Source organism: Ambystoma mexicanum, chromosome 3p (assembly GCF_040938575.1).
Source record: "Ambystoma mexicanum isolate Mex_15411 chromosome 3p, UKY_AmexF1_1, whole genome shotgun sequence".
NCBI classification, from domain to species: domain Eukaryota; kingdom Metazoa; phylum Chordata; class Amphibia; order Caudata; family Ambystomatidae; genus Ambystoma; species Ambystoma mexicanum.
The window spans coordinates 633,071,203-633,215,381 of NC_090925.1; positions in this window are offsets into that span (position 1 = coordinate 633,071,203).

Genomic DNA, 144,179 nt, shown 5'->3' on the forward strand with positions numbered 1-144,179 from the left:
CTTTCTGTGTGGCACGTTAATTCACTTTGAAGAATGCATAGGTTTGGTCAGCTAACTGATGCTTGTGCTGCTGGCCTGGTGAATAAAAACACCCCATGGTCAGTTCTTAACACTGAAATGTTAAACATATGCTCTGTAAAAACAATGGCTTGTTAAGTGAGCCAAATGCATAAATTGTCCCACTTCACAGACTGTCAGCCCAAAGAATGAGGGGCACGGTGTGTGTGACTCCACAGTATCTCACATGCTGTGTCTGGAATACGCATTCCTTTGTTTTTATATTCCGAATGCATCAGTCATACACAAGTCGGCAGAGAGCAGCCAGCCGCACATCGCATAGGAGCGCTCACCAGCACAGCAGGCTGCTTAATCTTTTGTCCTGTAAGCTCAGTTGCATCTTTCTGGGTGGACCCCTTACTGCGCCCACCTCCTGAGCTATTTAGCTCTGTGCACTGGGCCATCACCTGCTCCGCCCCGGGCCAAGAAACGGGGCTGCTTGCCAGTACAGTACATGTAAGTTTCGCCTGCAAACCAAAATATTAGGTATACAACTCTTCGAATCAGCTTGGCATTAAACCAAGAGACCATGACTACAACATATGTCCAAAATGCATAGAATGTGCCTGCATGCATGCTGTGCCAGAGGAATGTGGCATGTGTTTCTGCCCACTGTCTTGGTTTTGGTAAGGTGCCCGTCCTCAGTGTTCATTTTCTCAAATGGGTAGATCCAGATTTTCTCCTTCCTGACTGAAACTATGCAATGTCAGTTTCCTCTGTGCCAATGGCCTTTCCATCCTATTCTTCGGGCATGCCTTGTAGAACCATTTGTGTGGATGAGTTCCCCTTTCCTTCTGCTGCTCCTTCTCATCTAGCAACTACAATTACGTGAACTTAAGGGGCAGGCTATGTGTTACTGGTATGTCTAAATGTGAATTGTAATTGGTTCTTTATAACGTGCTTAATACCCAGAGGTATCTAAGCGCGTACCCGGGAATCGACCCAGTGTTGCTCTGCATCGTCTTGTTTCCAAGCCGAGTGTGTTGCCCCTGAGCTATTCTCCCGAAACTTGTATGCTATCTTAGAAGGATAGCTCAGGGGCAACGCGCTCGTCTTGTAAGCGAGAGGCGGCAGAGTCTGTGGCTTTATAAACAACCAATTACAATTTCTGTGCTGGTTATTAACCTAATTGACTCACAATGCAAACAATGCCTGGCAAAGTCGTCTGGGGTTTTTAGAACAGAGTCAGAGGTGGAGAGGAAAGTTGAAGTTGGAGAGCAAATTGGTAACAGATACAGACAAACAGAACGTACGGTATTGCTGAGTGATATGATATTTAGGAAGACAGGGTATTTCTTGCTTATGCTTGGATGCGGGTGCTGACTCATGCAATGGGGGGGTGCCGGGGAATAAGCCAAGGCAAGTATGTACATGGATCGAGGCGGCTGAGGCTGGATGGCAGAGGATTGGCACTCAAATAGCCAGTACTAGAAGAAGGTGTGTGGATTTGAGATGTGGTAACGCGTTCCTCCCTTCAAACATTAATTTTTGATTGGCATGGATATCACGCCCAATTCAAACTCCATTACATTAATCGTGGGATTGTGAAGCATTAGGCTTTCAGGGATGATATAGCCAAAAAGTGACAGAAAAGAAAGGCGAATGCAGAAAGGTGAGAAAGAGGGAGCGTAAAATAAAGGAAGAGGAGCAGAAGAGGCCCAACATGTGCATTCAAAACCTCCTTTGCAACTTTCGGAAAAAGAGGCGTTGGAGTGGTCCAAGAAAGCTTAACTTTTGAGGATAAATCCTAGGGAGAGCATGGAAGGGCTCTGCGAAAAATAATTATGGATCTGCAAAAATAAGAATCAGCAACGGCCTATTAAATAATAGTGCCAGAGTAACTTGTGGAGGGGAGGAGTCGGGAGATGGCTGGAGCAAAGAGGAATCAACAGCAGGCGTCATGGTCCCAGAGGCACCTGGAGGAGACACTCAGGAGGAGTCCAAGAAAGGGCCCAGCAAAGTGGGAATATGATATAGGAGAAGACTTACAAGAAGAGGAGCAGAGGCAGAGAGTGTGCACAAAATGGCAGCCAGAGACAGGCTGCACCTAAAGGCTCAGACAGGGAGCTAAACTAAGCAGTGGAGAGGGGTGGGCCAGAGAATGTTCAGGGGTTTGCATTTAGGAGGCTTATAGAGGAACTAGTTCAGATGCGCTCAAAGGACATTTCATGGTTGTGAGCAGCGCTCTGACTTCTTAAACCACTGGCTTTGATTTAAGCCATAGCACCTACGGGCAAGGTGGAATTCCATGTATTGGCTGCCCATAAACACTGACTTAATGTCCAGAGCACCAGAGCAAAACACGGGTGTTAAGGAGGGCTTTGGACACCGAATTACCAAGAATTCCACCCCAGTGAATACTGAGACTTTAGTAGCCATGGTGATTGGGATAATAACAAAAGGCCGGGAGGATAGCACAGGGTCAACGCATTTATCTTGGAAGCAAGACTACTGTTCTAAGGGTCCAGGTCCAACGCAGCCAACGGGGGCACACGTGGTGATGTCAAGAGTGGTGTGGTAGATGACATTGTGAGTGGTGAAATTACTGCACAGGACCCAGGTAGTAGAGCTATTGTTTGTTAAGGCACAGGTTCTGGGCAGTGCGGAAAGATACATGGGGAAACCGAAAAGGGTGAGTGCAACTTGTTTAGAGGTAGGGTAGGTGGTTTAGCACAGGCATAAGGGGTATGGGTGCAAGGCTTTTCAAAGGATATTATGCTGGCGGGCCCTGGGGCTGTTTGAGCAATATGTGAACATGAGAGAAGCCATGTTTTGTAGACCGTGGTTAGGAAATCACGTTTGCAAACAGCTCATAATAAAGGGCTGCAGGCTTTTGTGACAGCAATGGTCCTATTCAGCAGAAACAGTGGACAGAAATGTTGCAAGACTGAAGTTTCTCTGGAGAACACAGTTCCATCCAAGCCGCTCTAGGAGAATCTTTCGAGACCCCCAAGCTAGACACCTGGGTGTCCTAAAAGTAGTGACAGAGAAATAGAAATCAAATTCAGTTAAATAAAATCCAGCCATGGTTTGGTACAGATTTTTCAGAGTACATTTGGCAGCAAGGCAGCTGGGAAGCCAGAGCAATGGGTAGGGGTTGTGGGGCATGCACAAGGGAGTAAATCGGAGGAGAGAGATGTTGGTGTCCCTATGGTGCAACATTGTAAAGTGTCCTTGCTGAGGTCTGCGGGGTGCATCATTGGTCGAACTCAGTGAGAATGTCTTGCCCCTTGCCATCTCATAATGCCATTTCCAATCAGTACGCAGCAGTTTATCCTTTTGTACATTGAACAGTGCCAACCAGTGGCAAATAAGTGTTTTTGACGGATCAGCACAATTACGTAATTGCAGGATGGGAAGGTTTGTGACATCATAAAGGGTGTTAATGTGATTTTGTTCCAAGAAATGTTCTATCCAATCAGGGCCAAGCATAGTATAGCTTTCTATAGAGGTCTGACATAGTTCCACTAATCTGCTCCTGTGACCTGCCCCAAAAATGCATCTAAAATCTTGTATGGTAATTCTGTAATTCATGTATAAAAAGTAAAGCCTTAGTGGGCGGGTTCAAGCTAATTTCATTCAGTTCCGTTCCATAAGGCTGTTGGAACTGTAGTTTCCAGCTGTGCGGGTCCAATAAATCATCATTACCTCTTGTTGGTGTACGCTTCTTCTTTGGATTACTTTTCCTTTCTTGGGATTAACTTTTGACGGAGGTCCCCTGGTACTTTGTGGAGGCCCGCGCAATATCCTCAGTCCCCTCAGCGAGCTGAAGGTATTCTCGCCACTCTCCTTGGAGCGTGGGGCAGGCAGGCTGAGACCAATTTGAAGTGAACTAATGAGGAGGCCCTGCAGACATTGAGTTCACAAAGGTCTGCCTGGTCCCAAGTGCCACCCATGCTCAGGAGGAGTGGCAGGCCCCGGTGGAAGACTCAGCTCCGAGAGGACTCGAGGAGCTCTAGAACATGTAAGTGTACCCTTGCATGAATGTGCAGCGCAGTGCATGTGCACATTCAGCATTTTTTAATGTTTGGGATGCATCCTCAGGGACGATTAACCTTAGTTGTCATAGATATTAGTTCCACCCCTCCATTATGGCGAGGGTGTGTGGTGGACACATCTATGGTAGAATAGATGATTACATAGACAGTGGCAGAATTCTATTAGATGGAGTGATCATAGTGCAGGTGATTGTATAGTTGTGTCATTTTTCTTTTTTATGGTGATTGAGGTAAGAGATTATTGATTATTGGGGAGCACGCAAAAGATTAGAAATATTGTGGTATATTGTGTTGGTCGAGGTTGAAGGGCTGGCAAGAGACTGTGGCTGTTAAAAGTAGTAATAAGATAGATTAATTGGTAATTAGAATGATGTGGGTCTTTAGAAACGGCCATTACATTTTTGTTTGTAGTAATTGTGTGGGCCTGTGGAGAGGGCAATTGAGTTTTGTTTTAAGTGAGTGAGGTTAGGTTTGAAGGTGTGGATGTGGAGAGAGATGGAGTGGGTATGAGGTAAGTAGAAAGTGTAGTGTGGGTTTGTTCGGAGTGGGTATTGATTGAGTATGTGAGTATGTGAGGTGGGTGTAATGTTTATTTTTTTTGTTAACAATTTGAAGACTTGTACAAGTGAAGCAATTGTGATTGGCACATTGTTTTTGTAAACTGGGAGGGATACTACATTTTGTGAGGGCAGGATGGACCATCTTTGTACTAAATTGCCCCAATACAGAGATACAATATTAAAATACAATTTTTAATGGGTACAGTTCACAGCAGGGAAGTGTTTCAGAGAATGGCCAGGCAAGGCAACGTTCCATAGTGATATAGTAGACAGCATGTTCTCATATTTGTTGGTGACATATAAAGGCACCAAATTGAAGAGCAAATACAACATCTTAGGCCAATGGAAGCTGTATGAGGTGAAAGAAGAGGAACCCCAAAAAGAGGCGGGGAAAGGTGGTGACACGGCGGTGCCTTCCACATAGACATAGAAAAAAACATGCAGCGGCAGTTAGAAATTGGGTTTGGCGGGGCACTGTTGAGCAGCCACAACATTGCTGCATCTCTCTGAGCCTCTGTGTGGGCCGCCAGTGATTTAACATCTAAACGTGCTTTCAGGAAACATGGGCATGATCTGAATGCATAAATCACCGTCGGAAGATCCCAGCCATTACCTGCTTGAATATCGAGCCGAAACACAATGGGTACCTGTAGTTTCGCTCATCGTAACTTTGGCGGCGTGCACACACAGTGCTGTGAGAGGGCGGGAGATCCCGTAGAACCAGCAATGGCAGGGAAACCTGCACAACAGATGGTGTGATTCATTTGCTGCAGCACCTATGACCTATATGGGACGTGAGTCTGGAACCGCGCAGGGACACACCCGATCTGCCTCCGACACAGCATTACCTGTGACTAGAAATCCTGAGTGTGGTGAGAAGTGTGATTGTAACCGCAACTGCGTCCTGCGCTTGCAGTGGTGGAAGGGCATATTTACTTGACCGCTGCAGGGTATTGCAGCGAGGATATGGGTGCAAGACAGTTATCGCTTGCGTCCTTGTTCAGGAACAATCCTAGGACACAAGCCATCAAAGCAGGGGAAAGTTGGGAAATTACTTACTCTGAGCAATTTTTACTGGAGGCTGGTCTTGCTGCTGTACAGGCTGAAAGCTGCTCATGTGCACAGACTGACATTCACACACGAGGAAGGGTTGACAAGTGATGAAGAGATGACACAGCACACCGTGGCAGATGAAGCAAAGCAATCACTGGCCTTGCCTTCTCTTGTTCTGTGTCCTGGACAGGGGAGTTGCTAGGTCTGGAAAAGACCCGGGGCTATGCTGATGTTGGAACTGTTGGGACTGGGGGCTAGCTAGCCTTTGGCTGTAGTTCCTGAGATTCTATCCCAGGCTAAAACCAAAAGATCAGGGGCTATAGACCCCTTAGCCCCCCACCAGCAACGCCTCTGGTCCTGGAGATGCTCCCCAAACAGTAACAACATCAACAACGTAGTGGGGAACAACCAAGTGCTGAATTCTGTTGGACTGATCAAGGCACATGAAGATCTTGCTGGGATCCGGCGAGTGATCACTTAGTTGACCCCTTTTTGTTTACGTATCCTTTATTAGCAATCATTTACTCGTGGTTCCCATGCTCATGCCACCACCATAGAACTTAGTGGTGGATCAGTGAACAGCTCTATGGTCGACAGAGGGCGGGCCTGTAGCCTGCATATTGCTCTCTTGTCAGTCCAGAACTACTAATCTGTAAATTGCGTTAAGATACTCATACTTGGTTGTATAAAAAACATACACTATTGCCTGCGGTGCGGGGATCATCACTTTCTGATGTTGCTAATACCCACAGACGGAAGCCTGGCCTTGTATAACAGAGACATATTTAACCATGCCCAGATGGGGAGCCAACAAGGGTAAAATAAATACACTGGATGCTTTTAGCAGACAATCCAATATGTCTTGTTCAGATCAAACTGTTGATCCACATGATGGTATGACCACCTGCGAATCCCCCAAGGAGACACTAAGCCTTAAACAGGTGATGGAGGGTATGCGACCCGGATTTGCATCAATGACTGACAATTTGGAAAGCATTACGACCAATATAAATGCTTTGATGGTAAAATGGAGAACGTCTGCACTCGGATGGCAGAGGCAGGAACATGCATTGGATCAATGGAGGATGACATCACTGTTCCGAAGTCTCAAATTGTAAGAGTCACTACTGATCTGAAAAGAGTCTTGTTAAAATGTGAGGACTTGGAGTGGCCCTCATGAATAAACAATATACACATAATTGGTCTGCCAGAAAACTTTGGTAAAGGCCCCATGGAAGAGAGCATTGAGAATCTCTTGACAGACCTGTTCAACAAGCAAATCTTCTGTCCAATGTTTGTTGTGGAAAGAGCGTGCAGAACACTGCCGGCACATCCTAAACCAGGAGCTCCTCCTAGCGCAATCATTGCAAAACTACTTAACTATAGAGACCGTGACACGGCGCTATGCCTCACCAGAGAAAAAGGTCTGTTGTGCTACGACAACACTACATTTCACTAATACCTGGATTTTGGCTGGCTGTCCAAGAAGAAAGTAGATCCTTTTTGGGTGTGAAACGTATGCTTCAGGAAAGAGCGATTCCATACACCATGTTGCACCCGGCTCGCCTACGAAACCTACACCAGGGAAAGGCTGTATTTGTCACTCTACCAGAGGAAGCAGTGACCTACATAGAGGTCAATATACTAATCGTCTCAAGACCAATGGAGGAAGATATGGGGGTGATATCCTTGCCCCCGTCCTGAGCAAACAAGAGGTACACTGATGATTGCATGAAAGTGGTGGGTGTGAACTCTATAAGTACTTTGATTCAATTACCTTTTATATGATGTACAGTATCTGACCTAGTAACGTGATTATACTATAGCGATAGCAAGTTAACATTGAGTAGGGCTCTTGCCCGTGCAATAGAGTATTCGTCCAGATATCAGTGGCAGACCTCATCTGGTTCGGAGTTAAACTGCGAACGCCGAAGCAAGGTTGCAGTTTTAATGTTTTGTTATTATACAAAAGCACATGTTGGGGAGGTACATAGCTGAAGGGGGGAGTGAGGGAAGGGGTAGGGTGGTATACATATGTAGAGGAGGTGCCAAGCTCAATTCACACTCCAACCGAACATTTTGAAGTACCAGGAACGTTCACGCCAAAATATGTGACATATGATAAGCAAATAAACCAGCAGAGAGCCGCAGTTGGGCTCTGTCCAGTACCTATCAGAAGAACAGCACCTGTTGAAGTACCGACACCTAAGAAAACCTGGACAGTAAAGTACCCATTGAGAAAACCATATCGACAAATGAGACAGAATGACGAGTGTCAGAATGCAATACCTGAAGAAGCTAAAAAGATACTAAAGGAAGACGAATGGTGACGTCACAAGAACCCGGACTGACTCATATATAGAAGATATGACAACCTGTGAATGATGAAAAGAGATGAAACACCATGGATAAGTGACATCCTGAGCCTAAAGTGAAATAATTTATGTCGAGTAGTCAGAAATGATGCCATATGCGCGATGAAGATATTCAGTTAGTTTAAACATGTACATATGCAAGGAACTGCAAGAAGCAAGAAATCGTGAGGCTTGCTTATTCTTAGTAGTATAATAGATTGCGGCAAGCGCCACCTATACATATCTACCTCAAAAGGAGCCCTTTATATAAGTATTCTTCCACTATGCACAAAAGCAGAATCAACCAAAGGTTAGTAAAGGTCTCAAGAGGAGAGCTTTGCAGCAAACAAATCGAGAATTAAAGATTGAGAGAAATTCAGACGAAGGCAAATCGTGACAAGAAGCCAAGGTCATATCGGCTGAAATAGACCAACAGTGGATACAATTTATGAAAAGAAGAATAGAGTATCCTGTTCATAAAGGTCAAGGTAAGCCACAGATGGCAGATGACTGGCAGAATTAAATCAAATACATGAAATTGCATGAAGAATAAGACGATTTCACAGTGTCGAAATCACGTGACCAGACGAGCAAGAAGGAATTAAACTTTTACACCTATGCATGGACCTGTGCCATGCACAGATGCCTTAACTTTTCCAGACCAAGAAGCAGCCTGGAGGCCAACCACAAAGAAATAATTGCCAATTATTGATGATTGATTGAGCAATAATTGGAGGGAAGCTGTGGGTGCAGACAAACTCCCTGCACCTGGTCAGCTATTCTGCACGCTGCTAAGCAAGTGGAAAAGTATGAGTGGGGTTGATGTCAACCCAATCATAGCGGACCAAGTAATCTAGGATCCTATAGCTAATAGAACCAATGAGACGTTGCACTTTTTGTGATGTTTACAGTGACCACTTTGAAGGAAGGGCTTAGATGCCCCACCTGACAATGTTTATCCAATCCCCACTCCCCGTTACCATATACAGACATAGTGCCTATATTAAAGTTACTTTCCTAGAACCAATAGAGTTGCATGCTAAAGTGTTGAGAGTTACACGTCATTGATGATGAGTTTTTGTCATAAATACTATGTTTTTTCTGGAATTAATTGGAGTTGAAGCGAGAAGGAAGATCGAGCGATTGCTGATATTCATGAACTCCCCGTTTTTTGCACTTGTCATTAAACGGACTCCCTTTTTCCAAACTATCAGGTGTGTCATTATTGATTTGATGCAAGAGTATTAATCTGCATCCCATCCATCTCAAGGGTGCTGCTGCTCATCTTAAAGTGCTGTTGGGAAACACCCAGTCCTATGGGCCGGCTGGGGTCCTACTGCACACTTGGTAGCATAGATTGATGTTTATCGATTATCGATTAGATAAGACACCCAGTGGTCATCGACATGAGTAACTCTAGGTCCTCGGCAATATCACAAGTCCTTTGCCATCCGGCTAAGTAGACAGAGAGGCTCCCTGTAGATAGTGGATAGTCTAAGTGAAAACCCTGCAGGTTGAGGTCTGAAGGAACCTGTACTTTCCCCCACAAACCCCTTCCCACTTCTACGAGTAGCTGATCAGACGAACAGCAAGGAGAGGCGGTAACGAAGGCAGTGATCCCGAGCATCCAGAGAGGAAAAAATGTGGACGGTGAGTGAAAAAAGACTAAATACTTTGGCAAAAAGTTGCATGCCTTAGAACAAGTAAGGGAAATTAACAGAGGGAGGTTGGACAAAAATAACGTCAGAGTAAAGTATAATGTATATATAAGGGTACAAGAAATATTGACTCGAGGGTGGCCGAGCCATAGAGATAGATATTGGGAGGATACCCGAGTCAGAGAGAGGATACCGGGAGGATACCTGAGCTAGAGGATACGCCCAGATACCTACGCTTTAATATAGCACTAGAAAAAGCCTGCATTTAAAGTCCTGAAAAAATAGGACGCTCTAAGAGACCAAACGCTTAAAAAGAAGTTTTTGAAAGAAATGGGCTTACATTCCATGTCGGAATAGTGATAGGGACATGAGATTCATGTAGCCGGCCGGAGTCAGTCTAGTCTGTTGCGTCTGTTTTTTGTTTTTCTTTTTCTCTCACGTCACGAGGTAAGAACATTTTTGGGGGAAATAGCATGAAAATTGTGCAATTGTATAGCCAGAATGTTTTATGGCATGAATTGATGGTTGTTGTTTGAAAAGGTAAGTAGACATATTTTTGTAAAATAACAGGATTGGAGCTTGCACGATTGGTGCTCACTCATATTTTTCATTTTGTTTGAGAAACGTAAAACATAAAAAAGGATTATATAAGGAGAAGATAAACAAATTTAAGCATGGAAGACATTACAATGTTAGTACACTTGTGCAAACAGTTGCTAAAGCATGCACTTAAGCTGAAAAAGTACAGTACAGAATGGGTTAGAGGAACCACCCACAAAATGTTTATGCCATGGCCCCAGGGCGGATCGCTATCTAAAATGGTCCTGCAACACATGACAACATATTTGCATGACATGTACACTGGCAAAAAGTTAGAAAATGCCTAGCTAGTTTAGAGCTTTGGAAGATGTACCAGGAGGAAAAGTAGGAGGAGCCCCGTTAGATTGGATACTTAACATATGCACAGAGGGGTGTGAAACGCCTTCTGCGCCACCCGCCCTGTCTGAAGCAAAAGGTAAAGCCAGCAAAGACGAAGGAGTATACCCGTTAAGGGAGCTTAAAGCAGCCACAGGTTATAGCAACCCGGCATATGAGTCACCTATGCAAAGATGTGACGAAAACCCAGAGAAGGATAAAGACAGAGATATCACCTCCAACGTCCCGAGGGACAAGGAGAGACGCGAGAAAGATAAAGGAGACCAGGCACAAGCAAGTAAATCTCTAGATACAGATAGAGAGGGAAAGAGATGGAAAGGAGATGAGGACAGAACTGATGAGATGGCATCACACAGAATGAATGGATGTGAGGTCAGATTTTATTGAAACTCAATTGTAAAGGCATTGAGGACATGAGGCAAAAGGGAGAGACAGATGATTCAAAAAGGAAAGAGTAGGAAAAGGAAAAAGGATTGAGAGACGAAAGAATCAGGAAAAAAGATAGACAGAGACAAGAGCAGTTGTATCGCAAAGAGCAAGAAAGGAAACGCGATCATAAGCAGAGAGCAGCTAATGATCAGGACAGGCAAGAACAAAGGAGAATAGAAGAAGAAGAACAGAAAATACGAGAAAAGAGAATAAAGAGACAAAGAGATGAGGAAATACGAAGGGCAAATGAACGTAGAGATGCGAAGAAACGGGAAGAAGATAGGGTCAGAGAAGAAGAGAGGAAGCATAGAGAGTTTGATGATGACATAGAATGCAAGCAAAGCAAAGAGCATGAGATCTTGAATATCTGGAGAAAGAGGTTAAAAAACCCGATCCAGTAGTAGACTGGGAAGACATAGAAGAAATATTTTCTGAGTACGATTCAGTACCAGGCACGTCTAGGGCAAATCTCGAACATGACTTTGACACCAGAAGCATCGGAGAGACAATGTAACGCTCACCTGGCTCCCAAGGAGGCGCTGACCTGGTCTGGATTACTGTGACCTCTTCAAGCGTGATGCGCAGGTTCGAAACACCGACTGAACTGGACCCCCAAATCTGGCTTGTCTGGCCCGTAGAAAAATCTTTCTGTAGGTGGAGAAAGGGGATTAACTGTCTGCAGAGTATTGTGGTTGCTTCCCACCTCCCCTTTGCTCTTCTCTGACCACCTCCGAAATCCCCAATCAAGGCTCACCTTAAGGTTTGAATGGATGAGCTCTCCATCCTGCTTCTGGTGCAGGGGCGCGTATTTGACCAGTTACTTCACTGGTTTCGGAAGGCGAAATGCCGTAAGTATGCAGTTTAAAAAGTTCCAGAGTAGAGTCTTCTCTTTGTTTGCTTTTCTTAACCTGCGATCTGTCCTTATTTTCAGGTGCAGAGTGGAAGTGATGCTTCGAGGGATATTGCCGGAGATAAACTGAGGTGAGTTTGTGATAAAATGATCCCTTTAAATGTCTTTGAATCCCTCTAGTAATGTCTTTCTTTTTTCCCCTTAGGGGCCGGGGTGCGGTACCAGGCCAAGAAGTGGCGCCGACCCGAAATGAGGAGTGGTTCCGTCAAAAATGGCCAGGTAAGTCTTGTTACGGAAAATCGGGCTTTCCTCATTTGTTCCTCCTGCTCACCTTTTGTCTCTTCTTCTCCCCTGCAGGTGCAGAGATGTGGCGGAATGCCCAGAAGGTCGCGGTGGATAGTGAAGAGCCCACGAGGCAGGTGAGTGATGCGCGGCGCTGCAACAAGTAGCGCAATGCCTTTAAAGAATGTCTATCTTCAGGATCGCTGGCGTAATGGTTCCGGACACAGGTAGGAAGTTAGATTAAGTTCTTGGTTTTCACCTTTTCTCTTCCCTTCCTTCCTTTCAGGTATCCCAAGATCGAGGCGGGCGTGGCTGGAGGCAAGATGCAGGAGCAGGCACAGTGAGCGTTCAGCTGCTAGATGCAGAGCAACGCGAAGCACGTGTGGCAGTCGGGCGTGGTTTAAATAGCCTTGGAAGAAGTTCCAGGTAAGTATTCTTCCACGGTCCCCACCCAAGTAAAATAGTTCCTTTGATAAAATAGTCCCTCCTAAGCCTCATTTGGCTTGAGGCTTCATGCAGCATGGTCTGCGTCAGGTAAGTGCACCAAACACCCTCTTTTATGAGCCTGGCACCTATGGCGCCAGGACTGATGTCCAACATGAGCCTGGTGCCAAAGGCGCCAGGACAAAATCCAAAGAGCCCCTATTAGGGGCCACTGGGCTTTTACCCGAGGGCATGATGCCTGCTCCCGGGGGTGCTGGGCCTGTCCTGGTGCTCCGGGGGTAGGCATCATGACAGCACTCCCCCCCAAGGCCCCTCCCAAGGTCGTTCCCTCTGGAGGTTTGGGTTTGTTTGGGAAATCCCGATGGAACTTTTTTACCAGCCGAGGTGCATGTACGTGGTCGCTGGGTTCCCAAGACCTTTCCTGAGGCCCGTACCCTTTCCAATCAATTAGATAGAAAAGTTTTGATTTTGAAATTTTAGAATCCAAAATGTTCTTCACCTCAAATTCAGGCTCCCCATCTATCTGAATTGGTTCTGGTGGCTTTATTAATCTGGTTCCTGGTTGCACTGGTTTCAAAAGTGACACATGAAAAACGGGATGAATCTGCATGTTAGCTGGCAGATCGAGCTTGACTGCCACTGGATTAATGATAGCTTTGATTGAATAAGGGCCCAAATACCTTGGATTAAAAGTTTGAGGTCCCTTGAGCAATAAATGTTTGGTAGCCAACCATACTTGGTCTCCTATTTGGTATGAAGGCGCCTCCTTCCGATGCAGATCTGCATTTTTCTTGTATTTCTCTTTTGCTTGTTGCAAATGGGCAGTTGCATTCTAGAATGCTTGAGTTATAGTGGAATGCAAATGGTCTACTGCGGGCATTTCAAGGCTCAGAGGAGAGTCCAGGTCTGAAGTACGAGGGTGATGTCCATATAGGGTGTAAAAGGGGCTTTGTTCAGTTCCAGAGTGCACCGAGTTATTGTATGCATATTCGGCCACCCATAACAAATCCTTCCAATTACCCTCCGATTGGTGCAACATACACCGTAGGTATTGTTCAAGGGTCTGGTTCGTTCTCTCCGCCTGACCATCGGTCTGTGGGTGATGGCTGGTTGAGAGTCTTACGTCGATTTGTGCCAGTTGACAACACCTTTTCCAAAAATGTGAAATAAACTGGCTTCCCCGGTCAGAGACTAATATGGACGGGAATCCATGCAAGCGGATGATATTTTCGAGGAATTCCTTAGCAAGGACAGAAGCTGAAGGTAATCCTTTCAACAGAATAAAATGAGCCATTTTAGAAAATAGATCCACCACAACCAGAATAGTATTGTATCCATTACAAGGGGGCAGGTCCGTGATAAAATCTAGTGACAAGGTGTGCCAAGGCGCTGGTGGAATGTCTAAAGGCTGAAGAAGACCGGCGGGTTTTGTCTTTTGGCCTTTGTTTTGGGCGCAAACTCCACAGGACATCACGAAAGATTTAATATCCTTTCGCCAGGAAGGCCACCAGAATTGTTGTTTAATTTTTTCCTCAGTTTTGGCAATGCCAGGATGTCCTTCCATCAGGGTATCATGATGACAGGAAATAACCAGTTCTTGTAATTCCTTTTCTGGCAGAAATAAGCGTCCTTGGAAGTAAGGTAGGCCATCGTTGACCAAAAAGTAAGACCCCCTTTGGATCCAATCCTGCAAGGCGGTAGAGTCCAGGAGTTGTTTTACTCATGCTTGAATGTCTTCAAAGGTTTGTAAGGAGGTTAATCCCAAAATTCTTTGTTCGGGAATGATCGGCACAGGTTCTGAATTAGTGTCTATTTCTCCCATTCCTATTCTAGATAGTGCGTCTGCTTTGCCATTCTTACAGCCGGGACGGTAAGTGATTACGAAATCAAACTCAGCAAAGAACAAAGCCCATCGGAGCTGACATGATGATTGAGCCTTGGCAGTCTTTAAATATTGTAAATTTCGGTGATCAGTGATCACGGTGATGGTGTGCCTGGCGCCAAGAAGATAATGCCGCCAAGCCTTAAAGGCGGACTTAATGGCTAATAATTCCTTATCGGTAATTGCATAATTTACCTCAGGCGGTGAGAACTTTCTGGACCAAAATGCTACAGGATGCAGTTGGTTGGTTTCAGGGTCTCTCTGAGACAGGACAGCTCCCATGGCTAACCTGGACGCGTCAGTTTCGACTATGTATGGGAGATCGGGACGCGGGTGCTTCAAAATAGGTGCAGACGTGAATTTAGCTTTCAATTCCTGAAAGGCCTGTTCGGCTTCCTTGGTCCATTCGAAACGTTTATTTTTCTGCAAAAGTGCAGTGATGGGTTGTACTACACGTGAAAATTCCGGAATAAATCTGAGATAAAAATTGGCAAAACCAAGCATGCTTTGGACCCCTTTTACCGAGCTAGGAGATGGCCATTTGAGGATGGCCTCCACTTTCCGTGAGTCCATTCGGACCCCATTAGGTGTCAGGATGAATCCAAGAAACTCCACCTCGGTGGTATGGAAAACACACTTTTCCAGCTTAGCAAATAGTTTGTGCTGGCGCAATTTCTCAAGGACGGCCCGAACATGCTTTCTGTGATCAGATTCTGAAGAGGAGTACACAAGAATGTCATCGATATATACGACAACACAAACATCGATAAGTTCCCGAAGGACATCGTTCATGAAGAATTGGAAGGCAGCAGGCGCGTTGCACAACCCAAAAGGCATCACCTGGTATTCGAATAAACCATATTTTGTACGGAAGGCCGTTTTCCATTCGTCGCCTTCTTTTACTCGCACCAAATGATAAGCCCCCCCGGAGATCTAACTTGGTGTATACGCAAGCGTCCTTCACCTGGTCAAGGAGTTCAGGGATCAAAGGCAAAGGGTAACGGTTTTTAACCGTTATCTGGTTCAATGCGCGGTAGGCGATACAAGTTCTAAGGTCGCCTTCTTTTTTTGGCACGAAGAACAAAGCCGAGGATGCCGGGGACTTTGACGGGCGAATGAAACCATTGGCTAGGTATTGATCTAAATATTGTCTCAAATGCAGGTTCTCAGGTTCAGTAAGGGCATAAATCCTGCTACAAGGGGGTTGTGCACCGGGCACCAGATCAATTTGACAATCGTACGATCTGTGGGGGGGTAACGTGTTGGCCTGTTCCTTTTGGAAGACGTCCTGAAAGTCTTGGTATTCCGGAGGTAGTTGCATGGAGACAGAGGTTACAGATGCTAGACTAATCTTCAGATTTTCTGGGTAGCAGGTTTGTGCACAATCCGGGAAGGTTATTCTCTTTGCTCGCCAATCAATTCGAGGATTATTTGTCTCTAACCAAGGAATTCCAAGAATAACCTGAAACTGTGGGGCCTTGATTACGTCAAACACAACTGCCTCCCGATGGCCGTACGGACCAATAAGAGTCACCTCGGTAGTGGAATGTGTTACCGGTCCTGAGGCAATTTCAGTTCCATCGACTGTGGTGATGACATCTTTGCTGGTTTTTGGACGCAGAGGGAGGTTAATCCTAGAGACCAATTCACGATCCACATAGTTTCCTATAGCCCCACTATCGATGTATGCCTTTATTGCATGCAACCGCTTAGGCTGTTCCGGATCTACGAGAACCATTGGCACAATGAAATGCGAGGTCTGAGAGTTAGTTTTCAAGCTCGGCAAGCGGACCCCTATGCTTGTTGGGCGGAGTCGTTTCCCCAAACAGAGTCTTCATGGTTTTTATCAGCGGCTCCTACCACCTTCTTGGGCGGTTTTGCAGGGCAATCTCGTAGAAAGTGTCCAGAGTTCCCACAATAAAGACATAATTTTAACTGCCGCCTCCTTTCACGTTCCTTTTGGGTTAAAGGTCCTCTAACCCCTCCAATTTGCATAGGCTCGGAGACATCGGCACCCTTGGGAGTGATGTGGGTCTTGACCAACACCCGGGTTTCAAACTTGGACCGATCCGCTTTTCGGTTTTGGAGCCTGTGATCCAATTGAACCACTAAGTCTATATATTCTGTGCATTCTTGGGGCATATTTACAACTTGGGCCAAGACATCTTTAAGTTCTCTGCGTAGACCCCGATAGAATAATGTGATTCTTTTATCCTCTGGCCACCCAGTTTCCACGATTAGTCTGTTAAAGGTTGCTATGTAGGAGAGGAGGTCTTGGTTGCCCTGTCGCAGGGATAGAAGTTCATCATCCAGAGCTTGTCCCTGAGAATGTCGAGCAAATAATCTCTCCATGCTTGCTTGAAATCCTTGGAAATCCCGGAGGATTGGGTCATCTTGAGTAACAAGTGGTACTGACCAATCGGCAGCACAGCCGCTAAGGTATGACAACACAAAAGCTACCTTGGTCTGGTCATTAGGGAAGGCCCCAGGTCTGCATAGGAAGTGCAAACGACATTGATTCATGAATACGGAGAACCGTTTGGCGACCCCAGCAAAGCGTTCAGGTGGGGCCAGCGGCATATTTCCAGGTAGATTGATTTGCACAGGGTTACTTGAAGCCACAGGAACAGAATTCCCCCTTGAACCAGGTAGAGGGGTTTGCCCAGCTTGACCTTGCAATACCTGCCTAGCCAGGTCATCAGTTCGTTCCTTAGATACGAGGGCATTAGTCTCTTGACGAGCGACATGTACTTCGGCCCGTAATTCCCCCAGTAATTGGGCCAACATATCAGTCTCATAAGTTTCCATAGCGACTGGGTGGGAATTTGTAGGAAGGCTTCGCGTTCTGTAACGCTCACCTGGCTCCCACGGAGGCGCTGACCTGGTCTGGATTGCTGTGACCTCTTCAAGCGTGATGCGCAGGATTCGAAACACCGACTGAACTGGACCCCCAAATCTGGCTTGTCTGGCCCGTAGAAAAATCTTTCTGTAGGTGGAGAAAGGGGATTAACTGTCTGCAGAGTATTGTGGTTGCTTCCCACCTCCCCTTTGCTCTTCTCTGACCACCTCCGAAATCCCCAATCAAGGCTCACCTTAATGTTTGAATGGATGAGCTCTCCATCCTGCTTCTGGTGCAGGGGCGCGTATTTGACCAGTTACTTCACTGGTTTCGGAAGGCGAAATGCCGTAAGTATGCAGTTTAAAAAGTTCCAGAGTAGAGTCTTCTCTTTGTTTGCTTTTCTTAACCTGCGATCTGTCCTTATTTTCAGGTGCAGAGTGGAAGTGATGCTTCGAGGGATATTGCCGGAGATAAACTCAGGTGAGTTTGTGATAAAATGATCCCTTTAAATGTCTTTGAATCCCTCTAGTAGTGTCTTTCTTTTTTCCCCTTAGGGGCCGGGGTGCGGTACCAGGCCAAGAAGTGGCGCCGACCCGAAATGAGGAGTGGTTCCATCAAATATGGCCAGGTAAGTCTGGTGACGGAAAATCAGGCTTTCCTCATTTGTTCCTCCTGCTCACCTTTTGTCTCTTCTTCTCCCCTGCAGGTGCAGAGATGTGGCGGAATGCCCAGAAGGTTGCGGTGGATAGTGAAGAGCCCACGAGGCAGGTGAGTGATGCGCGGCGCTGCAACAAGTAGCGCGATGCTTTTAAAGAATGTCTATCTTCAGGATCGCTGGCGTGATGGTTCTGGACACAGGTAGGAAGTTAGATTAAGTTCTTGGTTTTCACCTTTTCTCTTCTCTTCCCTTCCTTCCTTTTAGGTATCCCAAGATCGAGGCGGGCGTGGCTGGAGGCAAGATGCAGGAGCAGGCACGGTGAGCGTTCAGCTGCTAGATGCAGAGCAACGCGAAGCACGTGTGGCAGTCCGGGCGTGGTTTAAATAGCCTTGGAAGAAGTTCCAGGTAAGTATTCTCCACGGTCCCCATCCAAGTAAAATAGTTCCTTTGATAAAATAGTCCCTCCTAAGCCTCATTTGGCTTGAGGCTTCATGCAGCATGGTCTGCGTCAGGTAAGTGCACCAAACACCCTCTTTTATGAGCCTGGCGCCTATGGCGCAGGACTGATGTCCAACATGAGCCTGGTGCCAAAGGCGCCAGGACAAAGTCCAAAGAGCCCCTATCAGGGGCCGCTGGGCTTTTACCCGAGGGCATGATGCCTGCTCCCGGGGGTGCTGGGCCTGTCCTGGTGCTCCGGGGGTAGGCATCATGACAGACAATCCATAGAATGTATGATAAAATGGGGGTAGAACAAGTACCCCAAGGGAAAAGAGATGACAAGCATCTGGAAAGCACTCAGTTGTATGACACTAAGGACACCTCCCAAAGTAGCAGAAATAGAGAGCTGTCCCTAGATAGGTTGATGCTAAATAGGAACGAGGAAGATGAGAGGAGTTGCACGAGTTGGGCACAGACAATATCAGACACAGAAAGAGAGGAATATGAGGAAAAATAAGATGAGAAAAGACGCGAAAATGCTTCTCTGGAGGAAAAGGAATAAGATGGTTAGATTCTAGTGGCTCTGCTCCTAAGCCATCAGAGTCAGCCACGCAATCAGAAGACACGAAGGAGTATTTTACGGTCAGAGGGGGTTGTCTCCACCAGCCTATGTGAACAGACTAAGGACATTGCCAGGTAGAGGGTTATGCAGCAATAGTACCCCTGCAATAGATAGGAAAATGATGAGAGAAGAAAAGGAGTGCCATGTGTTACAATTCCAGTTGCTTGAAAAAGGAGGAACGAGGCCACAGTATATACCCATGCCACACCTGGATCGAGAAAATCTGAAAAATAAGCTTCCAATGTTAACATCGGGAGCCGGAAAATGGATACATGAGTTAGAAAAAATGACAGGAGGGAACACGTTAGCTATAGGTGATATGAAGGGTCTTTTAATCGCCATACTTGGTGATAGAGCTGACGATGTGTGGACACGTGCAGGTTACCCTGGTGGGACTACAGTTAATACTGTGCATGATGGAGCGCCGTTTAACAATTGCAGAACCACGGTATGGAAATCATTACAATTGCTATACCAGGATACTTCTGACATGGGAGCTATAATGACACATAAAATGAAGGAGTCAGAGGATCCATTGCTTTACATTCAGAATTTCCAAGATGCATGGGTGTTGGAAACACGCAAATCTTGGGGGAAATCCATATCCCTGTTTTGCCATATATTATGCCAAGGGCTGCCAGATCAGGTACAGAAGTAGCTGAAGAAAGTGGTAGGAATTGAGGCCAAACCATCGTCTGAAATACAGTTGACCATAGCCCACTATTGCAGGCTACTGCAAGAGAAAAATCGCAAAAAAGAGGCTGCCCGAAAAGCTGAAGAGGCAAAATTAGTGCTGAAAACATTGTCAAAATATGCCATTGAAGGGGCAATGATAACTAACACAGACAGATCAAACATGCAGCAGGCCAATAATCAAGGGCAGCGTGATCAAGGCAATAACAAGTTTTATCCAAGGGGGAGAGGCTTTCAAGGAAGAGGATGGCAAAGTATCAGTAATCAGGGAGGTTTTCAGAGTAATCAGGGAGGTTTTCAAAACATGCAAAATGGCAATGAAGATATCTCAAATGGGCAAATAATCAGACCACCGCCAATATGTCGGATGTGTGGGATGACAGGGAATCTAGCATGCACATGCAGAAGTCAAGGCATGGTGCAAAACGACCAAGGAACAAGAGTAGGGATGGTGAATCCACCTGTATTTTTAGCACAGCAAAACTTGCAACCTCAAAATATGACAAGTTTGCTGCAAGGACAGTCCCAACAGTCGCTGATGCAACTGTTGCAGATAACAAGCACAGGGCAGGTACTTAATTCTGGAATGAGAAATAACACAGGTGATGGAGGAAGTCCATTCACTCAGCATGAGACAAAGTTATAGATGGATTAGGACAGCTCACTGGGAAACCTGATGTGTTCTATCCTATCAGTGACACCAAACCCTCATGAGGAACCAAGGGTGGATGTCATTATAGGGCATAAAGAAAATTCCTTCTTAGTTGAATACATACAGGCCTAATATCAACAATCCTGTCTTCTATTCCACGATAGCGGATCTGGTGTTCCCATATATGCCTGCTGCAGCGATTTGGGGGGAGATATGAATATTATAGTAGACTTAACCTTTGACCGCACTGGATCCAGCACCAGACCGCTGTCAAATGCAGCCAATTGTATTGCCACAATACTTGATAGACTAAACCTACATGACATATGGTGTACGTTGCATCCAGGGGAGAGGCGTTATACATATTATTCTGTGGAATATGACATTGCTTCAAGAATAGACATGTTCCTCATATCAGACCTAGTGGGACAGCTGAAGGGTGCAGATATATATCCACAAACTAACTCTAACCACTCACCGATCATGATATCTCTGATGTGGGGCAATGCACTGATAGATTGCGGAGGCTGAAGGTTCAAGACACTGATGCTACAGGACCTAGTTTTTAGAACAGATCTTGAAGAGGATATCCGCACATACTTTTTAACCAATGATAAGGGAACAGTCTCACAAGCTGTCTTGTGGCAAGCATTTCAAGTATATATAAGAGGAATGGCGATGTCGCGAGAAATGGAAGTACTACGCACTACATGCAGGGACTTGGCAAAATGTGAAGAGGCACTCCAGACACTGGAGCAATAGTATGCCGCAGTGCCCAATAGAAACACCCTAGCGACTACCCTACTGCAACTTGAAACCATTAGGAAACTGGCTGATAGGGAGATATAGTACTTTACCAAACCAGCTTTGGCCAGGAAATACGGTGAAGGTGATAGAGCCAGGAAAATGCTGGCAAACCTGGTAAGAGTTGAGGGTGGGGGGGCTGAATCACATAGTCAGGGTAAAAGAGGAGAGTCTATGGATGGTTCATAACGAGCAAGGCATTACTGATGTCTTAACGAGATTCTACACCTCATTGTATCATACACATGGATAATTAGACAAAAATGAAATAGGTGACCAATTAAATTATATCCCTCTCTCCCTGGTGTCCCCCGAGGGGAGAAACCAACTGAATTCCCCAAAAACAGATACAGAACTCATGCGGGTGATTAGAGACCTCCCCAGAAACAAAGCACTAGTAACGGATGGGTTTACTGCCAAATTCTACAGGGAATATGGCACTTTGTTGGTCTCTTCAATACTGAAACTTTGGGAAGAATCTGTCCACACTGGGCAGTTACTTTTTCTCTACATGAAGTCGTAGTGATAGTCTTACTCAAACCCGGGAAAGCAAATGATAAGTGTGTCTCTTATAAGCCACTATAATTAATGAATGTTGACACCAAAATGTATGCTAATGCATGCTAAAGCCCAAGCCAACAGATTGCTCCACTTAATGTCTGCTTTGTCCATCAGGACCAGGCAGAGATTGTTCCAGGCAGGGCAATATCCCTTAATCTTCTACATTTATTTAACGTCATGGCACGTATATCCCCAAAAGAAAAACACGCTAGCTGAAGGCATCGATGCTCAAAAGCCATTTGATATGGTTTCATGGTCTTTTCTATTTGCAGTTCTGGAGAAATGTGGGCTGGGAAACACCTTTGTAAATTACATTAAATTACTATATACAAATCCAATGGCACCGTCCACACAAATGGTACCCACTATACTTCATTTGAACTTGGTAAGGGAACCCGACAAGGGTGTCCCCTATCGCCTTTGTTGTTCGCCTTGGATATAAAACCCATGGCTGATCCGGTCCGCTCTCACCACCACAACAGAGGTGTTCGAATAACAGGTACTCTGGAACTTATCTCACTCTACATAGACGATGTATTGCTGTATGTTAGAGACCCACAACATAATGTTGACCCAATAATGCCAGATATAAACTGGATTGGCGCATACTCCGGATTTGCTGTAAACTACAGTAAATCAGAAATATTCCCTCTGACAGACAATACTCTCTGTCGCCAAATTCTATCCCAACTAAAGTGGACCCCTGATAGGTTGAAATATTTGGGAGTAATAGTGTCTAGAACTAACGAAACCCTCATTGCAGACAATTACATGTCCCTGCACAAATATGCAGAGGCTAAAATAACTACCTGGTCCTGTATACCCATGTCCTTAGCGGGTAGAATGGCCTTAACAAAAATGATATTGGTAGCCAAAATGCTGTATACATTTGTGAATGCTCCTACCTGGCCGGGGAAAAACTTGGGGTGGATTTAATGGGCCCACTATGGAAGTGTATTGGCTGCTGGTCCAATCTCAGCATGGTTCTGACTGGTACAATGTTGATGCAGCCCCACTGCATGTTAAATTAGAACAAAAAGCTGGCGGGCAGAGTTGAAGACATTAATACTAGATTGATCTTACAAGGATGACTGCCAATTCGATCCAGTGTTGTGTACACTGGCGGCGTAGAAGCAATCATTTATTACATTGAAGAGTTACTGGCAACTTATTTTCAGAGGGCGAGTTTATGTCACTTGATAGTTGATAGTTGTAAAAAATAAGCATGCAATTACATTCACTGATGTACTAGACTACTATAGAATTCGAGATGCATTGCATAATAAATGGTCAGATCACCAGAAAGAACCCCACAAAACTAAACTATTGTCATATATTGCCAGCCTGGTGGGATGTCACCATGTGCTGTCCACCTTATACAGAGAAATCCTGAATACGACCCCTTAGGGGATGGACTGATCATGGGAAAAATTGAATTCTGAGCTAAACCTATAATTATCAGACAGACAATGGACAGCAATGTGTACATTCACCACAGATGTGTCTATGAATATGCGATTAAAATTGGTTCAATATAAAATACTACACGTTACATTATACGCCCCCAAACTCAAAAAAATATACCCAGATTGTAACAGGCAATGCCTGAGGTGGTGTTTGCCGGATGCGGGGAATTTGCATATGATATGTTGTTGTCTTGCTTTGAGGGTCAATTTATTGTCATTGGTAATTTATAACGCACTTAATACTGAAAGGGTTTCTAAGCACCGACGCGGGATTTGAACCAGTGTTGCTCTGTGTCAACTCACTTCCAAGATGAGCGTGTTGCCACTGTGCTATACTTCCTGTACCTATTTAAGCCGCACTATCTAGTATTTTAGACAGACAGTTATCTGTAGCTCCTATGTCAGCTATGTTTGGACTGTGGCAATGGACAATGGACAAAAAGCTGAGAGCCCTCTTAAATATTGGATGTGTGGTAACAAAGAGGTGTATATTGAGAAAAATGGAAATCCCACAGCCAACCGACTTTTAATGAGTGGTTTAAAGAGTTAACATGGATCAATGATTGTGAGTAACAGTATATACTGAAACTGCCCTATGAGTCCTAACCAAAGGACATCTGTTGTGAGTTCAGACCCTATTTAGCTAATGATGAATCTTGGGGAAAACAGTAAAGCTTTAGATAAGCCATTCTGAAAACGAAATACTGATTGTGTTCATGTATCATGTACTACTCCGTAAAATTGTTTATTAATTAATGGGATTTGCACTGTCATGTCATGCTGAACTTATATAAATGTTTTTTTTAAAAAGGAAATTGTGTTCAAAGAAGCAAAAGATGAGATAGAGAGGGTGATCAGCAAAAAAGGGGAGGAATGAGGGTCAACAGGAACACCAGGTGTCTGGAAGTCAGAAAGATAATGGGCCTCATTACGAGTCCGGTTGTAACCGAGCTGGAAAAACCAATTCCTGGAATTACCGGAACATCACGACCCCAGTGACCCGGGAATTCCAGAGGCGGAATTCTGTAAGTCCCCATTCCCATGGAGTCCCATAGGTGGGGGTGATGGAGTCCCATAGGACTCCATGGGAATGGGGAAGTGGAAACACCGGCACCATGTTGTAATGGTGCCGGAGTTTCCATGTCCCCCTGCAGGCGGGTGGTGTTACCTCCCACCTGCAGCACTCTAAATCAGCCGGTCCGGAAAGAATGGTGGTGACGGATTTACCACCACCATTCTTTTCGGACCGGCTGACTCGTAATGAGGCCCAATGTTTAATTTAGACAAAAGAACCCCAGAGGGATGAAGGGTAATTAGACGAGGACAGATAGATGGAAAGGGGGAGGAGAGAAGTAGGAGGAGAGGCAGAGAGAGAGAGAAAGGGAGAAAGGGTGGGAGAAAGAATGTGAGTCAGTCATGACTCGTCCCAGACCCTCAGGATTAGGATGAAAAGAATGGTGGTAGCAAGCGTTGCCAAGGGCGGGGCCACCCCAGCTCCACAGACACAGCTGCCCCTGTTGCAAAATCGCATGGGAGGAGCACAGTATACACCATGGCAGAGCATCGACAGAGACAATTTGATGTATAGCTTGCCATCCCTCCCAGCAGGGGAAGGCAAGTTTATATGTACTCTCGAAAAAGAGACAGCAGGGATTACTCTGGCGATCTGAATAGTCTATTCGCAACCCTCTTGGATGAGCAGGGGTACAAAATATGGTAACAGGCAGGATCAACAGAGTTAAATTGAGTAGTAACATTCACGACGGTGCACCCTTCAATACCTGCCATGTACACGCGTGGAATGTATTGAAGATTATGTACCCAGACACATCAGAAATGCAGGCCATTTTGGCACTCAAAATGAAACCAGAAAAAGACCCTGCAGAATAAATATAACACGTCATTCATGGGACGCAAATATACACATTTTCTAACTATACTGCTCAGGGGTCTCGCCACAGATGTAAAAGTATCCTTAGGGAAGGTGGTTGAGATTGAGGCGAGCGCTGGCCAGAGATAAAGACCTACATTGTACATTTTTGTAAAAAGAAACAGGAAAGAGAGAAAGACATGGTAGACAATGCAATGAAGGCAGAGGCAAAATCGGTGCAAAACAAATTTGCAAAAATATCCATGAAAGGGGCTGTACTGAAGTAGCTCCCACCCAGCAAAGGGGGTGACCCATAGGAGTAGTGCCACAGGGAGGGCTATATCCATAACAAGGAGGAGGGCTCCAGCAGCAGGGAGGGTAGAAACCAAATCCCATTGGGCCTCAGTAAGATTTTTAGCAGAGGATTAATGCCACCAGGAAAAAGAATGAGGGACGAGCCTGCACTCGATTGCTTTTTTTAATTATTTTTTTTCATTTAGTTTGTACAAACTTTTGAAAAAATACACCTTTAAACTAAACATTAAAACATACACAGTTTACACATCTCTTTTCATTCATGTTGCCAAAAAGATATTATTATTTTTTTTGTTTTTGTTTTTGTACTTTTTATGTTGCTACATAGGAGCTAATAGTGTTCTTTCTTCAAACAATTCATCAGTCCATTTCCATCAACTTGCTTTCTAGCTGTTTCAAGAATAGTGTAAGCGCAAGTGTCAACTTTTTGTGGGTACTGCTATGCATACGTGACCACCATTCCTCACCACTGAGAGTCAAGTCGAGGCTCATCTCTTGACCCAAATATTTCGTTCTTTGGTCTTTCAGTGCAATGTAGAACAATGCCAAATGTTTCACTGTTTCATCTTCTTTTTGGCAAAAATGGCATTTGGTGTTGCCTACTGAGAGAGTCTTTTGATTTCTCTTGTTTCGTATAAGTTCAACCTAAATTTCAGGTAGTTTCTCCTTAGAAAGTTGCACAGAAACACTTCTGTATATTGTGGTATGCTATTGAATCTTTTTGCTTCCGCCGGAAAGTTTTCCATGCATTTATGAGACCTTCTTTTCTCCAATGTTTCGATCCAATCGTTTTCAAGTAACTTCTTTTTTACTGCGTTCAGGTTCGCTTTTAACATCTTTTCCGCCACCCCTATGTGATGCAGGATCTCTCGGCAAGTTTGTCTCAATTGTTGGAGAATAGGCTGATTCCTCTTTGTTTCTTGCTCCACTAATATCTCGAATTGAGGCGCCGAAGTTTCAATCGTTTTGCCGTATAACGTTAGCATGTTCCACATGATTTTGGCATTAAAGGTCGGCATGCCAACTCCATATAGGACACAAGCAGTTGGGCAGCCTAGTGGTATTCACAGTATTTGCTTCCAAAACATGCCCTCACTCCGCGACCAGATCTTGTGTGAGCAGCCAAAGATGCTTACAGCACCGAAGATTAGTGATGGTACAACCTTACTCTTATAAAAGTTTATTACGGGCTTATATGAGAATTTCCCATATCTTCTTTGTATTACAGTCGCTTGTGCTGTCAGTTGTTTGCATTTGCCTAGCGTTTTATTTGTCATTGGTTCATCACTTATACTTGAGTTGATGTAAACGCCAAAGTACCTTCAGCACTCAACTTGCCTTAACTGCTGCTCACATAGAGTCCAACGAAATTTCCCCTTTTTGGCGGACGTTCCTTTTAATTTTTCCAATACCAGGATCTCTGATTTTGCAGTGTTGATTTCTAACCCGTTCTTTTCGGTAAAGGACTTTAGTACATTTCGTTTTTGTTGCAGCCCTATCGGGGTCAGGTCTAATAACACTATGTCATCCGCATATAGGATCCAGCTGATTTGTGTGCTGTTCAACGTTGGTGATGCAGATCTTACACACTCTATGGCTTCTCCAACTTCTGAGAAGTAGAAGTTGAATAACGTCGCCCCCAATGGGTAGCCTTGTTTTATGCCTCGGGCTGTTGGTATTGCCTTGGAGTGATGACCTTCATTGTCTAGGCGGATCTTTACATTGGTTTGCGAGTACAGTTCTTTAATGGCCAGTATCAAACTGAATGGACAACCACGCTTTTGTAAGTTCGACCATAGGATTTCACGATCAACGCGATCAAACTTGTGAGCCACGTCGATTAGAGCCAGGTATACTTTCCGGCCTGCAAGTATGGCCTCCATTTTTAAGAGGTTAAGCAAGAGTAGATTCAGGCTACACCCTACTCCCTTTACAAACCCCGTTTGTCTTATATCCATTGCATCATGTGTTCTTATCCAGGCAGATAGTTTCTCTAATAATAGGCTTGCAAATATCTTCCCCACCACATCTAAAAGGGCTATCGGCTGATAATTTGTTGGATCCATTTGGCACCCTTTTTTGAATATGGGTACTATTATGCCCTCTTTCCACGTAGATGGTATTTGGGGTTCCTGTATTATATTTTTAAACAAGGTGTCACAGAACTCAGTCCACTCTTCTATGTTCTTTTTCAGCATCTGATTGGAAAGGCCGTCCCGGCCCGCCGCCCATGAACAGCTGCATTTTTGGATGCATTTCTTGATGTCTTCCCGTTCTAATCTTAATTCCCATGGTTGTAGAGTTGGGAGCTGTGGGCACTTTGAGGTCATTGTTTTCTCAAACAAATGGCTATAGTGGTCTTCCCATTGGCTTTCATTGACCATGTTGTTCATCGTCGCCTTCTGCGGATTTTCAACTTCGTTAATCAGCGCCCAGAACCCTCTGGAGTTTCTTTGCGCCAGAGCCTTGAGCATGACTTCTGCATCATTTTGCTCCAATGACCCTGGATGTATTTTGACCCTGTTCCTGTATTTATTCTTTAAGGACCTTATTCTCTGATTTTGGTTTCCATTGTTGTCACTTTGTATTCTGCGACAATGTTTCCCTAGGTCTCTTTTCTTTTGACCAAACAAAAAATGCAGTTATCTGTAGATAAACTGCACAACCTCCTATAGTTGATTCATATAAATGTATGCGTAAAGACGCTGCATAATACCCTCCAAGACAACAACCCTATTTAAAAAGTATGTGTTTTAGACATAAGACAGCATGTCAGAACTCATTTGTTTCAGGTTTTAATCATTTTTTAATTGTAGAAAACTTTTACAAAAAGGCATATTAAATATATTAATAACACATCTATAAAATAACAATTGTCAAGAACACATATTCTATCACAGCAACAAAAAAAGGCTCACAACTCACATATCATTCCTTGCGTACTCTTTCATCCCCATGCATACAAAAAAACACTCATACTTGTGCAAAAAACGCAATCCTGATAGTTTTGTTCTGTGACTCAGAACATCCCATCCATATGGGTTTGATATTTTGGTAGTTCCAAAAAGTGCCTATTTAACAATATTTTTTCCATCAATCGATATAAAAACACTGGGTAGGTATTCCAAAATGATTGTTCATGGACCCATATTAATCCCCATCTTTTATCTATGAAAACCCAAGTTAAGGCCAACTCTGGGAGGAGTAGGCTCTATGGTGTTGTCGACTCGAGTTTCGGGCTGCCAGAACGGTCTATACAGCTTCCGTCTGGTGCACCTCATCAGGACGTATACAATACAAACAAAAACACAGTTACTAAAAACAGAATTCAAATTGATGTGAATTGACGAATTTCATTCAATTTCAAAGAGCTAGTTTATTTTGCTTCACAAGCTGTTCAGTAGTGGTGATACAAATATGTTTTTTTTAGAAAGCCGCCGCTTCTACCAATGACCAAGGGCAAAAGGAAGAAGAGAAACAAAGAGAGAGGGAGAGAAAACTAGGTTTACAATCCTTCTCTATAGTTTCCTTCATGCTTTCTTTAACATTTGCCTTAGCTATTGTAAATCTTGACATGCTGCTTTGTCCTAGGAAATGTCCGAGTATGCTCTGGGCATGTCCCAATCTCAGGTTAGTGTACCCATATTTCTAACAGATGAGGCAAAAAAAGTTCTCCCTGAAAATTCTGGAAGGGAAAAGATATTGACTCTCATGGGATGTCCTCCCAAACCCAACCCCTCTACCAAAGAGGGACAGTGCGCCGTAACACCCTTCAATTAAAATCAGAACAAGTCCGAATTAGAATTAAAATTAGAAAATGAAGGGAGAACAAAGAGGAGTGAGAGGAAAGTTTGGAAAAATACAAGAAAAACGAAATAAAAAAAACAAAGAAAAAAATATTTTGAGAGATAGCTGTTCCCCAATTTGACAATCATGAGATACAGGAAGGGCACAGCATCTTGATAGCTAGAAAGATATTTTTGTTCTCTCTGACCCAAAGTATAAAAACCTCAGGTCTCCTCATGTATTGTTCACAGGAACCAGCCACGGTTACATTTCCTTCTTAGTTGCAATATTGTTGCATCTACAATGACAAATGTATGTATGTCCCATCAGGGCCTTCTTTTCTAAATTGTGGTAGACAGTGTGGTAACAGTCCAAATGGTTGTGCCAATAGCAAACCCATGTGTCACACACCCAATGTTGTAGGTAAAATTACGTCATAATTTACCTTAATTAGCAGAGGTGTTGTTTGCTCCCCGCTGGATATATTGCAGGCCAATTGGTTCGAGTACATTAAGCCAATGGCACAAGGTCCCTCTATTCTTTCCCAAAGGAGAACACTGGATGTGGACAGTGTCTCACACTCAAGGTGGCAGCAACCACTATGAATTAAAAAAGGAGATAAAAAAATGAGGGCAGCCAATTGACACTGAAAATTGGCAATACCAATAGTGCATGCAATTGTTTTTACCTAATGCTACAACCGTGTGGAATGGTAGAGACAGGAACCCAACACAACCAATTAATAACCAGACTGTCTGATCTGTTGTGATCCTGTCAATGCCAGTTCCAACTTGGAATGCTGGGCTAAAAATAAAGTACTGTGAGGTACCTCGCCAGCCGTGGGACCCTGCCACACGACAAAGGACCCCCAGGGATACAAGAGGACTCCAGCTACTGGACCACCCACACACAATGTGGGGGAGAGAGGAAAGGGGAAGGGAGAAGGAAATAGAAGATGGAGATAACGCTCACCACCGATAGCGGTCAAGGCGCACCAAAATCCCCATTGCCAACAACGATCCATGGTTTCAAAGGCAAATGAGATGGAGAGAGGCAGGGAAAAAGGGAGGAAAACCACCCACCCCTTGTGCTCAGTCACAGAGTCCTCGCAAGAATGAACACGCCCCACCGGCCACGGATGCCGTCGCGGGGCGCAGGGACTCCAGGGGCGCAGCAAACCGGTTGCTACCCCCCGGGGGTCCCCGCGTGACGCGAATGGCCACAGCACACAGTCAGGGCCGCGAGTGTCAGGAATCCCTCTCAAGCCGCGATGCAGCGCACCAAGGCATGTGTACTGCCTATGCGGACCCCATTTGCATAACACCAAGCGCGGCCGGGAAGCCACGCTACGCCGCTCTTACCTCATATGTTTACTTGAGTGTCAGCCAGCTGTCTGGGAATCGCGGGTCCAGTTGTGCAGCACTGCTGTTCGGTGTTGCATCTAGCGTCTAGTCGCCATTTTTATGCGTCTAAAATAAAGACACACCTCCAATCGTGATGATGCATTCACATACCCCCCAGAGGGCGAAAACCTTACGTAATTGCGGCGCTAAAACAAAAACAAAGGCAAAGACAAGCATTGCCTTTGCCACATGGGTATGATCTATAGACGCACAAGCCAGCTGTGTTAAAAAGGCAATGTTGGAATGTTTGTCTAGAAACAGAATTCTTAGCACCGAGAAAATGAAAGGTAGAAACGTGCAAACTGTTTATTATATAATGCACCGAGTCTTTAAATTCAAAGAGACAAGTGTGTCTCTAGTGGGAGCACTGCTGTACAAACATACAAGCCCGCCCCAGAGAGAAAAGAATCTAATGCTTGACAGGTGGTGCATGTATTTGCATATGCACATTGTGTACAAAGAAAGCCGCTAGTTGAAAATCAGAGACTGAACAGAATCACCCATGTACTCAACAAAAACGGTGTAACCCTCACGGCTCCCTAGGGAAAAACAAGGAGTTCAGGTACCAATTAACGCTTGGCTTTCTACAAGGTCCACTGGTAACACATGTCGATTAACTGTGATCAGTGGTGCAGTCCTAGAGAATCTCAAGGAATAGTGCACCAGAATGTACAATGTTTAGGATCCAAGGATGAATACTAAGGCACATTGATCTTAGCGTTGTAGCAAAAAAGACCATTGGATATCATCTTTGGGTCCTCAATCTATAGATCCAATTTTTCTCCAACTTGGTTAGCCTGTATTGCATGGAGTGTTGGCTGTTATCTGGTGCCAACTGATCTATTATTGTCCAATGTATGTCATCCTCTGTGTGATTTTCTGCAATGTAGTGTTGGACCAAAGGTGCAGTGCTGCATCTAGTACGAATACGCGATCTGTGTTCACATATTCGAATCGATGTCTTCCTTGTCATCATGCCTATATATAGTAATTTACAGGGACACCATATGGCATAAACGACATTACTCGATAAACAATTGGTAAATTGTCGGAGTTGCCAATTGAAGTGACCATGTTTGAATCTCATGGTTTTTGAGGTCAGGTGGCATACACTCAATTTCCACAGGGGTAATGACCTACAATATGTTCTTTGCTGTGGGACCAAGCATCTCTAAGGCTATTCTGTGTAAAGTTAGTCTCAATTGTTTGTAGTCTAGATTGTACTAGATGATCTCAAAGATTCTTGGATCGTTTTAATGCAAACAAGGGTAACCCACTTGTGCATCCCGTGCTTGTAACCAAGTTCCAATGTTCCTTGATAAGCTTTTTTATCTGCACTGTTTGTGGTGAAAAAGTGGTTACACAAACTAACCAATCTGTATTCTCTTTCGTCTCCCTGGGCCTCAGTAGATGTTCCCTCGGGGTCCAAAGGGCTCGTTTTGCTGATCGCTTAATTAATCAATGTAGATAGCCCCTTTCCAGGAGTCTTGTTCCCAAGAGATTAGCATGATGTTCATAATCCACTAGATTGGTACAATTCCGTCGTAGATGGAGAAACTGTCCGTACAGCAAGTTATCCTTCTGGGAGTAAGGATGTTGAGTGGAATATTCAAGTAAAGTATTCCGATCAGTGTCCTTTCTGTATAATGATGTAAAAATACAGCCTTGTTTTTGGGCAATGATCAGGTCAAGAAACGGTAGTTCTATAGAGTCCCAATGACCTGTAAATGTAAGATTAGGTTTACATTCATTTAGCCACAGAAGGAAAGGCTTTAGATGATCTTCAGTACCTGTCCAAATGAAGAATGTATCATCGATTTTCTTTTGAGCCAGTTGTTCATAAAATGTGTGTTTCCTATATTGTGGTTTCCAATACCCTGTTGATTTGACTCTATAGATTTCCATAAAATCTTGATATTCTGTCAAATGTTCATTGCTTAGACCGGGCTGGGGTTTAATCACTTCTGCTAAGGTCATTATGTCGTTGGTCTCCATTTGCAGGCGATTCCGCCCAGGCTCAAGGCCAAGCTCTTGTCTCCATTGTTTTTTTTGAAGAAGGTTTGTTTGTTTCCAGGTCAGAGTCACCAAATTTTGATCACTTTGTGGAGTCTTTATGATTTTTAGATTTGTGATCTCTGCTGACATTACTTCAGATATAAAGAAGTCGTCTAATATAGACCTTTGATTCCCTCTCTCCCAAGTTTCGACAGGGGGGATATCCCCACTGATGTTCCCATTCATCATGTTTATTGATTGATCCTAAATTTCTTCTGCCATGTCCTCTTCAGATTTGCCTCTTTTGTCGCTGCTTTCCCCTTATCTGTTTTGTGTGGATATGTATCAATTAGTTTCATTTTGAGATCTCCACATTTCACAATGTGAGGGTTTGAAGTATCCACCATCACACTATCAATTGAGCCTAGTAACTCCTCCATTAGATTTCCTTGGTTGGGCTCTTGATGGTTCCAGTAAATATTGAAAATATGAACCTCTGTTTTCTCTGGGCTCATCTTGGAGTCTGTCTCAAGTTTTGCATATTGAATATAAGATGAGATATTCCTGCTTATTTGGATACTGAACCCACTTTTACGGTTTACTAGGATCAGTTGGCCAGACATTGGGCACCCCTTCTTTTGTACCACAGCGGGGTTCAAGGCAACTTCAAATCCTTCTATTCAAGGGCATTTCAACAGCCAACTTTCTTGGAAACATATTATGTTGCATTTCCTTAGCGCTTCAGCTGTTCAATCTACTAAATGTGTGAATCCTCTGCTGTTCCATGTTGCCAATATTACTTGGTTTCTGTCGTCATAGTATTAGCTTTGAGAGGTATCATTTAGGGCCATCGCTAGCCAGGACCAATTTCTTTCCTCTTCCATGTTACGATTGATGTTTTTTGTCAGACAATTTCCACTGTGAATTGCCTGTGGATTAGCAACAGTAAATTCTGTTTTTTTTATTTTGAATTCTTCGCACAGGGTTGGCTCTCCCCTCATTATTTTTTCTTCTCCGCTTCGCCACTTAGCCTCTCCTTCGTTTGTATGTTGAGAGGCTTTAGCAGTCTTTCACACATCATCACTTGTTGTGTTACCTTTAGCGAGTTAATGTGTAGCAGGGCACTCAATCATCCAAAATCATCTAGAAATTCTACTCGATTTATTTCAGTGCTTTTTACCTCCCGCAGGGCTGGAATGAATTGGAAGAGCTGCAGCACCAGGTTTCTGTTTATTGGTGGATTATCTTTTTTAGCCTCAAGTCTTTCGATCAGAAGTCTATAGGATGAGCCTATGCTCTTTATTTGCGGGGGACCACATTCTTGCTTGCTTGCTTGTTTTTCTCTGTGAGTTGTAAGTTGGGAATCGACTCTTTGTGCTTCCAATGCAGCAAGGACTCTTTTGTGATCTTGCACGACAACTTCTTTTGTGGTCTTAGCCATTGTTGATTTAGTGCCAGGGATTGATTTTTTGAAGTTCTTATGAATCTCAGACTCGTTTTTTCTAGAGACTTAGCATTCATTTTTCTTCAATCATGTAGAAAGATTTTTACTCCTGCCCGCTGACCTGTCTTTCACTTGTTAGCCTCTCACGAGGTCTTTCAGGTGATGCTATTATTCGTATTACTCTTTTTGGAGCTTGTTCAGCCTTAAGATTATCTGTCTCGGGCTTCTTCATCCCTCTTGATGGCTCATTTTCTGCATCTTGTTGGCTCACAACGGCCTCGCCGTTTATCTGTTCGGGATTGTACTCATCAGGGGTGCTATATGTCGACAGGTTCATCAATTCATCAGCGTCACCCTCTTCATCACTAATCTCGACGGTTCCATTATTCGGATCCGCCTTTGCAGTTCATCCAGTCTTATTAGGTGAGTGTATTTTTTTTTTGCTCTTCCGAGCTAATTCTTGTGAGTGCGTCCCTGTTAGTTTCTGAATTATTGATTGTGACATTCAAAGCTTTGATGTTTCTAAAAAAATTTGATGTATTTTTGGCATTTTTGTTCTTCGGACCAATCATGTTTTTTGTTTTCCTTTTGCATTTGCCTTGCTTAAATGCAACTCTGTTTGCATTTTTGTTCACCTTATCTTGATTTGAGGTCTGTGGTTTTTCAAATATCTCATACCACTCATGTTCATTATTCTTTTCTTTGAGTGACGATGACTTTGGTAGCGAGTTTCCTGTCATATCTTGCTCCACACTCTTAGGTGATCGCTGATTGGGAAGTATCTTTTGGTTTGTATAGGAGATTGTGCCCTTCGGTGGAATAGAGAGTACCTCCATGTCTGCAGAGGTGGGGAACACAGGCTGCTCGCCTGCACCATCACTTGAGTTTCAACTCGATTCTGGACCCGGCTCACCTACATTTGTACTCCGAGTTGAGCTGTGAGGAGCACTCTGCGCTCTCTCTTTGTCAGTATTCGAGTTTCTTTTGTCGAGCCTTTGATCAGAGTCCACAACCTTCGGACTTAGTTCACGCTTTTCACTATAGATCGGGTTTGCAAGTTCTTGTTCTTGAATTCGTTCCATCCGCCTTTTGCTTACTTGTGTGGTTATGGCGTCATTCGGAAAAGACTGTTGACGAGACTGACCTAGTTCACCCAGTCCTTGAATTCTGATAGCCTCTGCTCTTCTATCCTGCTCCTTATTTAAAATTATCAGGGCTTGTTTTGTGACTTCTGCTAGGAGGTGTTTGTCCTTGGCATTACTTTTAAGAGCTTCTTTCAAGGCAGATATCGATTGATCATTCCCACGATGCATCATTTTATTTTGCAGTGCCATTTCTAACAGATCGCCTTCAAGTTTTATCATTTTTGAGTTTAATAAGGCGATCAGGGAGTTTTGGTCCTGATATGAGTCATTCAGCTGTTCAAACAGTTTTGTTAATGGCGCTACTGCAATCGTGGTTGCTGACATTAAGATCGGGTGTAGGTCATTCACCATTTTTTCTATCATTGCACCAACTGCCGGCGTCCCATTGCGTTCTTTCCGGGATGGAAGCTTTGTAACTTTCTCTTTCCGCTTGCAACCAGGTGGGCTTTCAGATTCTGACTTATGAGACAGTATTGATGATGCTGTGTCCAGCTGGAGTGAACATATCACCCCGTATGGCTCAAATTAGAGCTTTTTTGTGTTTTTCCTCTGGGTCTCAACTTTTGGAGCATTTCTGCGAATGACAGAACTCGCTCTCTGGACATGCTTCGTTTCTTGACCTTTTTAGGTGCACTTTTTCTCGAACCTCCTTCAACCTCCAGGATGGCTGGCTTAGACCCACAGGACCTGGGTCCATCACTTTCCCATTGACCGCTCTGGATTTGCCCACATAATCCGTTGTTATTGGTCTGCTGGTCTGCGAAGGCAATGTCGGCAACACCATCTTTGCGTTCAGATTCGTTAGGTCTCTAATCACTTGATCAGCTATTGCAATCAAATTGCGGCGTGGATTGGTGGCACTAGTTCCCAAATTTGCATGCTGTAAGTTACAGGTGGATGCTAGCACCCATACTACATCCTTTGCTTTGTCATTGGGGGAAGCTGGGGACGGCCATCTAGAGGGCTCCTTATCCCAGACCACAGTTATAGGGCCAGGCTCTTCCTCCTCCCGTGATGTTTCAGATGGCTGACGGCATCCACCGCCCTCGATAGGCGTTGCGAGCCCCTCTGCTGGCTTTTTGGAAGATTCAGTTACCATGTTTACATTTGGGCTTGTGGTTTTCCCAGATTTTTCTACTGTCTTCCATTCCAGTAGTTTCAGTGATCTTATATCAGCCTTGCGCAGGGGTGCTATTGAATCAAGAGAGGCACACTCAGACATTTTATGGGGGGGGTCACTCTTTCTCCAGTCTCTAAGGTGCCCCAGCCTTTTGTTCTCTCTTTGAGGTTGCCGGGGGCCAGCGGCATCAACATGCATTTTGCTCCTGTGTTTTTACTTTGGTCACTTTCCAGTTAGTCGGATCGCACTGCTTGACAACCACAGCAAGCCCCGCCCCTCTACCCACGCCCGCCTCCTCTGTGTCGTCCTCTGTGTCTCCACCCGCCCATGCCATCGGGTCTATCAGATCCAATTCAAACGCTGATGCTGCAGACTCCTCATGAGCAGGTTTGGAGACTCTTTCATAAATTATGAGAAATTATATCGAAATTATCAAGAGGCTAATTGGGCTGGCAATTGGGCTGGCGATTTCTTTGTGCTTGTGTTTGTACTTGTGTTTATACTCGCTACAAACATACTCATCTGATGATTGTCGAGCTGTTCCATAGCGCAAGAAGGGCAGGGATTAGTGAAGCGGGGCTCTGATACTTTGCTATCTGCCACCAGTTCGAGTTAATATATAGGGCGACAGTGAACCTCCACCACCAGCTCTGCTGTTGCTGAACTCCACCCCTCGGTCCCCCCTCGGCATGCTCACTTACTTTCTTTGTGGGACATGAATCCACCCCCACCGCTGTCATCTTCTATCACAGTCGCAGGGGAGGGCAAGGAAGAACTCGTCTCATGTCCTTGTGGGCTGAGCTTTTTCTGAGCCAGGACATCATTACGCTCCGCTCGCTTGATGCTGGTTCTTCCTGACATTATCACGCCGTCCACGACTCCACGGCTACCGGAGACACCGGCAACATACTCCTGCCACACTCCGCGTCTGGCAGGGAGTTTTGATAGATTTGCTCCTCCTACACCAATGGAGGTAGACAAAACACTGGATACAGCAGGGGTCCTCACCGGCAACACACTCCTGCCACACTCCGCGACGCTCTGCGTCTGGCAGGGAGTTTTGATAGATTTGCTCCTCCTACACCAATAGAGGTAGAAAAAACACTGAATACAGCAGGGTCCTCACCGGCAACACACGCCTGCCACACTCCTGCTTTTTTTAACAGCTGCAAAATCTTTGATGGCTGTAATATTAGCAGGTAGAGAGTTCCAGAGTTGGAGGTAGGGGGATGGGCTGAAATACAGAGTTGGCTCCCCCACGTCATTATTTTTAAACACAGAGACCACAAACAAAATGTGAGACGGAGACCTGGGGTGGGATGCTGGGTGATGTCCCTGCACTTTACCTAGCAAAGCTTCGAACACTGCTATGCTTCATCAGGCTTTTAACCGTATACAAGGTGCATTTTTGCACACTTTTGATATTATGTGCTGACTAAAATCTGGATAATAAGGTTTCTATTGGGGTACGGGTTTCAAATCGTTTTTTGAGAACCCCCATTTTCTTGCCTCTACATATCCATCCTAACTTCCTTCTGCCCTCAGTGAGAGGAGTGGCCTGGGTACCAGTTGTACTTGATATGTTTTTCACCAAATAATTGTTATTGAAAAGGAGCAGAATCTGCTTGATTATGAAAATGAAATTGGTGATCAATGAGAATCTACCTAGGAAAAAGGAAGGGAGAAGGGTGCATCACAGATTAGTGTAGGTTGTGGTTGAAGGACATTGTAGTCAGTGGAGTGTATGGAGACAGGAACTCCCATTAAATAAGGGGAGTACAAAACATGCACATTCATGAATCTGAAATGTGGGATTATTCAAGTATAGTGTTTTTTTTTCGGGAATTCTTTCACAAGCACCACATTCAGATATGAAACATTTGTCACATCAACCCAGAAAAGTGTCACCTACTCTCCTATGTTTTGTACTGTCCTTCACTCCATTCATTTCAAATGCCAGAGCCTTCTGCAGTTTTAGCACCCCAGTCCGGCATACCCTTCCTCGGCCGAGGAACATGTTCCTTGGCATATAACGTGTCCATTATTCGTTTTAAGAAAGCCTCACACAGAGGGCACCCCTGATCAAATCAACAACCGAAACATGCACAGACAAAAAAATGTATGTTTTATTCAAAAATTACAACTCTCTAAAAAAGAGGGTCATTAGAGTTCCTTACGTCGGTATGTTTTTACTTTTTGACTTCCTACCAAACTTACTTTAACACCTTTACAAATATTGGCAAGTTTGAGCGTATTGGTTTGAAGAGAGTTTGTCGGAACAAGTATAGACCAATACCTTGTCCATCCTGTGGTGCTGTCCCCTTAAGGGACACGCATGCGACGGCGTGACGTTGCATGCCGCCGTGTGCATTATAAATATGGGGGGCATTCCTGGCCGCGACAATGCGACCGGGAAGCCCGAGCAGTGCAGACGTGTCCGTGTCAGTCTGTGAGTGCTGGGGGCTGACGGGCATCGCTTATGGGGGTCCTCACAGACTCCCAACAGTGGCAAGAAGGTCGGTGTAATGCCTGGGTGAAACTTCCTTCAATTTTTTTTCCCGAAACGGAGATCCTTGAAGCTTTTCGTTTCATGCCGTAGGCCGTGCAGAGACCATGCGGCAGGTGGCCATTTTGAATTTCGGGCAGTGGAAACTCGCAGGGCTCCGGTTGGACCTGTGAGGGGCATCCATGCCTAATTTTTGGAAAAACTGATTGCAGGCAGACAGACCTGCACATCCATGTCCATATGTTTTCGAGTTTTGGGCCTCCTACGTCGAGTGAAAGCGAGGAGAAGGGGAAGAATGCTTAGGCATGCTTGGCCCTAACACCTCCTTGGCTCAATTTTTGGGACATCCATGCTGGGAAACAGCACTGGGCAGTTGAGGATTTCCACCTTCATTGTCCTCTTCATCATCAGACCCAGTTGCTGTGTAGGTGTGTGAGGCGCACTGCTGGTCCGGAGTTCTGCCACCTATCATCATCATCATCATCATCACCAGGTCTGGACTTTGTTTGCCTGTGTGTTTTTGGACTGGCGGGAACCAAGGCCCAAGTGGAGAGTGAACTGTGGTAGTGAGGGTGAGTTGCGGCCCCCAAAAGTCATGCTGGGTGTGCCTGTGCGCTCTTACCCATGAATGTGCATGATGACCAGGACGGTGGGCAGCCCGCAGACCTGCAGCAGCCTCAAACTCAGCCACAACTTCAAGCACTGCCTCAGGCTCCACCAGTAGCACAGCCGGTTGTGCAACACCCCCCTCCAGTCATGGCGCAGATGAGGGCCAGGGCAGCACTACAACCCATCCCGGAGTTCGATGTCTCAGGACCACCTTCCAGCCTGGGGCCCAGATGGAAAAGGTGGGTGGACCGTCTAGACATGTACTTCCGGGCCATGATGGAGACGGATGATGACAGCAAGCTTGCCACCCTGCTGTATGCAGCTGGACCTGCGGTGCATGAAATCTTCAAGTCCCTCCAACCAGCAAATGCCTCCTATGCAGCAGCTAAGACTGCGCTTCAAGATCATTTTCTGCCCTTCGCAAATGCCGACTATGAGAGGTTTGTGATGCTCTCAGCACGGCAAAAGGAGGATGAGACATTGGACACCTTCTATGGCCGTCTCAGATGCCTATCGCTGGCATGTGCATGGGGTGATGTGGAGCACATAATCAGGACTATGCTCATTCAGGCGTGTTCCTCAAGTAAACTGAGACGGTAGGTGATGAGGGAACCTGGTTCCACGCTTGCCCACATCCTGGAGCTGGGGCGCTGCCACGAAGTGCCTGAGACCTGGGCGCCCAGGATGGAAGCTGGCTCGCACCCGGTAAAGACCGAGGAGGTATGTGCCATGTGGCGGAGTGGCAGAGGCATCAGAAGACCCGGATCCGGCCTCTGTGACAGGGGCGTAAGAGCTGGTGAGTCGTGCCAGAAGTGTGGATATGACCTACCCCACCCTGCTGAATGCCCGGCGGCGGGAAGGACCTGTGGAAGGTGTGGTCTCGCAGATCACTATTCCCATGTGTGCAAGGCGGCCCTACCGGTGATGGTGCCCAGAGGCCGGGTTTCGGTCTGGGTTCTTCTGTCAGAAACACCCCCCGAACGTGGCTCAGGTCGACCAGGGTGAGGAGGTTGCCCTGCCGGAAGAAGAGGAAGAGAACATCTTTTTCGTGTCGAGTGTGGGGCCCCTCAAGTCTAAGAACAGACGCCAACCGAGGTGTGTGGTGGAAGTCACCAGTCCCGGTGCTCGTAGACAAGGGTGCCTTGGTCAATGTGATGGCCCGTGGACATTATGATGTAATGGACACGCCTCCCAGGTTGGTCAGCCCGAAAGCCCAGATCTTCGCCTTCGGGGGGTCCGAACCCATTCCTTTGGACAGTGCTTTTGTGGCAAAGGTGGAACACGATGGCTCACAGATCACGGCCCGGTTCTATGTCACATCGGTGAGCACAAACTCTCTCCTGAGTTGTGCTGCAGCAGAGGCCTTAGGCATTGCCAGTTTTGCCTACTCGGTATACCTAGAGGACAATCATGATCTGCTGGACAAGTATTCTGCTCTGTTCCATGGAATTGGACAAATGGCTGGTGACCTGATGAGGCTGCACATTGAGGAATCTGTGCAGCCCATAGCCCTGAAACATCGGAGGGTGCCATTTCATCGTCAAGAGCAGGTAGACAAAGAACTGGACAATCTCGTAAACTTAGACATCATCGAGAAGGTGGAGGGTCCGACACCGTGGGTATCACCAATTGTTGTGGCAAGAAAGCCGAAGCAACCAGACTCCGTCTGCATATGCGTCGACATGAGGTTACCCAACAAGGCCATCAAAAGGGAAAGACACCTAACCACAACAATCGGCGACATCATCACGGAGGTGCAAGGTGCTTGGTTCTTCTCAAAGTTGGACCTCTGAGCCGGCTACCACCAAGTCGTCCTGCACTCGGAGTTAAGATACATAACCACCTTCACCACCCACCGTGGACTCTACCGATACAAGAGACTCAGTTTTGGTGTATCGTCGCAGCGGAAGTGTTTCAGAGCATCATACGAGATGCCCTCGCTGACCTGGATGGCGTCTTAAACATTAGTGATGACATCCGAGTGTTTGCCAAGACTGAGGTGGACCACCTGCGCAAGCTGGCCAGGACTTTTGAAAGACTGCAATCACTGGGCCTCACGCTCCACAGGGAGAAGTGTGAGTTTCTGCGCCCGACCATTGAATTCTTTGGGTTGTCACCTGATCCGAGGAAGGTGCAGGACATTAAGAAGGCACAGCCGCTTGAGTCGGTGTCCGATGTGAGGAGCTTCCTTGGCATGGTAACATACTGTGGCAGATTCATTCAGAACCTTGCATCCAGATCGGAGCCCTTGAGGGCCCTTACAAAGAAGAAACAACCTGGCATTGGGATGCTCTTGAACAGGCAGCGTTCGAAGACATCAAGAGCGCCCTCGCGGCTGAAGATACCATGGCGTTCTTCGATCCAACCATGTCCGAAATCATTGTGGACGCCAGCCCTTTTGGTTTAGGGGCTGTGTTGACACAGGTTGGTCAGGGTGGCGGCATCCGCCCAGTGGCCTATGCCAGCAAGGCGCTGTCTGATACCGAGCAGCGGTATTCACAAATTGAACGTGAAGCCCTGGCAGTGCTGTGGGGTTGCATGCACTTTAGACTCTACGTCCTGGGCCGCCCGGTGACTGTCATGACAGACCATAAACCCCTGCTTCCCATATGGGGTCCTCATCCAAGCCACTGGCGAGGATAGAACGTTGGATGCTTGCCCTCCTGGAGTATGGGGTCATCCTAGTATACCGTCCAGGCGTGAACAACGCAGCAGACTATCTGTCCAGGCATCCTGGCATGGACAGCGGGGAGAGTCAGGACACGTGTGCCGAGGAAGCGGATGATCACGTTCACATGGTGGTGGAGGTGGCAACCTGCAATACCATGCCCCTCGCAGATCTGGAGGCAGCCGCGGCTGAAGATGAGTGCTTCCGAATCCTGAAACACACTATGCAACAGGGCTCATGGAAGACGGTGCTGGAGTCCCTGGCCGGGTGCACGCAAGAAGCCAAGGTCGGGCTGGAGCAGCTGTGGAAGGTGAGGGAGGAGCTGTCATTCTTGGCATCCGGACATCTGCTAAGGGGTGACCGGATAGTCGTGCCCCAATGGAAGGTTAAGGAAGTGATCACTCTGGCCCACCATGGACACCAAGGAGCCGCTAAGACCAAGGCTCGGCTACGCCTCAAGGTGTGGTTTCCGGAGTTGGAACTGAAGGTCGATGACTTTGTTGCTGCATGCGTCTGGTACCAGGCGGCGTCTCCCTTACAAAGAGAGCCGGCGATCGAAGCAATGACCCCGGGGACGCGGCTCTGGGAAGTGGTGCACGCATACTTTGGCTCCACCATGCTAGGCACCCACTTCCTCAAGTTTGTAGACTCAGTGGCATTTGAGCACGTGGTGGTGGCCGAGAAAGTGTTTGCTGCCCACGGTTTTCCCCACACCCTGTTCTCGGACCACGGGGCGCTGTTTCAAAGGGGGCGTTTCTCTGAGCTGATGGAGGGGTATGGGGTCCAACATAGGCAGATCACCCCCTTCTGGCCCCGGGCAAACGGCGATGCCGAGAGGCTGATGAGGACATTGAACAAAACCTTCCGGATAGCGCAGGGCCTGGGTCAGTGCCTGCAGAGGGCCCTTTACCAGTTTTTGCGAGTGTATCGCACCACCCCATGCCTCCACGGGAGTGGCGCCGGCCGAGGCTCTGTTCAGATGGTGCCCCCCCGGGAGTTGCTGCCCGAGGTGGGGGAGAAGGAGCCCGGGGTGATTGATGACCAGCAGGTGGAGATGGATCGCCGGCTGCAGACAGAACAGGAGAACGCCAGGCGAGGACTCCGACCGCAAAGACTGGAGCCGGGAGACGAGGTGCTAATCAGGAACAGGCATCCCCATGGAAAGCTGTCTCTCCCCTACGGACCCGAGCCACTTGATGTGGTGGCCGTCAAGGGGTCCATGGTGACAGCCTCGGATGGGAGGGCTGCCGTCACCCGGAACGTGAGGTTCTTTCTTAAAAGCTAGGGGACCCCAGAACTGAGCCTCCCCTCGAACCGGACCGGATGGAAGTGCCAGACGAGGGTGGAGGCCACTCCTCCATGCCTGCGTCCCCAGCCCGGGGAGTACCACAGGATGGACTGGCCGTGCCGGAGGTAAGCGGGAGGTACCCCCAGAGGGCTGGGCGAGGGAAACCCGCTTACCTCAGCGATTACATGTTGGGACATGTTTCATAATTGGCCAGTGGGCCTCCAGTGTAAGTTAGGGGGATCCAGGGTGGTTGTGAATAAAGAGGTTTGTGGGGCTTTATGGTAATGTTGTGGTGTTGTGTTGTTACTGTTATAAACTAGTGAAGCATTGTTGTTTGTCCACATGGAAAAGGAGGAGTGTGGTGCTGTCCCCTTAAGGGACGCGCACGCGGCGGCGTGACGTTGCACACCGCTGCATGCATTTTAAATAAAGTGGGCATTCCGGGCCACGACAGTGTGACCGGGAAGCCCGAGCAGTGCAGACGTGTCCGTGTCAGGCTGTGGGTGCTGAGGTCTTACGGGCATCGCTTATGGGGGTCCTCACAGACTCCCAACACATCCCACCCCTTTTATACATTTAAAATCTTCATTAAATGAAACCACGTTGGAGAGCTTTTCAATGGTGCACTCTTCAACTCTGACCTTTGTATCTTATTTATGAAGTAAAATGGATGTTATCTCTGTTTGGCCTCAGGTGATGTTAATGCGTGTGTGATAGGTGCATTCATACCTCCTTGGAAAGGGTTCCTTCTCCTAGGGGTTACACACACGCTTTAATTGTAAACAATCACATATTGTTTATTTTTTATTTTTATTGAGACTTAAAATCCAAATGAAAAAATAAATACATGCGTAAAATTGAATATCAATAAACAAAGCCATATACAACGAAATCCAATCCACTGTCTCATTAATTACTATTCTGCACCACCTCTCTAGAAATCACTTTGTTGGCATCCAAGATAGTTATTAATAGTTTACCTCGGCCACTGTTATAGATACTTTTTCACCAGCGAGAAGGATCTTCCACCATTCTTCTAGTGGTCTCCGCCCATATTTGTCAATTGCCTCGTCATTAAACAATCACATATGAATAATTGCTTGACATAAAGGTTTTGTACCTTGAAATGGTGTCTCTTTTGAGCGGCGAAGAATGTTGCCATGGAATTAGCATATTCCCCTTCTGCCTGATACCGGAGCCCCGCAGACTATTGTCCCCAGTATTATAAGCATTATGGGTGTTATGGTGCTGCAGTTAGAGCTGGGCCTATTATTTAGCTTAAAGGAGCCAGGCCGTGTTTGCCATGAAGTCCTAAATGTTAGTCCCATGTCCCATTTCTGTTGAAAATTATCGTGCAACCTCTATGAAGTGGTTAATTAAATGAGTGTGAATTCTCATTGGTTAATGATGCGCGAGTAGGGAAGTGCTCCTTTTTTCAAGTTCAGAGGGTCCATAACTTTGAGTAGGCAGGAGAGACCCATCAGATAAGCATCAAGGGAAAACTGCTGAGTGAGAACACATCCTTGTCTGAGTGGTGTCTGAGCGGGGCTGCTCGAGTCCTGCCCTCCTTCTAGTGTTCACAGCTGTGCATGTCTCAGAATAGAGGCCCCTTACAGCATTTAATAATGGCATGCCAATATTCTTTTTTCCAATTATCCCAGCCTATCCTGTAAGCTGTTGCAGTCCACCACATGGAACCGTGACATACATTTGGCATGATGACCATATAGTTTTTGTCCATGGGACTTTGAAGCAAATCCAACATTTATTAAACAAGGCAGACTGTAATGTGTAGATATGTACATTGTTACACATATCAGTTTAAATAAAACCAGTCACAAGTATTTTCCATTCTTATGAGGCAAACCTCTTAACAGAGTGCTCATAACTCAAGCCCAAATACCAGAGGAGCTTGAAGATGCAGGATCAAAGTCCACGTTCGGCCTCTGTCCAGCTAACAGTAGGACATGTCCAAAATACAAAGCGCTACCAGGGGTTCAGTCATACCCCCTGCCTGACATTTTACACAGGGCACATGGGTGTTAGACTGGATCGCGTTGAGGTGGGTACGGTCGTGCCTGCATACCACAATCAGTAATGTACCCTGCCTCCTACACCCAGAACAGTGTTGTGACAAATTGTTAGAAAGCACTCCACTCAGTAGAAAATGCACAGCGAGTCACCCCTCCCCTTCCTGTCTGAACTCCATCTTGTGGGCCACATTACAGGACAATGGTGTCCCACAATGGATACCTCTGCATGGTCTAGCCCAGTGGGTCTACAACCTTTGGCTCGTCAGATGATTTGGACTACAAATCCCATCAGCCCTAGACAGAAATGTCAATGGGGAGGGCTCAGGTGTGTCCTTGTCTACAACAATTGGTCTAGACAATAGAGAAAGAAAGCTCTAGTAAAGAACAACTTCACACAGCTTAAACATGGTTTGTTTTCAAGATTTGCCTTGGCTAAGGTACAGAGTAGACCAGCTGGGGGCATGTGTGCTATTCATTAGAGCAAATCTTTATACACAGACTTGGCACATTTGGGTCCACCAGCTTCCCAATCATTCATAGAAAGTGTGATCATTTGTATTTTCACATGTTAAGGTGAACCCTACACCTTTCCCTTGGAATGTACAGGGGACCTCTTTTCCTTCACGACATGTGAAAACGTGGTAACCCGTTGCAAGGGTATGCATTGTGCCCCGTGTAGCCAATGTCGCTCCTACATTTGGGGCTACCAATGGCTCACATACTTGCACATCGCCAACCGGAATGCTGGACAGTGATGCCCTGAACGCTTCCAGCAGAGCGACCATGCACCACTTTCAGAGAGAGCACATCAAAAACACAGGGCTCCTTTTCCTCCAAGCAGATCTCAGTACACTATCACAACTCACGTACAACACGCTTCTCAGCCTTTATGCTTTAGGGGTTCTCAACTTCTGACCAGACTCCCCCTCAGGGACGTCATTTGGGGGCAGCCAGGGGTCACCGTTGCGACCCCCGAGGTCTCCCTTGCTACCCCTGCGGTCTCCCTTGCAACCCCTACATAAACATGACAAAAAACATATTTTTATTTTTTTTATTTTTTATATCTAAACTCCTGGGCTGTGGCCAGTGTAATGTACCTCTTTGTTTCTGGAGTGGCTGGCTTTCTTGCTCAGGTCTCTTAAAAAAACAGGGGGGTCCACATGTGTAACACTTTCAACAGAGACCCTAAATAAGAAAGAATAGGAATAACAAATCATTTATCTTTCTGGAATTCGATACAATAATTACTAGACTCATTAAAAGTTTATTTCAGGCACACTTTATGGGGTGAGTCACTGATTTAGTCTATTCTTAAACACTTGAACTCAGCCTTTCCCCCTTCAAAGGTCGATAAATGAGTACGAACACAGGTTGGGTGATTTTTTAGGTATATTTGTTCTGTATACAGCGCTTAAGTGTAAGTGCTATATAATAACACATCATTATCATTTGGTCTTGGATGTCTGCTTGCATTCACAGGAATTTGGAATTATGGGCCTGTACACAATATTAAAGATACATATGGTGATACATTTTTGTATCAAATGTATATCACATTATAGTGATATCATAATCATTTTTTTCATAGTGTACTTAAGAACAATGCGAAGAGATGCCACTTTCTGTTTTGTCAAGGGGTGAACGCTCATGTTCCATCGCTTCCTGTGATGACACTTTGGGATGGGGTCAAATTACATCACTTCCTGTGATGTCATCAGAGGTCAAGGGTCATTTGATGTCACTTCTACTAACCCTGGCATTTTGGTGAAATTACATCCCTGCTCCCCCCCCGACACACAAAAAAACCAAGATAGGAGATGGGCACGAGCAGAAAGAGAAGGAAACCATTGGAAAATCACCCCAGTGAGCTTCTGTGGACAGGGAGTTATCAAGCCCATGGTTTGCAGAGATCCAACGGTGGTCCTTTTATCCTCCCAAATGCAAACCTGTATCACAAATCAAACATGCAGGCTACGAGCACGCTTGTTTTTCCGTTTGACACCAAAGCTCAACACTGTGACTGCACTGTGTAGACCGGAGAACAGCTGGCTCAGATTAGAAACTTGCACATAGTTTAAATGGACCTCATTACGAGTATGGAGGTAGCCAGGCTGCTTTTAGCGGCATAGCTACCCCCATACCGTGCACCGGGTCCATGTTCCTGTAATGGGGAATTACCAGGCCATTCCTACCTTGGAGGGCCCGGTAATTCCCTTTCCCAGGACCCGCAGCCGGTGCATCCCCATTCCCTTTTGAGCCCCCATAGGGCTCAATGGGAATGGGAGGATGTGAAAACGGGCCCGTTAATGACGGGCCCATTGTTAGCATCCTGGTCTGCTAGCGGGTCCCGCTAAGGACGCCTGGTTTTACAAGACGTCCTTAGCGGGACCCGCGAGCAGACCTCGTAATAAGGCGGTAGAGGGTTAACGGCGCCGGCAGCTCGACTGGTGCCGTTAACCCTCTACCGCCTGTTTCGTAATGAGGCACAATGTGTAGAAATACATCTGGGCTTTGCAAGTTATGCAAATGTATAATGTTAAAGAAAGTTTTAACACACTTATACGTTAGCAGATATGGATAACAAAAGACATCACGATTAGAAACGTGTAACCATTCTTTAAATGATGCAAACATACATTTGTAGTTAAGGAAAAACTCATTTCTGTAATCTGTTCAAACACGGTCAGTTGAGAAGTCCCTTTCCTGCACGCTCTAAGAAATGATATATCCCTGTGGGCGCTTGCTGAGCTGGATGAAAAGAATCTTTATGTCGGTCCCAGTCGACTTGTGGGTACTCCATGCCCAGCCTGCTTGGTAGTGTGCGCATAGGGGACGAGTTTACAGCCAAGAGGCCAAGGGTGGGCAATGAAAAGCAGTTTATTTACACATAAATATGGGAAAGTGAACAGCCCTTAAGAAGGCTGTATAGGTGTCATCAGGACACGCACAGTTCTCAGGCTGTTGACAGGGCCGGACTGGCGCATAAAAAAGAATCGGGCATGTGGCCCACAGTTGCAAATGGCAATTCTTTTGTGACAGACTGTTTGAGTAGTACCCAAGGCGCAGGATTATGATACAATGTGATGCAAATTGTATATTTTAAAGAATAATTTTTCAATAACACTGGTCAAATATACTAGCCAAATGGTGAAGTAACTTATCAAACTGGCCCAAATGGGCCAACAAAAAGTGTCCCATTTTGCCCCCAAAAAATGGCCCACATTAGCATTTTGCATTTTTGGTTCGGGCACTGCCCTGTTGCCCTGTAGGCCAATCCAAGCCTGGCTGTTGACCCCTAGCATTTTAAGACACAAACGAGAAGCTTCAAGGAGCATGGGATGGTGCTAAATTCTATGTGGCACCACATCTGTACCGCCAGACAATGGGGGTCATTATGAGTTTGGAGGCAGCCATGGTGCTAATAGCACCATGGCTGCTTCCAAACCCGTGTCCGGGTCCGTGGTGTCGGAATGGGGATTTACCAGGACATTCTGACGTGGGTGGACCCTCTAAGTTCCCATTCTAAATACCATTCCCAATTCCCATTCGTGCCCCCATAGGGCTAAATGGGAATGGGGAAGGAGCTAATAACGGGCTCGCAAATAGCGGGCCCTTTATTAGCTCCTTGGTCCCTTAGCGAGTCCCTCTAAGGGACCTCGGAATGCGGCGGTAGGGGGTTAACGGCACCGGCATCCTTACTGGTGCCATTAACCCCCTACCGCCGTACTCGGAATGAGGCCCAATGTCTAGATCACAGGGCTGCCTTCAGCATAAGGGCAGTTGCAGGATATGAGCAGGTCTCATAAGACCATGGGCCTCATTACACAGACGGCGGTAACCATGGCGCTATTAGCGCCATGGTTGCCGCCGGTATTTTACCGATTCCGCCTTGGTGAATGGGGTATTACCGTCCCATTCCAAGGTTGGTGGGGCGGTAATTCCTCATTCACCAAGGTCCTTCCCCATTCCCATTTGAGCCCCCATAGAGCTCAATGGGAATGGGGAAGGAGCAAATAACAGTACCACTATTAGCGGTACCGTTATTTGCCCTGAAGTCCCTCAGCGGGTCCCTTCCTTAACGTGTGGTCTGGCCACAAGTTAAGGACGGGACCCGCTGAGGGACCTCGTAGTATGGCGCTAAGGGATTACCAGCACCGGTGCCCTTAAGGGTGCCGGTAATCCCTTTGCGCATCCATGTAATGAGGCCCCATGTTTTCAGAAACCATCACTGTGAGAGAAGTACTCTTGAAGATGCCAGAATGAGAAATGTATCAAAAGAAGTGTAAGAGCTTGGGCTCTGCGAAATAGGAGTCTGAACAGCACGTAGATCTACAGGCTCACGACCATCTGCCTTAAGACACACTCCCTAGTCAAGCACTCAACAGAGATGTCAGAGTTTTGTTTATTTGTAAAGTGCTTATACACAAGTGCAATGCTTCAAAGCGCTTCAAGGTGGGAAGGGAACAAGGGGATTTCATGGTCATTATTATGCCTTGACGATTCTGAATGATCTGACAGCAATACATAGCATAGGGAGGAGGGGGGACATATAGACACAAGGTTGGTCAACAATGTTGCATGCAGGCACAGCCAGCTAGGGAGGGGAGATAGAACAGGAAGGACATGACAGACAAACATGCTAAGCCTAGTAAATTCAAGGACGTGCAAGTGTGCAGACAGAAGTGCGAGGGATAGATATGCTTATACTGCTGCTGGCCCTTCACTCTCCCTAGCCGTCCCAGTAGGGTATGAGAATTTTCGAGCAGACAAATTAGTAGGGAAAGGGGGCTGGTGGTAGCATTCATTTGTAGATCCTCATTGGATATTCATGAGGTCGTAATTCTGGATCTTTTTGCGTGCAACACTATTCATCCTAATCTGTTAGTACATCCAAGCACCACAGTTAACATTGTACTAATATATCCATCCAAGCACCGCAGTTAACATTGTACTAATATATACATCCAAGCACCTCAGTTAACATTGTACTAATATATAGACCCCCCATGTTGATGCCAGAATCCCAAGCGCAGCTCCCTATGCTCAGACCTACATTGGAATGCATTGTTTGTAGCAATTGAACCCATGGCTAGCCAATAGCCTTGACCCCACTGTGATTTCAGTTCATTCCTCATTTCAGGATTTGGGTTTCATCCAGCACATGCATAAACCAATGCATGTTAAAGGAAGTACCTTAGATTGGTTGCCCAGTATTAATACTCAGATTAGGGAGGTTGAGGTTTCTCCCTTCCCTTGTCTGACCATAGCCGAGTTAAGCTGGTCATGACTTCCCAAATGCACTGAATTTCAAGGTTTTTTTGTGGTAGATCTGCAACTTAACTTTATCTTAACTGAAGTTTTTTCAGTGAATTTCAAGGGTTTTGTTATGCCATTGTTTTTTTATAGGCCACAAGCCATGGCCTTTAGCGGAGTCCACTGTACATGTTTCCAGATTATGTTTCTTTTAGACCCACTAGATGGCCTGGGACGAGGCCATTATAGATGTATTTTGGGTCCACTAGCCAAGGCCATCCAATATGCCCACTGTATATTTTAAAGCACTACCGGACCACTAGCCATGGCTTTGGCCACGGCCAGTGGCCATCCTGTATATGTTCCCCCAATTTGTTTCTTTTGGACCGACACCCTTTGGCAGTGCCCACTGTATATTTTAAAACACTACCAGGTCACTAGCCATGGCCTTTGGCCAGTGGCCATTGCCTTTGGACATGTCCACTGTACATCTTACACCAATATGTTTCTTTTGGACCCTCTGGGTGGTCACAGCCAAATGTGTGTACTAGCCAGCACCTTCGGCCCTGGCCAGCTAGCACAGCCTGAAACCATGCCCACTATATATTTTAAAACCCTACCTTTATAACTGTTCTTTTATAACGTGCTTAATACAAATAAGTGGTTTCTAAGCACAGGATCAGTATTCAAACCTGTGTTGCAGTGTTTTCATGCTTCCAAGACAAACGCGTTGCCCCTGTGCTATCCTTCTTTCATTCTTACCAGTCATGACCTTTGGCCATGACCATTGGCCCGGCCTTTGGCCATGGCCCCTTTACATGTAACCATTCTTTAAATCATGCAAAAATAGATTTATAGTAAAGGAAAAACTAATTACTGTAATCTGCCTAAACATTCCTGGTGGCCTTTTCTGTATAACCAGGGTTATCCCACCGGATAATCTTAGTTATGTAAAAATGTTTGAGTTCTGAACTTGGTCTCCAGCACTCCCCGGGCTCCCACCAACTTCTCAATTTCACATGATGTCCTCTTTCCCCCTGCCCACGTCTAGCCTATTGCCATTTCATCCCTTTTCCTCCTCCAAATGGCATTTTGTCCACTTTTAGTTTTCCACTAACCATGTTTATTCCTGTTATAACCCTGGTTATCTCAACCATTGAACGAACAAAAAGCTAGCTTTTTCATTTCTAAAATGCCTCCCTGCTGCAAAGCAGCATTGGAGATATAGCTATACTTTTGGGAGAAGGGGGCACCCCCTTCCTCATCAAATATTTAAAAATCCACCGGACGCAATAACACTAGATCCCTCCCGGAAAGTTGTTTTGTATCTAGTCCAATTCCATCCAGCAGGTTTGCTGAGCTCTGTGCAGAAATTATGACTTTTTCTCTATGAGGAAATGAATGAGAGTATAGCCAAAAAGTGAATGTATTTGCTTTCTTAATCACGTTTTCGTTTTTAAATACATTTTTCCCAAAATGTCCAGTTTGGGGATGGGGGTTGCTGTGACAAACATTTGTTTTGCAAAATAGCAGCCAAATCCGTCAGGCAAGTCAAAGGTTCTTAGCAATTCAATTTTCAGGTTGATATGGCGTTTGTAACATGCCTATACACAAGTGTTTCAAGGCGGGAATTTGATACTCAACTTAACTATAATGCGGTCACGTGTAAGATATGTACATATACATATATGCTATGCAAAGATAGCAGCCTCTCTCAGTGCCAGCTATTTATATACTCATAACGCCAGCCGTTCACCCAAACCTGTCACTATCCCACACATTTTTTCATTCTTCCTTATTCATCTGTCAACCAAACCCCCTTTGTATAGCACACCTATTGCCTCTTTACCCTATTTACGATTTCATTCAAAGCCATCCCTAGTCTACACATTTTATTCTTTTGCCTGATTCAACTTTTCATCCAAACCCCTTTTTATCCTTTCGCCCTATTTATATTTTCATACAACCCCCCCCCCAGTAGCTCACAAGTCTGACCTTTCTGCCCAACATATTGTTTCATCCTTTCTCTGGCAACTTCTCTCTTTTTATTCTTTGTTCTGCCCACATTTTCACACCTCTGACTCCCCAAGTTGACTGTTTCCATTTCAACCATGTCGTCCGAGATATTCTCTTACTTTTCCATTATTATTACTATTGTTAGTATTATTATTGTTATTATTATTATTATTGATATTATTTTTGTATGTACTTACTACGGGCCTAGCTTTGAGAATCAATGGATCGCTTTACATAGTTATACACCAATACAGATATACAACAGAGCGTTTTACAGAGGTATGCAACAGTACAGATGCATAACAGTGCTTTTCAGACGTAACAACAGAGCAGATATACAGCAGGGATAGGATGCAGAGGGGAACAGAGGAGAGGAACAGCTGTAGAGGGCGGCAGGGAGGAGAGCAGCGGATGGTGTCTGGTGATTCAGGTGGCATGGGGGTGACTTTATAACTGATGGGGCAAAGATTCAATAGTCATGAGCGTAGGCAGAGAAGGCTTGTTTTCTGGTCCTTTCCTTTTTATAGCGGCCGATTACGAGTTTTCACGTGTCCTGGCTTCTGGTGGTTTCCATGCGAAGAAGCTGGGTGACTTGAGTGCAACTGCCTTATAGATGAGGCAGCAAGATGTGAAGGTGATTCGTGCCTGCAGTGAAGGTCGATGAGGGCCGGGGTGATGTGGTCGTATATGTGTAGGCCCTTGATGATGTATGCGTCTGCGTGTAGAACGCTTCTCAGGGGCACAAGGAAGGATGATGGGAGGCCTTTGTGGAGGGCATTGCTCCTATCCAGGTGGGACAGGACCAGCGCTTGAATAGTGGATCTGAAGCTATCTGGAAGGAGGAATGGCTTAACATTCTGCAAGAGGTAGAGCAGAAAGCAAGCTGTTTGAGTTTTCTTATCTATGTGTGTCTTAGAGGAGAGGTGTTTATCGATGTGGAACCCGAGGGACTTGGCCCAGGAGGTGAGCTTTGGTGTGGGGCCCTAAGGGTTCATGGTTGATAGCCATGTGTGCATGTCTGAGCTTCAAGTATGCACTGGACAACCAAGACTGGAACAGCGAGAGGCAGGTTTTGAGCCTGTGGATGTCCTTGATGGAGTTGATATTGTGGTATAGCTGTGCGTTGTCGGCATAATGGTGGACTTGGATGGCTTCCAGCAGCTCCATGTATAGAATGAAGATCACTGGCGAGAGGATGGAACCCCGCAGGACTCCACAGGTGATGGGTAGCATTGGCAAGCTAGAGGAGTCCATCTGAACAAACTGCTGGCCGTTGGCAAAGTAAGACTTGAACCCATGTAGAACAAGGTCATAGGACAATGTTGCTGATTCCCATGTGCCGATGTAGGGTATCCGTGAATACCTAATTGTCTACCGAGAGGCCGAGGAGAACCAGAAGGCAGGGGTGGCTGTTGTCAAGGATGTTGGGGGCGCTGTCAACCTATTGTTGGTGTTGATGTGTTGTGCAGTTGCACAGCTACTGCTTTCTCTATGATCTTACCTAGGAAGGGAAGATGGGTGATTGGGCGATAGTTACGAAGGTTGTCAGGATCCAGAGTGGGTTTCTTTAGGAGAGGGAGGATTTGACCTGTATTTGGGGTCGATGGGAAGGTGCCTTGAGTTAGGGAGTTGTTGAGGATCTCCGGGTGTGGAAGGAGAGCTTGCATTATGGAGGCTTGGCTGCTCTTTTCAAGCTCCAATTATCTCTCTCTTCCTTTGGAAGTTCCATCATCTCTCTATCTCTCTCTCTCCATATATATTTTTATATATACATTACAGGTCTTGCATTAGTGACCGTGTAGTTATGGTTATGTTGCTCAACCCATAGGAAGAGCACTGTTTGGGTGGCTTATAACTTTGCCCCCCCCTGCTGGATGAATCCTCACAAAACTTTGTGAAACTAGTATACTGTGCGTCAGATTGATCCTGTGAAGTTTGGTGAGGTTTCGTCAAGGACGGGCACAGTTATAGGGGCGGTCCCAAAATATGTGTATTTTTCCCCATAGACGCAATGGAAACTAAGTTTTACTCATGCCTACAGCCCAAACCGCTGGATTGATTTTCCCTAAATGCACAGCAGGACCGGTGGGTTGGTCCCGAACACGTCCATTTGTACATTTGGTTTATACCTGTCCAGTAGTTTTTTTTTTAAAACAACCAAAAAGTATGTACAAAAGAATTAGTGATATTTGGGTTCGCACTGCTGATTCACTTCTCTGGTCGGTCCATGGAAAGGCTTCCGATTTGTCCAAAGGACGTCTGTGATGTTGGATCCGTGACAGGCACAGCTGACCGCAGACATCTCTCAAGGGAAAACATCTGGAAAACACATTTAGGGTCATTTGGTGGTGGAAAGAGGGGCTGGGAAGGGTGGGGGAGTGTAAAAAAAAGATTGTATGGGTCTCTGAGGGGCATGGCCGCCGTCCATGGCCCCAAGAATATGTGCACTAGATACAACCACCACAGCAGTGATATGTGTATAGTAATTATAGGTAATTTAGTAGGAATATGGGCAGAATCAAAATATATAGCAATATGTGTATGGTAACCGTAGGTAATGTAGTGGGAGTACAAAGTCTTTCTAATATGGAGGGATGATGTAATTGATCTGTATATGGTACTTACGATTGTAGTACAATTGAGGATAGTGCTCATAGAAAATGTATTTGGTTATAATTTCTGTGGTTACTTAGTGTTGTAGCGTTATGAAGATGCAATCTCTGGTTTAGTTTCTGTGGATAAAAACACAGTACAATTGGTTTAAGCAGGATAGTTCCAAAGCTGTAGTTGTGTACAATTTTAAATATACGTTTTCTTTTTTAGACCCTCATAAACAGTACATTGTAAGTCATATGTTTGGTACACCATTAGTGTATGACACACTGCTGTTGTACTGACAGTAAACAATCATCGGGTCATTGGGAGCTGCAACTGGGTCAGAGCATGCCATATTTCAGCTATGTGTTCATCCACAGTTGAGCTCTTGATTAAGACATCATCTACAAAGGCTAGGTTTCCCCTTTCACCCAAACCGGACATGGCCTTATGTAGAAAGATAAAAAGTTTATGTATCCAAAGGGGGTTTGGTTCCATGTGTATTGCTGCCCTTGAAGGTAAAGGCGAGCTTGTACTGTTCTTCCCTACTCACGGGTACTGTTTGGTAACCGTTGGTCAGGTCAATAGTTGTATACACCTTTGACCCCTGGATCTGGGCCAGTCCCTGATTGATGTAGATAAGGGGCCCTCTTCACATGTGGTCCCATTTACTTAACTCCCTAAGGTCTGTGCAAAGTCTCCATTGGCATTGGGTTTGAGTATCCCCAGCTCGGGGTTGTTGAAAGTACTGTGGATTGGACAAATTATCCCACAGGATTCTACATTTGTATTAATCTCTGTGAGTGACTCCATAGATGCGAGAGGCAACCATTATTGCTTCACAAATACTGGAGCCATCTCAGGGTCCATAGGTATGGAGTTTGATTGTATCTCTGTGAGTCCACAATACAACAATACACTGCAAAGATATCCCAAAAATCCAAAAACACCTGCTTCATCATTTGCTTTTGTTCCTCGGTCTCACAGGCATCAGAGAGATTGATTCATTCTTCAACCATCTACTTAAAGCCTCTAAAGACCTCAGGCTTGGCAATTTAGGCAGTATCCTCTGGTTGGGTGGAGAGATTTCTTGTTATGGTGTTGGCCTAGATGTGATGTTTCAAGGATGGGAGGTAGTCACTGTTGACTAGAAATACCACCTCATGGTTCGTGATGTCACAGGTCACCTCTTCCCCACCACAATGGCAGGAAGAGTACACCAAGATATTCCCCCCTTGCGTGGTGAAAATCTTTTCCGGAGGGATATTGTCATTACAATTGTAGCAGTCAATTAGAATTGGTCCAATGATCTCAATACCTAAATCAATAGAATAATGTTGGGCATCAACCGCATTCCAAACAAGATGTCTGCGCCCAAAGTGATACTTTGAGGGTTGATGTTATCCACTAATATTCAAATGGTGTCATTTTCTAGGTGAACTAGTGGGGTCGGATGTAAATACAAGCCTTCCTGTTGGAGGTGATAATTCAAATGTATGTAGCGTCCTTGTTTTTGAGGTTCTGTCCTCGCTTAATCTTTAGGGGAATTGTAAATTATTGCACCTGTCGTGGGATGGTAACCTCTTCTCCCGCTTGAATTTCAACCGCATAGTGCAGTAATTGAGCAGACCAAAATGCTTTCTCTTTGTTGTCAAAGCCCATGGGGTTACCCCCAGTCAGAGCCAGGTTTTGTGATTAATTAGGTCCAAATTAAATGTGAATTGATTGAGAATGTCACTGCCTAAGTAAAAGGTGTAGGGCACATCTCTCACAACCCAACAATTATGTTGTATGCTTTTGTTGACAATGGACATGTCTAGGCAGGAGGTGTTTGAAATTTGGAGGTTCCAGACCCATTTCCCACTTATCAATTTATTTATATGTGGGAATGGTCTGATCATTTGGGAGTGTCCTGAATAATGGTTCACTGATGAAGCTTCTTCCGTTATTCAAGCATACTCTGCGAGAACAGGCTCGTCCCCCTCATTTACCTGAATGGAGACAAACAGTTGTTCACCCTTTATCTGGATGTCGGTCAAAGTTTGAGCTGTTTTTTCATCATATTTTGTCGTGAGATTTGGGTGTACCTCTGATTGGGGATTGGCATAACATTTCATAGTATTTCCTTCCAGTGTGGATTGCCACTTGAAACTGGGAGGGAGATTCTTTTTCAAAAATGGAGAAGGGTTCCCATCACCAGTTTGGTCTCCTACAGAGATAAAGTGATGTCTTGGACCTGATTGTTCCTAAAATGCAATTCTCTTTTGTGGGGCCGTTGTTCAATCATGTGGCATGCGCCATTCAAGCTCACATAGTTGTTGCTTTGTTTTAACTTGATTGGCCAGTTAGTCTGAGTCCACAGAACCTTGTTCACGCAGTCACCAGGGATGATAACCTCTGAATTATATAATTCCCCAGTAGACAAGGGGTGCCCTATGGAGTGATGACTATCACCGCAGTGTTTCACCCAATGTCGCCAAATTTTGATCTCCAGATCTGCAGTTCCTTCGACAGAAATATAATTCCAATCAAAGTTTTGGAGTTGTCTAGGAAGAGGTGTGAGGGGAATTTGGTGACTCTTCCCCTACCTGAATTTAGTTGGTAAAAAGCCTTTTTGGACAGGAGGGTGGCTTGAGATCCAGTATCCACCATTGCTGATAATTCACACTGACTTTGTACCTTGATGGAGGCATACAATTTTCCTTCTATCTCGTCAAGGTGGCAAAGAAAATCTGCATTCTATGCCAGCTTGCCAGTTAACTTTTTATATTGAACTCTGACACTGTATGATCCTGGACAGTTTTCTGTGTGAAGAGTCCAGGAATCTGTAAAGAAGATTTTGCACCCAGAAAAAAGTGGCGTTGGGAGGTCCCCTTTTTCCCCCTGATTCTTTGCTGTCTCCCTTTCCTGGAGGCAGTTACCCGAACCTGTTTGTGGAGTTGATACCTCAGTGCTTTCAGGGTCATCTGGGTGACATTGTTGGGGTTTAAGAAGAATTTGATGCTCTTGGTCAGTTTCCATACTTACCCATTCTAAATCAGGGTCTTGTGGGGCCCATTTTGCCTTGGGAGGTATGCCTCCATCCCTGAAAGACAAGATTTTCTTCCTAGAAGCCTCCCGGGATTCTTCTCCTTTGAAAGGGATGATGTGGAATTCCTGAACAAAGTGGGTTATCTTGTGCTCCCGATTTCTCCAACTTACCCTATGTTCCCTAGGTTTCAGCTTTTCGGGGGTGGGAGATTTGTCTTCAGGTTCAGAGGTTTCCAGGTTTTATTTTTTCCAGTAGGAAAGGAAGCTTCCCCTAGGGCTTTGCATCTCCCTTCCACCTGGGCCCCCTCCTCTAGAACCTGTTGGTTTTCAGAGGTTTCTTCCCGTCATTGCTCTGCAGCACCAGGCGCGGATGTCGAGTTATTCTGGGCAGCAGTTTAAAGTGGAGGTTTCTGCTGACCCCTCAACATGTGACCCTTGTGTTAAGTGTTGGACTTATCGCTCCAATAGAGACATCCTTTCTGGTTTGTAGGGATGTCTTCATTCATACCTCTGCTGCTCCTGGAAAGTGTAGCTGTCCCTTCTCCCAAAGTAGCTCAGGTATTGGGAGTTTCCCTGAAAACCTTCTATCCTCAGTCTCCTTTCTCCCTGATTTGGGAATCTATTGTCCTGAAAACGAGGAGGGAGAGGAGGATTGTTCTGGAAATTGGGGTTTGAAGGGTGTCTGGGAAAGAAACTTAGGTTGGGGTTGGAGTATTTCTTCAATCATGAGGGAAGTTCTGAGGGAAGTTTTGAGGGAGATTTCCTGGGGCAGTACTTACCTGATTGGGCCCCCTTGAGCCGGAGGAGGCAAGACATACCCCGGGATGGGTCTGTTAAGCTTGTATCTTGGGCTGATATAGGTGGGAGGGTCAGATGGAGTGTTGGTCCGATACCCTGCCTGGCTACCACTTAATGGGGATGGATCTGAGGGTCTCCTCCGCCTCTCATTCTGCTTGTTGGTGTTAGTGGTAGGACTGTTTTAGGCCCCCCTTTTCCAAGTCCAACATGGGAGTAATTATCACCTCTTGTACCATTGTAGCTGCAGCTGTGTATGATAGTTTGGGGGCTTTATGGTTGTTTTTGTGCTCAGACGGCTTTTGGACTTCATAAATCTCGGTGGCCTGTTCTATCACCCAATCCAAGGTCCTACGCTTATAGAGGTCCCTTACTAGTTGGGTCATAATGTATTTCGGGAGCGCATGGAAGTAAGTGTTGATGAAATCCTGGCTATTTGTGTTCACCCACCTACAGGTCTGTGCAAATGCTCGTTTCAGCGCTTGCACAAACTCTATAGGCATTTGATATTCCCAGGTGTCAGCCATAAATTCTAAAACAAAAGGATCGAATTCAATAGTTGAGAATACATTTATCCTAACAACCTTAGTTTCGAATGGTAATTTGTGAGAATCATTTTCGAACATTGTATGTAATAATATATTACATCTAATAATACATTACATCTAATTATAGAGACACTTATTGTATTTGTAACAATGCTTTTATTCTTAATGTTGTGAACACATTATATATAACTTTAAAAATATAGTATATTGTATATGACTTTTTAAAATAACATATACATTTTTAATGCAATTTTTATAAATAAATATGTTTTACATTGTAACTTGTTTTAACTTTTTCAAACTGTTATACTTTTCCATCGGTAGATGGTGATATTGGATTACTTATTTAGTTATTCAAGTTTTTTTTTTACGTTTGTAGTCCAGCGTCCAATGTATGACGTGGCATGTTTACGCATTAATGCGTGGACGCCATTAGGCTAGTTCTTGTTCGTCCAGTTGGGTTCCTGTGCTGATGGTCTCTTGATTTTTTATGGATTTGTTTTTTTTCAGTTGGAGCTTTTTTTTTCATTTATTGTGACTTCTTGGATTGTTTTTTGTCATTGAATGGATTTTTGTTCTATGCCTTGGATGGATTTTTTCATGTGGTTTATGGATTCTTGATCAATCGGATACTTTTTCATGGATTTCTCCTATTTTGGACGTTATTTTTTCCTGGAATGGTTCTTGTTTATATTCTTGGATTTTTATTGTGGAATGGATTTTTTTCTACGCCTTGGATTGATTTTTTCGTGTGGATTATGGATTTTTGATCATCCGGTTAGCTTTTCATGGATTTCTCTTTTTGGACTTTTTTTTCCTGGAATGGTTTTTATCTCTACTCTTGGGTGGATTTTGAATGTGGAGTATGGATTCTTGATTATTTGGATTGGTTCCATATGGATTTCTTTGATTTTGGTACATTTTTCGTATTGCAGAATCGGTGCTTTTGGTGAGTTTTTATTTATTCATTTTTAACATTTCAAGTTACATGACGCTTCTAAATAGTTAATTAATTCCATTGTCTCAAAATTGTTTACTATACTTGTTATTCTTTCTTCATAATCTCTGTATTTTTTTTTCTGTTTAGGAGTATTTTCCAGAGAAATAGTTTGTGCGATTTTAATTTCCTGTGTTGTTTGCTCCATTTTAAGTTGTTTTAGGAAATGCCACAAATGTGGGTTATTTACATTGAATTGCTTGTTTATTTTATTGTGCCATCCCTCTTGAATATTGATTGTTCTTGGCCAGTTTTCCTTTATCACTCGGTAACAGTTCCATACCGAAATGGGATATTTGGCTCACCTCCTTGTACCTTGCCTTGTAAGTTGCCCTATCCATGTGTTTTTCAAATAATCTAACAAATCTGCTAGTTCATCTTCATTTATTGTGAAGTATGTAGTGGCAATCAGTGTTTCGTAGTACGTAATAACTTTGTCCTCCTGTACAAATGCTAATGCAAAAATGTGTTTGATATGATGCTGAAAATCACTGTTTTCAATGTTTTTTGAACTTAGGCCTAGCTTTTGAATTTTTCGCCATATGGCTTGTCCAAAATGAAAAAAAATCCCTGTATATGAGTGTCTGGGTACATTGCTTTAAAACCTTTTAGTTGACCCTGTTCAAAGTCCATTATGATTGTATTTGGTATTTTATCTGGTATTGCTTCTTTGATTTTCGCAAATACACTTTTGTATAGTTCCTCGGTTTTGCTAGGCATTAACACAACCACTAACGGTATAACAGTTCCATTAACAGTACCATGTATGCTATAAAATTGGATAAATGGTTCCGGACATGACTTAAATGTTGCTTCTCCATGCCATATTGTTGAATTTCCTAGATGTGTCAAATTTGTATTAGTAGTAAAAAATTATATTTTTTCCTCTTTAATTACCAGTGTTGCAAATAGAAATTGTTCCCCATTTTCAGTTTTCTGTAATATCTCTTGCACATTTATGTCAGTATAGTTATGTGGTGCCATCAGAAGGTTTTCTTTTTGTTGTTTTTGTCTATTAATGCTTCTCTTTAGAAGTTTTGTGTTTGGCATCTGAGCCGCTACTACATGCAGCAGTATTTTTCCACATGTCTTGTCAACTATTGAGCTACTTGCCTCATTACGATTTGTTTCCGCATTTTTTAAAATTTCATTTATTGTTTTTTTAATCAATATCGCTGTATTATCAGGCAAATGGTTGTGTTCTCCTGTACATTGTATATTTTCTCCTTCTGTAATTGCTCTTCCTGTACATTTTAAATTGCGGTACTCGGTACATTTCCAATACGTTGATTCCTTACGTGTAATTTCTCGATTATATGTGTACCCTTCGTACACCAATTGATTTCCTCCCATTTGGGATTGTATATATTCAATTTTCGCACTCATCATGTATCTGAAATAGCGAAAGTTCTAATTAATTATGGTTTCCTGTCTCTGATAAATGTAGTTTATTCTTATTTCAATTGTTTAATTTATTGTGCTTACCTGATGATTTCAGTCACGTAATACGAGCTTCGTGTCAGCTTGTGTTTCCTTATTCACTTTCTCTCACATACTGACAGTTTGTTTTCAACGGTCACCTGTGTATATGCTGTCTAAACAAGATTCTTTACTCATCGGTTTTACCTATTGCTTTAACCCTTTATCGATCAGGTTTTCAAGTACTATGTGGTTTAACCTTCGATACTTTTTTTTCGATCAAATGACTTTTTTACATGTTTTTTGCCATATGGCAAAACTTTGACTTTCGATCCTTTTGAATCGAAACTTTTGTTTGTCGGCGCTTTGTTTTCGGTCCTTTAACCTATAACCGTATTCCCCACACTGCAGGTTGTACGCTGCCTTGTAGGTGGACCATTTATTCATCTTGGTCCTCTAGCCCTGCATAGAACCTGGAATATTCCATTTGGCAATCTGCATGGAATTTGTATCATTCTTAATACCAAAGAAAGTCATAATTTGGTCATAAAGCTCTAGATGCTCCCATACTGAGAATTTAGCATTCTTATGGTAGGGAGTCATAAAGCTCTTTATGGCCTTTATCTGCCGAATTGGGTCTTTCACCGAGCTCTCTATTGTTTGGCAGACTTTCTTTTCTGCTGCACCAGAGTCCACTCACCCTATGACTTAGAGCTGCTTCTATTGGGTGTGCACTCCCTGTCCTCTAAACACTCCCTACCTCTATGAGACTGTGAATCACTCCCAGAATGGAGGTGGTCTGATCTCTTCTCCCGTTTGATGCTATTGGCTCTCAGGGTCACTTCTCTTGTACTCTCCTTTTTGCACAGGGAAGTACTCATCCTCCTCATCCCTCCTTCTGGGTAGGGTAGGAAATTCCTCCCACCTCTCCGATTGTGTGAAGGTTTTTAAAATACGTGTTTGAGGCCTGGACTCCGGTTCTTCTCATCTGCAAAATGGACCAGGTGGTCCTTTTGTAACTACAGTTTCTGGCAGTCTAAGACCTGACCTTTTCATTTAGGAGCCCTCCTTGTCAGAGGTACATGCTAAGGTATTTTTAAATCTGTGTAGAGATGACTATTCATCAATATCTGATAGGGACTGGCATTCTGGCTCAGTTGGACTAGGCTTGGTTGGGTCCAGCTGCCTTGTGTTTCCCTGTTCTTGAAAACTGGCACGTATGAAGTTGCTCTGTGGTCAGAGAGTGCCTTCCCATACCCTGACTGGTCGGGGTGCCTCAAATCCTGTTTGTATTTGGCTATTTAATTTAACAACATCTCACATTTCTTTTTTCTCAGCCCCTATCCCTTGGTGATATACAGAGGCCTTAGTATTCAATTCTGACACCAGGGCTTGAGTAGCTTCTAGAACTTCATTTTGTTCCAGCAATTGGTCACTGAGTCCCTTGTTCTCCTCGCAATGGGACTCATGTTCGTTCTGTGAGGCTTGTATTGCCTCTTTTTTTTAAGGAGACTAATCTCCTCCCCTTGTCTGATTTTGGCTTGTGTTGCCTGCTCTATGTCAACCTCTGCTTGCCTCACATGTTTCCTTAATTTTTCATTTACTAGCCTCATGTCAGTCAGTTCCTGAGAACATAACTCACTTTTCTCCATGTCAGTCCTTAACTAACGCACTTCCTGAAACAGGGTACTATTCTCTTGATTACAATTTGCTATGTTCTTCCCTCAACTACTCTCTCTGATGTTTCAAAGTATTCAGATTTCGGTGCATCAGATCAAATTCACCTCGAGAATTGACATCTCTAATGATTAACTGGCTATTTTCAGCTTTCAATTGTTCAATCTGTGCTTGAAATGGGAAAATATCCTCTAAGCAGGTTCTATTGTGAACAACCTGCTCACTTAATTTGCTTTGACGTGTGCTCAGGTTTTCAACACATTCTTGATACCCCCCTTGCAGTGCAGGAAATGTAACCTCTCACTCTGTGTTTACTTGTTATTGTGTCACTAACTCATCGTTTAGCTTCTGAATAATATATTCTAATGTTGGCTCTTTTAAGCTTTTTCTTCTAATTGTACAAACTCTCTCTTGGCTTGATACAAAAACTCAGACTAGTTTATCCCAAATGCTACACTATCCCAGTCCTTGGAATATTTAATGCAGCTCTAATGTTCTGTTGGCTAGTCCCTAAGTACAGCGCGTTACAATAGTAAAATAAAATCAAAATATCATCGATGTACACTACCACGAACACATGCAGATACTCTTGGCGAACCTCATCGATGAAAAACTGAAAATACGCTGGGTTGTTACAAAGACCGAAGGGCATCACAAGTTATTCAAAGAGCCCGAACCTGGTCTCGAAGGCTGTCTTCCGCTCATCCCCTTCTTGGACTCTGACTAAGTGGTAGGCTCTTCGCAGATCGAGCTTAGGGAAAACCTGAATTTGGTTTAACCTCTCCGAGATTAAAGGAAGAGGATACCTGTTTTTAATGGTCACCTTATTAACTACATGATAGTCTCTGCAAGTTCTTAGAGAACCATCTGACTTCAGAACAAAAAACAAGGGGGAGGTCTCAGGAGATTGTGAGTGCTGAATAAACCCCTTTGCTAAATTCTCTGCCAAGTACTCCTTCAAATATTTGTTCTCCTTTTCCATGAGAGAGTAAACTCTACTACTGAGCAACACTGCTCCAGGCTCCAAATCTATCCTACAGTCAAAAGGTCTATGTGGCGGCAACTCACCAGCAATCCTTTAATCAAATACATCCCAAAACTCTTGATAACACCCAGGTAGCTCGACAACCACAGCCCCAATAGTGTGATACGAAGCACCTTCCTCTGCCAAAACCCTAGATGCTGACACCTTACCCTCCTGAGAAATAACCGGAGAAGACATAGCCTGAAAACAGTGTTCCACATAAAAATCTGATTATAACTCCACCGTTTTTCGTCCCCAACCAATCGTAGGATTATGAGAAGTGAGCCATGGCATACCCAAAATAATCTTCAACTGTGGTGTGTCTATTAATTCAAAAGAAATCTCCTACCTATGAACCCCAGCAAGAACCATGTCCAACAACTCGGTCTCATGAGCGATGTAACCCGATGTGAGAGAGGTTACATCCACCACCCCTACCTGTTCCACCACCTCCTTCTGTTTTAACAAGATTTCCAGTGCCTTGGCCACTCCCCAAACCATAAAAGTACCAGTGGCTCCCGAATCTATGACCACAGGCCCAGATCCCTTTAGTGCTGCTTTAACATACAAGGATACTTTCACTGTAATATGAGGAACCGCTGCGTGTGAGGTATTCGCCACCTGTTCCTTGATCGCCGAAGTAATGGGTCTTTTAGGAGTATGAGGGCAATTCCCTAGGAAGTGGCTGCTCCTTCCACAATACAAACATAACTTATTTGCACGCTTTCTCTCCTTCTCCTCCTTAGTTAAATGATCTCTAACCCTAGAATTCATCAGGTCCTCTAACCTCTACACCTCGACTTCTGAATTCCTTATTTATAAATTCAACTCTGGGACGTTCTCTCTGGGTCAAACTCTTACTATCTCCAAAAACTTGTCTTCGCTCTACCCTCCTCTCATTGAGAGGAAAATCTAATTGAATGACTAAATCCATTAACTATTCACAGGAATATGGCCTACTCACTAAATTGGATAAAGCATCCTTCAACTCCTCCCTTAACCCCCTATAAAAAAGAGAGGATCTTTTTTCTTCCGGCCACTTACTATCCAACACTAATCATTTTATTTGGGTGATACAAGACACTAAATCTCGTCCTCCCTGCCGGAGTTCCAATAACTCCCCATCCACTTCTAGGGACACCTGGCGCCGATTCAACATCTTACAAATTACCCAATGTTAAATGCTTCTGGTTAACTAATAACCCAGCCCACGTTGCTGCCTAGCCAGACAAATAAGACATAACAAATGTAACCTTTGCAGTTTCAGTAGAAAATATCTCGGGTCTACTTAAAAAATCAAGTTCACACTAAGTGTTGAAGGTCTGGAATTTTTTGGCCTCTCCCCCATAACGCTCTGGATCTGCCAAAGGAACTGGCATAAATATAGATCCAACGTTACCCAACGTTCCACTATTTCATGCCTGTGGATGATCCTCATCCACCCCGTACAGCACAGGGGAGTCCCCACTATCCTGAAGCCTAGGAATGGTTGGCTGCCTGACCTCAGCCTCCTGCAAGCTAGAAACCTCTTCATTCAACTTCTCCATCTTCTTGCTTAATTTGTCATTCTCCCAGTGTGTTATCTTTAGCTCCTCTCTCAGCTCCCTAACCATACATCCCAATAGATCCATTGAGGTCTTGTCGGGATTCATTGCAGCTCGGGCACACTCAAAAGGTTTGGCCTTTCACACTGTCAGGCGGAGTCTTGATCGTAGGTCTGTAGAAGCTGCTGAACAGACTCTCAAAGGCGTGGAGCACACAACTACCTTAATTATAGCTGAGCACCTTACATCCCGGGGGGAAAGGTCAAGTGGAGAAAATAACAAAGTATCAAATTCCTTCAGCGCCCTCGGGAAGATATGCAGATGAGAGGAGGAAAACATTGTAAGAAATGTATCACATTACCTAAATGACCTGATTCTCAACATTATATTAACTTAGTGTACCTGTTATTCCTCTGCAAATTGCCCAGAAGAGAAAATGACTTCTTTCTGATCTGACTCAAGTGATTACTTTCAATGTTTCCTATGATTCTTGATCAAAAATAATTTCTTCTGTGCAGCAGACACTTTACTGAAAATATTGGCTTTCTGAAACAGCTTCTTTGTTATGGAATCGCCTCCAAATAGATAAATGAATAAATGCTTGACTCCTTAACTAATCACTGTATTTTGTAAGTCCTGCACTGAGCAGTTCAGTCTCTGCAACAAACCTGCATTCCTGTTAAGTAATAAAAGTCTCTAAGCAATTCCCTGAGCCAGAAGCTTCCCAGACAAAGTCTTTCTGTGCCCAAATATTTAATCTCTGTAAGCTGTGTGGACCAGTTCAGCTTTAAAGAAGTCCTATTGACAATGCAGCGATAAGTCATTGCAAAGAAAACACTGCCTAAAATGTTTCAGAACAAACCCTTTTGCTTCACGTATGATTTTAGTGAAAGGGAGATGGCAAACTAATGCAGGCGGTGACCATAACCAAAAAGAAAACAAACGCTGAAGCTAGATTGTTTCTAACCCTTGTGCCACACACAGGAAGCAACTGTGATTGTCAGGCTTGAAGAAACTGACAAGACACACCTTCTCAGCGCTTCTTAGAAGGGGAAGAAAAACTCATACGAGTCACGTTACTCTCCGCAAATAATACAGCAAGCCTTTGAAATGGACTTGCTCGCAGAAAACAGAATGCTGAAACCTTTAACGGCTCACACTTACTTTGCTCGGCTGTCTCAGATAAATAAACGTTACGGACACCAGGAAGCTCTTACAGTAATATCAATACGCATCCCTCATACATGAATCTCTGTGCATTTAACAGATTTTCACAGACAATTAAATTTCATTCTCACTCGAAGCTCCGTGTGCTGAACGGCTTCTCATAACACATTAAACATTCTTATCAAATGAAGCTAGCACACCAAATGACTCTCATAAGCAGTTCAATTAAATTGTAATATATTTTAACTACAGTTTGCAGTTCACTGTTCCGAATGTCTTAAAAAAGAAAGTATCAGACAAATTCACTTAGCTTAAGATTGAAGTCTGTGTCTTTCTACCAGCCTTATTTTCTTGAAACTTCCTAACTGTGACTCCTTGGCACCTTGTATCCAAGATAGGCCTAAGGTTCAAGGCCTAATTACTGGAGCTCTCCAAACCCTTGCTGTCTCAGCTGAATGTTAACAATGAAAGGCAGTTGAGATCTCCTTTCAACTGAACAAAAGGAATTCTCAACCAATCCAATCACTGACCTGATCCTCCATCTTGGCTTTGGCACCGGTCAATGCTCTAAATAACCAAGTTAAGGCCCAACCTGCATAATAAGGTGAAATTCATGAATGACATTTATTTTATCCTTTTCCCAACCAACCACCTTCCAAGGTATTAAAAAAGTGACCTAAGTATAGCAGCCCTGACAGTTGCACTTTGGGGGTACTATCTTTGATGCCCAAGCTCCCCTGCTTTGGAATCCTCTTCCAAGGCATATACGTGTGATCGAAAGCCTAGTTTGTTTTAAAAAAGAAATAAAAACCTTCCTCTACAATCAGAACCCTGAATGACACTTGTCTGTTATCTCTTAACTCCTGTTGATTTCTGATCACGTTGTTTGTCTTTGTTCTTGTTCTATGTTGTGCTTCGGGCTTGTGGCGCTCTATAAAAATTGAAATAAGTAAAATAAATAAATACATACCAAAGGGCCTTATTTCAGAACTAAATGCACTTTTTATGGGGAACCTGACCTTAAACGTTGTGTCTGTTAGTTTTGTTATCAGCGATTCACCAAAAAATCAATCTCTAGCTTTGTATTTCTCTATAATTGTACTGAACTTACAGGCCGGTTGCCTTGGTGAACCCAGCCCCCAAAGGTCAGGGTCACAATTCCAGATACCTAGTAGCTCAGTGGAGAAAAACAACAGCAGCCAGTTACCTTCATGGTCCCAAAGGAATACAATTTCCCATTGACACTGTATGTTTAACATGCTGCATTTCAGATTACATTTAGGCTTGATGTTCATAAATACAAACTTTCCTCACATACTGAATAAACTGACATAAGTTCACTCGCTCCACTAAGATAGTCCATAGTTACATAAGGAAGCAGTGTTTAAACCTACACCAAACAAAATAGGCCTTGCTTTGTTCATGCTGTCTTTTTATATGTTGGAATTAATGTCTCTTTCTTCCTGATGAATGCCCTCTGTTCTTCATTTTATTTCTTAAATGGCAGGTATCATTCCTGCTTTTTAGCTTCCAAATGTACAACTATTTCTTCTCATCCCATGTGTACTGCCACAGTTTCTAAATCTGTACAGATGTAATGTATTTCTTTAGTATATAGTTGATACCTGATCGCGCCTGTTCTGGCTCTTTTGACTCTGGGGATCATGAGCATGTTTGCATATGGAGTTCTGGTCGGTCTGGAGGATGTAGTGGGATGGATTCTCTCAGAGAGGTATGGTGGAGCGGTGAGGTGGATGCACTTATGGGTGAGGGCAAGTGCTTTAAAGAGGACTCTTTCTTTTACTGGGAGCCAGTGTGCCTCTTTCCTAGCTGACGTGAGACGCTCTTTCTTGGGTATTCCCGTGGCTGCTCTTAGAGTACTGTTTTGTATCGCCTGAAGTCTGGTCATGTTTTTGGTAGAGGTGCCCAGGAACAGTGCATTACAGTAATCAAGTCTTGATCCTGTGGTGGCTCTGGCAATTGTAATGCAGCTGTATAGTGAACAGAGAGTGTGTCAGCGGAAACCAGATTCAAGTTAAAGAGGTGACCGGCAATGAGTTGGGGAGAGGGGGCCCCGGATTCGGAATCACAGATCAGGCCATATGAATCAAACAATAATTGAAAAACATGAATATTTTATTTAAATTTCATTTGTTTAAAACATACATATTACATTTTAAATTTTGTTACAAGCTCATCTCTAAATAGCAGCATATTATTGTTGAATAAAGTGCATAGTAAAACAAAGTGCTGATATAAAACTAGACTGAAAATTCAGTCAATACTAACTTCATGTTGCCAAGCTGTCTGAACCTCAAGTCGGCTGAAGGAGATCACCCGGCTGGTGGTCAGAGGCTATGGCCACATTTAACAATGTAGAGAAAACCACAAAATTATATGGACAAGGCAATAGCAGTTCCTGACTAGAAAAAGGGGTGCCATACGTCGACTACTGTACTGTCATGACCTACTAAATACACTAGATCTGGCATATACACAGGAAGTAGTTTTGATGGTGCGGAGCATCTAAGCTGTTTCACAGTTGATGCCCATCTTCTTCAGGACGGCGCACTCCCGTTGGAATGTTTGCCACTAGAAGATTTTAATGTAGCAATGAGGCAGTAATACATACAGAAATAAAGAATTATGCAAACTGAATCCTTAGTTTTACCTAAAAAAAACAAACAAAAAAGCGGGAAAAATAAATAAGAAACGGTAAATACATAATCAACACCGAGGATACATTGTGTATCAACCTGCAAGACTAAATCAAATCAAAAAGACAGAGGACAAAATGGTTAAAACATACTGATCTGTGATTGGCAAACAGGATAACCTCCTCCCTATCCCCATGGTACACTGTCCGGAAAAACACCCTCCTTACTAAATGATGGGAGAAAACATGGTTAGACAATTAAATTATCAAATTTACCAATATCTCAACCTTGAAGCTGGCCACTTATTCCCGAATGTACATCCTGGGAAATGTATGTGGACCTGCAGGGCAAGTTCTCAGTCAAGTAGAACTGCAAGAAAAGAGAGCCAGGAACATGTTGCAATACAGGAGGGATAGTCAATAACTAATATCCACTCCAAAAACCAAAAGCCAAGGGTACACGCAAGACGGCAGTCCTTCCTATCATGGCAATAGAAAAAAATAGAAAAAGGTAAACACAAACCCAAGAATTGGTCCTCACCTAAAATGGGAATGGACCACGAGCATAGGAATACAATCACACAATTGTATCGCGGTCGACCAGTCACAATAAGGCATCTGGAAAGATCTGTCCTACTGGAGTCTAGTGTTGTTCACCGCATTATGGTACGTGCGCAGATAGCTGTGGTGACATAAATAATTAAATAAATAAACAGGCTGTGTGAGCAGTCAATATTGAGGGTTACAGGGCAAGTAGTCCTACAGCATGGAATGCATCACTCGCCCCATGATGTTAAACTGATTCCTCCAAAGCTAAGGAAACTAATGGAAACAGTACTAAAATTGATAATAAAGACAGCTACAACAGCAAATGCTGAAAGTTGCAGCCAATATAACGCATGTTTGGCAGCTAGAATGGAAATGCAGGAAAATAGCATCCATCCCAGCATGTAGCCGAGGTCAGTGTGAACCCTGCTGATTAATGGCAGGCATAGTTGCCAACAGAACGCCAGTGCTGATAACTGCTGCGGCTGTGTTTAAAACTTGATGTATTAGTTGAGCGCCTAAGTTAGCGCTCCAAAAGGCCCCCCAGTTATGTCCTAGTTCGCAACAGACGACTACAGAAAATAATTTCTGAATGTTCAAATAAACGGCCCAACATCCCAACTCACCGTCAGACTATGCATGAACCATCCCGCCTGCGCTGAAGCCTCAATGGCTCTCCCACAGAACATAGGTGGAACAGATTTAAATAGCCAAAGGAAGGGAGGGGAGAGGGAGGAGGGGCAGATCTAGGCGTGCTGCATCACGCATTGAGACGAAAGTGCTTAATTGCCAGCGCAAGCTCAGGCAGTTTCCAGCTGGCTTTAATGAGCAAGCCGTGTCTGGTGTTGTAAAGATTTAAATCACAGCCCAAGTTGCAAAATAAACAAAATGAACTGAGGCAACTGCCCCGCTCACTCAAGGTTCACGGACTGGGTTGTAAAAATTAAATAAAATGAATGAATGGAATGAAATAAGGAACCCAATGGACAACACGAAAATGAATCACAAATAATGAAAGCACCAAATTGATGAGTGAAGCCATTTGAATTATAAAAATGGAAAAAGGATTATAAAGCACACGCAAACTAAAGGAAAAAACTATTAAATGTGTATGGGAACATAACAGAATAAATGTATAATGCAAATAAAGTTAGAACTTAAAGCTTTAGGATGGGACAGCAATTCTTCTGAGTAAACACAAAATAGTCTAAACTGCTAAAACAGTTCTTCTACGTTTGTACAAATGTGTGGGTGATGGCAGCCCACTCTTCCTGTGAGTTCAGGAAGGAACTATGAAATGTGTATGAGAACATAGCACAATACATGTATAGTGCAAATAAAACAAGAAGCTTGATGCTTTAGGCTGGACAGCAATTCTTCTGAATAAAAGCAAAAATAGTCTAAACTGCCAAAACAATTCTTCTAAGTTTGTACAAATGTGTGGGTGATGGCAGCCCACTCCTCCTGTGAATTCAGGCCCACTATATGACATTGGGTGTTGTAAATCCACCAGTTTTCTCAAGTGGATAGTCTATTAGCAGAGGTATTGGAGTCAAAACCTCTTACTTGTTCTAGCGCCCACCAACGTAGATCATTGCAATCATGCTGATGTTCTACGAAATGGAGTGCAAGAGGGGATGTGCGGTTGCCCGTACGAATCTTAGACTTGTGTTCAGAAATTCTGAGTTTCACAGGTCTCGATGTCTTACCTATGTAGGTCTTATCGCAGGGACATGTAATCGCATATATGAACTTCTTCGAATTACATGTTGTATGGTCCCTGAGATTCCATACCCTGTTGTTGATGTTTACAGTTGTAGTGGCTGTTGTTGACCCACAATGGCAACAATAGCCACATGGAAAGTGACCATGGACTTTGTTCATCCCACAAATCTCAGTAACAGTTCTAGGGCTTGACACCTGCACAGATCTATCGGCCTTAGAAAGCCAACTCTTAAGGTTTTTACCTTTTCTGAACGCAAACATGGGAAGAGCCAGATCAGAATGGTTCAACTGTAAAAGATGCTAATGCTTGCTAATTGCTTTCTTAATGGCCGAATGGTGAGTGTTATAGCTCATTGCACAAACCATTCTAGACTGGTTAGGTTTCTCGCGAGTGTTCTTGGTCAAAAGAATCTCTCGATGCTGGTGTCGTGCCCTCTTACGAGATTGACGCAATACATGATGTGGATATCCACGATCCATGAGTCGATCTTCAATAATTTTGGTCTGTTTGGAAAAGTCTTTTTTGTCAGTGCAATTGCGCCTGGCCATAGGGAATGCTGACTCTAAGGGATTGAGGGTGGAAACTTTCAAAGTGGAGGATAGTATTTCTGTCCGTGGGCTTGCGGTATAGATCCACTGCAATAGCCCCATCTTTAGCCTTCAATAAGAGGTCCAGAAAAGGTATTGACATATTGTCAGAAGTCATGGTGAAGCGAAGATGGTCATTCAGCTAATTCATCCATGTAAGGAAAGTTTCATGGTTACCCAAAGTTCTGTCCCAGATTATTATAATATTGTCTATATATCTACGATAAAAGGTAATAGATTGAAGGTAACGATTAGATTCATCAAAGATGGAGACCTTCTCAAAAGCCCGCACAAAAAGTGTAGCAAAATTTGGAGCAAATGAGGCTCACATGGCAGTATCTTTAACTTGTAAAAAGAAGTCCTCCTTGAACCGAAAATAGTTCTTTGTAAGTGCAATTTCAAGAAGGTCAATGAGGAATTTGCTAGGCACCTGCTGAGGGTCGCTTCTCATGTCCAAAAAGAATGTTATTATGGGGAGTGATTCAACTGTGGAATATTAGAATATAAAGACTCCACGTCTAGAGTGATGAATAAATTGATAGCAGTATCGAAAGGTAAGCCCTCTAAATGGACAATGGCATCTGTTGTATCTGCCAGATAGGTGGGAGTTTCAGCAGCCAGAGGTTTGAGAAAGAAATCGAGATACTTGCCCAAAGGCTCTGGGATAGTAATGCAGTTATCCTTAGATAGGAAAGATATGGATGCTGTCAGCAGTTCGGCATGGTATGCTGCTGTGGAGGCGATGGCGTTCACTTGCCTAGTCATCGTTAGATTCGAGTCTAGCTAGACACCTAATGTTTTTACTGAATTAGCCACTGGGATTTTAATATTATCAATCGTGAAATGACTGAATTTGGAGTCAAGGTTCTTGAGTGTTTCGTAGGAGTCTAGTATGAGTAGCTCGGTTTTGTCTGAGTTTAGGGATAGGCCATTGGCTGCCATCCATGCATGTATCGTGTTGTATATGTGGTTAAGTATCTTTTAATCAGTCTCAGAGTCTCCCGTTAGGGTGAGGAGGTTCTGGGTATCGTCATCTTAGTTAGTATAAGAGATGCCCAGGGAGTCAAGGATGAGGAAGAGAGGTTGTCTGAAAATATTGTAAAGGGTTGGTGAAATACATGATCCTTGCGGGATGCCGCATAGGATGATGGAGGGTGAGGCTGAGGCAAGGTCAGAGAAAACTTGCATAGTCCTCCCTTGCAAGAAGGAGGTGATCCATGCGGTGACATTGGGAGAGAAGTTGGCTGTAGTGGAAAGGTGGTAGCATAGGACTTGGTGGTCTACGAGGTCGAATGTACCCGATAGGTCAAGGGGGAGGAGGAGCGCGGGTTTCCCTTTGTCTCTTGTCTCATCCATTTATTTTTGTAAGTCAAGTAGGGCTGTCTCAGTTCCGTGACCTGGGTGGAAGCCTGATTGTCGTAGTCCAAGGAGTTTATTGTCCTCCATAAATTGTTGTACCTGTAGATGAGCTGCTTTGTCCAAATATTTTGAGAAGAAAGGGGACTGTCGTGATGGGTCGGTAGTTGTTATGTGAACAGGGGTCTAGGGAAGGTTTTTTATGTGGGAGTGGACACAGGCTTCCTTAAGGCATGCAAGTACTTTTCTCGCGGCAAAGGAGGCATTCACAAATGCTGTGAGGAAGGGGGCAAGGTGGCTGGCACAGTCCTTAATAGGTGTGGCAGGGCATATGTCCCCTTTACAATTTGATGGCTTAATGGATTTCATGTCGGATTCTTTAATTTCCCTGAATGAGAAGGAGTTTGGTGCTGCTGCGTGGGGGTGCTAGTGAGGAGGGTGGTGTGGGTGTGGGTGTGGGGTTTTTGAGTGCTTGTCTGGTTATCTGGATTTTGGATTGCAGAGTGTTCAGCTACCCATTCATGGCAGATTGGATATTGTCGCACCAGGTATTGTCCTTGGTGAAATTCTGTGGCGTGGGTGTGGGGGTATCTAGGTCTCTGAAGATTGAGAAAATCTCTTTGGTGTTGGATTGGGCTTCTTGGATTCTGGCCTTGAACGAGATGCCTTTGGCATTGATTATAGCTTTTTTGTACTCTTTAGCTTTAGATTTAAAATTGAGTTTAGATTCATCTGTATGTGTGGTTTGCCACAGCGTGAGCACAACACGCTTCTCAGATCGGAGTATGAGGAGGTCTGGGGTGAACCAAGTGTTGGTGTGGCTGGTTGGTTTATCCTTACGTGGTTTAAGAGGCACAATGGCTTAGAATGCTGCTTTGATGGCTGCATTGTGTGACCTAGCTAGAGTGTCTTGGTCAGCTGAGAATGGGGGCCTGAATGCTGGTCTGAGCTATTTAGTCATGCTGTTGCTTGTTTACACGTAGGAAGTGTCATGCCATCCACTTCTAGTTTGTATGTGAAGCTTATATGCAGAGCGGGTTGCATTTCTTTTTTCAAAATTGTCTTGTTGTATTGAATACACCTTACAAGGGTTGGCATTAAGGACATACATTTTTGATTTTGTTGAGTTAATTGTTCCATGGCATCAGGAGCAGAGGTGGTTTGTTCATATGGCTCATGGATTAGTCTCCTATTTAAGATGGATTTGCATCTTTAGTAAGCAGACCAGTTGTAATGCTTTTTAAAATGTTAGCATTTGTGAGGTCTGCAGACTGGCACATGTTTTGAGTTAGTTCCCTGTACTGAAAATGTTGCCAGAAATGTCCATTTTCTATGCTGTCGAGGGTATTGCGACATTGTTTGTTTCATAATGTTTTGAAAATAGGTTGCCCTTTAACTGGTGTTAACTGCAGTCTCCGAAAACAATGTCATTTTCCTCCAAACAGTTCTTTGTAGTTGGTTTTTAGGACTTCTTGCATTCTGAGTTGAAATAAAGCCAACTTGAGGTTGGAAACCATCCTTACCGCATCTATTAGGAGCACTTTCATTTGTTTTAGAATTCTACATACTTCAATAGCAGCTTCTGCTGATAATGTGTAGTATTTTAATTTGTTTTGGTGTTCTATGGGTGGGAGAAGTAGTCGTTGTAAAGTTACAACACATATGTTGTAGGCAGCTAAACCTATGGGGGCTGTTATTATAGCTGAAAGGTTATTTCCTATGCGTTGTAGAAATGTGTGGATTATTTTAATTAAGAATGTTTTTATCAAAACAAGTTTAACCACTTAGATACAGGAGCAGAGGTTTATAATGTTTACAGCTACAGGTTTTAGTTTCATGTTTAAAACCATGTTCAATTTCTTGAGTGACTTGAAGATGAATGGAGAGTTGTTCATCATTTAGCTGTGATTCCAGCACTGACAAGACTTCCTCAGATTGTTTATATTGATACATGGTATTTTCTACAGCAGTCATGGCTATTTCGGATTCATTTAGAATGGGTGGTTCTCCAAGTGGGTCTTGGCTTCCGGCAAGGGAAGGTTGACTGCCCTCAAGAGTGTCTTTGTCTAGGTGTGCTTCAATTTCTTCCTCTTATTGGCATTTCTTGTCCAACATTTGTTTGTATTATTTCAAATTGTCATTTCTTATTCCGCTTTCATTTGCTTTGAATGCAGCTTCAAATGAGTCATAGTCAACTAATAATTATTATTCTTTTCTCCAAGGTTTAAAAAGTCAGAGTATGGCCATGTAATGCAGTTCTCTATGTTGTGGAGATTTAAACAATAGCTTTATATGATTCATTAAACTGGGTTTGGTGAATTTCAACAGGCTTCCTTCACAAGTTGAGACAAAATATTTGCCAGTTGTCTCATTTGGTGTAAGATTGTTTTTGTAGGTTTAGTGTTGGGCAATGTCATACAGACACATCTTTTCCAAAGCAGTACCTCTGATTGGGTAGTATGTGTCAATTGCATTGTTTTTTTTTTTAAATGTCCTGGCAGTTGGGATCATTTGTGGCTATGTTGTCTATCTATTGGTAGGATTTTAGTACTCTGTTTTGGGATGAAGCTGGTCCAAGCTTCAGCCAGACATTGTGCTCAAATTTGCCAAATAAGGATGTACCTGTTAAACGGTCTGCAGCTTCATAGCACCCGCATTCTCTATGGGAGAGCATTTATTTTACCAAAGCTGTAAAATTTCTGTGATAGTGTTTTGTCAGATGAAATGTCATACGAGACGTCGTTTAGCTCTGTTTTCTTAGCTTTGTTGCGCAGGCTCTGACTTATCTTGCAACTGCAGTGGATTTGTCTGCAATGTATTGCATGTCTATGTTTGCTTTCCACAAGAGGGCAATTATTGGATTGTAATGATTGATGTATTTGTATGCTTTGTCCCTTTTAATGTTGTATGTATTTTTAGGGGATTTGCCTTTTACACTGCATCCAACAGAAGACATCAAGCTATTTAATTGTCGTTTTTTGCAAACTGGTCTAGGAAAGCCAAAGCAACAGTTGGTATAGTATTTCCCTTTGTTTTCATATCTACATCGGCAGTATTTGCCACATTTATGCTTTTGGAAGTGTAATACTTGTGTATGTAGTTCACTATATGTGGTTTCTGAAGGGATATTGCAGGTAATGTATTTTTAATAAACTGTAAAAAAGTGATGTCACTATCATTGCCATATTTTGGAGCATCTTTTTTTCCACAAAAGTATGTGGATGTGGCGTGTTCATCTGGATTGATATTCTTTTCTCCAAAAGAAGTGGTGCACTTCTCCAGGGAGAGGGGTAGTTTTATTGCAATGAGGCGATGGGGAAAGTACCTTGATACATTGACAGGGACAAAAGAACAGAGTTCTTGTGGTGTTTTTTTAACTATTCCAACTTTATTTTGGTCTGCTGTGTGTAAGAGGTCATTCAAGTCATGACAATGTGTACTCTGCACAACTTAAAGTAACAAACCAGTGAGTGGGCCTATGTTCCTAAGCATACAACATACATCAGCGTGACGTCGGAATGAGTATTCTTTTGTACCATGCATGTTTGCCAAGAGATGTGCGATACTTCACTATAAAACTTCATCTTTATCTTTTAATTTTAAGCAGTTGGGTAGCAGACATGTTTAAAAATGTTAGAGCCTGTTTTTATTGTTAATGTGTGTGCAACTCCATAACATAGAGTTGCTGGTTCACATTCGAAGAGGAGACTGAGAAAGTATTTGACATTTTGTCTGAAGCTAGGGTCTTCAGAATACATTTTTAAAGAGCGATTTTCGGATGCACTCATTTGCGCAAACCTTTCATCATATCTTCCTCCTTTTCCAGTAAGAAGGAGTAGAGGAAAAGAAGGTGTTTTTACACGTTTTTCCCATATGTTCGTTGGGGATCCTTTGGCTTGATGCATTTGATATGTTTCTTATGTATCATCATTTATGTCTTGGAGTGTAGTGGGTGACTTGTATACTTGTCTAAAATGTTGGCTTCAGTAACAGGATCTACACATTCAAATTGGCCAGTTTCTGATGACTCTTGAATAATTTGGGTGGTTTCTCTTACGTTTTCATCTATGTGTATATGTTTGTATTATTCATTGTTTTCTTTTAGATATTGTAGGGCTTGTCAAACTTTGTTTAGGTCAACTAGTTGTTGCCAACATTTTGTGTCTTTTGTTGGCACATCATTAACTATTACAATAAAAGATTGATCTATTGGCTGTTGTACTCATACAGTGTATACATTTACTTATAGATCTAATGGTAAATACACTACTTTGCCATGGCTGCCCTTTAGTAACTCGGATGAGGTAATTTGACTGATTTTGGTTAAAGAGGTATTACAGCTTGAAATGGGTGCACTGTTTGTATCATAATGCTCTTGTACAAGTTAAGCAGTTGGAGAGCATTCAGGAGTGGGAATATGTCAAAGTTATTAGGGATAGCACTTGATGGCATTTGGTTATTGTCAAGTTTTGTGTTGCAGTATGTGCACACTGTTGAGGTTATTTTGTATTTAGTTTCTGCTGTTCGATATAATGCTAATTGGAACCATTGGGGTTCTTCATTGTCTTCTATTTTGTAGTCTACATCCACTATTTCTGTGCTCTTTTTATAAAATGTTATGCGGCAACAGAAACATATTTGGTCTGGTATTTCAGCAGATGTGTTTTAAATGTAGATATTTCTTGTTTGTATGTCTTCATTAGGACGTTGGTGTTTATGAGGTTTTCAGGAATGTGTCTAATGGTACAGAGTTTTCTAAGTCACTGTCAGTACCAAAGTATTTACATTGGATGTGCTCTATTTCTTGCAGCAGTTCTTTGGCTGTTCAATGTAGGATAATGTTATTTACATTTTTCAGTTCGAGAGCAGCACTTATTGCATAGTATAGTTAATGCACAAGATTCTGTACAATAAATTGGTGTGTCGCTAACATTTTGATGTTGTGGAAAGTGCTTTTGTAAGCAGTTCCTTAAATGCAGGCTAGTGAATGTCCTCGCAGACCAGTGTGGCTGCACACTGGACAAGAATCTCTTGGTTGTAAAGTTTTCATTTTACTTTTGTCTTTTAGCTTCACATAGTGATTGAGGAACTGTTGTAAAGATTTAAAGGAGTGTTGGCGTACATTAAACATTGAGCAGCATGTCCATTTGTACACTGGAAGGTTTGTTTTGGTGAAAGGAGCATTTGGTTCAAGGTTTATTGGGGACTTTTTTTTTTCTATAACGGTTTCTTTGCCATAATGGTTTGTTCCACCATTTCATACCCTCAACCATTATTGTCTATTACAATTGTTTTCTGTTGTTCTTCTTTATAAGCTTCTTCATTGAAGTATGGTTCTGTGCTGCTTGTATGAATCCATTCACAATCACAGAAGTTTGAAAAGGTCTCTATATTGACACTGCACATGTGTAGAATTACTTTTTGTAATGTATTGATTAATTTAGTTAGTGGTTTCATTCTGTTTAAAATCAATATAAACAATGTTCTCTTTGTAAGAAAAGCACTGTCAATTAGAGCTTGCAAGATTAGTCTCCACCGGAGGTTTATAAGAGTAGATTGTGACTTTTCAGATGTTTTTATAAGATTGTGAAGAACTCTATGGTGTAACATAATTCATCTGGATTGTTTTACCGTGACTATGTTAACACTGGTTGATAGAGGATTAGGGTTGTTAGTAGGTCTGGTTTTCTTTGTACATAATTGTTTACTTTTTGTTTTTGCAAGAGGGGCCTTACCTTCTTTGGTCGTGGCTGGTTTTGTTTTTTTGAGTGAGGTTACTAGCTCTTTTGTTTTAATGTTTTCTATAAATTGTTTTAGAGGTGAAGACTATATGGTGTAGTTTTAGTGTTATCTGCTCTACATCTTCTTTCTTTTCTATGGAGATGCAGTTTAGTCGCCATTTTGTTGTGTCTGTTTGGAAACCAGAAAGGTTACATTGGAAAGTTGTGCAATGTACATGCATATATGGTGCATGTGTGTGTGGGTGTGAATATAGAGATGAATAGAGTGCTGTTTGATTCTGAGGTGGTACAATAGGTGTGGTTGGGATGGTTGTGATAGTAAAAGTGTTCAGAGGTGTGATGGTGTTGGGTTATTGAGTAAGGCAGTGGTGGTGTGATGGAATCTGTAGGGTGATTGTGCTGTTTTGAGGAACAGAGTGGGTGTTGCAATGGTGGTGTGATTGCAATAATAAAAGTCTGAATGGTGGAATATAATGGGCTAGAGTGAAAGAAATGTTGGTTTGAAAAGAGTAGTTTGGGGTAATATATATAGTGGAACGGTGCTGCTATAATTACATACATATACATGTTACATTAATGTACTTACTTTGTTGGATGTGAATGGTGTTTGTTTTTCGGTTGTTGATTTCTGTGATGTGCTTTTTTCCTGTAATTCTAAAAGAATGTTAGTGGGTATATGTGGTAACGGCAAAATACTTTTAGTAAGTATGGTTCATATTTGTAAGGGAAGGAGGAGTGGTGGGGATAAAGTTAATGAAATTTGTGGATGGTTAAAAATGGTTGCTTTTATGAGCATTTTCATGAAAGTCAAGACATGCGTATGTGCATTAATGGAAGCTCAGTAGAGTTTTGTAAAAGAGAAGAAAAATTGATGGAATCAATTTGTACTACACTTTTAAATGGCAGTTGGTATATGGAAGTTTAATATGTTAGGAGTATATGCATACTTGGCAGCATGATGCATTCTAATCTTTAGGTGTTTATATAGTGCTTGATTTGTGGTTCGTGTTCTGGGACTTGTAGTTCCACTTTTCCCATTGTGAAAGTTTGTGTACAAGTCTCGGAATGTAGAGAAAAAAGTAGGACTGCAGAAGCAGCTGAATATTGAAATGGGTTATGTTAGGAAGTATACATGTACTGTCAATATCATAAAGGCACACCCTGAGTGAAATTTACAAATGGTGTACACGTCTATTTTATCTGCTTTGACTTTCTTTTATGAAAAAGTGACACCGTGCTGCTGTACATGCAGATATCCATGTTGTTTTAACTTTCTTACAAATGCTTCCAAAAACATATTTTGATAAGCAGAGCTATTTATTATATGTTTATTTGATAGAAATGTCACAGTTTTGAATCTTGAAGTTCAGTTGTGTTTTTTTTTCTTTGCATTCTGGGACAGGTAGATTGAATTTTATAATGGGGGAAGTGGAAGTGACAGAATGGAAAGTAAAAAAGAAAGGCTTAAGAAGCACCAATACATTATAATGGGTGATGTCGAGATGTATGCATGTGCTGCCAACATATCAAACTGACAGACACTAAGTGCCACTTAAAATGGTCTACAGATCTATTCCATGTGCTTTCCTCTTATTTTATGAAACAGTGACACTGTGCTGCTATATATGCACATCACAAGGGTTATTACAGGTAATGTAGTGTGAACCCTGTATATATATGCATATGAGGGACTGGCTTTATATGGATACTTTGCGGTTCCATATATTGTTTTATTTCACCCTGGTTTGGTCTATTTATAACTTGGAGAGATTTTATCTATGCATTGTGCATTTATTTTGCTAATCTTGCCTGCTATTTACTCCTTGCAAACATGGCCGCTTTTGTTTCCTCATGATGTTTTAACCTTTTAACCTGTTGACGTCATTGACACAGTTAAGGGACTGCAATTTTGAAGTGTATTTACTTTTGTTGAACTCACTCCCCCTCACGTGATCAAGCGCCCAATGTAGCGCTAAACACGTTGTCTGCAGGCTGCTACACCTCGGCGTCCTGCTGTTATTTTGTTTCTATGTGCTGTTTATGTATTGTGTATTGTCTTTGCATGATGCCTTTTTTTAATTTTTTGTAAACATTAAAGACACTAGTAATTTTATACTGTGTCCGGTGTGTTTTGTTTAACCTTTTTTGAAACCTGAAATTTGTGCAAGTCCCTCAGGGAGTTTGATTTGCCTTTTCCTCCTTTTTTTGAATATATATATATATATATATATATATATATATTCAGTGAAAAATGTTGTTAAAAAGATTATGGATAAGTTGCCCTACTAAAAACCTATGAAATTCAGTGAATTGTTAAAGGGACGTTATGGTTCCAAGTAAAAACGAAAAACCCCTGAAATCCACCAGTTATGGTAAGTTAAGCAACCATAACTCGTGCCACCACCTTACGCTGCTAAGACTAACACACAGGACATCAAAGATGACATGTTAATGTTAATGTTAAAGGACATTTGTACCGCGCACTATCACCACCGAAGTGGTCCCCTAGCGCTCTGGCGGCTCTGAAAAAGGGGAGGAGATGGGGTGGGTTAGTAGGAATAAGCTGGAAAAGTGCAAGAGAGCAGTGATGTGCTGTTGGCAGCCTCAGCCCGGTGGGTCCGTTGGCTGGGCTTGGGGTGTTTTATGGTCCGTAGTCGTCATGTGCTGTTGTGCAAGTCTATGTGTGGTTTGTTTTGTTGTTGCATTGTTGTGAAGTTTGTGCGGCTCGCTGCGTTTTAGGCTTGTGGTTGTGTTTGGTTATAATGTGAGAGGTGTATGCAGAGGGATGGAATTGTTAGTTGGTTGGTTAGTTGGCATTGCTGTCCTTGCAATTGTGGGATTCCATCTAGGTGCGGTACATGCTAACAGTCACATTTCTATCTAGATTCGATGCAAGCTAGGTTCATAATTCTAAGTGTGGTGCATGCTAAGATTCACATATGCTAACAATCACATTTCTGAAATTCCATCTGCTAACAATCATATTTCTATCTAGATGCAGCGCGGGCTGAGCTTGAGAATTCCATCTAAGTGTGGCATATGCTAACTATCAGATTTCTGTCTAGATTTGGCGCATACTAAACTTGAGAATTCCATGTAAGTGTGGCATATGCTAACAGTCACATTTCTGTCTAGATTTGGCACAGACTAAACTTGAGAAATTCCATCTAAGTGCGGCATATGCTAACAATCACATTTCTGTCTAGATGCGACGCATACTAAACTAGAGAATTCCATCTAAGTGTGACATATGCTAACAATCACATTTCTGTCTAGATCTGGCGCAGAATAAACTTGAGAATTCATACAGGTGTGGCATATGCTAACAATTACATTTCTATCTAGATGTGACGCAAGCTAGGTTGAGCATTCTAAGTTTGGTGCATGCTAAGAATCAGATATGCTAACAATCACATTTCTGTCTAGATTTGGCGCAGGCTAATCTTTGTGGTTCTCTCCGAGTATGGTACTAGTTAAAACTATACTGCAGGCAGTGTTTGCTGTCCAGCCATGAATAGGTTTAGGCTGGTGGTCACATATCTTTCTAATAATGCATGGTGTAGGTCTGTAGCAGTCTAGGCCATTGAAAGGTAAGTTAGAGTGGCATGAGCTTTCTGGAGTAGAGTAATTGCTCTACCCCCCACCCATGCCAGCACTTACAGTTTTGTCGGTGTCTGGTGGCTTCATTGGCTTCCCCTGCTGACACCTGCAGACACATCTTGGAACCACCAATGTGGGAGCTGCCCTTGTCCTTGGGCCCTTAGCCGCAGGGGTGCCGGTCAGTGGGCTGCCCAGGGGAGAACAGGTAAGGCCAGGGAGGCAACCAATCATGGTAGGGGGGGGGCTGGGAGGTGGGTTTAAGGCCGGGGTGGAACGACAGGGAGAGCCGGGGCTGCAAGGCAGCATGCGGGGCCTGGGGGCAGCAAAAGGCAAGGCCCAAGATTTTGGAGGGCCAGGTGTAGCAGAGCACGGGCTCAGGGGGTCATCCACTCACCTGCACTGCCTGGAAAGGAAGTGGCGTGGGGAGTGGGCAGGGGCTTGAGCGCTACAGGGGCACGAGGTCAAGGGGCTCAGGGGGTCACCCACTCACCTGCACGGCCCGGATGGAAGTGGCGTGCAGGTCGAGGTGGGGTAAACACACAGGGATCTCTGCAGCCTATCAGGGCCAGTGGGAGGGAGCAGAGGCGGGCACAAGGGGAAGCTGGAGGGGACACGGCCTGCGCTGGGGAGCGGGGAGGGGCTTGGGTGCTACAGGGGCACGAGGTCAAGGCCTGGAAAGGCTCAGGGGGTCACTCACTCACCTGCACGGCCCGGATGGAAGTGGCGTGCAGGTCGAGGTGGGGTAAACACACAGGGTTCTCTGCAGCCTAACAGGGCCAGTGACAGGGAGCGGAGGCGGGCACAAGGGGAAGCTGGAGGGGACGCGGCCTGCGCTGGGGAGCGGGCAGGGGCTTGGGTGCTACAGGAGCATGAGATCAAGGCCTGGAGGGGCTCAGGCGGTCACCCACTCACCTGCACGGCCCAGATGGAAGTGGCGTGCAGATCGAGGTGGGGTAAACACACGGGGATCTCTGCAGCCTATCAGGGCCAGTGGGAGGAACGGAGGCGGGCACAAGGGGAAGCATATATGAGCACAATATATAAATGCCTAATAACATAACATAGCCTCTCAAGTTTTTTTTCAATCTGGACTTGTACAGCCACTTCGCTCTCCATGGTAGCCACAATATCAGATCCAGTGTCCCTGGAAGCCCCCTCCCTTCTATAGTATAAGGATTCCAGATCACACCGACCCAGTGTCTGGGGTGGTGGAAAACAAGCTTCAATCGTTCTTTTTACTGAGGAGGCTGAAAGGGTATTTTTAAACACTCTGTCCCTAACCAGACAACCGTCATTCAAAATCGGGGTTATCGTCCCAGACTCCCGGGAGGCCCGTCGTACTGGAGTTATGGGGATTACATGATTATTTGACGCAACGCCTTCAGTCAAAGATAGTGTTGGTGCGCTTGACTGTAGAGCCGAAAGACTGTGCCTTGCATTCTGATCGTAGAAAACGGAGTCTGGCTCACTGGCCCTTACATCATCCCTGTACACTCCACAGATTGTACATTCTGAGCACCCTTATTCGTGACGCGCAGGGCCGTAATTTAAGTGGGCTAAAAAGGAAGCTTTAAAGTCCATAGGAAGCCAGCTGAGGGTAGGTAAACAGGGAGGTCTCAGCTCTGACCTAAACACTTTGAATTGTGTAGTACTATAGAGAGCCTCCCGCTGCCACTTAATTTGTGGCAGATGGCAATGAGGCTACTCCTTGGCTTCAATAGCTGTCTGCTGCAGCCCAAATGCCCACAGGAAGGAAGTGTCTCTCGGCTGGTCAGGGAGACCACAAAAAGTCTGCGTCCAAATTCTGTGGCAGTTCTGTGGTGTAGTGAGGCAATTATAGCTTCCTCCTCCTCCTTTGCGGGCACAGAAAGGAGAAGGAAAGCAGACTACGGGCTTACAAACAGTGCAGACTGAAAAATCTCTGCGACAAGCTCTGCCTGGACCTTTTCTTTAATCCTGAATGAGTGGAGCCTTTTTCCACTCATTCATTCTCATGGGCTCTGCCATTTGGAACACCTTTCTCTGTATTCTACCTGTCCTATTTACCATTTTCCTCCATCTGTTGAAAAAGGCCTCTGTATTTCACTACTGCAGAAAACATCACAAATGTCATTGATTACATCTCTGATGACATCACATGTCTGGCTCCCTCTTTTTTCCTTTACTGACATATCTAGGCCAGTAACAGTCAGGAACAAAAAATTCAAAGAGTATTATATTTGTAGACTTATATTTCAAATATGTTCTTACAGTAATTCACTTGGGGTTCACTCACAGCATATGAAACATATACATAGGGGAAACACAGACTTGGAAGACAGCAATGCTTTGTATGTATGAAGATGATTTGTAAAGTTATCATCACTTTTTTATAGTTCTGCTGTTTTTTTATTACTGTACTTTCCCTGGATATGCTCATATTTGTATACATTATATGTACACTACTTTCCTTAGGGCCCAGTCACATTATGTGATACGTGTACATAGGGAAGTAGTAGATTTAAAGCAGAGCAATCATTTCTGTGCATGAATATAATCAGTTATGTTGAGAAGATTGTCTGGTAATACTGACTTTTTTTGTTTACTTGTTGTCTGTTTCTGTTTTGTTTGCAATAATGCAATTATGTAGTAACTGGGTTTTATTAGCTACTTATTAAATGTTTCACAGTATGCAAAACTCTAATATGAAAGCATTTATCATTTTACTATTCACCATGGCAACATTATTAATATTGCACCTCCATCATGTCTGCTCCACACAATGCCTGTGTTTTTACATGAGTAGCTTAGTATACTAAAGAACTTCATAATAGAATGCTATATGTATCGCTGCATTCCTTAATGCACTACGTGCCTCATGATATTTATTCCAATGATCCTTGACTCTTTTTTAATCAACATTTCAATGAGAACTCCTTGTACAGACTTTTCATGAAAAGTAAATGCACATGTGATGTCATCAGTGATGTCATCAATGACATTTGTGATGTCATCTTTGATGTCCTGGGTGTTAGTCTTAGCAGTGCACGGTGGTGGTGTGAGTTATGGTTGCTTATCTTACCATAACTGGCGAATTTCAATGGTTTTTCGGTTTTACTTGGAACCATATCGTCCCTTTAACAAAGTTGTTTTTCACTGAATTTCATAGGTTTTTAGTAGCGTAACTTAACCATAATTTCTCTTTAACAACATTTTTTTTACTGAATTTCATAGGTTTTTAGAAGCGCAACTTAACCATAATGTTCCCGTAACAAAGTTTTTTTCACTGAATCTAGATATATAGATAATGTAAATGTAATACATGTTTACTAGGATGCCCTTAGTTTATATACATATAACATAGAACATACCAAACCCCCTACTTGCGCTAGTGGGTCTGATATCCGTGGACCATGTGCCTGTTCAGGGATGGACTCAGCAACATCAACACTATCCAAAAAATCAGGGGGTAACATACATTGTTATATCATCCAAAAAAAAAAAACACTGAACATGTTCAAAAAAGCAGCGCATACATAAATTACATTCAATAATAAATAAGAAGTGAAACTGTGTATGTAAGACACTAACAGTCCAATTACATAGAATATGCAACATAGTGGAATATACCAACACAATAACTATGCAACAACAGAATTATCAACAGAAATTGCACAGCAAGAATCAACAGGACACCTACGCAGCAGTACCAGCAAAACATAGCAAGAAACTAGTGAATACACTACATTTATTGTATATATTGTATATATTTATAAACTTTCTGTATTAGGTACACTAAAACTAACATTTTTTTTTGTTTTTTTACACAGAAATGTCCAGTACTTTGGAATGGCTGGAAGAAAATTTCCCTCGGGATGAAATGTGTGAAGGAAGTGATACTAATGGTAGACACTGCACTTCTCTATATAAGCCAATTAATAACCATTACTTTATGTGTACTTAACATTTTTTTTAACAGACCATTCAGACATTAAAAATAATATACCAAGATAGACGTTGGAAAATCCTCTGCAGCGAATGGAGGTAAACATGGACCTGTTAATGAAAAATGTCATTCTTTTAAAAACTTTGTGGAGGACCATATAAAAGAAAAAAATAAATATCACTTATGCACATTTTCCTGTTCCCCCCCCCCATGTCACAGCCAACTACCCCAAAAACCTCCTCAGCAAGAAAAATGTTACAATGAGACTTCCATCCCTTCCTCCCCTACCATCCATCATGTCCAAACCCCTAATTCCCCTGTATTTGTTTCAGTTTCTGCTTCCCCCTCTCTTTCATAATTGTTATGGCACTACGTGTGTTGTTAGTAATTTCCTCTGTGTGTTATTTGTTTTAAAAAGGCAGTTAGGGTGTCTGCGGACAGTGCGACTATCCGGGATGTCCTCAATTAACCAAAATGGGGGTGTCCTAAGGACACTATACCTGTTTATATTGTTGGCAATCAAAATGTAGGTGTCCTTAGGACACACAAGATGTCCGCCTGTCCGCCATTAACCAAAATGGGGGTGTTCTAAGGACACTATACCTGTTCGAATTGGCCATAGTTAAAATAGGGCTGTCCGCAGAACACTAAAGATGTCTGCATGTTCGTAGCTATGCAAAATAAAGTGTCCTACGAACATTACCCCTGTTCGCATTGTCTGTAACCAGAATTAATATGTCCGTAGAAGACATAGCTCGTCCGCCTGTCCGCAAAGTTGTGACGCACATTTGTTTTGTTCAGGGACCTGAACACTGTCCATAGAACACTTGTGCGCATGATTAGCACACCCTTGCCCCTACGAACATCGAGCCTGACGCATCTCTGTGTCGCACATGTGTCACACTTTTAATTAGTTTGGGGACTGGAACACTGTCCATAGAACACCTGCATGCATGCGTAGACCCGACCCCCCGCATTTGGTGTCCTACGGACTGCCGTCCCATTCACCCAATGTGTCCTTGACATCATCATGTGACCACACCCGCGCTAAGCGTAACAAACACTGTCCAGGCCCCCGGACACCTAAAAAGTGTTTTTTCTTCAGCAATCCCAGATATTTTCCTGGGAAAGTTCACCCTTGCACATGTCCCATACTATGTCCCTGGCGATCTGCATACTTTTGGGGATTTTTTGAGCCCTTTCTTGGTGTTCAAAATGTTTGGGGACAGCACGGGTGTCCGTGAAGTGCGTCACAGTACCCCTATAAAAGGCCACACCCCAGAGCTGCTCCTTATTCTGTTTTTGGGCTTCAAGGACAGAGACTGCTCCTTGTTGCATTGGATTGCTCTTGCTCTTTGAAACAGTTGTGCTGATGGCATCCATGGCTGCTGCTGGTGATATTGCTGTCTCAGCAGAACCCCCACCTCCTCCACCACCAACACCTCCCTGGGGGCTTGCAGAGGGGAACAGGCATCAGGATACAGAGGAGAGTGATGAAGAGGATGAAGAGGGTGAGGTAGTGGACGTCCCTACTACTAGTTCTTACCTTGAATCTTGGGTGTGGAGGTTATTTACAACTGTTGATGGAGTACCAAAAGCATGTGCACACAAGGTGACCTGCAATCAGTGCAAGATGGTGCTGAGTCATGGGAAACCGGTTTGTACAGCTATGGTACTACCTCAATGAAGCAACATCTAAAATCGTTCCATGGTGGGGCTATTCGTAAGGTTGTACCTTGCGATAAACATAGTAGGTTGAGTTCCCCTGCAGCATCCTACGTTTCCGCTTCTGCCACCACAAGAGACACTCATGTGGGGAGTGCATCCCTCCAGCTGCCTCGCAGGCCATACATGATGCTGTTGATCCTTACCTTTCGAGGGTCACAGTATTGTGCATGTACTGTGAGGCAGTACTCTGCGGGGGGAGAACCTTCGAAGTGCTTTCGAGACTGTGGTCAAGGAGCATGAGAAGAACTGCTAACTACCTGAATAAGGCCCACTCTACCTCTTCCTCTCTCCACCTGCCCTTTCTTATCCCAGTGGTTGGTGTCCCTTCCTTACCCTCCTTTCCCTTCCTTTCTTTGTGTATCATGGTTTTAAAAATAAAAAAATATATAAAAGAACAAAAACCAAAAAAAAGCCTCTTTTCAGAGCCGCCTTTCACAGTTGAAAAAGAGTAGTGTCACTGAAATGCGCAGGGCCCTTTGCATTTTCAGAAGTCCGCAGACATCTAAAATCTGTGCAGTGTTGCCCTGTAACAACCATTGCACTTTTCTCTGGGAAAAGAGCCTTTTTTTGTGTTTTTTTGTGTGTTTTGAAACCTTCAAATGGTCAACACCTATTGCAAAATATATTGATGTAATTCCAAAAAAGGTCGCACTACATTTTGTATATTTCGCAGAAAAATCTGATTTCCGGCATAATTACTCCATGTCTGCAAAAAATGTGTGTACTACGAAACATCATGTTTTCATTGTGTAAAGAGCAAATACCAACATATCTCAAAAAGGCACAGACAGCTTTGTTAACATTGCTCCTTGCTTTATCCATTTATGGATCAAATGAAGAACACAGGAACATTTGTCTCTGAGCAATACGGGAAGAAATGACTCTGGAGTTTGGATACATGGTCATGACTTTCCCAAGTCTTTCTTTCATTGCAAATTGGAAAGAGATTCCAGACACATGTCCTAAACTGTTCCCTCCACAATAAATAATAATAATAATAATGTCTGGATGACACTGTGGGCCTCATCACAAGTTGGGCTGTAACCCTTAAATGTGGTGGTAACGGTATTACTGCCACATTTAAGGGCTGGCCCTATCACGAGTTGGGCGCTAAATCCACTGTTTTACCTCCAGCTCTTTTCTGAAAATCCCTGTTTTCGGCAGAATTACAGCCGGCTGTATTAGCCCGCAGTATTAGCACCGAAAATTCCCTATTAGATCCAATGGACCCAATCAGGAATGGGGATTTACCCTTAAGGCCCAACCTGTGATCCGGTGGTAATACCACCGGGCCGGTCGGTGCTAGGGCTATTACAGTCGGCGGTATTACAGCCGGGAATACAGCCCAACTCGTGATGAGGCCCTGTGTCACCAAAGTAGCACAAATAGGTACCAAATCCAGCCACTTCATTCCATGCACTCCATGCCAGTGCACTTCCACATGAGGGAATCCAAGATGTACAGCCACTCTGCAGCGATCTGCATGCACCTCTAGCCAATTTATCCACAAATCTCGAAAAATCCAGACATTATGCTTTCTGAAACACACAGCTATAGCTATCTCCTCTTTTCTCAGGAAAAAAGACTTTCTAACAAACTCTCTGCTCATACATCACACCCAGTAAACTCTATTGACCAATCCCTTGCTGTGCAATATCTCATTTGCATCCCTCTCAACCTCAAAAATCCTGTATGTAATACGCGCTGTCCGTGGGCAACCACAGGATCCGCGGACACATCGAAAAATCTGAGCCTGGGGAATTAAAATTTAAATAGTGTGCCCATTTCCCCTTTGAGGTTGGCTCTGAAAAGAGCCTTTTTTGGGGTTTTTTTTACAGATGCTTCAGAAACACCTTTTATTTTATATTTCTTTTGGTTGTTTTTTCTTATTTTCCTCAAAAATCTTCAGATTGGCTTCTCCAAAGCAACCCTTATGTTCCAAAACATCATGACATTTCCTATAAAAGATAAAGACATGCCATCTTCATTTAAAGTAATCAACATTACCAGAGTCAATGTTCTCATTGTTGCAAAAGAGCATGACAGCTCTAGTCATAAAAGCAAACATGCCTCGGCTGATTAAGCACCTACCAACATTTTGCTGAGGACAAAAAACAGAACTATTGTCCCATTTTGCCCTAAAATAATCTTGGCATTTAGAAGTAGTTTCATTACTGCCTGAACCAAGTTTTGCAGATCTTCTAACCAAGTAGGGGCACTGGCATAACCCAAATGAAAAGCACCACAGTGCAGGACAACCACATGTGGACTGCAAACCCTAGCCATATCTTGGCAAACGTCTACCGTTGCCTGCAAATTGAAACCAGGCACAATGCTCCACACCACCTCCGCTCCTTTTACATCAAAATTCTTTCCCATATTCCTACATTTTGCATACTGCTCCAAACCATTCACAAACATATCTCCAAGCACCACTACTCTGACTTTCTCCACCTCCAACATCTTCACTGCACACAGCCTCTCTTAATATGAAGCAAAATATCAACACCCGCAGAGCGTGCAAATAACACTGGGGCAGCCCTTCTACACTTTCCACTTCACTCTCTGCACCATTCCCTCATTGGCTACTGTTAAGCAGTCACACAACCATCCATCAATCACATGCAAGACCTCTACATCTAACTCCATCATCAAAATTCAGCACTTTAGATGTACTGTTGATCACTCTGAGTACAATTGCATGGTGACCGCAAAGCACCTACAGCAACTACTAGTAAATTCTCCAACATTTCTACTTGCAGATTCATGCAGATCCACATGCATGAACACAAAGTTCAGGTATGAATATTTTCTGCACAGTACATCATACAGGCACACATTATGACCCACCTGGGAGGGACATTTCCTCCGAAAAATCGGGAGACAACATTTGTGTCATAAGAATACATTGGGCAAAGAATGTATTTTCGGCAAGAGAATGTGAAAATAACAATATTTTTCAGCGAAAAATCAGGAGTCTCCCACCGAAATTGGGAGGATTGGGATGTATGGTACATGTAAATCTCTTGTGTAAATGCATGTAAACAGAGTAACTGCCACTAACCCTGTGCAACCTGTAAAACAAGCGTACTGTCATTCCTCCCATGTACTATGATCAAGTGTCACTTGCAAAGTTTTCTGCTCTCCAAATTTTTATTTACCCATATTATTAACTGTAATATGCAAATTGTTATTTTCTTAATTAATTCTATCATTTCTGTAACGACTGCCACATATTTTAACCACATTTCAACCATGATAGCAGTTAATGCATTGTAGTGCATAAGATGTACATACAATTTCCTTTCTATACATTCTGCATATTTCACATACATTCTATAATTTCAAATCCCTTTACAAATAACTATATTAGTAATCAGACACAAAACACACAGCTATCCAACAAAGTGTCATTTCATGTTACAAGATGGGAGAAATGACAGTATAATTATGGAAAAAGGCTTTCGAGTGTGTTATAAAATGACACGCAGCCAGGATGAGTACATGCATCTTTATTTATGCACATAGATAGCCAATATCATTTGAAAGGCTCCCAGCTGAAACAACACCACTGCCTCTACAACTGTTCTTCCAATCTAGACAGCTCTCTCATTCCAGATGGTTGCCCATTCCATACTAGATTTCACAGCAGCATTCAACTATGTACAAGTGCAGTCATATCTATCACATCATATAAAACTATGTACAGTGTTATAAAGCAAGACATACAATATCTCCCCCTTCCCTTCAGTCTGCAACACAACCACCAGGTCCTTCCTTGCAACCCTTACTTTATTTAAGACTATCCCATCTCCAAGCACCACAGAAACACCCAGTAATCACCTACTGAGTAATAAACTGCTCACCCCATCAAATCCTTCTGATTTATTTCCCACACCTTCACAAATACATACCTTGCATACATTTCCATACAGTTCCTGCCATTTACCCTGTAAAAATAGTAAACATAAAATAGAAAACAAAAAATAGCAAACAAAGCATATGATTATTTCTTCTATCTCCTAACATCCAATAACACCACCTTACAAAGCCAAGTGTGCTCTGTGCGCTTACTATTGTACTCATTTATAAAGCACATTCAACTAACAGATTCTAAATAAAATATACAAAATGCACATAGGCAAAGAAAAGTGCATGTACATGCTATGCACAGTTATCAGAAAGCACTACTACTGCAAAAACAAAGGAATCCATGTCTACATTAACAACAGTGATATTAACACACATATTTACTAACTTCTTTCTTTGACAATTGCAGTGAAGACCACTTTCCTGAAAAGCAACAGCATCTGAAGTACAAACAAGAACTCAGAAGAAATCTACTCTTTCCATCCAAAAAAGTAAGTGCAATACTGTCATAATGTTCTAACTGTTACTCAAACACTGTAGCATTGTAGTATTCTAGAAAAAACAATTGTATTAACCCTGCAACATTAGATTTAGTATTAGATTTTCCACTCACCAGCTCCATACTTTCTATTGCAATCTGAACACCAGTATAGTAACAAACAAATACAAGAATAGCCTTCCCAACCTGATGTAGCAGCCCATTGCACAATCAGACACCACTGCATACATCCTTACCATCATACTCAGACACTCATGCACAAAGCACACATGCACTGCACAAGATCCCAAACCACACTTTCTTTTTTTCTCCAACAGACCCCAAAAACTGCCTATCAAAAAGCAACCCCGTAGAAATCAATGCAAAAGTAAACAAAATCAAACTAAAACTCTCCAAAATAAGCATCCTCTAGCAGAATTTGTCCAAAAAGTTCAAACAAAACAGCGAATACAGTCATTAAGCGAAACAAAACTAGCTTCCAACATAGAAACTGTCTTCTCTTCAAAATGTAAAATGAAACAGAAAGTGATTAACAAGACTGCAGATACCACTAGTGCTAACACTGCACCTATAAATCTTGATGTAGCGGCAAGTAAGCATACCAAAAAAAAAAAATCTTTTACAAAATATGTTCCGCCAAAGAGTCCTTCAGAACGTTATACAAACAGGAAAAGAATCACGCACAACCCTGAAAACATGCCGTAGAATCTTAATCATAGAAGCTCTCATAGACAGTGAAATCCTTTTCAAAAGGAAATTATTTATTTTAGTTTTAAACAGAATGAAACTGTCACACACCTCCCTTCTTGGCGTCTCTGGGGGGCATGGAAACTAAGACGCCATTGAGTGTTCCACTGTTCTCTTTTTCACTTCCTGGTGTGCGGGTCTAGTTTCTTTTCTTCATGGAAGCTTTGTCTCTAAAGCCATGCCCCTCCCTTGCAACTGCGCGTTGTAACCTTTGCTTGTCCCTGGGTCTACATGCTGTGCCTTTTGCCGTATCTCAGAGTTACTCTCAATTCCTTTGTTTCAACTTTTTTTCCTTCCCTTTTCTGTTCTGCTTTTCTTCTGTGGCGCCTGTGCGCTCTGTGGCTATCGTCCACCTTTAGCCGCATTTATTTCTGGTTTATTTACCTTTGGTTTCGGTTCCCTTTCAGGTTCTACCTTCCTTTCTCTACTTCCGGGTTTTGCCCGTTCTGTCTTATACTTACCTTCCTTCGTGCCTCCCATGTCACAACTTGCTGTCTATTCTAATTTCCTCACTTTCTTTATCTTCCTGTCTTCCTTCTTTTTTCCGCCACTGTATCTGTTTTTTTATCCCTCCTTTGGTACGTCTGCTTACCTGTGGGCTCTACACTCGCCAACACTTATCTGGATACTTTGGGGATCTGTGGCCCTCCAGTGCTCCTCATTTGCTCCTCAACTCTTCGTATTCAGCGGCGATCCACCTTCTTAACCGATTCCCGTTTGTTTTGGAAATTCATCAACATCTATTGCATCACGATACTGCTCCATCCAGTCAAGTTCTTCAATACTCCTGAGACGTTTTTTCTGCCTTTGGCTTTTTCCTCTCATTTGGCTCTTGTGGGAAGGGGTCCCCTGCTGATCCGCTCTAACGAGACGGCAGGGTGGTGTCTACACAAGGGAGACCATACCTCTACAAGGAAAAACATCAGTTAAGAAGGAGAAAAGGGAAAGGACATACAGCATCCTCAGATGATACAGGTGAGGAGGACATGGAGAACGGAGTGTGTGAGAACCTAGATTTCACCTTTCCTACAAAGCGTAATAGTTTGCAACACCAACAGGAAATTAATATGGCTACTGCAGAACAAGTCCAAGAATTGGTGAACAGAGTACAAAGCCTATCTCAAGAAGTACAAGCTCTTAAAACAGAAAATTCTACACTACAGCAAAGAACGGTGAATCAAGAACAGTTGCGAGCAGAACTTCCACCCATGCCTCTGGCTTCTGGGAAATACGACTGAGCACCTCGCAGATTTAAGGACTTCATGGAGGCCTGCATTATATACTTCACCTCTCGTCCTCAAACTTATGCCTCTGACCAGGCTAGTATTGGATTTCTCATCTCCAATCTTACAGGGAATGCCCTGGCCTGGGCTACTCCATTGGTTACCGCTGCCAGCCTGCTCCTGCAAGATTATGCAGCGTTCACTGCACAGTTCAAACAACCCTTTGAACGACAAGAAGCAGTTCAAGTTGCCAGTGAGGATTTACTGGACATCGGACAAGGAACATTGTGTAGAACATTGTGTAGTACATTGTGCAGTTCAAGAGGGTAGCTGCCGAAGCTGGATGGCCGGAAGCTGCTCAGTACACAATCTTCAGGCGGGGCCTCCGGGAAGATTTTAAAGACGAGCTGGCTAGAATACCCCGGCCTGCTACATTTACGGACATCTTGTCTACCATCCTACAAGTGGACTACTGGCTTGCCGAAAGAAGGGCTGAACGGAAGAAAGGTTGTACTCCATTCTTCCCTCCTGAGACTCCAACATCAGTACCCTCCTCACCCAGACCGTTCAGAGAAGAACCAATGCAGATCAGAGTTGCCTGTGGCCCTTTGACCCCCAAAGAAAGAAAGAGGAGAAAAGACAATCAACTATGTATGTATTGTGGATCCAACAAACATATGTTATCGAACTGCCTAGAAGTAACATCACGAAGGCCGGGAAACGGTCAACCTTGGAATCAATAGGGGCCGGTTTTTGAGGAATACTCATCAGTCCCTATGTCTCAATGTCGGCACCTCCACTACCGCTGCAGAAAATAACTGGCTAATGGTAGTGAGCATACAGCTTCACCATGAACAAAAAAACAAGAAAACATTGATGCTGTAGGTCTGGTTGACTGTGGAGCAGTAGGCTGCTTTATGGACACAGTGTGGGTGAAGAAGACAGGAATTCTTCTATTAGAAAAAGAGGAAGACCAGAAAGTGGAAGGTGTTGATGTTAGACCACTGAGTTCTGGACTTATTACCCATGTCACGACTCCGCCCACCATGTCCATCTTGCAACATACAGAAACTGTACAATTAGACCTTATAAGAGCCACGCATTTTCCTGTCATTCTTGGAGCCTCATGGCTCCGCAAGCACAACCCTGCAATAGATTGGGCCAAGAATCAGATGGCCTTTACCTCGAACCACTTGGCCAAGACTTTCTTACAAGGAACCAACTATGTCACCAAAAAAACGCTGGCCGATTGCCACAAGCCACTATAAGGGTCCATAACATACCATCCAGCCTCTCTGCATACAGCGAGGTGTCTGTGACAACGACCCACAACAGCTACCCCCACACAGACCAGAAGACTGTGCGATCGACCTAGTACCAGATGTACTGGTATCCTTTGGCCACATGTTTTCCTTATCGCTCAAAGAAAAGGAAGTATTACGGACGTACCTTGATGAGCACCTACTACATGGCCTTACCCGTCCATCACATTCACCAGCTGGAGCATCCTTGTTTTTTGTCCCAAAACGTGACACCCACAAACTAAATCCATGTATTGACTACAGTGGCCTCAACCAAGTCACCATTCGGGACAGATATCCGATGCCCCTTATCAAGGATATATTGGAAGCTGTACAAGGGGCTGTAGTGTTTTCCAAACTTGAGCTACGCCGGACATAGCATCTCCTCCGAGTCTGTGCGGGTGACGAATGGAAGACTGCTTTTCGTATACCATACAGACATTTCGAATACCGAGTGATGCCTTTCGGTTTGGTGAATGCACCCTCCATATTCCAAAGATTTATGGATCGTTTGTTTTCCGATCTCTTGTTTCATACCACCACTGTATATCTGGATGAATTTTGCTATTTTCATCCTCTCACAAACAACATCAAGAACATCAACGAAAAGTGGTACAACGACTTAGAGACAATCACCTTTTGATCAAACCAGAGAAATGCGTGTTTCAAACCACCACTGTCCACAGTAAGTAGAAGCCATTATTAAATGGCCTACTCCCAGATCAGTAAAAGAGATTCAAAAATGTCTAGGATTAGCACATTTTTACTGCAAATTCATCGCAGACTTCTCTGACACCATTTTGCCAATAACTGTCCTACTTAAGAAAACCTCAGCACCGTTTACCTGGACTCCACACGCAGAAAAAGCCTTTCTTCATCTAAAACAACTTTTCTGTAATGCTCCCATCCTCCGGCAGCCAGATCAAGAGTGCCCTTTCATTGTGGAAACGGACACCCCAGCGGCTGCCCTGGGAGCCGTTCTGTTACAAGAATACCAAGGTAAAGAACATCCGGTGGCATATCTCAAAGACCCTTACTCCAAGCCAGATCAACTATTCTGTAATAGAAAAGGAACTCCTCACCATAAAGACAGCCTATGAGGAGTGGTGCCATCTATTCCAAGGTGCCGTCTATCTGTTCACTCTATGAACAGACCACAAGAACCTGAAGACAATACAACAGATGCAATGTACCAGCTCCCGGCAAGCTAGATGGGCACACTTGTTTGCACAATATGAGTTTACCATTACCTACGTACCTGGATCCAAGAACATACTTGCAGACGGGCTCCCCTGAATACTTATACCAGGGGTATCATTGGAGCATCTATCTGAACCGATCATTCCTTCATACAAAATTGACAGTCAGCTTTCAAACCCTTTACAAAAAGTCAGGACAGCTACCAGTAGTGTTACGTTACTTCCAACTCTCACTAAACAGGATATCATCAACAAACAAGATGGTTTGCTCTTTATCAACAATCGGCTGTTTCTTCTGGATCCTGACACCCGGTACATCGCACTCAGATGGTGTCATAACAATCTTTTGGCTGGCCACCGGGGAAGTTCCAACAACACGGAATTCCTTAAAAGACAGTTTTGGTGGCCTGGCTTAGCCTCAGATGTGGCTGCACCGACAGAGGTACTGAATCCCCTAGCCAATGCCCAAACTAGTCCTGTCTTTAATCTAGCCCAAATTGACCTCTCTGAATCCGAATTATCTGTACTATCTAAAGGTTTATCCTGCGTACCAACATCCTCAACAGATTGGTACGATTCGGAAATGGAGATACACACTTTTCTCCGTAAAGTAAGATTGAAAACCTTTTTTTCAAGAACATGACTTGGGTGTAGAAGATGATAGAGATGACACTGGCCTTCATCTGCCCTCATCCTTCACCCCGTCTGACAGTCAAGTCCCCCATGATCTTCTCACTTTTGAAAGATGTATTCTAGAGGACTTGGATCAATTAAAAACTAGAACCATGAGAACTAGACACAATCTCACCGTAGCAGAGAGAAGAGCTTTGACATCACTACAGAATAATACAAAAAATGTCATTAAGCCCTCAGATAAGGGAGGGGGTCTAGTGATAATGAGCAATAAACAATATAAGGACATGGTACTTCTGCTACTCAATGACAGAGACAGCTACAGCATTCTTCGCAAAGACCCTACAAAGGATCTTTGTCAGGAAATTAGCAACACTGTTGCCTATGCACAAGAAAGAGATTGGATTTCAGAAAAAGAGGCAGCCTTCCTGAGCAGACCATCAGGGAGAACTCCTTGTTTTTATGCTCTGCCGAAAATACATAAAGATCCCTTGAACCCGCCTGGCCGCCCAATTGTATCCGGCTGCGGGTCCATTTTGGAGCCTCTCTGCAAGTTTGTAGATCACTTTCTACAACCTATCAGCGTACAAACACGCACATACTTAAAGGACACAACACACACAATCTCAGTCTTTGAGGGCCTTACTTTTGACCCCACAGTTCAGCTTCTGGTGACGATGGACATCAAGTCCTTATACACTAACATTCCCCATGCTGAAGCTATTGAATGTGTTCAGGAGTGGATGTCTGCTGACTCAAACCCCTGCAAGACCCCGATTAATTTTGTACTGGAACTTATGGAGATTGCATTATGCAAAAATGTCTTTACTTTTGATAATGTAATATACTTGCAGACTAAAGGAACCTCTATGGGTGCGGCATTCGCCCCTAGCCTGGCAATACTGTATATGGCTAAATGCGAGAATGACTACATCTTCTCAGACCTTAATCTATGGCAGGCGCAGATTAGCAATTGGCACTGCTATATTGACGATGTAATTTTCATCTGGACGGGCACGGACACCGAGCTCAAAACATTTTGGACATGGCTCAATACCTGTAATCGGGATTTACAATTCACAATTGACCATAGCGATGCCGAGATTAACTTCTTGGACTTAATAATCAGACACAAAGAGGGTTCCCTACAATGTGATCTTTACCGTAAACCTACAGATAGGAATACCCTCCTGCACTATACCAGCAACCACCCAGCCGACACCAAAGACATTTTGCCTTATGGACAATTCCTCCGTATTCGAAGGAATTGTACCTTGGTTGTGGACTACAAATGACACTCAGAAGCCCTCTCTACTTGCTTACAAGCTAGAGGGTATCCCAAAAGACAACTCGCACAGGCCAGGAAACGAGCCAGTAATTCCTATCGAGACAATCTCATCCACCCAGAGCGGGAGGATCCCCTGCCCACTGAGAATCGTATTACATGTGTGGTCACTTTTGGCACACATACGGCACAACTAAAGAAAATTGTCAATAAACATTGGCATATCGCACGTCTGAACCTACTGGGCGACCAGGCCCCGAGGTTCGCTTACACAATGTACGGCAGTTCCCGCACACTCCGCCCCCTACAAGGTCACCATCCATGCAGCAATTGTGTCGCCTGCAAATTCACCAAGAAGATGAAAACCTTTTCCATCGGTGAACGACAATGGACCCTTAGAGATCTCTCTAACTGCAAAAGCCAAAATGTCATTTATTGTATTGAGTGCCCGTGTGACCTTAGGTATATAGGCCAGACCACCCGGGCAGTCAATACAAGCATCTCGGAACACCGTTCAAAAATTAGATGCAAAACCCTGATAGCTCCCCTAGTGGAGCATTATCTTACCATGAACCAGACCCCCAACGACATCTTGTGGTGGGTGGTGGAAAAAAATCAAAGGCGAGCCTGATACTCAATACAGCCTTTTGAAAAAAGAATCTAGGTGGATCCACCGCCTAGACACATACCACCATGGTCTGAATGAGATCTTTCAGCCTCTTATCTAAATTATTCATACTATTAGGAACTAGCAGCCCGCACCACCACAAGTAGTGCACTACCCTTCCATATCAAGCCATTGCTCGTGCCTTTCATCCGTGAATGCCTTCATAGCCTCTGTGTAACCGTGAGGTACGTGCTCCACACACAGGCGCTGCGGCACCACACACACCGTCACCATAAGTCATACCATCTGTCATCACCTGACATCAGCCTTCGTTGCCCTACACACCAAATACTGGTTAACAGAGAATTACGTGTGCACCCCGAAACTCAGGTCATATACAGACCTACACTACCATGTGCAGGTTTATCCTGTCACACACTAACCTGCCATGAGGGACGAGCACTGGGTTTTTCCTTGTGCAACGCTCCATTGCTGCAGACCCATGCCTCGTACGGGTCGCCATGGCAACTAGTAAGTCAACAAGTCTGCGAGAGCATGCGCCCGCACTCTCATATGACTACACTTCCTTGTCCAACGGGATTGGCCCACATCATGGAGCTTTTCGCTCCGCACACGTGTCGTCGTTAGGGACGCTTTTACTTAGACAACCGCTTTCAGTGCTCGCGCAACTCATGAGAATGCTCAGCAGCGTTCTATGCTAGCCGTCCAGTGCGTTCCCTGGTTTTGGAGACGGACAAGGCTGTGCCTCCAGCAAAGGTACCGTACCTCTCTCCTTTTGAATTCTCAGATGAAAACTAACACACATCGGGTGCCGCCCTCTATTGAAGTGGTTACACATTTTGTAACGAACAAAATGCCTGCACACGCATGGCAAGTGCTTAAGGTTTGGCCGACTATTCTCAGTCCACGGCACAATACTAACGCCAATTACATAATTTCTAAAAGTCTGTATCAGCTCACAACAGCGCACCCTCCGCGAGATTCTAAATTTTTCCTATCGCATCATCTTTGTATTTGGCACAATCTGAAATCACTCATAATAATGTCCTGTAGTTTGAATACTGAAGGCTACCATTGATTGCCCAGTTCACTCGTGGTTTCCTCTTTATTTCCCTCCCCCCCAGTGATCCTGACTTATCCAGTCATTTAAAGCAAACAGTTGGTTGACCAGAAGAAAACACTGTACTCTCAACCCACCCTCCCTGCAGTGAATCATCATTACCCGATCAGCAGGTACCCTTCTCATTTTTGAACTATTCTTTTATCTATTACTGTGAATTTTTATCATGACTGTGCACTGCCTTCTCGGTTTGCCACCACAAGCAGTATGGTCCCGGCATCAGTTCCTCATACACCACTCCATTCTCTTTTTGCCCTCTACACAGCATCTTGATGTAGAGCCTACCCTCCACTGTACGGGTCTGCATCTCTCAGCAGGACCAAGCCTGAGGAAGTCCCATGCTCAGCCCCTGGCCTCTTAGTGAATCGGAACCGAGAACTTGAGATCTATAGCACTGGCAGATAAGCTGGCAGCACGGTGTTTCGAGAGCTTGTGTTGTATTTTCCTATGCTCTAATGAGTATTAGCATTCCATAAATATACTCACTGGAGTTTTTTATATACATTGCAGGGTCGCCCCTACGGAGCCCTGATGAAGGCGGACGCAATTTGATGCAAATCCGCTGAAACGTAATACGAACTGGGAACACCTGTTTTGTATGGTTCCCTGTTGTACCAGATTCTGTACATTCAGTCTCTGCCACGTTGGCCTAAAATATATCTTGTTTTCCCTATGACCCTGGAACATTTATTGTCACAATTAGAAGGAATATGAAACATAAACAGGAAATTTCCTATGAATTAGGACACTTTTTGCAATTTGGGCGATTTTATAGCCCCTCCTGTTTCTATTTTTTCCTTTGGATGTATTCACAGAATACCCACCCATTTATATTAGCATGTATACTGTCATACAATAATGAGACTATTGAAATCCATATGTATACTAATCATACCATTTTCTATGTTCACCCTGTTGTATATACTACACTTTTTCTTTTGTTATTTGATGTCATTATGAATTGTTATTGTTTTTGCATATTTATGTTGCATTCTTCAGCATTGTTTTAAAATCCATGCACTATATGTTTGTTTGTATTAGCAAATAAATTATTGTTTTTGAATTTCTGTATTCTTGAACACAGTGAGCGGTTTGTACATTTTTTTGACCCCTTGCTTGGATCTGCAACTTAGCAGACCAACCATTCCACTAAACTGTGGACCGGCTTAAACACCTGAATCGGTCCAACTAAACAATTGCCTTGAGTATTGTTCACTAGCAAGGGCACACTCATTTGTTTTCATTAGCCTCAGATGTGTACAAATATGTCCGATCTTGTCCCATCTGTTGCCGGTCTAACTACAACTCCAAAAACCTATTGGTTTGTTGCAACCGAAACCTCTTCCAACAAGACCCTGGCGTGTACTGTCTACTGACTTTATTGTTGACCTGCCACCCTCGGAAGGTAATACGTGCATAATGGTCACAGTGGACTCTTTAACGAAACTGGCACATTTCTCTCCACTACCTGGCCATCCTACTGCCACAGAGATGGCGAACGTATTTACCAAAGGTATCTTCCATCTCCATGGACTACTGTATAAGATTATATCCGATCGTGGCAGTCAATACACCTCCCGCTTTTGGAGGGCTCTTTGTTCCAAGTTGGGTATAGAAAGAGCAATGTCCTCAGGTTTTCACCCTCAGACCAACGGGCAGACAGAGAGGCTTAACGCCTCTTTAGAACAATACCTCTGCTGATTCATCAACTCACAACAGGACAGTTTGGTCACGCTATTACCAACCGCTGAGTTCTCTTACAATAACTCTAAACACAGTGCCACAACCTTGAGTCCTTTTTATAGAACTTATGGTTTCCACCCTGGTGCCTTGTTACCAGAAGATTTCAGGGCTTCCGCTGCTCCATCCGTGGATGCTATTCTCTCTAGCATATCTGAGGCTCATGCCATCACCAACAAATCATTACAAGCTGCTTAATCCAGGTACAGGACCTAATTCAATGCTCACCACCAGCCATCGCTTATGTGGGAGAAGGGCACAAAGGTCTGGCTCTCAACCAAGTATCTTCTACAATGGTTGCGGGTATCTAAATTGTCACCAAGGAATGTGGCTCCCTTTGTTATAACCAAATGGATCAATCCAGTGGTTTACCGCCTAAGGCTACCCAATCATATGAAACATATACATCCAGTCTTTCACTCTTCGCTGCTCAAAGAGTACCACATCGATACCTACCAACGCACATGCCCTAAAAATTGGATCAACAAAGAAATTCCTCGGGATGAATATGAGGTGGCTGTTCTAATGGACTCCAGATATAGAAAGGGGCACTTTGGAATAGCTAGTTCACTGGAAAGGTTACCCCAACTCAGACGACTCCTGGGAACCTAATACCCACTTGCATGCTTCTTGGTTGGTTCGCAGCTCTCACCGGCGTCACTAAAACAAGACTGTGGGTTCACTTACAAAGAGGGGTATACTGTCACACGCCTCCATTCTTGGCATCTATGGGGGGCGTGGAAACTAAGACGCCGTTGAATGTTCCACTATTTTTATTTTTACTTCCAGGTGTGTGGGTCTAGTTTCTTTTCTTCACGGAAGCTTTCTCTCTAAAGCCTCACCCTCCCTTGCAAATGCGCATTGCAACCCTTCGCTTGTCCCTGGGTCTACGTGCAGTGCTTTTTGCCATAGCTCCGAGTTATTCTCAAGTCCTTTGTTTCAACCTTTTTTCCTTCCATTTTACTGTTCTCCTTTTCTTCTGCGACTCGTGTGTGCTCTGTGGCTATCATCCTCCTTTAGCCGCGGTTGTTTCTGGTTTGTTTACCTTTGGTTTCAGTTTTCTTTCAGGTTCTACCTTCCTTTCTCTACTTCCGGGTTTTGCCCATTCTGTCTTATACTTACCTTCCTTCGTTGCTCCCGCATCACAACTTGCTGTCTATTCTAATTTCCTCACTTGCCTATCTTCCTGTCTTCCTTCTTTTTTCCGCCACGGTATCTGTTTCTCTATCCCTCCTTCGGTACGTCTGCTTGCCTGTGGGCTCTACACTCGCCAAAACACTTATCTGGATACTTTGGGGATCCGTGGCCCTTCAGTACTCCTCATTTGCTCCTCAAGTCTTCATATACAGCAGCGATCTACCTTCTTATCCAATTCCTGCTTGTTTTGGAAATTCATCAACATCCATTGCATCACGATACTGCTCCATCCAGTCATGTTCTTCAATACTCCTGAGAGGTTTTTTATACCTTGGGCGTTTCCCTCTCATTTGGGTGTCGCGGCAAGGGGTGCCCTGCTGATCCGCTCTAACGAGACAGCAGTCTGGCGTATACCCAAGGGAGACCATACCTCTACAAGAAAAAACATCTGTTAAGAAGGAAAAAGAGGAAACAACATACAACATCCTCAGAAGATACTGGTGAGGAGGAGGGGGAGAACGGAGTGTGTGAGAACCTAGATTTCACCTTTCCTACAAAGCGTGATAGAAACCACTAACAAAACTAAGTACTAAACTATAAAAAAGACTTCTTAATACACAAAATATCAACAAAGATGACTTCACAAACATCAGTGGAGGTGAATGGAGTCACACCACAAGCACAGAACCGTAAGCATACAAACAAAAGAAAATAAACCCAATTGACATAAATTGCAGTGGACGAGGGTATGAAAAACGTAATAATATCATTATGGAACAAGAAACGTTGCTCACAAAAATATCCCAAGAAAACTCAGTATCACCTGTCCATTCCATGAACCAATGCGTCCATTCTACAAATGGCCGTGGACATCAATGTGTAACATTGCCAAAAAACTTTCAAATCTTTACGCCAGCTCCTCAATCAGTATGTGAAAGGCAAAGACAAATTCAAAATTCAACTATTACAAAATATGGACCCCTGTCCAGTGCACAAATACGCAGGACTACAAGGACATTCATTAGCCTGCATTTCTGGACCTATGTGCGAAAGCACTTTCCATCATATCAAAATGAAATCAACACATCATTCAACTCTAAGAAATCTGGTCCATATCTGTACTATGCCGAAAGTCATGCTTTAGCACTAGCCAACTTAAATAACAATCTTCTACATGGTACAGCCAAAACTACTCCAAGAAATAGAGCATATCCAGAGAAAATATTTTGAAATTGAAAGCCACTTACAACATGCAATAGATTTACAACAGACTACTAACAACTGTACACATGGCAAACATCTATTACACACATACAAAAAAGAAATACTAAAGTTTAAAAGTAAATCTGCTAAAGTACCCAGCCATTTATGTGTATGTTGCCGCAGGACTTTTTATAAAAAAGAGCACAAAAACTTTTAGACATAATGTACAAAATAGAAGACAATGAAGATTCCAAATGGTTCCAATTAGCTCTCTATCTTATAGCAGAAAACAAATACAAAATTATTGACCCCTTAATACTTTTGCAGTTACAACTTATATGAGAGCATCATAATTCAAACAGTGCACCTATTTCAAGCAATAATATTCCTTCAACCAAAAACAGCAAAACTACCTCCCTCTGAATTAGTAAAAGGCATTTGTGGCAAAGTAGTTTATTTGCCATTAGATATCAAAGTAAATGTACGCACTCTGGGAGTGCAACGCCCAATAGATCAATCTTTAATTATCTTAGTAAATGGTGTACCTACAAAAGACAACAAAAAAAATTGGCAACAACTCCTGGACTTAAAGTTAGACAAGCCCTGCAAAATCTAAAAGACAACAATGAATACTACAGAGAAATTAATATTGAAGAAAACCTGAGGGAAATCTCTGAAATGATTCAAGAGTCATCAGAAACGGATCAATTTCAACTTCTAGATCCTGCTACAGAATCCAATATTTTAGACCATTATACAATTCACCCATTACACTCTAAAGACACCATAGATGATGCACTGGAAACATACCAAATGTGACAAGCCAAAGGATCTCAAATCAGAATATGGGAAAAAAAAGTTAGAAGCACATGCCTTTCCTCTACTCTTTCCTACTGGAAAAGGAGGAATGTACGATGATAGACCCACACAAATAAATGCATAAGAATACCGCTCTTTACGAATGTATTATGAAGACCCCAGATTCTGACAAAATGTGGAATACATATTCCACCTTCTCTTTGAAAGTGAACTAGCAACTCTATGCTACGGAGTTGCAGACACATTGAAATCAGGTACCCATTTTCAAAATATGTCAGCTACGGAATTACTACAAAAAGTGCATGAAAAAGATGAGATTTTACAGTCAAGCATTACAAATCTTTTAGGAAACATGAGTGGTACAAAAGAATACTGGTTCCAACATCACAGAGATGTATGCTGTATGATAAGAAACCTTGGGCCACCCACTTGGTTTGTGACATTAAGTTGTGCAAAATATACATGGGAAGATTTACACGATTTCCTACGCATAGCAAAGAAAAACAAAACAAACAGATATAAAAACACCAGGAGAACTCCACTTTCTAGATGCTGTGAATATATCAAGATATTTCCATCATCGCTCCATTGCTTTGCTAAACTTCATTTGTAATAAAACTGTTCCTCCCCTCGGAGAAGTGCAACACTTCTTTTGGAGAAAAGAATGCCAAGCCAGTGGAGCACCACACATCCACATGCTTTTGTGGATTAAAGATGCACCTAAATTTGGTCAGGATAATGATGCCACTGTTTTGCTGTTCATCCAAAAATATGTCGCCGTGTGAAATCCCTTCACAAACAACACATATTGACCTTCATGCACAAATGTTACAATTTCAAAGATACAAATGTGGGAAATAATGTTGTCGCAAATATAAAAACAAAGGGAAATACTACACCAAATGCCGCGTTGGTTTCCCTAGACCAGTTTCAACAACAGGTCAAGTAAACAACTTCATGTCTTCAGTTAGACATAGGTCCTCATTACACGCAGGCGTTGGACCATGGTGCTAATAGCACCATGGTCCATGCCGGTAACTTACCGACTCCGCCATGGCGGAATGGGGAATTACCGCCCCATTCCGAGGTTGGTGGGGTGGTAATTCCCCATGCCGCCACGGGCGTAAAAGCAGGCGTTAAAGTGCCACCCGCAAAGGGACCTCGTAATCAGGTGTTAAGGGTTTAACAGCGCCACAACCTTTTACTGCACCGTTAACCCCTTAACGCCTGGGTTGTAATGAGGGCCATAGTGTCCAAGGTAAATCACCTAAGAACACATCTTACATAAAAAGAACAGAAGAATCAAAATACATCAATGATCACAATGCAATCATTGCCCTCCTATGGAATGTAAACATAGATGTGCAGTACATGTAGACAATTCCATTGTAGTTTCACGATATGTCACAGCCTACTTAACCAAAGTAGAGAAAACAGAGCTTCAGGACCTCTGGGATGACATATCATCTGACAAAACACCATCACAGATATTGTACAGCTTAGGCATAAAAAATGCTCTCTCATAGAGAATGTGGCTGCTATGAAGCTGCAGACTGTTTAACCGGTACTGCCTTGTATGGGTCCTGCTAAATGTAGAAAAAGAGTTCTCAATCCATATGAGGCCATAGAAACAATAGCCAAAAATGATCCCAACAGCCAAGACATTTTAAAAAACAATTTACTGGACACATACTACCCAAACAGCAGTAATATTAAACCAGATGAAAAGAAAGATAGATACAGTATGGCAAATTATGAAGGTAGCTTAGCGAAACTCATCAAACGTAGCTTAATTAATCATATCAAATTGTCATTAAAAACTCCTCAACATAAAGAACTGTATTACATGTCCTTGCTACAACTTTTTAAACCATGAAGAAAAGAAGAAAAGTTACTGGATGCGTATGACACCCATGAAGATGCTCTCAAAGCAAATGAAAGCACTATAACAGACGTAAACTTTACACAATACCAAACAATTTTGCACAATGAACAGCAACAAGAAGAACAACTCCAGGCCCAACTAGATGTGGACACTCCTGACAGTAGTCAACCTTCTGTAACAGGAAGCCAAGAACCACTTGGACAGCAACTAATAGCAAATGAGGCAGAATTAGCCATGAAGAAGTAAAAAACATCATATGTCAGTATGAGCAATCTACAGAAGACTTTGCAGTACTGAAATCACAACTAAACACTGATCAACGTAGCATTTTCCAAGAAGTAACATAACAAATTGAGCATGGTGTGCAACATGAAAGTAGACATTTTCCCTGCCAAGATTACAAATCTATACTGCTATACGTGAGTGGTTCAGCTGGTTCAGGCAAAACATTCTTAATCAAAATCATCAGCAAGTTCCTCCAACAATTGACAAACAGCAAACTGTCAGCTGTTGTTACTGCCCGCACAGGTTTAGTTGCCTACAACGTAGGCGGTGCCACTTTTGTTTGTGCCCACCCTGACTAACACGTGTAAAAATGAATAAAACAGACACTCCCTCGGCAGGGAATAAGGCACAAAAGCGCAGGCTGCGAGAGTTTAAGGAAAGTTTATCTAGATCTCTGAGAGCGCTCTGACTACATCAAGGTTACAACACATTTATATAGTACATTTACATTTTTAACATATGATGCTACTTTGGACCAGGATTGGTCCGCCGGTGTGGGCATCATCTCTTCCTCCGGGTTGGTTGCTTGGTTGGCGGGAGGATTGATGTCAGACATTTGTGCTCCGGATTGGTGAAGGTAAGGTCGCTGTGAAACACAGTGGTCACTATCTAAGCTAAGAAAATACATTCTGAGTAATGCATGCACTGAATAACAGTTGATCAAAAGACTCTCAGTAGTGTATCATGTCGTTATACAAATCACTCAAGGGTTTATACCATCCACACATTTGGGATACACAGGTCATAGGTTTAAGGGCCTTGACCACTATAATACTGTCATTGAACTATAGGGTTAGGCTCACAAGAATCTCAGGTGTGTGGCACTTGTTAGTACTGGGCACGATATACTGCACAGGGGTCTAATGTTAGTTGCGGGGTCTGTTGTCATAGCGAGGTTGGCAGTCTGGCACATGAAAGGGATGCCTTCCAAGGACACAGGGTTAGAATGGCAATAAGTTTCAACCGGCGAGGGTAAGAGGGCAAGGACACTTTTGTGGAGATGCACGAGCTATGTGCTTGGCTCATGTTGGTTCACATACAGGACAGTGATCTCAGAGGAAAAGGGATGTGTTACATTTATTATTTGTTGCAAAGCAGCTCCGGCCTCAGCATGAGAATTTGCCGCAGAGTTTTCCAGTTGGAGTGGGGACGAGGGTGGGGGCCATGTGCTCCGAGCTACAGCGGCGGGCAAAAGGGAGAGATGCATTTTGTACTATCGCAGTGAGGCCTAGTTACAAAGATGGAGTCGAAAGGGGGTAAAGAAAATGGATGCCCTGTGTCCTGCTTGGTGGTCCCATCTACGCGAATATAACCAAAAGTTAGCATTGCATAAGGGCGAGGGGCGTACCCACCACTAGAGGAACTTGGTCCAAGTTTTGTACTGAGAAGTGATGGTAGCCCATTGGCCCCTCGCTCCCACACATTCCCCCCTTTCGTTACATCTAAAGTAACAAATACTTCTACTTTTTATTCTTTTCATTCTCCCTTTGGTAGTACTCAACATCTGCCACTGCCTCGTCCCACGCGGGGGTACCTTTTAGGGGCATCCAAGCTCTGCAAACGCTTCTAAGGCTGTTTCCTCTTCTGGCATATTCATCTGGGGTACACATTAAGTAAATACCTCCATCCCCATCTAGATCTACCCATACTTCTTGGTACCATTGCAACTCTCATGGTTCCTTTATGGTCATCTAATGCAAATTATCCACTATATCCCCATATTGCCTGTAAATTGCTGTCATTCTGTATTGTGGTGTGGTGTATTCCCCTGTTTGCATCTGTGCATCTATTATGGTAGCTACCGTTGTCGGTCGGCCCATTGTCACCATCATCATAGCCGAGGTTGAATGCTTTTCTCACAACACCGTAGTCCCAGTTGGCACACACAAAAGAACAGGAGCACAAAAACGATGATGGGGAATCAGTATTTTCATTGCCACATTTACCCATGATGGTATCCAGCTGAACAAATTGTCGAACCATGTATTTTCTTCTGCTCCTCCTTCCGCTCTCATTCTCTCCCCTAAGTTGTGCACTGCGTTTATCACATGGGAGAGTACCCGTTATCAGCCTCTTCAGTTGGCATGAATGTGTAACACGCCCCACCAATTTTTCGGAAAACACCACCGTCCATCGCTGTGAGGAGATCGAGGAGATATCTATTTTGCATTGTCATTAGGCACAACGCGCGGAGCTCTATCTTTATCACGTTGAACCCCTCTTCATTGTCATTAGCCAATTGAATGAGCTCCCAGCGCACAATCTGCAACCATTTGGCGTTTGCTCGCGCTTGTAGTCCAGGGGCGAGAAGTGAGACAAAGAATGTCTCTGCTGATGAAAAGAGCTTGTATTTCTGCGGGATCTCAGAAAGGAGTTTCGATGATTCGGATGAGATGTAATTGGAGGATCTTTTACTTCGTGTCAATCTTTTCTTTAGTTCAAATTCTGACAATAGTTCATATGCTGGAGCTTCTGTTCTCATTAGTTGGGGCGCTGCCAATGGTTCAGCCGATTGCCCTGCTGCCGATATGCCAGCCGATTGCCCTTCTGCCGATATGCCAGCCGATTGCTCTGCTGCCCCTTGGATGTGGCTCTCTGGTATTATCATCAGGGCTGTGTGGAGTGTCGCTAAAGCACAAGTTCCTTTCCACGATGCGGGGAGGTGCAGGTAGGCTTGTTTGCCACAAACCCAATACATGTCCATTAGTGCAGCTGTGCCTTTCCTCATGTCGGGAATTATTACTGTTTTGTTACATCTCCTTGCTTCCCCCATGTTCACTTTCCCTTCCCCATGGAAACACAGTTCATGTGGCACTTCTTTTTGTATTTTGATAGGTTTTTCTAATGCTGTGACCCATGTTTGCTTTGCGACATGTTGCGACCAGATGGGGTCACATGCCCCTTTTATCCATTGGAAAGTATCATTTGGTAGGCCTTGAAGCGCTTCGGCTTTGCATTGTATTGTTTCTTCGTGCCAATTATTTTCTGCAAATCGTGTCCCCTTGATGACAAGAAATGGTTCCTCGCGGCAAATGACTCCTTGGCGCCGGCTTGTGCATGTTTTCTCTTTCTCCAGCTTTTCCAATGTGACAGAGTGCGCCTGGAATGTGCTCTTTATTCTGCATAAAACCAGATGAATTAAACAGTGGGCCTCCGACAAGGGCACTTCCTGTGGTACTAACATTTTCAGTGTTCCTGATACGTGCGGGATGAATGAACAGACGTAGCAGCTCTCATTTGTTGCTTGCTTCGACGCGGCACTCATGTCAGAATACCATTTATTTGATTGATCAGGGTGGCGGGGATCTTCTATTTCATCTAACCCCAGGTCGTGATAGATGTTGTATCTTTTCCCTCCCGACCCCCTTTTTCTCCTCCTCCTCCCTTCCTGATCATTGTTTTTCACCCTTTTGTAATGTATTGGAAACATCCCAGCCCATGTTGTATCATTACTATTCAATATGGCATATGTATCATCATCAGTAGCAGCAATATTGTGTGAGGTAGAGTGTATGGTTGTCTGTGCATTAATACTAGTGTTAATTAAATCATTTGTCCAACAATAATCTCCATCATATTCATTATATCCATAAGCATTACTCATATTTACATCGAAATGTAACATTGACACACTTGTTGATCCCACAGTGATGTATTCTGAGGGTTGCATTCCATCTGTTTTGTTAACGTTAATTTCATGTGACTCCTGCCATATAGTCTTCACCCCAGTCCATATCATTTGCGGTCCTTGTCTTATCATTTTAGCCCTGCTCCCCTCCTTTTTTATGTCATCAACAAGAGATAAAAGGGCACATTTCAAAACGCATTCAACATCACTGAACCTTTTAGCCCTAATGGCGACCCTATCGCTATCTAACATTAATTCGCTCTCTCCGATCGTGGGTCGTTGGGCCATTGTTCACCTGGAGGGGTGATATAAATTTGTTAAGTCATCACAATATATACATATATTTACATTCTTGTTTAACTTCACGTTTAATCATTATTTTCAGTCAGGCTTGTTCTGTTACTCTATTGTTCATGTACTTTTGCTGTAGAGACAACCATCAACAAAACGAAGGTGGGAGATATAGGGGGAGAGATAGGTGAGGTATATAGACAATATGCTGGCCAATTGAAGAGGAGAGGGGGGTAAGAGACAGAAAAGAAAGAAGGAGGAAGTAAGCTGTGCAGAACAAAATACATATCATCATTTTTATCTCTGCATATTCTTTTACTGACTCTTTTGTTATTTTCCTTCACCCTCATTTGTTGTCCCAGTAGCGCTGTCTTGCTCCTCCTGGGGGATTGCACTACTTTGTGCCCTCCTCACATCAGATAAGTGCACCCAATACTTCAATCCCTTCACCTTCATCGTGGTGGGTGTACTATAAATGACCTCGTAGGGGCCATGAAACCTGGGTGAATTCTACCTTCTCATAAAGCTGCAGACATACACATGTGCCCCCGGCATTAGTGGCCGCTTGAATTATCTGTGGCCAGTGTAGTAGTATCAGTCATCACATTTTCAGTAAAAGGCGGCGCTATTTGTCGCGCTATGCTGCGTACTGCGTGTGTTAACTGGGTTAGGTATCCTTGAACTCTTCCCCCAGCACTGTGGCAGCCCTGTGTGCATCCGATGCTCTTCTAATTCTGGATACTGGCGTGTGTATTCTCCTCCCAGTTACAATTTCGTGGGGGCTTAAATGGTGGTCTTTACACGGTTGCGTCCTGAGTTGGAACAGTGCTAGGGGCAAGCAATAAAACCAGTTCTTTTTCAATGTGTTACACAATTTAGACAACTTACTCTTCAATAATCCGTTGATCTTTTCTACCACTCCATTTGCCATTGGGTGATAAATTGAGCATAATTTGTGCTTCACCCCTAAAAGTGATGTTACTTCCTTAAAGAGGTCATTCACAAAGTGCTTGCCATTATCTGATCTAATCACATTGCATATCCCCCATCGTGAAAACACCTCCCGCACGAGGAACTTGGCCGCACATTTTGCATCTGAGTGCGGACATGGGCCCGCTTCCACCCACCTTGAAAAGGGGCACACAACCACAATCAAATATCTTGCTCCGTTACACCGCTCTCCCATATCAGCATAGTCTATGTGGAGCTCTCTAAATGGTCCTGTTGGTCGGGGCAAGGTACCACGCAGTGTTCTTAATGTCATTCCAGAATTATATGTTTGGCATGTTATATATTCTACAATGAATTTTGACAGGTGCTCTTGTAAATTGGGGACGAACCAGTGTTCCTGAATGTCTGCAGCAATGTGTTGCTTCGCTACATGGCCGGGGAAATGCAACTGTTGGAATGTTATTTCTAGTAACTCTACGAGCATTACAACCTTCCCTGTCATCTCTTGTCTCCAAATGAGATCTGTGGCTGATTGTGTACATCCCTGTTTGCTCCACAGTTCTTGCTCCTCTTGGGACGCTCATTTTTGTAACTCTATTATCTGCGCTATTAGGGTATTATTGTATGCTTCCTCTCGTGGGTCTGTGGTGGTTGCTTTTGTGATGCACTCAAGTGTTGGTGTCACATTGAAATACGAGGCCTCCTTCGCGGCTGCGTCGGATGCCGCGTTTCCCAATGAGATTGCGTCTGTGTTGTTGGTATGAACTTGGCATTTCGCCACTACCAATGGTACTGCTAATGCATCTATCAGTTCATTCAACAATGTTGCATGCTGTACTGGAGAACCGTCGGCCCTCCTGAATCCTCTTCTATGCCACCGTGACAGCCCTGAGTGCACTGTGGTAGTTGCATACGCTGAGTCTGAGTATATTGTCACCGCACAGCCTTTGGCTGTGCGCAGGGCTTCAATCAAGGCAGTTAATTCTGCTGCCTGTGCAGAATAATGGGATGGGAGGCGCCTTTGCACAATTGTCTCATATTCATCTTCTTCCATGCGCACTACCGCCATTCCAACGTGTTTTTCCCCTGTCTCAGGGTTTATTGATGCTGACCCATCTATGAAATATATTTCTCCCTCCTGTAGGGTATTCTCACTTGCTTTAGGGATGTTGTCACCTTCCCCCTCATATGTGGCACAATCGTGTTCTTGTATGTCCTCTGTCGTGCATGGCTCTGTAATAAATGTTGCTGGGTTCACTGTCTTGCACCTCACAACGTGTACGTTGGGGCTTGAAATTATTACTTCATATGCTGTTGCTCTTTGTGTCGTTAGTGTTGATTTTGATCGCTCAAGGATGGCGAACAGGGAATGCTCCGCATATAGCATTACCGAACATCCCATGACAATGGTGGAGCTTTTTTCAATCACAAAGGCAGCAGCTGCGAGGGCATGTTTGCACGCGAAATGACCTTGCATTACTGGATCTAGTGTCCCACTGTAGTAAGCCAATGGTTTGTGACCTAGTGATGTCTTCTGCGTCAGTACTGCTGTCATCAGTGTCCCATTGCAGTGTGAAAACAAGAACAATTCCCTCTCATAATCTAGGTTCTCGAGGACTGGGGCGTCAGCGAAGAGGTCTTTTAATTTCGAGTACTGTATTATCATTTCATGCGTCTATTTTATTGTTGCCCTATTCTTCTGTGCCTCTTTTAATGCTTGTAGTAGGGGGCGTGTATATGCCGCGTAATCAAGGATCAATGCTCTGCAATAATTACAAATGGCAAGACATTTTTGCATGTCTTTCACAGTTTTTGGTATTATTATGTTGCGTATAGCAGCTGCTCTGTCTGGGAGTATTCGCTTCCCATCTTTTGAGATTAACTGTCCGAGGTATACAACCTCGGCAAGGCAGAATTGCAATTTCCCTTTGTCTACCTTGTATCCTTTGGCAGCTAGCACATTCAGTAGTGCTATTGAGTCTTCTCAACACTTTTCTTCTGTATGGCTACAGACGAGCAAATCGTCTACATATTGAATGATGGTGCTCTCTACATCTATGTTTCCAATGTCTTCCCGTAACACCCTGTTACAAATGCTGGGTCTTTCACAATACCCTTGCGGGAGTCGGCGGTGTTAATATCTGTTGTTCCCTATTGTGAACGCTGTCAGGTACTGGGATCCTGGGTCGAGTGGTATGGAGAGGAAAGCATTCTTCAAGTCAATTACAGTAAAACATGTTGATTCTTTTGGCACACTGCACAATATTGATGCCGGGTTAGGCACTAATGGGAACTGTTTTTGAATAACGTCATTGAGTGGGCGGAGATCTTGGATCATCCTCCACGCCTCTTCCTTTGCTTTTTTGATCGGGAAAATCACTGTATTACATGGGGAGGTTGATGGCACTATGATGCCTTGTTTCAGGAGTGCATTTATGGTCTCTCTAATTCCCTCGTCCACTTCTTTTGATATGGGATATTGTTTTACTCTCGACAGCATTGCACCTGGTTCGAGTTTTATTTTTATTGGTGTCACCTCATGCAGCAGCCCTACATCGTGGAGCCCGGTGGTCCAAATTTCAGGTGCTACTTTTGTCATGTCTTCCTCAAATATAGTCAGTGGGGCTTTAACGCTAGTCATCAATGGGTTATGTACCTCTCTGTATTGGACCATAATATCACATGGTATGCTTATTTCCATTATTATTTCTCCATCATCCTCACCATCAGTGAACAATTCCTCATCTGTTATATCTCGTAGCATTATCTTTGGGTCTATGCATAACACAGTCCTCCATTCGCACCCCTGCGCGTCCAGTCCTATGACCACAATGCGTTTGCTGGATACTTGAACTGCCTCAATGTCTATGGACATTATCGTGCCTGGTACAATGTCTGTGTGTGCAATTGGGCGGAATATGAAATCTGATGTAATTCTCCATTCTTTTCTCGTTATATCTGGCACCACTCGTGCTAACACCTTGATACCATATATGAACATGCTTATATCAATGGGTACCCCTTGCACCACAACTTCATTCATTACTGCTGATCATCAACATTGCTCGTACTGGGCATACTCCTGGTGTTGAGCACACTATTCCTCGTTCTGTAAAAGAGATTGTCATATTCAATTTGCTCAACAAATCTCTACCCATCAGGTTTATTGGTGCGTCTTCATGGTACAGTAAGGGTGCGTGCACGGTTTTTCCCCCCACCGTTATATCAAGATCTTTAGTGTAAGGAACTTTTAAAATAGCCCCAGAGAACCCCTGCGTCTCTAAATTCCTGCCTGAGAGTGGAAACCACCCTTCCATAAGACTTGATTTCTCTGCTCCAGAGTCTACCATAAAGATAAACTGCTTATTTCCTATCTCTGCCCCCACTAGTGGTTCCTCTTCTGCACATAGGTTGGTGGATAGGACTGGACACACAAGTATTCCTTTTGGGCTGTCCTAGTCTGAATGTCTTTCTTGCCCTGGCATGGAAAAGACATTATCTCTGATCACGCTCACGCCACGGTACGGTGCGGGCGCACCGTTTGCAGATGTTGCAGCACAATTATTGGTTGCACTTCCCACTGCATTTTGTCTTGCGATTGGTTGTGGTGAGGGTGGTTTGCTGTCCTTGCTGTACCTGAGGTTCGTTATAGCAGTAGTCTTGCTGTCTCCCACTTCCCATTGGTAGTCCGTAGGGGCTACCTGGGTGTGGACACCCCCACCCTTGTTCGTTCTCCATGGGCTGTTGCCCCTGGAAATACCCTGAAGGCCACATTCTACAATCTCTAGAGTAGTGTCCCCATCTCCCACAATTCCAGCATGACCCTTGTGGTCCGCCTCTCATTCATTGGCCACCAAATCCCCTATTTCCCATACCTCCAAACCCTCCTCTCTGACCATGGTACCCACCTCTTCCTCTCTCTGGTCTGTCTTGCCACTGTTGTCCACCGTATTGCTCTTCTCCGTTCCACTGCCCTTGTCCTCCTGTGGCCCGCAGTGCTGCTATTGTTGCTGGTCTGTTTCCTGCTCCTTCGTCCCCCTCATTTTCTTGGTCTGTGGTTGCGCTGGCGTTGACGGCGGCGACCTTCACTAATTTGTTCTGTACCAGCTTCGCTTCATCTGCCAGCCTTTTTTGTGCTATCTCCTTTTCTCTCTCTTTGATCCTCCTGCAGTGGTGCACAATTATGCTCTGTATTTCAGGCCAGCCCTTGGCTTCTAACCCAGCTATTTTGTCCAAGGCCTTCTGCACCTTCTTCGGGAGCCCCTTTTTAATGATAAAGTAAAACAAGGCGGTGGACTGGTTCGACCCCGTGCCAGTTTCGCTTCTCCATAAATCCTGCACCCGCAGTATGATTTGCGCACGATCCTCGTTCTCCTCCATTGTGCACTGCATCACTAAATGTAAATCTGGAATATCTGGAAACGTGCGCCTCAATGCATCCTATACCTGTGCTCGAACATTATTGAACGCCGATCCATCGTGGCGGTCACAACTCATCGTGACTCCGGGGAATCCGGCCTTTTCCCACACTGCGTCTGCTTGATCATCAATTGCTGACACTAATAAGCTCTTCACATCCCCTATCGCCAGCGGCACTCCAGCTGTGTTTTTCTCAAAGGCGTGTATCCATTTCCCCGCCCCTCCCGACAGTGGGGGGAGGACCTTTATCAAGTTGTTTTTATCCATTTGAGCCCACGGAATGTAATGTGGCCTACCTGCTTATGTATCAATGCCATTTGTAACTTGTGTTTCTTCCCTACCTTACTTACCGCACCTTTCTTTGTCTTACTTACCATCATATTTCCCCCTCGCTGTCTTAGCCTACCCTGCCATAGTGGTGGCAATGGTGTGTCTGGGTACCGGCGGTTTGGCAATGGGGACCTGGTCTCGGCAGCTGCCTCTTCATATTCGTCTAAGTCACTCCACACTTCTTCTAGTTCTGATTCTTGCTCATTGTTCCCTTCACATCCTTCTCCTCTCTCACTGTCTGGGGTGGGTGGTCATATAATCCTCACAGGTTTGTCATTTAGATGAAACAGGAACTCCCCCGACCGCCACTCTTTCTCTTGTCCTTGTGGTATGCGTGTTCCTTGTGATGATACTGACCGTTCTGGCTCTGAGATCGCTTGCGCCACTTCCCCTGCTGTGCTCAATGTTGGTGTTAGATCCGCTATGGATAATGGTGGCACCTCTCCTCCCCCTGGCAGCATTTGGCTCCTGTCGCACAACGCTCGTAGCCGCGTTATCTCCATCTGTGCATGCGCTAGCTGGCGGTCTAATTCTCCAGTGATATGTGCTAAATTCACCTGGGGTGCGCTTGTTGGGCCATACAACCCACCTTTATAATAGGGGGGTGGTGCTGTGGCAACTGCTCCTGTTGTAGGTGTAAGAGTTGGACATGTTGGTGCGTACAGGGGCTCACTATATCCTACTGCTGGACTGGACATTAGAGGATATATTTTAGTTGTGTCACCTTCAGCTGTAGTGGTTGTGCACTCGCCCTTTGGCGTTCCACTTACCTCTTCATGTGTTTTCTGTGTTTCATTCACTTTCTCTTTACTTACCTCTGCTGCAGGCGTAACTTCTTCAAACATTCGCCATAGGTCTAGTACTTCCCTTCTGTTTTGCAATTGTTTCCCCTTAAACCTTGCTAACAAGTGTGTAGATACTAAATCTAATACTCTTTTGTCGAATGACCCACCCTCTGGTCAGATTGGTGTCACACTGTCCCCTTTTATCTCCGTCAACCATTGATCATGGTATTTTTGTATTTTCTCACTGTATAACGGAAGGTGCTGACAAATATGTGCTAGTGGTGTTATTCCTCCCATGAAGATGTGTTTCCTTCCCTCCCTCTGTCTGTACTTACCTTTTGACCTCCCTTTCCCCTTAATCACTTCTTCACCAGTTGGATAATATACCACGAGTTTTGTCAATTACTTGTAATTTGTATGCACATATATGTATCAAGATATATATATATATATATATATATATATATATATATATATATATATATATATATATATATATCAACCCCCTTTTCAACGTTAACCTTTTAGCTATTGCATGTTCAAATTCAACAGTTCATTGTTACATATTTTGCCACTTTAACCACAAATTAATCACAGTACTTGGATATCCTTGACAAAAAATGGACAGAACACAAAAGCACATATAACACTTATCATGCACATGAACTACCTGCGCGCGTTTTCTCCCCGTTGCTTTTTTTTCCCACTCTCTTTCCCATTTCGCCTACTCTTCTCATTCACTCCCCACCTCTTACACCCTCTCACTCTTTTCCAAGAATCCTTTCGTGCCCAGAAAAAGAATGTTCTAAATAACTACTCCGAGTCTACTCAATATATGAGACTGCTACTATTTTCTCTGTAACTTCACTTATTTATTCTGCACTGGACGAGACAATGCCACGCGGCTCCGCCTTCTACCCCGTTCGGGCTAGGATACCACTTTTCTTTTTCTCTTCACTTCTTACCAAAACCTAATGGCCATATAAAGGATAGATCACAAAAGCCTCATCATCACTCACATAGGCCCTACTCTTCCCTACTACCCGTTACCACCTGTCCCCCCTATTTCCTCCTTACCTTTCCTTCATAACCTTCGCAACCGGCACTCACTTGTTCAGTCAGGTGTCCCGAGGGTCGCCGCTCGCAGTCCGACCCCAGTCAGGCTTGCACCCCAACCAAGCCGTGGCCCGCCTCGGCGAGGAGCTTTTCAGTTGGGTATTCGTCAACCGGGAACCCTTGACCCTTCTTCGTAGTGCGCACAGGCTGGTCAGCTGCAGAGGTGATGGTTTCGCTGGGGGGCGTCCCGGATCTCGCCACTCGGTGCCGGCCTCGAGGCACCTCTCCGATCACGTTGCAGGGGGTCACCAAATGTTTGTGCCCACCCGGACTAACACGTGTAAAAATGAATAAAACAGACACTCCCTGGGCAGGGAATAAGGCACAAAAGCGCAGGCTGCGAGAGTTTAAGTAAAGTTTATCTAGATCTCTGAGAGCGCTCTGACCACATCAAGGTTACTACACATTTATATAGTACATCTACATTTTTAACATATGATGCTACGTTGGACCAGGATTGGTCAGCCGTGGTGGTGACTTAGGTGTGGGCATCATCTCTTCCTCAGTGTTGGTTGCTTGGTTGGCGGGAGGATTGACATCAGACATTTGTGCTCCGGATGGGTGAAGGTCAGGGAACTGTGAAACACGGTGGTCACTATCTAAGCTAAGAAAATACATTCTGAGTAATGCATGCACTGAATAACAGTTGATCAAAAGACTCTCAGTAGTGTATCATGTTGTTATACAAATCACTCAAGGGTTTATACCATCCACACATTTGGGTTACACAGGTCACAGGTTTAAGGGCCTTGACTACTATAATACTGTCATTGAACTATAGGGTTAGGCTCACAAGAATCTCAGGTATGTGGCACTTGTTAGTATTGGGCACGATATACTGCACAGGGGTTTAATGTTAGTTGGGGGTCTGTTGGGTGGGCTTCATAGCGAGGTTGGCAGTCTGGCACATGAAAGGGATGCCTTGCAACGACACAGGGTTAGAATGGCAATAAGTTTCAACTGGCGAGGGTAAGAGGGCAAGGACACTTTTGTGGAGATGGACGAGCTATGTGCTTGGCTCATGTTGGTTCACATGCAGGACAGTGATCTCAGAGGAAAAGGGATGTGTTACATTTATTATTTGTTGCAAGCAGCTCTGGCCTCAGCGTGAGAATGGAGCTGCAGAGTTTTCCAGTTGGAGTTCGGACGAGGGTGGAGGCCATGTGCTCCGAGCTACAGCGGCAGGCAAAAGGGATGGATGTATTTTGTACTATCGCAGTGAGGCCTAGTTACCAAGATGGAGTCGAAAGGGGGTACAGAAAATGGATGCCCTGTGTCCTGCTCGTGGTCCCATCTACGCGAATATAACCAAAAGTTGGTATTGCATAAGGGCGAGGGGCATACCCACCACTAGAGGCACTTGGTCCAAGTTGTGTACTGAGAAGTGATGGTAGAGGGGGGCCCATTGGCCCCTCGCTCCCACACACTTTACACCAATTAATACTCCTTCTAGTAGAACACCAAAGCAAATTAAACTATTACAAACTTTCTACAGAAGCTACAATCGAACTATGCAGGGTTTTCAAACAAGTGAAAATGCTGCTAATAGATGAGGTGAGCATGGTCTCCAACCTAATGTTGGCTTTAAATCACCTCAGACTACAAGAGGTCCTCAAAACAGACTATGAAGCGCTCTTTGGAGGAAAACACATTATTGTTTTCAGAGATATTCTTCAATTAACACCAGTGAAAGCTGAACCTATTTTTAAAACCTTAGGGCACAAACTGTGCCGTAAAACTCTTGGCAGCATAGGAAATGTCAACCTTTGGCAACATTCCAAATACAGAGAATTAACTGAAAATATGTGGTAGTCTGCAGACCTGACATACGCCAACATTTTAAAATGTATTATAGTTGGTGTGCTATCTCAAGAAGCACAAACTATATTAAAAACCAGGCCCATCCATGCTCTCTATGGCCATAACCCATATGCTACTGATGTCATGGAAAAATTAGCAGACACAAATGTCAATTGTATGTCCTTCATGCCAACTCTTGCAAGCTGTTCAAAATTTTATAAAACAATGTTAAAAAAAGAAATGCAACCAATAGTTCAAATTGCCTCCACAGACAAACTGGACGTACATGGTATGACACTGCCAATGTGTCAACAAGCCACAAAAAGGCTAAACAGCTTGGAAAAGTCTATCTCTAACAGATGTGGTTTGGAGAAAATATTAAAATGCTTAAACTTAACCTTGGCGTAGACCAAGGACTAGTTAAAGGAGCACGTGGTACAGTTGTTGGCTTTCAAACATACCCACATAACAACAATATTCAATTTGTCAATATTCTCTTTGACAAACTATCCAAAGGTAAAAGGATAGGGCACTCAACTGTCCGCTTTCTTCTTTTCAAAGACATCTATGTATGCAGAGAACAATTTTCTCTAACTCTAGCATACGTAGTCACCATTCACAAATCACATGGTTTTACACTTCATAAAGCACTGATGGATATTGCTAGCACAGTCTTTAAAGAAGGCCTGAGCTATGTAGCACTATCACACTTACCTACATTTGACGGACTATTTCTAATCAACTTTGATGCAAGTAAAGTAAATGCTGATATTTCTTGCATTCTAGAATACAATAGAATGTGTTCACTCTACACCCCCATCTAAAAACCGATCCTGTTCCACAAAAAGCAAAACATTGTAAAATAAAACTACTTCAAACTCAATCTACGCAGGATCTCACAGCAATTCCTCCAAAGAAAGTAAAAAAGGTAATACTTCATCAAGGACCACAACCAAAGAAGAATCTACTGCTCAAAGTAACTCAACTACCTCTTCAAAGAAGCAACACACACTCCCAACAAATGACTTGGATACAGAACTGTCAGGTCCATTCAAATGTTCAAATACAACTGGTGTAAATTGCTACGCAAATGTATCAATAAATATTCTATTCCAATTGCCACCAATTATTGCCAACATTTACTTACACGGTACAGACCAATTGTGTTTCCAAATGTTAGTCCTTCATAGAAATGCACCCCACAATCCTGACAACACTTACAGTATTTCAGGAATAAGGCAGAAATTGGACTACTGTGCTGGGATGGTCAAATTCACTATAAACTCAAAAGAATGTCCACAGAATTTCTAATGTACTTGCTACAAGTACTACAAAACAAAAACATACCCATGAATGAAATCTTCCTGATTTCAAACATGCGGAAACATACGAGCACTTATGAATGCTTTGTGTATGTATCCATACTTAACTGTGAATCCATTCCATTTCAGCAACTTGTACAAAATGCAAACCATGGCAGATTATGTACTACCTGCAATTCCGATAATCGTTCCACCTTACAAATACAGACACATAGTAAATACATAATAGTAATTCTTTTACATTATGATGCCCATGGTACCAAAAACAACTGCAAGCTGACTGGATTCACAAATGGTCAAGTATCACTTGGTAAGAAAACCTTCACAACAATAAGTATAATCTACCATGCAGGAGCCACAACCAATGCAAGTCACAACACTGCATATATAAAAGTACGAACATAAACAAAACCTGAACTTCAAAATTATGAACAGTTAGAATACGCCAACAGGTATCTAACTGCCCCAAGAATCTGCAACAAAGAAACAGATAAATGAATACCATTAAAATTAAATAAGAGATAAACAGTTAGAATACGCCAACAGGTATATAACTGTCCCGAAAATCTGCAAGAAGCCAACAGATAGATGAATACCACTAAAATGGAAAAAAAAATAAACAAATAGAATACACCAACTGCTATCTAATTGCAACAATACTACCACCACTTCCGAATTGAAAACCATACACCTATTTTATTCCTTCTATTGAAATCATTGAAAGAAAAGTATTGTACAACAACGTAGAAAGGTTTCTTTTTTAATCCAGCATGGATTTTTTTTCCCCCAGACCCAATGATTTGATCAACAAACAGAGGAACTGAGCAAATTGAACAGTACACTGGCTTGGACTATAGTACTTCTACAAAATACACATTTTTACTATGCAATGCAACACTCATTATAAACCACCTACACTAACATGTGATTTGTTTCTTTTATCACAGTGATTGAAAAAAAATGTGTGCTCCAACTACTCATGTCATGAAAAAACTTCATACAACCACAAAAAGTCAAACAGTATGTATATAAGGATTGGACTCACAAACACTGCAGCATAACACACCCATTTCATCAAACACCTGACCATAAACCACAATCCAAAATGTTTGCTTCCATGGGTATCTTATGCTGCAGCAGTTGTTGCCAGACACTACAATCCTAACTGCATGGCCTGGCCAAAACTCTTCATACAGCTTCAACAAAAGAAACAGTAAGTATATAATAATTAAACTCACAAACACTGAAACATAACACAGCCATGCAAACAAACACCTCACCAATAAATACAACCCAAAATGCCTAGAGTCTTCAATACCAACAATCTGAACATGATTCAACAAACAAACACACATCATCCCACTATCGTATGAACACTATTAAGCTACTACCAATTTGGTAGCATTGTAGAGATAGAGTTAGAGTTCTGCTTCGGTGGCTGTGGCCAGGGCCTAGAGTCTTCGGTGCATGGCCCATGGCCTTCAGCCATGCACCCAAGACTCTAGGATCTGGCCACAATCACTGCAGCATAACACACCCATAGAAACAAACATCTACCAAATGACCACAACCCAAAAACATAATACATCCACCTCAAAACTATGCACTTCAATTAACATTCTAAAAAATAATTAACACCAACGTACAAACTCTTCAATACATACCATCTTCTTCACCCAATGCTCTTCTAACGACCCAAAACCAACATCATACTAAAATGAAATAGCCAGTAGTGAGCCCACACAATCCAACAAACAAACTAACAAACATCATCTCACTTTCCTATAAATAATATTGCACTACTACCAATCAGTACTCACATTTTTGAAAACGTATCCCCTAAGCAGCCCACATACCACAATCAAAATGTTTGGTAGCATTGTACACTTATGCTGCGGTGGTTGTGGCCAGGACCTAGAGTCTTGGGTGCATGGACTATGGCCTATGGCCTTCGGCCATGGACCCAAGACTCTAGGCCCTGGCCAAAACCACTGCGGCATAACACACCCAATGAGAAACAAACACCTACCAAACAACCACAACCCAAAAACATAGTACATCCGCCTCAAAACTGTGCACTTCAATTAACATTCTAAAAAATTATTACAACCAACATAGAAACTCTTCAATACAAACCCTCTTCACCCAATGCTCTTCTAATGACCCAAAACCAACATCATACTAAACTAAAATAGCCAGTAGTGCGCCCAGTGTCTAGTATGTCCGTGGACAATCGCAGTGACCACAGACACTGTAAACACATCACGGCCTTCTCCCACCTAAACAAATACAGCATTTGACCCATCTCTTACCCCCCCACCCTCTCGAAGCACTCATACACACCAACACACACCCCAAAATTGGATTTATGCTCACTTCCAGCGCATGTCTGCGCATCCAATATGCCAGGTGCATAAAAAAAATTTGACGCACCTCATGCCTCATCCCAGCCAATCAGAGAACATGTTGCATGTCCGCGGACATGACGCAAGCCGATTATCAAATCGGTGTCCTGTCCTCGGAGCAAACAGGGAAGTGTGTCCGCAGAGCAGACATAGATATCACACATTTTTTTAAACCTACTTTTTGGTTGTTTTAAAAAAAACTACTGGACGGACTTTCACCAAATTTACAAAACCACATTTCTGGGACCAAGCCACCGCTTCTGCCACAAATTTGGTGGAAGTCTGTGCAGCGGTTTGGATTGTAGGCGCGAGAGAAATGTATTCTCCATTCAGTCTATGGGAAAAAAACATTTTTTGGACACCCCTGGACCAAACCTCACCAAACCTTTTCAGAGTGGGTCATATACTTGTTTTGAAAAGTTTGGTGAAGAATCACCCAGGGGCAGAAAAGTTATCAGTGGTAGCAGCTGTGTAGCTATGGTTAAGTTGCTCAACTCATAGGAAGAACACTTTTTGGGCGGATTATAATTCACTCCCCGTGGACGAATCCTCACCAAACTTTGCAAAAAAAGTAGTTGGCCCACTCTGAATTATTATGCTAAGATTGGAGATGTTTCATCAGGGGGGGAAAAGTTGTAGGGGGGTCCCAAAATTGTTTTTTTCCTTCGATAGACATAATGGCAAAAACTTTGCTCACGCCTACAGCCCAAACCGCGGGATGACTTTTCACCAAATTTGCAGCAGGAGCAGCGGCTTGGTCCCGAAAGTGTGCTTTTGTTAATTTAATGTAAATCCGTCCAGGACTTTTTTTTTTATAAAACAACCAAAATCTAAATAAAAAAAAATAGTGATATCTGTGTCCTGTCTGCGGACCCATTTCCTTGTTCGGTCCATGGACAGGGTTCTGATTGGCTTAGAGGGCAAGGTGGTGTCCGTAGACACTGATGGTGAAAAGTGTGAAGTGCGTCAGATTTTTGGAAACGCCTGTCATCTTGGATTCGCGTACAGTGGCCTGTGTCCGTGGACATCACGGTAAAAACATATAAAAAAACACAATATTGCACTTGTCAGACTTATCAAATAATCTCTGTGGAGGTGAGGGGTGATGAGGATGGGATGGGATAAGGCTGCAAGAAGCAAAACAAACAAATGGGTATTTATTGCTGCAAAATTCCACGAACAGTCCTGTGAAGTTCGGTACACTTCAGATGTTCGGGGCAGTTTTTGGATGGCTTGTAACTTTGGCACCACTCAATGAAACTGCATGAAACCTGATTCTGAAAGGCTTTGCAAAGTTTGGTGGGATTTTTTAATTTGGGGTAGAAATTAGAGGGGGGGTCCCAAAGTTATGTAAAGGCTTATAAATGTGGTCACATTTGACGAATCTGCACAAAAGTTTGCAACACAATTACATCTAGATATATATGTTTGTGCAAAGTTTGGTGAGATTCTGTCAAGAGGGCGAAAAATTCGAGGGGGGTCCCAACATATTGTAAAGGCTTATAAATGTGTTGCTATTTGAAGAATCTGCACACAAGTTTGCAAAACGATTTTAAATCTAGATATACATGTTTTTGTAAAGTTTGGTGGGATTTTCTCAAGAGGAGGCTAAATTAGAGGGGGTCTCAACATTTTTAGATGACTTTTAACTTTGTTGCTGTTTGATGAATGTGGACAAAGGTTTTCAGAAAGAATGGATCTTGTCACGTTGGGGGCTTAGTTATATGACTAATGTATGTACATACATTTTCACACTTTTGAAAAAAAAAACAGGGCAGATTTCAAGCATATTCATGTAAGAGCATTGGCATGGACTTGAAAGTTCTGGAAAACGCGCCTGTGTTTTATTTTTTGACAAGTGTCATAATGTAGGTACAAAAAATAGTGATATACCTGTGGTGACTGAGGTATAGCCTGTGGCAATTGGCAGCCGCGAAGGATAAAATATTGAGTTAAAGTGGCAATGTCCACCTGGGACCGGCTATGTGGTAAAGTTATTCAAAATTAGGATAGATTTGAAAGTTAAAAAAAAATGCTTGTGGCAATATGGTCATAGGGTTCTGACTTCGCCTTCTGCAGGCTGCCATGGAAAGGGAAGAGGGGCTCTCTACTGAGCTCCACCTTCCCTTTCCATGGTGGCCATCTTGAAAAGTATTTCCTTCCTACAGTGGAACACCACAGGTGTCCCACTGTAAGAAGAAACATCTATTGATTATCACCCTGGGTTCTCGCTTTGGGAACCGGGGTGCTAATGGCCTTTATCTGCCATTGCAGGGGCTGCAACTGAGGATAATGGTATGGGGCCGTTGTTATTTATTTATTTATTTATAATGCACCAAAGCATCAGGGTGCACACAGACACGCTTTGCTTGGACCAATAACTTGGGCTTCCGGGCGGTTATCCCAAGTTGCAGTCCCTGGAACGTGGGAAACGCCACATTATTCCCATTAGCATAACAAAAAATGCAAATGGAAATGTTGGAAACATTTATTGAGTCTATGTATGGTCACGTGGCACTGTCCGGAAGGTCCACAGTGCTGTCAGACGTCGCGGACATTGATGGAAGCAAAAATATTGGAAAAAGTATAGAAGTGTTAAAAATGATGCTAGAAGGTGGGAAAGGGCAGAGTTTTAAGGTGAAATGTGGTAAATTGGACACAAATGTTTCTATAATCGGGTAATTATGTTATTAGTAAGTTATAGGAAAATAGCATGCACTGGTAAAAACCCATGGAATTCTCTAAAAAAAAAACTTTGTAAAAGAGACATTATGGTTAAGTTGCACCAATAAAAACCTCTACAATTCAATGAAAAAACTTCGGTAAAGGGACATTATGGTTAAGTTGCACTAGTAAAAACCTATGAAATTCAATGAAAAAACCTTGTTAAAGGAACTTTATGGTTATGGCCACCATGGGAAGGGAAGAGGGGCTCTGTACTGAGCCCAACTTTCTCTTTCCATGGTGGCCATGTTGGAAAGCGTCCCGCAGTAGGAAGAAAAACCTATTTTTTAGCACCCCGGGTTCGCTTTGGGAACCAAGGGTGCTAATGGCCTTTATCTGCCATTGCAGGGGCTACAACAGAGGATAATGGTCTGGAACCCTTGTTATTTATTTATTTATTTACAATGTGCCGAAGCTGCAGGCATCAGGGCACACACAGACACACTTGGCTTTAGCTGATAACTTGGGCTGCCGGGCCGTTATCCCAAGTTGCAGTCCCTGGAACGTGGGATGAAGGCCATATTATTCCCATTAGCATAACAAAAATGCTAATGGAAATGTTGAAAGAGTAAAGAATATTGAGGCTTAATACAGTATAATAGAAATACGCCAGTCACAAGTCCAAAGGTTCCATGTACATTTATTAACAGGCAGCTGTCTGGTCTCTCAAAACCCCATAATTGTGCAAGCAGACGCTGTGAGATGAGAGAGTGCTGGACATTTCAAATACACATACATTTATACAGATTTTCCACAATCCCGGACACATCTTCCAGTACCTCTTCGTGTCATACATTTACCTAGGGTTCATATCCTATCAAGATAACTAAGTCATGTTTAAACATCTTTGAATAGTTTGTTGTTTTCCTTTAAACACTTCATATGTTTTCCAAATATATGACACAAAGGTAACAGTCCTTATTTTACTTGCTTATATTTGTCTAGCGTTTGTTCTTGAGCTTAAAGTCAGCTTAGTTTCAAGGAGCAAAAACAAAGATTCCTGCAAGAAGAACACGTTCAACTATTCATCATTTTACTTTGCTGTTTGAAAGGAGAAAGGATTTGTTAGAACAGATGGTATCTAAATTACTGATTAGTATGGCTTTTGTTTAACTCCAAGGTTTCTCATTGTAGGACAAAAAATCCAGTTTAGCAGCTTCAACATTCTTATCTACTTTGACATCATGGAAACAGTACAATGTTCATTTTGATCTGCTGGAGCCAAAAACACAATTCTAAATATTGGGCAGAAAGCAAGCGGTGATCAACATGCCGGATAACTCAAAATGGCGGCATAGTCAGCCTGTTTCAGATTCATTCAATGCAATTTACAATGTGATGCGAATATGCTTAGGCCAATCATTTACTATCAGATGTTATTCATGCAAAAGATACTTTTACAAACCCTCTTTTTGGCCTAGGCCAAGAGCATTACTCAAACATTAGCATCATCCGAAAACCACATATCATCAACTGAGCATCCTAAACGTTCTAAAACTCCTTTTTCGAATTCGTTGAGACTAGTCCCATCAAAATTCCCAGTGACACTATTGTTCCATCGGCCAAAGAATAATGCCCTAAGCGAAGCATAACAAGCAGTAGTTAGAGTGAGTGGATGTATATAACAGTCCAATCCCTTTTCCCCATGCTGTGGCAGATGTGAACATATCCAACAATTGGTCTTATTCAAAATGGCATGTGTGGCGTTTATGATCATCAGGAGAGTGTTGTTGTGATAAGCCCCTCTGTGTTGGAGATCTCGAGGATGAAGAGTGTGCGAATGCACATTAGGTGGAGACACAGTGGAGACACCTGCAGTTGGCAATAAAATATCAAGCGGATGTGCACTCTTCAGATACCAAAATTCGAGTGTCAAAGTAATTACAATACAAGCTGTTATTGTGATCAGTATCCATTTGGTGCTAGGGAACCATGGCCCCCGATGGGCGGTCTCATTATCAAGAAAACGATCAGTATGCTTATTAGTATGAGTGACCGCAAACACAGGCATAATTTCTCAGTGTACGTTAAGAAGCCTCACTGTTAGGCTCTTTTAGTTCATCCATGGGTGGCACTTGACCACGTGGCCTATCTTGATTGAAGGTAACTTTGCCGGTCCCTGCCTCATATCGTATGCAGCAGAAGAATGATGAGGGACTGGAAAAACGTTGGTTTCTTGTGGGTAAAGAATCCTAGCTGCACATTCCTATTCTATTTACATTAATGTAACGTCAGCAGGCCCTAAATCTAAATCCTGTTCCGTAGTCGCAGATTGTACCTTAAAACTCCTGGTACAGAATAATCAGGGAACAAAGCATTGTTGTTTCCTGAAGAAGATGAAGAAGCAGAAACAAGATCAATAGAAAGTGAAGAAGAAATTGAAGAAGAAGAACCAATCTCCCCATCCCCCACGGGCTCAGGAAGGACTTTCGAAAAAGAAGCAACAATCTCCCCAGGCCTCAGAGGCTCAGGAAGACTGTTCGTGGCCCCCTCGGTGTCACTCAAAGCAGGCTCGTTATGAGCATCAGTATAATCAATTCCCTTCTCCTCTCCTTTATCATAGGGCAGAGGAAAAGGAATCCTCTTCAAATGTGTCCCGTGGATCCAGTGTTTCTTTCTGGTCACTTGTGCTGCAGTTTGCGTGTCCAAAAGGAACTGATGGGTTCCCTTCCAACAAGGTGCAAGGCAGATGCCCCTCTCAACATTTTTCACCAAAACCCACTGACCAAGTCGGAGTCGGTGACCTGGACCCTCTTATTTTACAGGGAATGCTGCTCGTACCTGTTCGTGAATCAAACACAAGTTTTGAGTCAACTGGTCACAATTATCAGACAAAAGCAGATACTACGGGATCTAATTGTTGATAAATCTTTTTAGCACATATGTGTGTGGGGCCGTGAGTCATGGTGACCATAGCAGTGACATAGGCATTGTTAGAATCCATCTTTGTTTCTCATTATCCACCCAACAACCCTCATCATCTAGACCCACTGGACCCTCAGCCCACTGTTTGATTTCTTCTGGAGTAGCTTCAGCCTGTATTTCTTTTATACAGCTAATCCCTTCGTCCATCATACAAGTATCAGTAACCCTTCTTGCTGAATCGAACATGTACATTTTTGAGTGCAAATCAATAGCAGTCTGTTTGGCTATTCTGTTAGAAAAGTGTTTCCTTTTCCTACATCTTCTGTCACTTTCTGATGTGCAGCGCACTTAATTATTGATAGTTGTGTAGGAAACGCAAGTGCTGATAGCAATCGGACTATCAGAGTGCCATGTTGAATTTTTGTTCCATGTGAGGTCAAGAATGCTCTCTCAGCCCATACCCAAAATTATGAACCATCCCAAATGCGTATTGGCTATCTGTATATATGTTTACACTAAGCCCTTCAGAAATTTTCACAAGCTCTGGTTAATGCAATGATCTCTGCAGCTTGTGAGAGTTATGCAGAATTTGTTTACTCTCTTCACAATGATGCTTAATGTGGTGATTGCATAAGCAGCGGTAGATGTACCATCCCGTTGTTTAAAACAGGAGCCATCACAGAATCGCTCCCCTTGTGGATTCCTTAAAGGTGTATCAATTAAATCAATTCTGCCCTTTGTTTCTTGCTCTGTAATAAAGACGCAATCATGTGACATTTCATCACTGCAATCTTTCTCTTGTGGAGAAGGCAATAATTCAGCCGGATTCAATGACCAACATCTCTTAACTTGAATATGTGAAGCAAATAGGATCAGCTCGTACCTTATTAATCGAGCTGATGTGAGAGGTTGCGTCTGCGTTCTGGTTAATAGAACATCTATGGAGTGGGGTACCATCACGGTTAAAGAGTGACCTAAAACCATACCCTCACTTTGTTTCATGGATGCAGCAGCAGCTACAGCTCTCAAACATCTGTGCAAAGTGCATGCAACACGGTCTAACATGGAGGAAAAATAGCCGCACAGCCTATTCTTGCACCCATGTTCCTGTGTCAAAACAGCCAAAGCACATCCATCACGTTCATGCACATATAAAACAAAGCCTTTTTCGTAACTTGGTCTGCCCAAAACAGACGCTGAACACAACGCAGCCTTAAGCAAATCAAAAGTGTTCTGGAAATCCATTTTCCACGGTAAAGTCAAAGAAATGTCCGTCTTTGTCGGTGCCAACATAGCTTTTATCAACAGCGAAAAATTTGGGATCCACTGTCTACAATATGAGGCCAGGCCTATTTAAGCTCTGACCTCTTTCTGTGTATTTGGAATAGACATATCTGAGATGTTTTGTGTCCGTTCAGGTGCCAGCCTTCTTCCCTCCTTCGACAGGAGATAGACCAAATAGGCGACCTCTTGTCGACAATACTGAAACTTCTTCATTGAAGCCTTATGCCCATGTTCTGCTAAATGAATTAGCAGCAACACGGCGCCCTCTTTGCAAGCATCTTCAGAATCAGCAGCTAGAACTAGATCATCAATATATTGCAACAACGGGCAGAGCGTCACCCGCGAGCACAGCATGCTGCATGCACCAGCACCATTCAAGAATGGTGCCGGTGCATGTGGCTTCCCCATTCCCATTGAGCCCTATAGGGCTCAATGGGAATGGGGAAGAATTTTTGCCGGTGCCCTGGAATGGGCAATTACCGGGTTTGCCAGAGTTGTAATACCCTGGTAATTGCCTATTCAAGGGCTTCGGAAAAATATTGACTCTGGCATCAGCCGTGCCTGTTTTACAGGCATGGCTGTCCGCCAGGGTTGTAATGAGGCCCAATGCATATTTGATTGTGTATTCTCAGTATTCTCACTCATGGTATAATGTTGTATGGCTGTGAAATATTTGCCTACCCAGTTTACTGTTGTGTAATATTATCTGCGTTCTTTATCTTTAGCTACTTTACATAAGTAAACAAGTAGTGGTGGATTGTATTGATCTTTTAAGTTGCATTCTAGTATAAAACCTGAAGTGAACCCATTTATTAACTAGTTTATGTAACCAAGGTTATGATAAAAGTCAATGAACTGTAACCCTGGGTATAATATAAAACAATTGGAAATGGTGTGCTTTGGAAGAGCAGAAATCTATTTGGGTTTCATGGTATGTAATGCAATATGTTGTTACACAATGCACTGACATAGGGTGATGTAAAATTAATGAGGGAGCATAGTGGGTTGGGGGAAACAGTACTATAGATGAGGTTGGCTAAAATAGCTTTCGTGGGCGGCCCAGGGTGCTTGGCTATTGAAACTCTATTGGAGTGGGGATGTGCAGTGAAGGGAGGACATGCATGCTGATATCTTTTGTTGAGTAGTAGTAGTAATGATTATTTTGTAGGTGAAATTTAGGATAGTGGGTCAGGCCTTTGGCCATATGATAGTTGAGTAGGTCGAAACAGGTGAGGTGCTTGACTTTAAAAGCTATTTGATATGGATGACTAAGAAGGACTGATTAAAAGGGTTGTAGGAGAAGGAATGTTGTAAAAGGGCACAGTTATGGGACTAGCAGTAGACTGAATTCTGTGTGTCTGGAGTTGCCATACAGTTCTTAAAGACAGGCTTGTAAGATGTGAAATGGAGTTGGGTGCAGCAACTAAGTGTAAGTGCTTTATTTTACAGTTCCTTTCTCTTACAACTTTTCTCATGAATTGAGGACACACTTGAGATGCATGCATGGTTGGTTGCTAGATGAAAGTAAAGAAGTGTTAGACATTATTTTGTATCAACTTTTGTATCACCTTTATGCATGTGACTGATGAAATGATGGAAATGTATATCATGTTTCAAGTAAACATTTATTTTCTTTGAAAGTTGTTTGGGAATTGGTGTCTAGAGATAGACTGTGAGGTATTACTGAAGAAATGTATAGTTGGATGAGGGCAACAGTATTATTCATGAAGTTTTCTAGGATAGCTTTGTAGGGATGACCAAGGCACTTGACCATCACAAATCTACCAAAAGAGGGGATGGACATTGGAGGGAGGACGTACATACTCTTATGTTTTGTTGAGTAGCAGTAGCTGTTTTGTTTTGTTGAGCAGCAGTAGTAGGAATTAGTTTGTAGGTGAAATGCAGCATAGTGTCAGGCTATTGTCTTATTATGCTGAAATAGGTGGAAACAGGTGTGTGGGGGTTAATTTAGCATGTTTGTTTATGAGGATGGCTAAGGAGGACTAAATAAATGGTTCCTGGAAGAAGCAAGAGTGTGGTAGGGCCCAGTTATGTGACCAGCAGTATACTCAATGCTGTGTGTCTGGAGTTGGCTTACAGTTGTTAAGTAGAGGCTTTTAAGATGTTAAAACTGGAGCTGGGTAAAGCAAATAAGTGGCAATGCATTATCTTGGTGCTATGTTATCTTATCATGATACTTATGCATTGAGAACATACCAGATATTATTGAACAGTTTGTTGGTATATGAAAGAAAAGATGTGTTGCATATTATTTTTAAACACCTTTATGAATGTGAATGAAGAAATGACAGCCATTTTGTCATGTTGTTTCCAGTGAACATTTCTTCTATTTAGAAGATGTTTGTGAATTGTAGACTGAAGTTTTGTGTAGACTATGTGAGATATTATTTAAGAAATGTATTGTGGTATGGGATTACAGTATTATTGATTAGGTTTGGTAGGGTAGCTTTATGGAGCTGCCCCAGGGACTTGGCCATTGAAACTCTACTGATAGTGGGGATGGGAAGTGGAGGGAGGATATACATGCTGAAATTTATTGTTGAGTAGCAGTAGTAATGATTAGTTTGAAGGTCCCTTTTTGAATCACAGCGGCCAATTTGGAACTGGTTTTTTCATGGTCACTGTCATCCGAAAAGGGACTTGGTCTCTTTTGATTTAAATGATGGTGGCAATTGTTATTATTAATTGTTTCTAATGAGAGATGTGCTCTATGTGAGCACAACTCCTGGCAGGAGTAAAACAAAAATTATCTGCACTCAGGCAAATCCTGGGGTGTGCATAATTATTATGTCTGGGCTGATGTGCGGTTATAGGGTTTTACGTCCCGCAGCCTTGAGTGAGGCCCTTGTTTTGCTTAGCCGTACAAAGCCCAGGTTGGCGGGCTGTTAAACCCTCCCTCCACCCATCAACCTGGGCATGAAAGTTATATTATGAGTTGCAAATATAAAGAAACACAATGCGTGACCTTAACCCTTTTAATATTTGTTTATATAGATTTTTCGTAAGATTCCAACAGGAAAGCAAGATCAACGAGCCAGAAGAAGAGATTGTCTGCAGGGAAATACATTTGTAGAGTGTAATATTTCAAAAGGTAGTATTGTTAAATCTGTAGATACAAATCCTGTAGATAATACAACAATACCTATTATAGATAACACTTTTGAAAAATGGCAATTTCAAACAGGAGATGTGCCAACAGAATATATTGATGGAACCGAGAATGTTTTTCTTTAAAGTAAAACAAGAAAAAATGTATCAATTGTGTTTCTAGCTAGTAAAAAAAGAAAGATTTTGAGAAGAAAAGGTAGCAAATGTGCCATCAATTTGAAATATAAGAATACAGATATATATATGAAAATGTATCACTCTCGGGTTTTTACATATCTTTGGAGAAGTGTGTAAAGCATGTTCTGAAAAGAAAATTGTCATTTTTGTATTGAATAAACTTCAGAAAATTCTTAAGGTGACTACACCATTCCATACAAATAAAGAAACAGTTCATGTACTTACACATGACAACGTTTGTGATGTGTTTTGTGGAGAGTGGAAAAACACATTTTCATACAGACAGATTTTTTAATGAGGAGATTTACATTCAAGGAAGGAATGTTACCCTAGCTATTGATGAGAGTGGATATGATATGATGACATTTATAATGTGCCTGTAGCTATGAATTTAACAAATTGTATGATTTCTAAACAAGAAGAAATTGTACAGAAATGGAAAGTGTGATCAGTCAACAATATAACCAAAGAAGGATTGTGAGGTATGAGAATTACATTTTTATGCAATATCAATACGTTTTCTTGTAAAGTATTAAAGATATTTGTGCAAGTTTTGCACAAAAATGATAATGTGCAAAGACCGATCAAGATGCTACGAAGAATAGATGTCTGTGAAGTATGTGAAAAAACAGGACCTTTGGGTCACTCTCTAGCTTGTATTGATAAAAGTAAATGTAAGAGTCAGTTTCAGCATGTACGGATGCTGGCTGCACATCATACTAAAATGAGATATGTTCTAGTTAAACTGTATGATTGCAAAACACCAAGTATGTCTCTTGCAGTTTTAAATCAAATGCTTTTGACTGGAACTGTGGAAAGTTTAGTTTCTACAATGCAAATGATAAATCTGATGCATTTGAAGGAGTATGTGTATGTAGATGAAACTCTAACAGGAAGTGGAAATGAAGATCCTATGCTTTCAAAGGATAAGATTTTTCAAAAGTATAAAATATGTATTGCAAGGGTTAAGTTGTCTTCTAGTAAAATACCTGGCAATGATTGTGTATCTTGTCGCCACACTTTTTATAAGTCTCAAGTGCAATTAGTGTACATTAAGGATGCAATTCAACACAGTGTGGAAGATGTTTGGACATGACTGTATCTGTATTTGTTTGTATAAGAATGATTTGACACAAGAGAGGCACTATTTGTTTGTAGACACTGTGTTGGGTTTTATAATCAAAGAAGCAATCCTCCAAGAAGTGTTTTGAATTACATGGTAGTGCCTGATATCTCTTCTGTGCTTCAAAAATTGAACATTTTTGAAGTGATTGCATTGCAAACTGTTCATTCTTTCCAAGTTATTGTTATATTGCAAACAAAGATGTCAAATCTGCCTAAGAAATCATTAGTGCAAGGTGTGAGAGGCAAAGTTGTGCATTTAACTCTCATTTTGGAAGAAAATGTGAATATGCTAGAAATGAAGGGTGACATTGGAGAGTCTTTGTTTGTTTTAGTAAATGTATTGCCACTGAAGATAAGAGAATTTGGCAACAGCTTTTAGATATTGGGAAATATCAAACGCATTGGTGTTTCTATTGGAGCACTACCATGTATACAAAGGGGCAGGCTGACTGTACCATACTTATCTATGCTTGATTTTGAGTCAACAAACAAAATCAGTGAGGTTCGGTTTCAGAGTCTATGGGCCTCATTCCGAGTATGGCGTTAAGGGATAGCGGCCACCGGTAACGAGACCGGTGGCGGTGATCCCTTACCGCCATACTCCGAGTTCCCTTTGCGCCCACGCCCTTAACGCCTGCTTTGAGCAGGTGTTAAAGTCGAGGGCGCAAAGGGGCCTCCAAGCCAATAACGGTGACCGTAATGAACGGTCACCGTTATTTGCATCTTCCCCATTCCCATTGAGCCCTATGGGGGCTCATTTGGGAATACGGAAGAGCCTTGGTGAATGGGGAATTACCGCCCCGCCAGCCTTGGAATGGGGCGGTAATTCCGCCATCCACCAAGGCGCTGCCGGTCCGGGTACGGCGTCAACCAAGGCGTTAATAGCTCCATTGGTTAGCGCCGTACTCGGAATGAGTCCTTATCTGTTGCAGAAGGTAATAGTGTGTATGAACACTACATTATTTATCCTAGACACTCACGTGAAGTCATGTGAGACAGTTTAGAATTGTATCAAATAAAAGCAATGAAAGGTGCACCAATCAGTATCTGGGGAAAGACATTAGAAGCCCCTTGTTTGCCTTTGCTTTTTCCAACTGGTACCGGAGGGAGATTGGATGATTGTAAAGTGCAAATCTCTACTTAGAATATCGTTGTACAAGAATTTATTCAGAAGATTCACAATTCCGCATCAATATTGAATATACGTTGCACTTATTGAATGACAGTTAATGTTCAACATTATGTTATCCTGTTGTTCATACACTTCAGACTGGAACTAGATTTAAAATTCCTTCTGCATGTGAGATGTTGCAACAGGTAAAAGAAAAAAAACAAAGTTTTACAGGGTAAACTTACAAATGTTCTTGCTACAATGAAAGGAACTAAAGCACATTGGTATAGGAGACACTCTGAGGTTAGATGCATGATCAGAAACGTGGCCTGTCCAACTTTGTTTGTTTGACTTTCAGTATGGTTGGGATAATCTTGCAGAGTGGATTTGTGAAACTAATCCACAGAAAGAAACATAGAACATAGAACACATGACACCAGGAGAATTGTCCCAGAAGGTGTATTGTGGTTCTTTCATTACATTTAGCCATTTTACACTTCATATGTAATAAAGAAAATGGTCCATTAGGCACTGTGGAATATTGTTTTGGGGGGAGGAAAGCATATCAGGCATGTTGGGCTCCACATATACACATGTTGTTGTGGATGAAAGATGCTCATCAGTGTGACAAGGAAAGTGATGGCTGTGTGATGGAGTTCATTGAAAAATATGTTTCTTGTTGAACTACGGAACAAGATGGAAAGATTTCAAAAGCACTCCTGTGGGCAGTGTTGTCAGGCAGAATACGAAAGTAAAGACACATACTACATTAAGTGCAGATTTGGCTTTCTAAGGCCTGTGACACCAGTTGGTTGAGTGAGCAGTTTAATGTCATCTGTTTGATACCATGTTACAGGAAAGTCACCAAGAAATACATATCATTTAAAAAGAATGAAGGAATGACAATTCATTAATGATTACAATCCTGTCATTGCTCAGCTATGGAATGCAAATACTGATGTAAAGTTTATTGCTGAGGATACAACAGCTGTTGCTCCTTATGTCACAGCATACAAGAGAAACACTGACAAGGGCAATGCAGCTGAATAGGCAGATTTATCAGCAGATACAAGTCTTAGTCAGAAACCTTTAAGCTTTGGTCTGAAGATGCGTTCACATAGAGAGGTTGGTAGCTTTGAAGCTGTAGATCAGCTAACTAGTTTGCATCTGTTTGTATCTATGAATAATGTAGTTTGGTTAAGTTTTGGACCAGCTAGTACTAGAAGTCGTATACTGAAGCCTTTGAGTGAAATTGAGCAGTTAGCTGAAGCAGTACCTGACAATACAGAGATTTTGAAAACCAACTTGATTGATACATATTATCCAAACTGATCTGAAATGTAAGGGGACCCTTCATTATACAAAGTAGCCCAACGCTACTCATATCGAAATATTGAAGCAACTAGTGATAAAGGATGGTTTTGAAGTACTTGGATATAGTGGTTGTCATGTGAGACAAGAGAAGCCAAATCTCATTAATGACATGAAACTATCCAAATTGCAGAGAAAAACAAATTATTTTATTTGTGTACTTTGCAGTTGTTCTTCACATGGCATGCAGAAAGTGATTTGCTTGGAAGTTTTGACACTTTTGTAGAATGATTTTTTGCAACAAAAAAAAGCTTAATTACATGTACAAAATGTGATCATTACTTTGAGTTACTCGAGAGAGAGGTATGCCAAGAAGGACTTTTGGCAGCTGAATTGGCAAAAGAGACTCCTGAGGGAAGCCAAGATTCTGCAGTAGAAAGTCAAAATGTGCTTGGTGAGCCAATTATTCACACTGATGTTGAGCTTGCCATGGAGGAAGTAGAAAGTGTAATGCAACAAAGTAAAGTTGCAAATGCAAAATGTGATGAAATTGTTAGTAAACAATGTAGAGCAAAACAAATTATATTAAAGATTGTTTTTTTATGGTGTACTGCATAACAAGTGTGAATGTTCTTGCATGCAATAAAAACATGTATTGTTGTATGTTATTGGACAAGCAGTAACAGATACATTTTTTGAATTGTATTTTCTTTATTGTGCATTTAGTTATTTTAAAACAACCTTTGGCACATAAATGAAATACAATCACATGTATAAAAATCAATACAAATATAAAATTAACATTGGTAGATTTCATCACAATAAAATATGTAAAAAGGATCTACATGTATTTACACTACTGTTTTGCTATTCTGATTAATTATTAGATTTGGTCAATTGTCCTCAAGAACTCCTTCCATACTGCGTATGCTGCAGCAGTAATTACTATAAATTTGGCTCCAATGATAGTTGACCAAAACTGATCACCAGAAATACCCTCCATTTTGGAGACTAATCTCGACTATCCTTTCATATAACTGGTCATCAACACAGGGAAAGCTGTCAATAGGTGACGTCCTGTCTCAATGTTTTCCCTGCACAGCCAACAATAGCAATCTAACAATGGGGGATTTTCCCAGGATCCTGCCCCCTCTTTTGTTTGAAGTAAATTTAACTGCAAAAGCATAATGCATCGCTTTAGGCCTGTAGAGTAGTGCATAGTCAAGTAGCTGCGCGGGATGAAAAAAAAGTGATACTCTGATATGAGAATTCCCTGTAGTTTCTTGTCATGGAGCCTATCAAAATTCTTGGCTTGGTCCCAAAGCTTAATTAATTTATTTTTTTCAATTCATAATTGGGCTCTGAGTCGAGAATGTTGGGCTCGTAATACACTGCACTTAAATGTGGCAGCGCAGTAGATTGTAATTCTATGATGAATAAGTTTTTACTCCTATTTCCATAATCTTGCCTACCCATGGTTTTCTATAATTCATTAGAGTGCTTGTGTGTTTTTAGGCATTTAAGCCACATTGTTGTTAGTGACATTAAACCATACTCCAATCTTATAGCTTCTACTGGTATTGCATTGGGTAGGTTAATTACAGAGTGAAGTAATTTACCTAGGAGTTTATCCAGCCAGTGTACGTATGCGTATTGGAGAGTTTTGAGACCATACAGTATTGTCAGGACTACACTAATGCGATAGATCTCGAGCAGACCCTCGGTGTTATATGCCCCATGGTGAGCTACATAATTTTTCAGGGCCAACCGTTTTTTCCCCAACATTTTCTGTGTTGATTTCTCCATAAAACAATGGTGTTGGATTTATTTTTACAGTAAAGCCTAGGTATATAAAGGTGCTAGTACAACCCAAATCAATGTTCTGTAATTTCCATACAAAAGGATTTTTCCTGACGTGCTGTTACTCAGACAGATGGTCTTCGTTTTTATGGAGTTAATGATCATATCATTTTTTCTTTTGTTTTGCGTATGCTACCAAAGTGTCTATTGTCCTTTGAAGATCAATTGGAGTTTTGTCAAACAAGATTGTGTTATCAGCGTATGATAGACACAGAATTTGTTTGCCACTTATTTTTGGAGGAATGTTTTTAGCCTGTTGAAGTTCTTGTAGTATGAAGGTTGTATAGGATCAGGCCCGGGACTCATCCTTGTTTTAGGCCTTGTTTTAGGCCTCTGTTGGTTTGGAAATAGTTAGTATGGTCGCCTGGTGAGTTCAAAAATATTGTAACTGACGTGTTTCTATACAGTTGCTCTATGTTATACAGTAATGTTGGGTCAATTCACAGTTTAACATTTCTTTGCCAAAAGATGGGTTGAGATATGTAATCGAAAGCTTTGGAAAAGTCAACAAAGCAACAATAAAGGGTCTTGCTGATCTTGTTACTATACTCCCCAATTACAAATTGGAGAGTACAGATGTTAGTAGTGGTACTATAAGCTTTCCTGAAGCCTGTTTGGAATTGGCTAAAGAGATGATTGTTTTTTACCCAAGTTCTCAGTTCATCCAATATGATGCTCGAGAATATTTTCTGGCTGGTGTCCATCATTGCCAAAAGGCGATAGTTGGAGGTTTCAAGCCTATCGCCTTTTTGAAATATGGGCACCAGTATTGATTCGCACCAGCTTACAGGAATGCACCCTGTTAATTCATCGTGGGCATATAACATTTTCAGAATTGTGGCCCACAATTCAGGATGTCCCTTAAGGACTATATTCAGGATACGATCTGGGCCAGGTGCACTTGAGTCCTTAAGTTTCAGTACGTAGCCTAGAATGATAGTGGCTTTCACTTGGAGGCTCTTGTATGCATTTAAGACAGGTCTCCTGGGAGATAGGGTTCAATTCTACAGGCAATGTTGACTTGCGAAAGTCATTAATGCAAGCCCAAATCCACTGTGAGTCATTTATTTATTAGCCAGGCAAATAATTTTAACCAGTTTGAGTTGCTAGTGGACCTTTTATTCTGCTTCAGCCAGTTTTTATACTGTTGCCAAATTATTAATTTGTGCTTGATTTTCAGTTTAATTTAGTTTATAGTTCACTCTAATAGCAGCCTGCTCCCTTTGTAATGGCCGCTTCTCATCATCTATTTTAGAATCAAAGGGCACATTCTGCTTCATTCTGTCGTAATTAGTATCCCTGTTCCTATGTGAAAAGGCATTTTGGGCAAACATTTTTTTAAAGGCCCCAAGTCCCAGTTGGTCTGTTTTAGGGCGTTGGCAATCCATTCATAATCTTGAAGTAAAAAAGCATCTGTCACCTTTATGTTTTTTGAAGACCGGTGTAGTCTTTTTCCCTGTATGTTGGAGATAATATCCAGTTTTCTGGATGTGCTAATCAGTTTTGGCTCAATATCAACTGACTTAATCAATGCTGCATGGTAGCTGATATTAGTGAATGTCATATTTACAGAGCCACATCTTCCTTTCTGGATTGAATATGTGATCACATAATTTGACAGAAAAACAAAAGTATGATAAATCAAAAAAAAACAATGAGTTGTATCGTGACCAGTGACAGTTTATCTCAGACCTGTTGGGCTAGGCTGGTGGAGATTTCTTTTATTGAAATCTCCTGCAATTACAATGTACCCACTCGGGGAGAGCGCATACCATTGTAGGATAACATTATTTATAGTGCTGTGTATATTTGTTTTTGTCTGGGGGATTATAGATATTTATTACTAAATGGGGCGTGTGTCATCTTCCAGTGTTTTCAAGATTCCTGATAGGACATAAGCGGAAAGTAGGTGCTCAGGAAACTGTATCAGAGTATGTTGAGACTTTACTCCAATGGCCAATCCACCACTTGTGCGGACCCTATTGGACGGTGCTGCAATGTTGTGGGTGGTCTGAAAACCATCTATTTCAAATTCTCCAGTGCAGCATGTCTCCTTTAAAGTAAAAATATTGTTTAAGCCTATCATCTTCACCCCCACTGGTTGAGACAAAAAGGAACAATATCCGCGAGTGATCCAACTTAGTCATTTTAGGCTGTCTTTCTTAGATACGAGTCAATTAACTACATTTGTCGCACTTCTGGTTTCCAGTATTCTACTACTTTTCCTCTATTCTTTCCAAGTTCACAGTTTACTTGAAGAGCATGTAGTGTTGCTCTTTCCGAGGCTTGAGTATCCTCGGAGTGTTGACAATTTTTCAACATTTTGGATAAGGTCTTGGGTGGATTTATTTTCTTCGCCTTGCGACAAATGACCATGGGAAGGTCCAATTGCTTAAGAGATCCAGCATGCGCCTTAAGTAGAACAACAATCAGTGGAGAGGAAAATTCCACAAGGGTCCAGTTGGTAGAACTGGCCACATTTGGCAGCTCAATTTTCAGTCTGTCTGATGAAAGGTTCATTTCGAAGAAGGCTAATTGCTTGAACAGGTACAATAGCCTGGTCCTATTTAAAAAGGGACTATAATCAGTCGGGTTTGTTTCTTCAAATATAATCCATTTCCCCA